General features: G+C 41.6%; 1 protein-coding gene across 1 annotated transcript; it reads right to left on the minus strand.

The window, feature by feature from the left end:
- Positions 1–62,174: 62,174 nt before the first annotated feature.
- Positions 62,175–112,263, minus strand: LOC131224959 (kinetochore-associated protein KNL-2 homolog). The gene is made up of 9 exons (XM_058220395.1): positions 112,159–112,263; positions 111,987–112,072; positions 107,265–107,409; positions 105,148–107,143; positions 104,924–105,009; positions 89,809–89,896; positions 89,595–89,653; positions 85,913–85,967; positions 62,175–62,626 (listed from the first exon to the last, which is right to left on the minus strand). Exons 1-9 carry the CDS (start codon positions 112,261–112,263, stop codon positions 62,556–62,558), a joined length of 2,691 nt encoding a protein of 896 aa, XP_058076378.1. The 3' UTR covers positions 62,175–62,555.
- Between the last annotated feature and the right edge of the window lie 31,916 nt (positions 112,264–144,179).

The following is a 144,179-nucleotide window of genomic DNA, read 5'->3' on the forward strand; positions in this document are numbered from 1 at the left end:
GTCAGCCCCTTGAATGAATTAGAAGATGATGTAGATTCATTCATTCTAAATAAATCAGATAACAAATCTCCATCATCTAATGAACCACAACCGTCATCCAACATACCCATTATTAAGGATCACCCTCAAGAGTAAATCATTGGAGATCCTAATGATGGTGTAAGAACTCGACGACAGATAGAAAATATCTATAGTCATTTCTGCTTTACCTCAAAGATTGAACCCAAGAATATTGTGGAAGCTCTTTAAGATGAACACTGGATAAATGCTATGCAAGAAGAACTTCAACAATTCCAGAGAAACAAGGTATGACAATTGATTTCCAGGCCACTCAATATAAATGTTATTGGACCAAATGGGTTTTCAAGAATAAATTCGATGAATCTGGCAATGTGATCAGGAATAAAGCAAGGCTAGTAGCTCAAGGGTATTCACAGATAGAAGGCATTGATTTTGATGAAACATTTACTCCAGTCGCTCGTCTTGAGTATATCAGGATACTCATGTCTGTTGCATGTGCATTAAAATTTAAACTATTTCAAATGGACGTAAAAAGTGCATTTCTTAACGGGGATCTTGATGAAGAAGTTTATGTAGAACAACCTAAGGGATTTTCATATCCTAAGCATCCTCATCATGTTTATCATCTGAACAAAGCACTTTATGATCTCAAACAAGCACCACGTGCTTGGTATGAACGATTGACAAAATTTCTTTTGGACCATAAATTCTACAGGGGAAGTGTAGATAAAATACTATTCACTCAAAAGACAAAGGATTCATTGCTCATTGCACAGATCTATGTGGATGATATAGTCTTTGGTTCAACATGTGAAGATACTACATACAAATTCGCCGATCTCATGAAATCAGAATTTGAAATGAGTATGGTCGGCGAATTGAACTTCTTTTTAGGCTTACAGGTGAAGCAGTTAAATGATGGAATCTTCATATGTCAGACTAAATATGCAAACGAGTTGGTGAAAAGATTTGGGCTCGAATCTGGTCATACTTATCATACTCCTATGAGTACCACACTTAAACTCTCTAAAGATGTTAATGGCAAAAGTGTGGATCAACATCTTTATCGGAGCATGATAGGAAGCCTACTGTATCTCACAGCCAGTCGTCCAGATATATCTTTTAGTGTAGGAGTGTGTGCTCGGTATCAGGCAGATCCTAAGGAATCCCACCTAACGGCTATTAAAAGGATCATCAAATACATAATAGGAACTACCTTTTTTGGTCTATGGTATTCATTTGAAACATCCACCATCGTTGTTGGATACTCTGATGCAGATTGGGCTGGAAATTTGGATGATCGAAAATCGACTAGTGGAGGATGTTTTTATATTGGAAATTGTCTGGTCTCCTAGCAGAGCAAGAGGTAAAATTTAATATCCTTGTCCACTGCCGAGGCCAAATATATTGTTGCAGGTAGTTGTTGTGCACAACTCCTCTGCATGAAACAAATGTTGTTGGATTATGGGATTGAGCAACCCACAATGAGTCTTTTTTATGACAACACAAGTGCCTTCATATCTCAAAAAAATCATGGTCAACATTCTCGGACCAAACATATTGACATCTGTCATCATTTTATTCGAGAACTTGTTAAAGAAAAGATTATTGTGTTAGATTATGTGTCTACAAAAAAGCAACTTGCTGATATCCTAACTAAGCCTCTTGATACAAACAGATTTAGTGATCTCCAGAAATCAATTAGAATATGTGCAAATTGATGATAGTCTAAGTTAAAATATTCTACATAGGAAAATCCTCAAAATTGAGAAACTCATGGTCAATTAAAAACAAAAGAGTCGAATCTTCATATCAGTTATGTCAACTGATGTGCTGAATCTTAACGTACTCGATGATATCCAGTCACCTTCGATATCATCGAGATTCAAATATCGATATCGAAGTTCACTATTGTCAATCCCCAAACCTGGAAATTGGGCCCACAATTTTTTATCGCGAAATCCGGTGCCAACAACCTCCGTAATACTCCATTCTCAGCTCCCAGCGCGCATACGCCAGATTCCGATCTTGGGATCCTATAAGGAGGATTTTTCAACGTACATTTGTCTCATAATAAGAATAACCACAAGTTTACCCAAGTCACAAAGGCAACATCATCATCACATATCCATTAATATAAACATTTGAATATAATGTTGAAAGGGAAATACATATATCGAAATCAAAGCTCCAGAAGACCGCTACACACTCCATGCTCAATGTTGCCGCAACCTAACGCCACCTACATGCATCTATCATGCATAAGCTTATAGAAAGCTTAGAGGGTGGTGAAAGTGTGTGCACAAGATAAGTGTCAAGTATTCAATGCAATACCATGTCCAAAATATTGGCAAGATCATGAATCATACGATAATAGAGTAAGCAAAAATACTGACAAGTCCATGAGTCATACAATATCAGAGTACGTAATACAGATTAGCTATGCAAATGAGGAGTCATAAAGAGCTAAATATTAGATGTCGAGGGTACAATGCAATATATAAATCTTGCTAAGTCTGTCTAAGCCATATAAGTGCAGAACATAGCAATCCAAAATATCATATATCGTAGATGAAATGTAGTATGCGATGCAAATGAAATGACCAAGCTAGAGTGAAGTCGGGATGATAGTACGTAGTATCGCAGGCTATGGGGTCCATCACAAGAGACTTCTATCCAAACCAGTCCCATACGTAAATTTGGATAGTCAGACTTAATGTGGTAAAGTCTTTATCTCAGGTTAGTCGCGTGCCCAACCGAAATCTTAGCCATGCGAAGGTACATGTAACAAATAGTTACGCACCACCAGCCCGAGTGGATAGTGAATGAATGAACGAATGAGTATGGAATTCCTACTCAATAAGTCCACATATCCATATGATTCCTCTTTGGGAAATCACTGGGGTCTAATACACTCCACAATGGCTGCCACCTCCCTAGCCGCACAACCAGCGAGTGGAAAAGAACTCACTATCCACCTAGCCAGCAGTCTGCCAATACTTACCCGACTCGTCAATAGTGGATCCATTTACGAGCTGGTCATACTCAGCCCCCTCACTCGGGTGAATAAGGTGACACCCCCTCCCAACCGACCACGATAAAGTGGGAGACACGACCTACTGGTATTCGGAACTCAGGCGCTCATGTATCCACTCGGTCTAAATGTTGGGGCATCTCCTGGCCTCGGAGGTGCTGGGACTTACACCCAAGGACATCCTAAGTGCCCACAGTGCTAGAACCAGGTATTTTCAGTGTCCCATTTGGCCATCCACGATGTGCCTGTGGAAGCCACGGCCCTAATGTTGCTAGAACGTACAATGATCATGTCACACATATGCGAGATGCATGAGTCACACCATACAGTCATGCAGCAATCCCGCGCGTACCACCCGCTCATGTGGGTTACTCTTATCAATGAGTCCCATAAATAATCTGCCCAATGGCGTATGCAATGATCAGTCACTACTCATATCAAGCATACATATGATACGTATGGGCATGAGTCATGGAGTTACACTAAGCATGTTATAAGGTGATGAACTATCCTCACAACGAAGATGGGCCTAGATGGCCTACACACATCAAGTATTGGCCTATCAATGGGCTCTAGGGAGAGTTATAATGTGGACATTTAACCAACATTATTCTTACAATGTGGACGTCAAACCATCATTGCTCCCAAGGCACGACCTGCCATAAATATCATTACACAAACCATGGTGGAATCACATATTGCAATGGGCCTTGTGTACATCCTATTGGGCCTCAACCCATGGGCCTCATATATATCAAATGGGCCACATCAATGGGCCTCATGCATATCGAGGTGGGTCTCAACAACGGGCCTCGTATATCACATCAAGGTGGGCCTCAACAACGGGACTCATATATCACATCGGGCCTAATCAAATGGGTCAAATCAACTGGGCTAAGTCGAATGGGCCAAGTTGAATGGACCTAGTCAAATGGACCGAAAACAATTCATCTATCTTAAGAGATCAATATAGAGTATTGTATAAAAATGGACCATATCAAAAGATCAACTGGACCATACCATATTTAACCGTAGTGATAATGATTTCCACGGTTAAATTCCAATGGGCCCCATCATAGGGTTTACTTCCCATCCAGTCTATTCATAAGGTCACAAAGACCTAGATTTAGAGGAAAAAAAATATCATGTTGGCCCAAACCCTGTAGCCCGAGGGTTTTAATGGTAGACGTTCAAACTCACTGTTTTCTATAATGTGGTCCACTTGATCTTAGATCTATCTTATATTTAGCCTCAAGCCTTAAGGCGAGCTTGCCAAATGGTTGGGCGGTTTGGATACAACACATGCATCATGGCGAGTCCCATAGGGATGGACGACATAGATAAATCACATACCTCATGGTGGGGTCCACATGTGTGGCCCACCAGATGGAACGACGGTTGGATACAACATATACATCATAGCAAGGCCCACCATCCAGCTATCTGGACGGTGGAATAAATGCATAATCAAGGTACGGCCCACCGTCCAGCCATCTGGATGGTGTAGACCAAACATATACTTTAAGGTGCGGTCCCACGGGGGGCCCACCATAACGTTTATCTGCCATCCAATCCATTAATAAGGTCACACAGACCCAGATGAAGAGGAAAAACAAATTTCATAATGATCCAAAACTCCTGGACTCCAAGGGAGTCCAATGGCAAACGCTCCATCCTCACCATTTCTTGTGACGTAGGCCACCTACGCTTCTATATACGGCTAATTTTTGGGGTAGCCCACAGCCAGAAGAGGGGCCACCAAATGCACGGCATGGATGTTCAACACACATCACGATGAGGCCCACGTCCCTACCCGTCCGTCCACAATGTAGCAGGACGATGCTACGCATCCTCTAGACGTCAGCAGTAACACCTGCTGCTTTGTTTTTATTATAATTTTTTTTGATAAAATGGGTTTTCTTACGGCTTTTCGTAGGTGGGGCCCGCATCAGGAGAATCTGACCCAGCCGTTAGATTCTATGGCTCAAGACAGCTTGAATGAGCCCAATATTCGATGTGTTTTAGTGTAAAGAAACATCAAAGTGGATTTTAATGATAAAAATCACTGTTTTCTATGCTATGGCTCGCAAGATAATCGAATTGGCTTCATTTTTCGGCTCAACGCCTAAAATGACTTAGGAAATAGGATGGACGGCGTGGATTAAATTCATACATCGAGGTAGGGCTTGCATCAGCGGTCCACCCAAGTCTTGGAATCAAACTGATATTTTTATTTCACTGGACGGTACACCACATCGTCAGTTCACACTTCACTGACGTCCAGCGTCCAGGGACGCTAGACAGTTTTGGATACAACACATATTAAGGTGGGCCCCACCTTCAAACGTGTTGTCCAAGTGGGCCACCATATGCACGGCTGGTGTGGATAAGACATACACCAAAGTGGGGTTCATCCGAGTGGGTCACACGGCCACATCATCACACAAAGAAAAATGGAAAAGAGAGGGAGAGAGAGAGAGAGAGAGAAAGAAGGAAGATCGAGTGATGGAGGGACCCCGACACTATGGGCCCTCCCTTTCCATGCATTCAATCGTACATCAAGTGGGTCCCAATACATGTGGGCCCATCAAATCAAATATCAACGGTGGAGATTTCTTCTCCACTAAAATGAAAGGTCTAGATGACCCTTATTTATGCAAGGAAAATAAACATCATGATGGGGTCCATGGAGAATGGCCCCATCATGGAATGATCATGAGGATCAAGGTGGGCCATCGGCCACATCTAGGGTCCAAAGTGAGATCCATACCATCAATCGGTAAGCCCCACTTGGCCCATCATCAAAAGAATGAAATCTAAGCCTATAAAAGCACCCACCGTTCAATCATCTTGGTCCGATGGAATGCCTAACTCCTTGTGTCTCACTTTGATGGAGGGTGATGAGAAATGAAGGGCTAGGATGATGGATCTTGGGGTGGGAAGTGGACCATACACTACACACTTTGTCTCTTGGAATTGCTTGGACGTCCACCATTTTTTTGTTGCTTGAAAAATGTGAAGAGAAAGAGAGAGAAATGGTGGTTGTAAGGGAGAGGTGATGGATGTGAGTTGATAGGTGTACTTGACATGTATGTGTGTGTAAGAGAGAGGGTAAGAGAGAGTTGACTTTGGGGTTGCTCTTATACTTAACATGAGGTGATTGATTGATTGAGCGAGTGATTGATTGATGGGACATGTTGTAGAGATTCTCTTGGAATTGTAAACTCGCGGTGTTTTCCTCAAACTGAATGTGGGCCCACATCTCCTTGTCAGGGTATCGGATCGGTATGCAAGATGCGGCATTGGAACTGCGGTGACGGTGCGGTCGCAATAGTATAAGTCCCAGATCGAGCCGATTCTAGAATACATGAGGCGACTCAAGGTTGCGCGTAAAAGAAGTCTACATGTCGCAAGTCACAAAAATCCGACCGGGAGGACCGCGGAAGCATACGGAACAGTACGATCTAGGATACGGGTCTTACAACTATCGATGTAATCGACGGCTCTCGAAAAGGTAAGCTTGTGTCCGTTGGAACTTTCAAACGACAGCTGGGTTTTCCCAACAGTCATCGACATGGTCTTCAATGCATTTATGAGCATGTGTTTGATGTCATCGACACCACTTCAATAACATCGACAAGCCTATTATAAAAGACGAATGAAAGCAACAAAGACACTCACACTTGCCTTCATTTCCTCCGGTTCTTTCATGATCTTGCTAGCTCCCAAACATCAAGAGGAGGAAAGAAGATGGTTAAAGGGAAAGGTAAGGATCTCTCTTCCTCAAAATCTTCCAAAGCCAAGAAAGGGAAAATTGTTAGATCACCTCCAAACCAATCGGATTGGGAACAAGTCACGATCATAGATCGTATTGTTCTCAACAGTGCCAATGAGCCTTATGGGGTAGATCTCTTGTTAGAGACTATTGGCTGGCAGAATATGCTTAATATGGGTGGTCCGTACTAATATGAAATGGTTCACCAATTCGTCAATAGTTGCCACATTGTTTGGGATTATCTGCCATGTATTCGTTTAGAATTTGTGCAACAAACCAAACTTATTACTCCAATGGTTCTTGGACGTCTTCTAGACATTGGAGTAACTTGGATCTCATTCACTGCGAGAAGTCTAAATGAATTAGGTATGTGGGGAGAAATCACGCGAGCACTGTGCCAGGGTGCTACAATTCCTAGAAATTATGAAAATATACTTCCTGTGAAACATCTAGGAACTTTGTTCAAAATCCTCCACAGTATCTTCAGTACGAATGTGTATGCCTGTGATGTCAAAGACACCGGCCTGAATCCCTTTGTAGTCAATGTCCTATATGATGTATATCAAGAGGTTCCTGCGTGTCTGCCAACTCTTATCCTACAGCAACTGATTAGGATCGTCAAGGGGGATCATATTGATACACTTCCATTTTCATCCCTCATCTGCAAACTCGCACATTGGGTTGGACTGCCGACAACATTGGATAAAGTATATCCTAAAGTATGGTTCGACTATGTTGCAATTCAATAGGTGTACGTTGCAGCCTATTCTCATGCAGATAATCCTCCACCTGTTGGAGCAAGCAGCTAGCAACCTAATGTAGAAACACCTTGGGGATCTAATCGGACACCCCTCCGTAGTCCTGAATCAGTCATGAATCGCCGACATCATGTCCTTGAACATCATCTGCTGAATGGCCAAGTAGAATTGATAAGCGGCACCACAACTGCAAACGGTGATTGTCAGGGATAGAGGACAGGATGGATGCTCTCTAGTACTCTGTGCAATAGATTCTTGAACTGATGACAACTGGCGAATCTAGTGTGCTCTAGAAGGTGGCGGCATTTTCATATAGCTATGTCCGGGCATGGACACTATGATCACTTTTTGTAATGCCACCATTTTTCTCTGACCTGGCATACTTTGGGTTATGATCCTTTATTTCGTAAGCCCATGGTTGGGCTAGATATTTGATTTTGTTCGTTTTGGTTGGTGCAAGATTACCAAGCTTGGGCAGTCCATATTTTGGATATTTTGTTTCATGGCTAGTTACAATTCATACATGCTCACTGCCATGTTTATATTTTGAGACGTTTATCCCTGATCCCATGTTTTATCTGGTTTATATCGACTGTGGTGTGTGATGCTTGATCTTTATCTCCATATTATCTGCTCATTCCATTGCTCTTCTTTGCCCTAATATGCATACATGTCTTCTATAAAGAGATGTCCTTTTACATCTGCTTATGCTATCTGTGTTTTGGTTCTCCCATATGCTTCAAATTCAGTCAATATCCATTGTTATGATATCCTTTGCCAATGACTGACAAAAAGGGGGAGAACAAATTCACACCCCGAAGGAAAATTGTGTGTGTATCTGTTTATGAATGGTGGTACAGGTGATAGGGGGAGTAGCTGCAAGAAGACAAGGGGAGATTGCTATTAGGGGGAGCAACTACTGAATGTGTGTTTGTGTGTGAACTAGATAGCTTTGTAAAATTGTGTAAAGTTCATATACACACAATTTAGGGTGTTAGTCTAGAAGTTGTTCTAAGGTGTTTTGGTGTTTTGTCACGTAATTGACAAAGGGGGAGATTGAAAGTGCCATGGTTTGTCAATTAGCGTGAGCGTTAAGTCAGCTAGACAAAGGAGCCCCATAGGAAGATTGATCAAGCGTCTGCCTCAACAAGATGTGTGCCTAAACTCGTCATAGGTAAAACTTAGCCTCACATCCCCATGTCCCATAAACACCAGGTAAATAAAACCCTTAAAATTGAATGGAACACCCTAGGGTTTTTGGCTAGAAAATTTTTTTCAAACTTCAGGAAAATCTTTTTAAGTTTTCTACCTTTGTCGATTTATCGACAAGTGGTTCAATGAAATTGAACCGTGTTGTTGATGTCCTCGAAGCTCACTCGATCTTATCGAAATGAGGACCTAAGATGTCCAACAACCACAAAGATATCCAGACTGAATTATCGATGGATCGATGGACTCATCGATATCATTGAAGTTTGAATCGCGAGTCCATCGAGCCGACTTGATAAAATCGACATCTGGTCTGTTGTGTCCAAGGTACTGCTAAGGCAAATCATATAATCCTCGATATATCGAAGAGCTCCTCGATATCCTTAAAATTCAAATCTCAATGATATCTGAAGCCCTTCGATGATATCGGATTGGGACACAAATCTATCCAGCAAGTTTTCAGGTTATTTTTCTTGGATCGAGAGTCACTCGATAAAATTGATATTCAAATATTGATCATATCGAGGCAAGGTCGATGTCATCGAAAGTGGACATAAACTGTCCAGCAAGCTTATAGGAAAATTCCTTAAAATTATCGATGAATCGACACTGCCCTCGATATCATCGATATTCAAATTCTGATGATATTGATAGATACTCGATCATATCATATAACTGAAATATTTCAAAGGCAAGTGCTCTCACATTTTCAAATGTCAAGGAATCGAACCTCGTGTCGATGAAATCAGAGTTCGAAATTCGATGACATCGATGCACGTTTGATTTCCTCGACTAGTTGGCAAGTTTCAAAAGCATTTGACAGTTGAGTTCATGTCATCGAGTGGTCAGTTGATGCTATCGAGAGTATACACTCGATAATATCGACCCTGCTCGATGATATCAAACTCTGTAAAAAATGTGACTGTTTTAAATCCGATGGAACCTTTTGCCTATTTAATGAGAGCTTGCCCTTAGTTGTTGGTAGAGAAAATAGAGAGTGCTTTTGTGTGTTTAACCCCAGATCATATACCCTAAGCCTTTTCTCTCATGGAAGTTCATCCTCCAATCCACCCTCATCATTGACATTCAATAGAGTAGATTGGGGAATGAACTTCCGCATTCAAGGATACCTCAGCTACTACCTTAATGGAAAATCATTAATCTGGGATGCCTTGAATGCATAGATGATTGGAATCGCTCTATCTCCCTTATATGAAAACATTTAATAGAGTAGGATTCCATCATAACCTTGACCCAACCCATCGCCTTATATTGGTACATCTTCTGAGTTGTGATTCAAGGGAGCTAAAGATTCTTCGTCATTAAAGGAGGATATCTTCATCAACGTCCTGAATAGGGCTCATCTACTTATTTGTAAGTCATTAGAGTCCAGAGGACCCTTGTGATCATTCCTTGTGTAGGATTAGGTTTAAGGTGTTTCTCACCCCTTGCAAGTCCTCATAGGAGGCCTCCAATGGGAGTGTACATGGGGGTGCTTCGTGTTGACCCTTGCTCTATGGAGAGCATAAAATCTTAGGTCCTTGTGTAGGTCCTTGACCTGTGTGGTCTAAAAGTTGGGTGATGTATGTTGACCCTTGCTCATAGGAGCATAAACTGTGTCGTGTAGACACGTTAGAGTCAGCCTAGTGTAGGTTGTACTGGTTTGAGGTGAACCTGATTTAAAACCTCCGGTTTGAGGTGAACCTGTTGTGAAACCTCCTTTAGTGAGATCCGGTACACTCAAGGGCTGAGTGCGTCCGTTGGAAGTGGAGTAGACAAGTAGTCGAACCACTATAAAAGCAACTATGTTTGAGATTAATATTTTCTTTGATTGCTTATGTGATTTCCCTAAATGATTTCGTATTTGTTTATCTGAGATCACACCTCACACACAGTCACATCCATTATAAACTATGATTTGCATCTTGTTCATCTTTCAAATAGTATTATGACTGGATCCTCTATTTGGCTTGGAAGCCATTAGAGTTACTTTGAAGAAATCCTGATATATGCATATTTTCTGAAGATAAGTTTGATAGGATTTTATACTACCATAAAATATTAAAAAAATCATATTCACCCCCCTCTAGGACATATTGGCATATTCTCACTTCAACTAAAGCGGTCATTACCATAATTTCATATTGGGTAACAACAAAGTGAGTGGAGGTGAGAACAACATCAGCAATGGTCTTTAGGATAAGCTAACTCAAATTTATGCTTCACCAAGAGTCCAATGACAAGCTATCCTGACAGCTCCGTTGGGGCCATTGTGCCAACTCACTAACCCATATGCATGAACAGGAATCTCTCTTCACCTGTTCATGAGCAGGCGTAAAAGGAAAAAAAGTTACAGTTGAAGAACTCAAAGGAGTATCTTCTGAATGAATGAAATGAAGCCCTTTAAGGGATATTTATAAACATTGAAGCAATTAACCTCGTGTAAGACTCATGGCGATGTGCTACCATGAGGTCGCAGTGGCACTATGATGGGGCTCCGCCATCAGGTCACGATCAATTTACAGCTAGACTATCCTTAAGCCACCATCGAGTGGATGTTAGGATGTTGCTAGGCAATCGTCAGGCTAATGCTCAGGCGTGAAGCTACCGCGAATTTGCTGTGGCACTATGTCAAGGCTCGACCACTGAGTCACTGTTAAGCCATCGTTGGGTCATGAATGAGTCATCGCCCCAATGTTGTGTTATCGCATGGTTGTAGTGGTGTTACATCGAGGCTTTGTTGTTAAGATGCTAACAAGCCACGACAAAGATGTTGCCTTAGCGTCGCACTACTTAGGGCCATGATAGCGCAGCATCGAGGCATCGTCAATGAGTCGGTATTATGCCCATGCTTGGCCACCACCTTGGTGTTGCGCTACCACTGAGCTACAATGATGATATGTTGGGTCATTGTTGAGCTGCCACCACGGTGGCCCAGTGACGAAGAAGGGTCATCATTAGGCCGGCATGTCACCGTCACGCCCCAAATCAGGGGACGAACAACTTCTGTAATGCCCCAAATCCGGCACTCGACTTCCATACACCAAGTCCCAAGTTCAGCGCACCATAAGGAAGATTTTTTATTATTTTTTTTATAATAATACCTAAGCATGATGATTCATAATCACAATACTAAGCAACAATTTCCATTATAAATCCTGATGGTTACAAGTACCATACTTTCCCAAAAGGTACACAACATCAATATTGTTAAATCACAAAATAAATACAATGCATCGAGAAAGCTATGTCCTCCAAGTTACTCCTGCCCTAAAAAAATGGAAAATAGGAAGCTTAGGCAAAAAGCCTAGTGAGTACACTCGTGTGTGCGTAGTGTACAAGCATACAGTAACAATCAAATATCAGAGTACACAAGCTAAAGCATAGTGACCAAGTAATGCTACATAAAGCCATGAGGGCATGATGCAATGCAAGAGATGATATGCAAAAGTATGCCAAGTATATGCAGGCATGCAAATGCTCCTCTAAAAGTCCACATACAATACAATTATCATCACTAGGAATCACCGGGTCCTAGTATCCAGAACAAGTCTGAAACTTGTTGAATAGAGGCCTCGCATACTGCCTTGTTGGGGGACTATAGCTATGTCAATACCCACCTGGCACACTTGTCACGGACCCATTTCGGGGGCTGGTCAAACCCAACCACATTTGCTTCAACTTTTCAGCTAGGTGTGGTCGAATCTCTTCTCACCTGACCACATCGACGGGAGTCAGGCCTACTATGGTCTTCGGCACCAGGTAACCCATGGCACCCCTCCCCCCCCCCCCCCCGGTCTTGATGATAAGGCTCAAGGGTACCACTCGAGGTTTAAGGAATGTCACCCAGGGGTCTGGGACCTAGTATAAGAAACCCAAATTTTCAGTGTCCACAAATACCAACCATGATGCCGTTGTAGTGGTCTCATCAGTATAACCATGATGTTGTTGTGGTGTTCAATCCACCTCATGTGGATACTATGCAAAATGCAATGATAATACACAAGCACGCTATGCAGTATAATTACACTCAAGCAATGCTATGCATGTAAGCCACATATGCATACGAGGCAACCCTAATACCTATCGAGTTCCTTTGCCAACCACATCCGATCTTCAATCCATGCTCATCGTGGAAATGATATACATGTAATATCAGTATCGGCATAAACATAAATTACAATGTAGCATCAAGTGACCTTTAGAGACTTCAACCCAGGGACTGTGCTTGATATATTCACTTAGGGACTTCAACCCAAGGACTGTGCCCAATATATTCGCTTAGGGACTTCAACCCAGGGACCAAGCCCACGATCTCTCGGACTAGATAACATCTGCACATACTCCATCATGTGCACCCTGCACCAACATCCTCTACCACATACTCCATCATGTGCATCCCACGCCAACATCCTCTACCACATGCATATGATCTCTGCATGATCAAACTATGCGCACCATGCACTCCTCATCCATAATGCATGTACATGTATGTGTGCGTGTAGATACAGTATGCACAAATATCATCAGACCAATCAAAATGATCACGGTACCAACATGAAAAAACAATGGTATAATGTTCACTCTCCCTTATGATCATGGGGCTATGCGAGTGCCCACACTTCCACGTCACAAGTGTACACCAACCACACAATAGCACAACTAGGATCAATCCATCATTCGGCACTAATCACATGGCCAAAACCTCATACAATGTCACCACAATAGATTGTATATCAAACATGTGCAAGGAATGAACACATACCATAACATGTATCAAATCCACATATAAAGATCCATAGCTATTCGAAAGCTAGTTCGTATCACCAACATACTCATTCACGGCTAAGAGTTAAGTGGTTCATCTCATCAGTTTCGTAGAAAGTGGGTGCATAAGTGTCACATCATTATACGGTGCTAGGTGCACTATCTACGACTTGAGGTAATACATACGGTGGTCCACTTAGTCCTTACATCCAATTGAACACCATCCAAGCACATAATTTAGCATTACTATATAATACACTCATTGAACGCATCATCATCACCACAAGTATCACATTACACAATCACTGCACATGTGCCATCACCACACACATAATTAGATTTCAATCCAACACCTCAATATGTCTAGCTATCATTTCAAGTGGACTAAGGCCCAGTTCATTGCCACACTTGAATGGGCTAGTTAGTGGGTCGCTACATCCTAACCTTCTGGCTTATTGGGTGGTCCATTTGATTACCACGGACAGTTCATTCGAGGACTCAATCATAACTCATTCGCAAGGCCCAAATGGGACTTGGCATACATACATCACAAGGAGTCTCATGCACTTACCAAGAAGCCCAAACATAGGCCCAATATGCACTTCTTATGGAGTCTTATGTTCTTAGTAAGAGGAAGTAACCTATGGGCCCGATAGGTTTACCGCTAATGGGCCCACAAGGCATCCACTCAAGGTAGGCTTTAAGGCTAATAGGCCCACCACTCTAATGCCATTGTGAACAAATTAGTGGAGTCCATGAATCAAGCCCAATACTATTAATAAGATGGGTCCAACAATCAATCTGACACATGTCCTAAGTTCACATACCCAAGAGATTACACCATCGGCATAGTCCACGAGTCTGAGTAACCACACAATTCTCATATGTCCACATGGTCTTATGGCCACTCCATTATCAGAAGTCCATATGGTTAAGAGGCTACACAAATATCACTCTACTTGTCATAATAAAGGACTTAAGGCTAGGTGGTTTCATACTTTCATTACATCATAGCTCACATAATGGGGCAACCGCTTTATTAAACTTTCACATGGTCAGGTGACTAGTACCACAAATTTATATGGTTTGGTGTATATATGATTACTGTCATGGTCTAGTGTCCATATTTCAAAATATCCAAACATAATTGAACAATCATAATCCTACACACGAATACAAGGCTACACTAATTATGTTAAGTCTTAGGCAATAACCGCCTCACACTTCACACGGCTAATAATCCGGGTTTAGCGTCACATGATGAACGGACCAAGGGCCACATTTAATCATATCACATATAGTTTAGCAATCCTTACTTCCACCGTATTAATGAGCATAATATAAGGTCCATAATTATGTCATGCTAAACCAAATTGAGGTCCATTTTATCATCAAGTTGTACGTCATAATTCACATGACATAGAAAACCCACATGTACAATTTGATTGTACATGATTTGAGTGGCTATGCCTATGTTCATAAGTGTGTGGTCATATCATTGGATGGCCACCAATTCCAGCTGATTTCATGTAGTTAGTTGGCCTTGTGTGTATTTCACAATCATACGGTTAGACGACTACATATACTCCACAATTGCATATGATTAGGTGGCCATACATACGTCACATGCCCACATGATTAAGGGGCTAAACACGTATATGACACCCTCACAACACTAGAGTCCACGCATTGTTATAATTGAACATGTTTAAGGGTTTAAACACATGTCATATTGTCACGCCCCAAACTTGAAAATTGGACTCATATGAATCCCGATCGCCGAATCCGATGCTAACAGCCTCCATAGTACTTCATTCTCGGCTCCCAGCGCGCATGCGCTAGATTCTGATCCTAGGATCCTACAAGGAGGATTTTTCAGCATACGTTTATCTCATAAGAAGCATAACCACAAGTATACCCAAAGCACAAGAACAACATCATCATCACATATCCACTAATATAAACTTTGAATACAATGCTGAAAGAAAAATACATATGTCAAAAATCAAAGCTCTAGAAGACGACTGCACGCTCCAAGCTCAACGCTGCTGCGACTTAACGCCACCTGCACGCATCTATCGTGTATAAGCTTATAGAAAGCTTAGAGGGTGGGGAAAGTGTGTGCACAAGGTAAGTGCCAAGCATACAATAAAGCCCATAAATCATACATCATCGGAATAAGCGAAAATATACTGGTAAGCCCATGAGTCATATAATATCATAGTATGCAATGTAGATCATAATGAGCCAAATATTATATACTGCGAATGCAATGCAATATGCAGATCCTGTCAGGTCCGTTTAAGCCATATAAGTGCAGAAATGTAGTAATCCAAAATGTCATATGCCACAGATTAAATGCAATATGCGATGCGAATGAAATGACCAAGATGGAGTGAAGTCGGGATGATAGTACGTAATATCGCATGCTATGGGGTCCATCACAACAGAATTCTATCCTAACCAGTCCTATACCTAAATATGGATAGTCAGACTCAATGTGGTAAACTCCTGATCTCAGGTTAGTCACGTGCCTAACCGAAATCCTGGCCATGTGAAGGTACATGTAACAAATAGTTGTGCACCACCAGCCCGAGTGGATAGTGAATGAATGAATAAATGAGTATGCAATTCCTGCTCAAGAAGTCCATATATTAGTACGGTTCCTCTCTGGAATCATCACCGGGGTCTAGTACACTCCACAATGGCTGCCGCCTCCCTAGCCGCACAACCAGCGAGTGGAAAAGACCTCACTATTCGCCTAGCAAGCAGTCTACCAATACCTACCCGGCTTGTCGATAGCGGACCCATTTATGAGCTGGTCATACTCAGCCTAACTTACAGTCCCCTCACTCGGGCGGATAAGGCCACATCCCCTCCCAACCAACCACGACACAGTGGGAGACGTGGCCTACTGGTATTCAGCACTCGAGCGCTCATATATCCACTCGGTCTAGACATTGGGGCGTCTCCGGGCCTCAAAGGTTTAAGGACTTTCACCCATGGACATCCAAAGTGCCCAGATGCTTGAACCAAATATTTTCGGTGTCCCATCTAGCCATTCACAACATGCCTGTTGCGGCCACGGCTCTAATGTCGCTAGGGCGTACAATGATCATGTCACAGATATGCGAGATGCATGAGTCACACCATCCAGTCATGCAATAATCCTGCGCGTACCGCGCGCTCATGTGAGTAACTCCTATCTGTGAGTCCCATAAATAATCTGCCCAATGGCATATGATATGATCAGTCACTCCTCATATCAAGCATACATATGATGTGTATGAGCATGAATCATGGAGTTATACTAAGCATGTTAAATGGTGATAAACTATTCTTCCAACGAGGATGGGCCTAGATGGCCTACACATAACAAGTATGGACCTATCAATGGGCCCTAGGGAGAGTTGCAATGGAGACATTTAACCAACATTATCCTTACAATGTGGATGTCAAACCATCGTTGCTCCCAAGGCATGACCCGTCATAAACATCATTACATAAACCATGGTGGAACCACACATTGCAATGGACCTTATATCTATCCCATTGGGCCTCAACCCATGGGCCTCAAATACATCAAATGAGCCACATCACATGGGCCTTATATTCATCAAGTGGGTCGTATCAATGGGCTGCACCAATGGGCCTTACGTACATTGCAATGGGCCATAACCCATGGGCCTTGAATACATCACAATGGGCCCTCATATGGCAAGTGGGCCACATCCCATGGGCCATATGTATATCAAATGGGCCACACCAATGGGCCACATGTATATCAAATGGGCCACACCCAAATATAAGTGGTGATAATGATTTCCACCATTAAAATTTCCAAGGCCCACCATAACATTTATTTCCCATCCCATCTGATCATAAGGTCACACAGACCTGAATTAAGAGAAAAAAAAAAACAAATTTCCCATTGATCCAAAACTTCTGCACTCCCAAAGGATTTCAATAGTAGACGTTCAATCCTCACTGTGCAGTATGGTCCACTTGATAAATAGATCTGTCTTATTTTATTTTATTATTTCTTTTTTTTAAAAGGTTTTTCCTAGGTGGGGCCTGCATCAGGAGAAGCCACCCCACCCATTGGATTCTATGGCTCAAGACAATCTAAATGAGCCCAATATTTGATGTGTTTTGGTGTATAAAAACATCAGAGTGGATTTTAACGGTAAAAACCACTATTTTCTATGAAATGGCCCGCCAGATAATCGGATTAACTTCATTTTTCGGCTCAATGCCTAAAATGAACTGAGGAATGGGATAGATAGCGTGGATCAGACTCATACATCAAGGTGGGACCTACATAGCGGCCCACCCAAAAGTTTGGAATCAAGCTAATATTTTTGTTTTTCACACAGCACATCTAGACGTTATGTACATCCCACTGTCTGTTCATACTTCACTGCACAACATCCAGCATCCAGGGACGCTGGACGGACGACGTGGGTACATTTCATCAAGGTGGGTCCCACATGGACGTGGCCCACTTGATTAGATCAATCTGATATTTTTGTCTTCCCATCATCATTAAGGTAGGGCCCACGTGGCTTAGACGGTGTAGATCCTACATGTCCATCAAGTGGGTCCCACGAAGGTGGACGACTTGGATCAAATGCATACATCATGGGGCCAACAAGGGAAAAGAGAGAGATTGAGTGATGGAGGGACCCCGGCACTATGGGCCCTCCCTTCCGTACATCACAACATACATCAAGTGGGTCCCATTACATGTGGACCCACCGATCAAAAATCAACAGTGCAGATCCTTTCTCCACCAAAATGCAAGGTCTAGATGACCCTATTTATGCAAGGAAAGTAAACATCATGATGGGGTCAATGGAATGATCATGAGAATCAAGGTGGGCCATCGGCCACACCTACGGTCCAAAGTAAGATCCATACCATTAATCGGTAGGCCTCACTTGGCCCATCATCAAAGCATTAAATTTAGGCCTATAAAGCACCCACCATTCGATCTTCTTGGTCCAATGGAACCCCGAACTCCTTGTGTCTCACTTTAATGGAAGTTGATGAGAAATGAAGGGCTAGGATGATGAATCTTGGGATGGGAAGTGGCCAACACATAACACACCTTTTTCCCTCCTTGGAAGTGCTTGGACGTCCACTTCTTGATTGCTTGGAGAATGTGAAGAGAAAGAAAGAGAGAGAGAGGGTGGTTGTAAGAGAGAGGTGATGGTTGTGAGTGATGGATTGATGGGGAGTGAGTGATAAGTGATGGGTATGCACTTGACATGTATGGGTGTGTAAGAGAGAGAGTCGACTTTGGGGTTGCTCTTGTACTTGACTTGAGGTGAATGATTGATTGATTGATGGGACATAATGTAGAGATTCTCTTAAGATTGCAAACGCGTGGTGTTTTCTCGAATTAAACGCGGGTCCACATCTCCTGGCCTGGGTATTGCCTCGACACATAATACGCGGCGTCGAAACCGCGGCGACAGCGTGGTCTCTAGGGTACAAGTCTCGGATTGAGCCAACTCAGATCTATGAGATACGACTCAAGGTTGCACGCAACTGCCGATAACAGATCGAGGGTTGCCGGAATTCGACCGAGAGGACCGTGAAAGCCTACAGAATAGTATGGGTTAAGATACAGGCCTCACAGCTGCCTTTCACATATGATCCTATTACTTGGGGCCGCACTCCAACCAAAGTGCCAAGTGGTCAGGGGATGTCCACTCATTACATAATTATCTAATCTAGGGCAGTAACCCAATCCTAATGATTTAGGGTAGATAGCACATCACATGATCATGTCGTGGTAGACCACTCATGCCGCACAATTTCACATGGTTTAAGACATCATATACATTACAAGTTCATATGGCTTAAAGGTTCCCCAAGCATCACTAAATTTCATGGTTAGGGACCATAAGTTCACATGTTTGTGATCACCTAAGCAACACATAATTATAGGATTTGGGCTATGCATTCATCATAGTTGTGTCAATTTCAGGTTGTCCACACACCACAGTCACATGATTATACACCGTCAATATATAGTAATTTTAACAAAGATCCGGACCATTCACATATCACATTTGCAAACAATCCAATTTGCATAATTAATGGGCCACTAATCCATTGTGCCTACACATGGACACATACATGTAGGGTGGATTCTATGCCATGAGTAGCATGGATAAGATGTATACACCGAGATGGATCTCGCCATGCACTAGAATGGTACATTCTCACGGCAAGGTGGCCCAAGAGTTTGGGTGGTAAAATATATAACAGCGGGTCTCCAGATCTTGGGATACATGTTAAATTGGAATGGAGAAATGAATAAATGGTTAGGATAGAACATATATATTATGGTGGAGCCAATGGGGACCTCCCATGAGGTCGAGTTATGTGGGGCACACCATGATGCGTGTCAACCCTCAACACCATCAGTCAGATGCACCAATCCATGGTGGGCCTGGGGCTTAAAAATCAAGTCAATCTGTGGCACATGTGGGCCACACCACACACAAAAGTTTAGAGGCTTACCATCCATTAAAATATTCATAATTATTTGTCGGGCCCACCAAGACGTGGTTCATAAATTCAACCCATCCATTATGTGTGTCCCACTTGGTTAAGGGGTCAAACCAAGTTCAAATGCATCCAAATTTCAGGTGGACCCCAGCAAATGCTTTTATATGTGTTAACCATATCCCCACATGATTTTAGATGGTGTGGGCCACCTGAGTTCCGTGTACGGCTGATTTTTGGGGTAACCCATTATCTAGAGGGGACCCATCAAATGCACGGTGTAGATGTTCGACATACATCACAGTGGGACCTGTGGTGGGACCCACCGTCCCTGTGTTCAACCAAGCAGCAGGACACTGATAGCAAGTGGCATCTAGCCTTGCTTCTTCTTCTTCTTTTTTCGATGGATTTTCATAGGTGGGGCCCACATCAGGACGATCCACTCCATCTACTGGGTTCCCTGGCTCGTGACAGGTCCAATGAGCCTAATATTTAGTATGTTTAGGCATACAGAAACATTACAGTGGGCCCTAATAGGTTTTAATAGTAAATACCATTTGCTACCACTGTTTTCCATAATGTGCCCCGTCAGAGATTCGGATTGGCTTCATTTTCGGCTCAAGGCAAAAAATTATATGGGAAATTGGCTGGACGGTGTGGATCAAATATATACGTCAAGGGGGGTCCCACAGCCCCTCCCAATTGTCAAGCAATAGGGACGCTGCTTGCTGCAGCGTCCTCTGGATGCCAGCAGCAGCGTCCACTCCCTTTACAATTATTTTTAATTTTTTTATTGTTTGTGGTGTTGTGTGCACGTGTGTGCATGGGTGTGTGTGTGTGTGTGGATAGCCCAATGGGCCACACTTGGACTGCTTGAATGGCATATAAATATTTTGGTGGGGCCCACTATCAATGGGTCCCACATGAAGTTTATAACAATTCAGTTTTTGTATGTTTTCTCCTATACATCCACACCATTAATCATATCATTATCATCATTATAATTATCTTCACCATCAATCATATTATCTTCATCATCTACACTACCTCTAACATTAGAGCATCATATTCTCCATTCATAAACACAATGAAAACAAAATAAGAATGAGTGGGGAGGGTGTACTTACCTTGATGGACTACATGGATGGTTGAGATGGGTGGAAGGGATGAGATTGATGGCCCACCAAGATCACTCCTCTCTCTCTCTCTCTCTCTCATTGTAGGAAAATGGTGAAAATGTTAAAGGGTGGAGGAGTATTTGTAGAGAAATGGATAAAAATGTGGTTAGGTTAGCTTAATGGGATTATGGTTAGCTTAGGTTAGGATTATGGAAATTTATGCATAATTAGGACTTAATGGTGTATTAAGGAGACATGGGGTGTTATGGTGTGATGAGGTCATGTATAGGATATAGTATGGAGAAGAGTTGACTTTGGACACACATGAGAGAGGGGGGGTATGGGTGTGTGACGTCACACACATGGGTAGAGATTCTCTCACCCATGTGTGGCATGGTGCATGTATGCATTGCATGTATTGTGTACATGTGTGGAATGGAATATATGGCACCATGCACACATGATACACCAATGATTCTTCACGGCGTATCTCACTAACAAAGCGTCGTACAGATGCACGGGTGGTACCTTCACGTTCGCGGTGATGGGGTGGTTGATATGAAATAGGTTTCGAGGCTTTGGGGTTCCGGTCAGTCAGGTGTGCACTATGCACGGCTAGTTCAGGTCTCCCTGAGGGCATTGATCATCATGTACATAGGTATAGAAAATAAGACGGAATGGACGAGGTCTTACATCACTAGTTTGTCAAACTGTTATGACAATGTAGCTTCAGGTCCTCAGTCCACTAGGGCCCCATGGTGCCACACCGGGCCATCATGGCCTTGAGGTCGCATTGGTGGCACAATGACACTAGGCACACTAAGTGAGAGTTGGTTTTTTTTTTTGTTAACATATTCTCCTCACTTATGTTGAGTAGAGCCCTCCATCATGTGATTATAGCTGGAGAAAAGTGTGGTGAGTTGAGCAATCTAAAATCACCCAATTCGCAATGGTTAATATAGGTGTATTGAGTTACTTGAGGAATATATACATACTACATATAATCTTATTACTTTACCTTTTTTCTTAAGTGAGAGGCCACATTAACTTTCTGGCGTGCCATGTTAGGACTAAAGCAAGCATGCCTCAAAGTAAATATCCATATTATTTCGGGGAATGAGAATTTTGATGTTAAAATCGTAAAGTATTGGGACTTATAGAATATATGGCACGAAGAATTTGAAGATCCATAACTAGAATTTGCAAAATATATATGGGGCATCCCCTGTCTGAAATCACAAGTTGTTTAAGCATTGTCATGAAAGGTGTAACTTACCATAATCGTCGAGGTACCCAAACATGGCTGACATAGGGAGCAAATGGAGCTAACACACTTGCTCCCCCTCCTAATATTATCTGAAGTTTGAAGGAGACGTAATAGTCCATTACTAATATAAGATATAAGATTTAAAAGAATTACTCCAATCGTTGAAATATACTAATACATACATTGCATCTACACTCAACTTATTTGTCAACAATATAATAGGATATAAATAGCACATAACATGTAATCTAACATAAATTGTACAAATAGTGTACATAATGCATATGATGTCTACACAATATCTAACAGAAAGTAAGATATATCATAATCTATTAGTGCTAGAACAGTTTTTGATCATGCAAGGTTTTAGAGCACCATAGTAAACTTTAACAGATAAAGTCTGTTCTAATCCGAAGGTGTGGCATGTAACCAAATATAAAGATGCAAAAAACTAGGACTTAGTCATGAGGACTTGGACACTCACTATAGTACCTGTAGATGGAACTTAATTAAAAGTACGTGAAGTTGTATGCTATGGAGTTATAAGATGGGTTTATTCATGAATGATGATAGGACTAGGCTTTATAAATTCAACATTCAGCATATGACCATGGTATTTACAAATTACTGGTGTCAAGCTCTTGAACACAACCCAAGAAACGAGGGGTTTATTCATGAATGATGATAGGACTAGGCTTTATAAATTGAACATTCGGCATATGACCATGGTATTTACAAATTAATGGTGTCAAGCTCTTGACCACAACCCAGGAAACGATAGAGCAGGGCTCATGGTTGCGACCCAAATGGGGATGGAATATTCTTATGGCCACAACTTAAAGGGGGATGGAATCAAGCTCATGGCCACAATCCAAAAGACGATTAAATTGAGCTCATGGCTACTATCCAAAGGAAGTGGGAATTGTGTTGTTGGTCATGATTTCAAAAAAGATGGATTCGTGCTCATGACCGTGACTCAAAAGAAGATAAAAATTCACACAGAGTGAGCACCCACATAGAGTAGGTGTAACGACCTTGGATTTTCTTGTGCTAATCTTTCCTTAAGTAGTTGTTTTGGGGTAATTAGCGCTTTACTTGATTGCTTGTGGAATTCGCATCAATCACTTTAAATTGTATCTGCATGGCTCTAAACGTGTAGATTAGTGAGCGCTACGTTACTCTGAAATCTGGGATCCATCGCTAAATCCAGTTGTTCTGGGAAATTTTTGGAAGATCTGGATCGGACCTGGACCGCGCGTCGAAAGTCCGATGGCGATGATCTTAGGTTGTTGCGGTCACCAAGTTGGGCTTGATCTTCACCTCGAAAATCAAGTCAATCTGATGTTCTGGGTCGATTTGCTTGAGCTCGGAGTGAAGAGTGTGAGAACGGTTGGAATTTATTAAGCTTTTATTGAAATCTGAGTCGTGTCGCTTGTGCGACGATTTTAAGCATTCTGACCGTTGGATTCTGACCCAATTTCACCCTCTGATCAGGATGGTTGACCCAAGCATATCCTAGTGCTTGTGGACCTGATCGAGATTCCGTGACCGTTGAATTGAGTGTGGTCCGCCACGGCTGATCTGAAGAGCCGGTCGGTATGAAAACTCAGCTTGACCTAGATCCATGGTCAATGAGCTTAAGTCCGACCTTTCGTGGTTATAGGCCCACCAGAAGTGCTTCGTTGGATCGAGAAAGGCGTGCTTTGGTTGTAACCTAAGTATACCTTGACCCTGGGGTTATTTCCATCATTTTAAGGCCTATATATAGTCCTTAAACCCTAGCTCTCATTTCCATACGAATTTTCTCTAACCCTAGCTTGGAAAGAGAGTGGAAAAGAGAGAGAAAGTGAGAGAGATAAGTTGGTGAATCATCTTGGTTTCTTCCTTGTTCTTCTTCATCTTCGAACCTTCACTTTGAATCGTTCTTCTGACGATTCTGAGTTCCTTTGGGGTAAGTTAACCTAACCCTAACCTGTGTTAGAGCTTAGACTAGACTTGGTGTTGTTGTATCTCATTTCTATCCTTATTTTAGGGTATTCTAGCGCCGTTGACGAAGATAACTCGTCTAAATCAGCTCGGCGGTTCTTTCTTCGCTTAAGGTGCGGACTTTAAGTGTATAGGTTATGGTTTTCAAGGCTTTCAATCCCAGTTAGTGATTTATTCTTGGTATGGATGAGATTTCACATGCCAAATGTTGTGTTTACATTGCTTTCCTGATATGCATGTGCTATATTGAGATTTGCGTATTCTATGTGTATTTATAAAGTACCATATACGTATAAAATATGCACTTATGTTTGCCATGATTAATTGTCATGTATGTATGCTAGATGCATGTATGACAACTCCTTGGTAAAAGGGATTGTCTAAATGCATGTATTTCAACATACATCATGTATGTTGTTCCATGTATGCTAAGTGTTTGTAGAAATGCATGAGTGATCTAAGTGTAACTGATCACACTAATTGTGGGCGTTGAGAAGTGATTCTCAATACTCCTATTGATGCGCATGATTTTCCTTATGCAGTTACATTTCAAGTTCTTTAAATTCAAGCATCTCCTATGCTTACATTTATGTTAAGTTGATATCCTTCAGATGAGTATGTACCATGATTTGAGTGGTTGTTCCATTACTGTTTTACATTCCATATGAATACCTGTAGTAGTGTAATGTGTTTGGGACTATGCCTTAGTCCAGGAAATCGGTAATTGACCCTATGAATCGTGGTTAAGATTGCTTTCGCCACGTAGGACGTATTAGACGAACCCGAGTCGTATTAGAGTTATCGGCAGTGGTTTGGCCACGCGGAGTGTTTGCACACTCTATGTCGTTCAATTCAACGTGCGCTCGTGCTAGTCGAGTTCGTCAAATAACCCGATTGTCTGATGTATGTTAACCATGTATGGACGCTACTGCTTGAATTTAGGATACCGAACTTACCAGTGAAATCCTAATAACCATGGTACCTGATCCGCTAAGACTCATGAGCCGGACATGGTGGTATGGGACACCGTGGTCGAGCTGTCGGCCTACGCTGGGGTGACGAGCCTCCCCGTAGTGACCAGTGAGCAACTAAACTCGTGAGCCGATTATGGTGGTATGGGACACTATATTCGTGCTGTCGGCCTACATTGATTGGTGACGAGCCCTTTGTAGTGACCTCGAGCATACCTGGATACCGCAAGGAGGTGACGAGCCGATCTGTGGTAGTAAGGGCATGAAAGGCGTGCATTGATTGGTGACGAGCCCTTTGCTACGACCTCAACTATATGATCGTATGAGATATCTAGGATTGACGACCCTAGTATGGATTACTGTTTGGATGGTGACACGAGGAAGGTATCTTAGCTTCCCAATCCTGCTGTGTGAAATGGACTAATAACAACTTGGTAATCATATCCATGCACCGCATTTGCATGTGCTTTGTAGATGTGGCGCACTTTGAGGCGATGTCATGCGTAACGTAAGATGAAGACGCTGAGGGTGTACGCGTGAGGGCACGCATCATGTTGCATTCATACTTGCATTAACAAGAGTACTTAGGATTTATTTACTTATCCTGCTTTATCATTACTGTTTGATTGAACTGATAACATGTTAACCAGTGCCTTATTGTTCCACTGAGTTGATCACTCACTCCCACGTTTCTGGGGCGGTGTTACACACCCACCAGACTCTGTCTTAGGCCCTGATGTTGCAGATGTGGATGCGACGTCTGAGGCAGAGCGGGAGCTGGATGACGACGAGGCTGCCTTCTCCTATATGCAGTTTTCAGACGGGTTCTAGCGAGCCTCGGTCTGTTGCGCGGGATCTCTGGGATTATTTTTGGGAACTTAAATGATGTACTTAATACTTAAATTTTGTTAAATAACACTTTTACACGATCTGGTTGTATATGTAATTCAGGGATTTACACTTGTACATATTTTACTATAAGTCTTCCGCTTGCTTTGTTCACTTGTCCCTGAATCATATCTGTGTTTTGGCTTAATCTATTCCATGTTTTATGCACTAATACAGTCAACATACATTCATCATTAAATATGTTGCATAAGTGATGTTTTGAAACTCGGGAGCTGAGTTATGCTCGACCCCCGAATTTCAGGGCATTACAGTAGGTGAGTTTAAAGTCATCATGGGCCTTCGCAAGAGCAGGCATCCATATAAATGGGCATTCACAAGAGTGGGCTTGTTGTAGTAGTTTAAGTTTGTATAGGGCTTTAGAACGAAGAACTTCTAGGCTCATATTTCATTAGAGTAAACATAGTTTAGACTTGTAAGTGATTGGAGCATGGATGACTTTTTAAGCTCCTACGTAAGTGGAGAGAACACAATTTAGGCTCACAAGTAGTTGGAGCATTAACAAGCTTTTAAGTTTGCAAATCATTGGAGCAAATATAGTTTAGGTTCATACGTAATTGAAACATAAGTAAGGAATGTGATCGTTTCTTTATGGGAAGTAATGCGGTACACCACAGTGCCCATCAGGGACAATCATTCATGATAAGGTCATGTCATGTTAGGAAGCCTACCGATATTTGTAAGATTTAGTTGTAATATGATTGTGGCATGATAAAATGTCTGATAATGATGAATATATTAAAGATTACTTGTAGTGTCATTGAAATAAACACAGTTTATGCTCGTAAGTAGTTGACATATAAGTAAGGAATGTAGATTTTCTCTGTGGCAGGAAGAATATAGATTTTTCTCTATGGCAGGCAATGTCATACACCACAAGGCCCATTAGGGGGAATCATCCATGGTGGGGTCATGCCATGCTAGGGAGCATACCAATATTTGTCAGACTTAGTTGTGATAAGGCCATGCCATGCTACAGTGCCTAATAATGATTAATAATCAGGGTTACCTACAGTAAGGCAAACAGTACACCAAAATACCTATTATGGTGAAAAGGGATTACCTGTGGCAGGGCATACTGTGCACCACAATACTTGTTTATATGCATATGGCTTATCCATGGTAAGGTCGTGTCATACTATATATATATATATATATATATATATATATATATATAGACGTACCATAATGCTTGTCAATAGATGGATATTTAATCATGTGTTAGGGGCTTGCAAATCATCACCTTGAATGACAGTTAAATAATCATTGTGTGTGTGTATTAAGAGAGAGGGTGTTAGATTTCTAAGCCTAACACCTCAACTCACATTTTCCTCTCCATAGCAAAGCTCTCTCTCTCTCTCTCTCTCTCTCTCTCTCTCTCTCTCTCTCTCTCTCTCTCTCTCTCTCTCCGTCTCTCTTTTTCTCATTCTCTTTTCTCACTACTGCACTTTATTAGCCCTTAAGATCAGCAAGATGTAACCATCAACACAAACAAATGAGCATACAGGATTTATCTACACGTGTATGCATGGTGATACAATGAAAGTAGAGAAATTTGGGACTATGGACCCCACCTTTTATCCAACTATTTTTATGAAACAATACAAACTTAGTTTTTAAACTTAGACCTGCTCGTATGGACAGCGAATTTTAGGATGAATATACCCCTCCTTTCACAGAAACGGATTGGTTACTCCCCCTGCCACCAGCCAATGGCGGATGGTCGGTGGTCTGTGGGCCCTACCATGATGTATGCTTTTCATCCATGCCATCCATATATTTTTCCACATCATTTTATGATATGAGACGAAAAATGAGGTATATCCAAATCTCAAGTGTACCACATTACAGGAAACAGTGTTGAATGAGTGTCAACCATTAGAAACCTTTAGTGGACCCACTGTGATGTTTGTGACAAATCCTCCCCGTCTAAGTTCATTCATAGGGTCACAAAGACCTGGATGAAGAGGAAAACAAATTTCATAATGATCCAAAACTTCTGTAACCCCAAAAATGTTTTCAATGGAAGACGATTTAATTCCCCACTGCCTTTTACAGTGTGGGCCACTTGATAGTTAGATCTATCTTATTTTTCGTCCCAAGCCTTAATATGAGCTCGCCAAATAGATGAACGGTTTGGATATGACACAGACCTCATGATGGGACCCACAAAAGCAATGAAAATTCTACAGCTAAAAAAAAACCCAGATCCCCAAACAGCGAGTCGGGGTCGACTGGGTCAGATCTGGGCCTATGGCTACGAATTAAAACCGTAGCCATAACCGTAGTGCTATGCACTTTTTTCTCTTTTTTATTTTTTAAAATTTTTTTCCTTTTTACATGGAAAAATTTATTCTACCTACATTTTTCTCTAATACATATTTATATAAATATGTATATATAAGCATATAAAAAAATTTCTCTATTTTTTTCATTCCTTTCTTTATACATTTAACAAGAATATCTTCTAAACCAAAATTAGTTACTTGACGTACCACATATGATTTTGGGGTAGGAGAAGCTACTTTAGCCAACTAACCTAGTTATTTTCCAAGATTCCATCAGGTCGATGGTCGAAAATCCATTTCATTCACTTCGCGGTCAACTTAATTCATTTCACAGTCAATTCTCTTCACTTCACGGTGAATTCCATGCATTTCGCGTTCAATTCCCTTCACTTCACGGTCAATTCCATTCATTTCATGGTCAATTTCATTCACTTCACGGTTATTTCCATGCATTTCATAGTCAATTACGGCGATTCCCCTTCACTGCACGGTCAATTCCATGTATTTCACGGTCAATTCCCTTCACTTCACGGTCAATTCGATGCATTTCATGGTTAATTCCAGCAATTCTGTTTCATTTCACGGTCATTTCCATGCATTTCACGGTCAATTCCCTTCATTTCACGGTCATTTTCATGCATTTTATGGTCAATTACCTTCACTTTACGGTCAATTCCGACGATTCCATTTTATTTCACGGTCATTTCTATGCATTTCACAGTCAATTCCCTTCACTTCACGGTCATTTCCATGCATTTCGCGGTCAATTCGTTTCACTTCCCAGTCATTTCCATGCATTTCACGGTCAATTCCGGCGATTCGTTTAGATTCACGCTCATTTCCATGCACTTCATGATCAATTCCCTTCACCTCAGGTCATTTCTACGCATTTCATGGTCAATTTGTCACGGTCATTTTCATGCATTTCATGGTCGATTCCAGCGATTCTGTTTAGATTCACGGTCATTTCCATGCACTTCACGGTCAATTCCCTTCACTTCACAGCCATTTCCATGCATTTCACGGTCATTTCGCTTCACTTCACAGTCATTTTCATGCATTTCATGGCCATTTCCAACGATTTCGTTTAGATTCACGGTCATTTCGATGCACTTCACGGTCAAACCCCTTCACTTCACTGTCATTTCCATGCATTTCACGGTCAGTTCGCTTCACTTCATGGTCATTTCCATGCATTTCACAGTCATTTCCATCGATTCCGTTTAGATTCACAGTCATTTCGATGCACTTCACGGTCATTTCCACACATTTCACGTTCAATTCGCTTCACTTCACGGTCATTTTCATGCATTTTACGGTCAATTCCGGTGATTCCATTTAGATTCACGGTCATTTCCCATGCACTTCACGGTCAATTCCCTTCACTTCACGGTCAATTCCCTTCACTTCACGGCCATTTCCATGCACTTCACGGTCAATTCCCATCACTTCACGGTCAATTCCCTTCACTTCACGGCCATTTCCATGCATATCACCATCATTTCGCTTCACTTCACGGTCATTTCCATGCATTTTACGGTCAATTCCGATGATTCCGTTTAGAGTCACGGTCATTTCGATGCACTTCACGGTCAATTCCCTTCACTTCATGGTCATTTCCATGCATTTCACGGTCAATTCGCTTAATTTCACGGTCAATTCCAGTGATTCCATTTAGATTCACGGTCATTTCCATGCACTTCACGGTCAATTCCCTTCACTTCATGGTCATTTCCATGCATTTCATGGTCAATCCCGGTGATTCAGTTTCATTTCACTGTCATTTTCATGCATTTCACGGTCAATTCCCTTCATTTCACGGTCATTTCCATGCATTTCACGGTCAATTCCCTTCACTTCATGGTCATTTTCATGCATTTCACGGTCAATCCCCTTCACTTCACGGTCATTTCCATGCATTTCGCAGTCAATCTCAGTGATTCCGTTTCATTTCACGGTCATTTCCATGCATTTCACGGTCAATTCCCTCATTTCCATGCATTTCACGATCAATCCCCTTCACTTCATGGTCATTTCCATGCATTTCATGGTCAATCCCGACGATTCAGTTTCATTTTAGGGTCATATCAAGTTGTGTTTTCTTGAACAAAGAATAAAGATGAGGTGACTTTTTCTTATCCTATAGATGTTCAGTACAATAATGCTACTGAAGTGGGGTACAAATCTATGACTTAGTGGCTATGAGAACAGGCATCATGATGGTTTATGAACTCGGACAATCCAGTGATTTTCTGGTTTCCTATGTATTCTCAATTCTAATCAGCAGTATTTTGGATTCACCATGTTATCTCATTTGACTTGCATTTGAACATGATCCATACTCTTGGTTTTCATCATTTCATTACAATTCCTCATTTACAACTTCTAAATTAGCAAAATAAAGAAATTAGCAATTTAAAAAAGTATAACCTATTTCTAGCAATATCTTCTGGTGTCTTTCTTTTTAAAACCTGCAATCTTCTTTGCAATGAAGTTGGGTTGAACATGGCTTGAGATTGGATGGAAGAATGACACTTAGATTAGCTGAGGCTCTCTTTCCAGTCTTCATTCATGAATTCTTGCTTTATTGCTCTCTTTAAAGTGTTTCCAATGTGTTGGGTCAGGCAACCCGAGACCTCAACCCGAGCCCAACCCAAGTTTTATCAGGTTGGTGTTTGTATGGCCCAACCCCAAGACCAAACCCGATACATCCTGCCCAAGCCCAAACCAATGTCAGGTGGGTCATAGGTTGGTCAGGTTGAACCCGCCCAACTTTCAACCCTAAAATCATATATGGTACGTCAAGTAACTAATTTTGGTTTAGAAAATATTCTTGTTATATGAATAAAGAAAGAAATGAAAAAAGGAGAGAATTTTTTTTATATGCTTATATATACATATTTATATAAATATGTGTTAGAGAAAAATGTAGGTACAATAAAATTCTCCATGTAAAAAAAAAGTACAAAAAAAGTAAAAAAAGTGCACATGATACGACTATAGCTACGGTTATAATCCGTAACCATAGATAACCGTGGCCTTTTATTTGAATCGACGATGAATCGTGGATTCCGTGATTCATCCCCAAATCCTACAGCGAGTTGTGGTGGAATCGCCGATTCAAACAAAAGGCCACGGTTATCTATGGTTACGGATTATAACCGTAGCTATAGCCGTATCCTGTGCACTTTTTTTACTTCTTTTTTTTTTTTAACATGGAGAATTTTATTCTTTCTACATTTTTCTCTAACACATATTTATATAAATATGTATATATAAGCATATTAAAAAAAATTCTCTCCTTTTTTCATTTCTTTCTTTATTCATATAACAAGAATATCTTCTAAACCAAAATTAGTTACTTGATGTACCATATATGATTTTAGCGCTGAAAGTTGATTGGGTTCAACCCGACCAACCTGTGACCCACCCGATACCAGGTTGGGCTTGGGCAGGATGTATCGGGTTTGGTTTTGGAGTTGGGCCATACAAACACCAACCCGATAAAACTTGGGTTGGGCTCGGGTTGAGGTCTCAGGTTGCCTAACCTAACACAAACCTGATTAATATATAAGTTCCTTATAAATTAATTATAATTGAGTGCAGATCATTTGTGTTGAAGGCAAAGAAAATTCCAAATGCCGATTGCTTTTATTGGTCCACATCATTTTCGATGACTCCTCTCATATATAGACTCCTGCATGTCAACATCACATCAGGGGACAACATATACATTTGTAAGTGTCATAATTTATAGTCCTTTGTGTTGTCAAATTTGTGGTGTCAAAGACACTGTTATGAAGCTTGCATCTGTGAAGAACAATGCTCTACTCAAGATCAAATTAGGTTGACAAGCACTGTTCACAAGTCAAGAATCTCAAGAAGCTTTCAAGTTCAACCTCAAGATCTCAGAAGCTTTCAAGTTCAATCTCAAGATCTCAAAAAGCTCTCAAGTTTAAACAACATCAAGACTTCAAGCTTCACTACTTTCAAAGGTCACTTGTTTCCTATGTTCAATGTCCTTACTTCACTATTGAGGTATGACTGACCTTAGGTTGACCTTTAGAGTAGGTCATTTTGGATACATAATTCATATGTTTTCTATAAGTGAGTTTGGTCTGTTCTAAGACTAGTCCTGGACTTTGTTCGACTAGTCTTAGCACTGCTTCAACCTGTCTAAGAAATTCCTGGATCAGTTGTAAGTTTGTTACAAAAATCGAAAATTTTCTGTTAGGCTTCGACTAGTCCTGGGACTGTTCGACCAGTCATAGGTACAGTGTCGACTGCATCTTCGACCTGTCGTAGAGCTACGACTCAATGTACAGCGCTCAAATTTGACTTTCTTCGACTAGTCGTGTGAGCCTACAACTAATCGTAGGAGACCCATGACCAGTCGTAGACCACCTACGATCAGTCGTAAAACTGTCAAATCTTATCGCGCCCGAATTTTTCAAATATCTGTTGGTTTTACGACCAGTCGTAGAGGTCCTTAGACCAGTCGAAGACATGATTTGCTCACCTATAAATAGAGCACGAATCTCAAAATTAATTCATTGAAAAAAGAAATTCACGTTAATTTAATTTGGTCTTCTGAGAGATAAGTCAGTGCTCCATTTAAGCTAAGTGTACATATTTAATATTCTCTTTCTTTAGCTTTGTTAATTGATTTTGTTTCTTGCATTCCAATCTAATCTAAAAAGATGAATTGTTGTTTTCCTTTTTCTGAAATCAAAATCAATTAGAGCTAGCCCTTTTGTTTTAATTTAAAATCTATTAGAACCTAGAACCATTATAAAGTGAGTATTGGACATTGAACTTTGACATTCAAATCTCTACTCCGACTTGGTTCTTATTGGACGTTGAACTTTGACATTCAAATCTCTACTCCGACTTGGTTCTTCTGGGGTTAAGCCAGAAAAATCTCAAAGTCGTTGGTTATCTGAGGAGAGCCAGAAACCTCAGAAGTGAGGGTTTTTGAATTGTGTAAGCCCTTTGAAAAAGACACAATTGTGAAGGTTTTGGGTGAACCTGTGAAAACCTATTTGATAGTGAACGCTAATATCCCCTGTGTGAGGATATTAGGAGTGGAGTAGCATTCTGTGTGGCTGTTGTTTAACAGTTGGTGAACACACAGGCGAACCACTATAATTCTTTGTGTTGTGGATGTGTGATTTATATTTCCTAACTTTTATCATTCAGAATTGTGGAATGTATGTGTGAATGTGAATGTTGTAATCATTTCATTTCAAGTACAGTGGGGAATGTTGTAATAATTTAGATTTACATTTCAACATTATATTTTTACTATCTCTTTATTATTATGTTGAGCTTCAGTTTCTCTATTTGTTCTAGAAATAAGGTTGTCCTACCATAAACTTTGATTTTTGATGTAAGGTTGTCCTTAGAACAATTTTTGTTTATATTTCTCTATATTAGGTTGCTTTCCATTCCAATACTATGATTGGTGTATAGTGCTATCTATTCCTTGTTTCATATTCCACTGTATTTATTTTTAAATTTGGCATAGTCCTTTTCCCCCCCCCCCCCCCCCCTCCCTCTAGGACATATAGCTTAGCCATTTCAACATTGACTTCCCAGATGGAAATGATGGTTGTAGAAGATGTGGATAGAGGGTTTGGAAGTTGAGAGATTAGAAAAAGAGATGGTTTTTGCCAGCCTCCGTAGTACCCCATTCTCGGCTCCTGAAGCAGGTTCCGATCCTGGGATCCTACAAGGAGGATTTCCATAACAATATAACCATTTCCAATACGAGCATACCCAAGATCACAACAAGTAAATCGAGAATAAAAAAGGCACTTATCACAAAATCCACTAAGAATTTGAACTTTTACAAGTTTACATGAGGTCCAAAAGGACATACATAAGATAATAGAAGAAATAAAGGAAGGATGCAATACTGGGTCCTCAAGCTCAGCTCTAATCCAACGCTCTGCTACTTTGGCGCCTACCTAGAGTCTCCCGCACGCATCAATCGTGCATAAGCTTATAGAAGCTTAGAGGGTGGTGTAAGTGTGTGATAATAGTGCACGGAAGAATAATAGGAGATACGGGAAGGAGACATGCTCAATGAGAATATCACTAGCCTTACCAAGGCTTATCATGAATATGATGCAATGAGTCCTGGATGCCATACCAAGGCGATGCATGAAGGGCTTACATAGCCAATACTAATGCGATGCAAGTAATGCCGTGCTCATAACCAAACCATATGTCAAGTATATTTCCAATCATAAGAAAATCACCGGGTCCATTACACTCCAAAATGACCGCCGCTCTACAGACCCCGCACAGCCAAACGAGCGTAAGAGACCTCACTACCCGCTTTGTGGACAACCAATCACCAGCAAGGCTGACGGTAGCGGACCCATTCACGAGCCGGTCGACTCGGCCTAGCAATGCCCTCTTACATCAGTAGTAAGGCCACACCCTATCCAACCGACTACACGACGGTGGGAGTCGCGGCCTAATGGTATAAGGCCCTCGTGCGCTCATATATTCCACCCGGTCACGGCGTTGGAGCAGATCCTTGGTACCATGGAAGTTTTGGGAATTTCACCCATGGGCATCCTATGCACCCGGTATGCTCAAGTAACATTTCCGGTGTCCAAACATGGCCATCCATGATGTATCTATGGAGGCTACAACCCTGATGAAGCAAGGGTGATAATGCTCATATTATGCAATGCCAGATGCATGAATCACACAATCAACTATGCATCAATTCCAAGCATCCAACATGCTCAAGAGGGAATATTACGTCCCTCGGGAAGACAGCATGCAATGCCCAATGGCACAATCATAACCACACACACAGTGTCATCCAAGCATACAATGATGCACATGGGCCATGAAGATGGGTCTAGGCGCATTATGCGGCGATATACAAAGTAAATTACATTCCTACTATCCAAGAAGGAACCAAGACTAGGTACTTAGACAATATCCATAAGGAATCCCACCTCTAGTGGGGCCCATTTACCTGGGGTAGCCCATAAGACTAAGCATACAACTACGGGTCTAAGTAATATAGAAATGAGCCTAGCAACTGTCTAAGATAAGTATCCAATCACTTTTAAATACAATCAGACCTAGAGGAGTCCATAATGGGGACATTTAACCACCATTCCCCAAAAGGCATATCTACCATGAACTATATGGATAAAAGGCCCAAGGCCTACATTTAAGATAAAAATAAAAGTAACCACATACATATATTCCTCATAATAGGCCATAAAAAGATATAATACCACTTTTAACAACATGGGCTCTAAGAGGAGAATTAAGGCCCAAGGCCCAATTCCCAATGGCCATAGAATCCATGCATTAAGTTGGACTTGGTGGGCAGCCCGCGTACACAATATACGGCCCAAAAATAGGTTTAAGTTTGGATGAAATGGGCCCCACTACATCAGCCCAATAATTAGTAATTTAAGTAGGCAACCGAGGGCCCAATACTATCCTTACCTCAGCCCACAAGTCCATCAAAATGGTGGAAGTCGGCCCAATGTATGGTTGGGCCAAGCTGGGATGTCCCTGCCCAATCTGGGCTCACTAGATGTCCCAAAATTCTGATCTTAAGATGGGGTCCTCATAAGATCACTAAAAGTGACCCAAAAGAATGCACCGATTAAGCCCAAAGATTATAAGAAAGCATACGCATGTAACACGTACCCCCGCTCTCCCTCTGGGGAGCCCCACCGCCCAATAAAGGTGTAACCATAATATGGTACATTGCAGGCTCTTTGATAAACTTTTGGCCCGTTTGACTTCTGGGCCTGCTAAGGTCCAGAAATTAGTTGAGTATGTGGAAATAATCTCATGAAGGCCAACTATACTCACTAGGGGAACCCCACCAGATGGAGAGTGTGTATATATCATGAAAAGATCAAGTGGGCCTGCTACTGGATTGTGAGTCTAGCAGCAACCCAAGGCAGAGAGTGCTTCCACAATCGGGCGATCCAAGGCTTGGACGGCCTGGACCAAACATGTATTAAGGTAAGTTCCACATACATGCACATTGAGCCTTAAATAAATAGTCTAAGGTCTATGGTGGGCCTTTAACCACCCATAGAGAAACCTATGAGCTTACCTTAGGATCACCCAAGAGGACATCAAACCTCAACTGGTTTCCAAGAGGTAGCTCGCCACTACCCATATAATGAAAGATCTAAGGCCTAAGCAATGTGTGGACTAGTAGGCCATACACCAAGCCCAACTCATAAGCCATATAGTGGGCCCTCAAGTAAAGTTTGGGCCCAACCACAAAGGTCATAATTCCACATATTGTGGTGGGCTTCATGGTCAGCCCAATAATTCATTTACATGGGCAAGTTTCACATTTAACACAAGTGAGTTGGGCCTCACTTTTGGCCTAAGTACAAGGTCAGTTTAGTGGGCAGCCAAGGGCCCGACTTCTTGTGTATCATTGCCCCTAAGCCCATCACAATAGATAGGAGAGTATAGGCCCAAGATCAATGGGCCTATCCAAAAGAACTGAGTCCACAAGGCCTACTTGCTAACACAAACATGCATATACTATATCACATAATGGGCCCTAAAGAAATAACCCAAAACAAAAGTCATCCAATTCATACATTATGGTGGGCTTGAGGGCAGCCCATAAACCCAAGAATACACATATGCAAGGCATATACTGATAGTGTGGGCCTTACCACATCAGCCCAAAGACTTAGCAAGGCCCTCCACACTATACATTTATGTGGGCCCCGCAAGTCAGCCCATAATTAAGCATTTCATGAGGGCATCACGGCTAATAAATACACATGGTCAGCCTGTAGACGACTCGTTGGGCCCGTGAAACAATAAGGTCAGGCCCTACACGATCTTGGGCTCAAGAAATAGGTTTCCAGCCCATTGGGTCTATAAACTTTCAAAAATCTGGTTAAGGCTAACCCCCAACATCACCACAAAGGTGAGCCTTAAGAGCCACTAATTACGGCCAAACATATCTAAGGAAATAAGGCAAGGAGTGTGTGCAATACTCCCTTAAATCTGGTGGGCCACAACAACTCCAAAACAATCCACTATGGAGCAAATTTGGGCCCCTTGTTGGAATTCCAGCCCACCCACTTCCCTGGGCCTGCTGGAATCCAGAAATTTATTTAATTCAGATGGGTTACTGGCCCATGGTGACCCACACATATCACAGTGGGTCCCACCAGATGAGAGGGAATACACAACACACATTAGAAGTGGGCCATGCCGCTGGAATACAGGCCCAGCAACAGCCCAAGGTAGGGGCGTCCCGTGGTGGGTAGTCCTACGGGCCTGAGTATCTGGCCCAAAACTGACCCAAGTTTGCAGCCACACCACGATCAGTACAGGGGCCCGATGGCCATGAAAATTTACAAGATGGTCCTCCCATAGGTGGACCACGAATCCTCAAAATTTTGTGATTTTTGGACAATCAGAAGTATTTTAATTAATTTAAATAAATCAGACCATTAAGAAAATCTGGTGAATCGGGACACCTGGACGTGGTGAGCCATTCCAGCACTTGTCACGGTGTGCACAGGGCTCCATTGGCCCCAAAAATTTGTAGGTGAGTCCCAACATGGGTGGACCACCTCTATGTAAATTTTCATGATTTTAGGATACTCAAAAGTATTTAAATTAATTTAAAGAATACAATCTATCCAGGGTGAAATATTGCTGGAATATAACTGTCCTGAATTTGGGCCATCAAACGGATGGGTTCTGGGCCTCCAAAATTCCTGAAATTTGGACCCAAGGTCCCTCATCAAGTCTAAAACAAGTTGGCATCCAGAAATATGGCCCACCTTCTTAGAAATTATTTTTTTTTAATATTATTTTTATGGGACTATGCTGCTGGACTGCACAGCAGAAATTTCTGGCAGTTCAGTATGTTGGCCCACCCTTTTGGATGCCCAAATAGGATTCCTTGGCCCTGAAATTTTGTGGATAGGTCCTACTATGGGTGGGACACCTCCCTACAAAAATTTAAGATTTTTGGGATAGTAAAAATATTTTATTTAACTCATGCAATTTATGGACAGCAAGGTCCAGATTTTTATTTTCCTGCTGCAGCAATGTTGTTGTCCCTGACTTTAGCACCCCATTTGAGTGGGCCCAGGTCTATGTAAGTTTGGAAAAATACAAGGCCAACCTTCCTATACAAGTATACATTAAGGTGGGGTCCACAAAGGTGGCTCAGCATTTCAAAATCAGGTTGATATTTATGAGTTTCCAGCAAACAGTGTAGCTGGACAGTCCAGAAAAATCTGGACCGTCCACCCTCCTTGGCCCACCCTTTTGGGTGATCAAATAGGGACATTTGAAGCTGAGGTTTAGCATACTTTTAGGTGGGGTCCATACCTCAAATAGAAGTCTAAGAAATCAGGAAAAATGAGACCACAAACAAGGCCTACAACACATACATTACAGCATAAAAAAAAATTCCAGCAATCTGGACAGCAACATGTTGCTGTCTAGATCAGCCCAAAAATTTAATAAATGGGAAATAAATCATAGATTCCATAAGGTGGGGTCCACCCTGATGTGTCACACAACTCCCAAGCCCAGCACCTCCCCAAGAAAATCCATAAAATCAGGCCCAAAGGCTTTCCAAATCAAGCAGCAAAACTAGGCAGCACAGTTGGGCCTGGGTGTCCAACAACTTGGGCCTGGATGTCCCAAAATTTAAAAATTCTGGTTGCATGGCACATCAGGTGGGCCACATAATCATTACATCCAAACCATAGAAAGTGGAGAAGAGAGGAATAAAGGAAATCTCATCAAGATGGGGTCCATGGAGAATGGCCCCATCAAGATCACATGCATGCAAGTGATGGCTAAAAAAACCTTATCCAAGGAGTGGTGGACCTTCACCATTGATGTGGTGAGTCCTACACTCTCCATATGAAGCAACAAAAGATCTATGACAATAAGAATCATGCAATCTATCCTACATGCTCACCCACTTGTTGGATCTTCAAGATTCTTCAACCACCATGCTCCTTAAGCTTCAAGCAAGGAGGTTCAATGGTGATGATGGATCTTTGATGGTTAGATCTAGGGGAGAAGAAGAGGATAGAGGGCTGGAAAAAATTCAGCAATGGAGGACATTTGCAAAGAGGAGAAGAGAGAAATGAAGAAAGAGAGAGGGAGATGAGAGAGTTTCTAAGGTTGAAATGATTGCTTTCTTAGAAAAAGATGAATTTTTGAAAAGAGAAATAATCATTGCTCATGGGATAAGGTGGCTCATCATTGCCTAGAGAAGCCAATCTCATCATGGTTTTCTTGAGAAAAGAAGCCATCATTGCTAGCCTAAAGGTGGCTTACATTGGGAATAGTGCACATGGGGAAATGTGCAATCAGGTGGGTCCCACCAAAAATGCAATCAACGGTCCAAATAATGCGCGGCCCATAACTTTTGATGGACATGCCAGATTTACGCATGAGAAGCGGCGCTGGAACCGCAGCGACGATGCGGTCACAATGGCATAGGTCTTGGGTTAATCCGAGTCGGGTCTACGTGACTAAACTCAAGGGTGACCGCAATCACTATCCGAAGGTCGCGGGTCGTTGAAATTTGACCGGTAGGACCGCGGGACCAAAATACACGAGATGCATACTCACACACACACATGCGAACTCGGGTCAGGTCTCACAATCCTCCCCACCAACAAAGAAATTTCGTCCTCGAAATTGATAAAACTGAGACAATAAAATGCATAAGCATCCTCATATATATCAATCGTCAATCAAAGGAAGGAAATGCAAGAAATACAAGCAATCAATCATCAAACGAATAGGTATAACGCTCTTTAAACTTGGCCCAACAACTAGGAGATTTGCACGGTCTACCATAACGTGCCTCAAAAGGAGCCATGCAGTCTCACTATCTCCTCAATAAACACCTTGCAAGCTGATCCATAGACCAAGAAGCACACACTGGAATGAAATGAGCCAACTTCGTTAAACGATCAACGATAACCTAGATGGTATCGTGCCCGTGCTGAGTCCTCGGCAAACCTGTGATGAAATCCATCGATATGTGCTCCCATTTCCATTCTGAAACACTCAACAGCTGCAAGGGACTAGGGGTCTCAGATGATCGGCCTTAACACGCTGGCAAGCATCACACTCGGCCATAAAACTAGCGACTAAGAAAAAAAATACTGGCTTGACAACAAAACAAGCCAACAAGCTCAACATCAGCAATACAAAACTATTCAGCGGGCAAGAACATCTCACTAACCAAAATGGAACATGATAATATCATCGGCCTAACACAGCGATCTTTCCAAAAATGATACTGAGAATCCTCTATGGCAGACTCTAATAGCAATCTGATCAAACAAAAGCCCTTGGATACAAAAGGGGTACGACGCACCAAAACACAAGACATACATACGGAGACAAGAAAAATACCCATAATGACTCCCCTAATAACTAAGGGTCCTGCGAAGCCGCGCAAAATCAAGTTTGAGGTGGCTGGGGAGGTGTCTGTACCCTTTGCATCTGCGGTCTCTGCTGCTGTCGAGGTCTCGGTGGCGGGAGCCACTGTCGCTGCCGCAAGGGAAGAGGGCACTCGCGCCTCTGATGCCCTGTCTGCCCACATCCATAGCAAATGCCAGTAAATGCCCTAGAAGAAGAAGCTGCTGCATGCGATGCTGATGCTCTGGCGGCTCGATAGGCTATGCACCTCTGCTGCTGTCGACGCTGCCGGGAGCTACTGGAGGGGGCCTGCCTCTTCCGGCCTCTCCTCTGATCACGATCCCTCTGCGAATTGGTCCACTTGGCCTCGCCCTGAAGTAGAAATATCGCTAACGGAGCTCGCTGCAGAGTCGAATCTCGCAAAAGGGGACTCGCACGCTCCTGTTCTGCCTGACCGGGCATCTCAGGAACGGTTGACGAGTCTGAAGAACATCAGTGACGACCTGCATCAACTGCTGGAGATGCTCAGCTCCTACAGGAATCGTCAGATAAGCGAGGTAGCACTAGCCTCTGGCGGAGGCACAGGTATGGCGGGAGCCTCAGGAATAAGTACAATGGGCTCTAGAGGGGAAACAGGAATCTCAGGTGGTGGAGTAAAAGTCACTCGGACTGCCGGAGCAGAAAGAGAACCATGTCCGTGGGCACCACGGCCACGGGCATCACAATCATGGGCACCTCGACTAGACGGCATGGTCTACAGAAAGAACAAAGGTAATGGAAACTTAGGAATTAGAATCCTTGAAGGCTCAAACGGAATGAGGGAAATGCACTCAGGACACTACTTATCCTAAGATTGCAGCAGATATGTGATGTTATCCTTAGTTATTCCAAAATTACTTGCTATGCTCTGATACCAACTCCTGTCACGCCCCAGACTCGGTAACCGGATTCACAAGGAACCAGATGGCCGGTTCTGGCCGCAACAGCCTCTGTAGTACCCCATTCTCGGCTCCTGAAGCAGGTTCCGATCCTGGGATCCTACAAGGAGGATTTCCATAACAATATAACCATTTCCAATACGAGCATACCCAAGATCACAACAAGTAAATCTGAGAATAAAAAAGGCACTTATCACAAAATCCACTAAGAATTTGAACTTTTACAAGTTTACATGAGGTCCAAAAGGACATACATAAGATAATAGAAGAAATAAAGGAAGGATGCAATACTGGGTCCTCAAGCTCAGCTCTAATCCAAACTCTGCCACTGCGACACCTGCCTAGGATCTCCTGCACGCATCAATCGTGCATAAGCTTATAGAAGCTTAGAGGGTGGTGTAAGTGTGTGATAATAGTGCACAGAAGAATAATAGGAGATACAAGAAGGAGACATGCTCAATGAGAATATCACTAGCCTTACCAAGGCTTATCATGAATATGATGCAATGAGTAATCTGGATGCCATACCAAGGCGATGCATGAAGGGCTTACATAGCCAATACTAATGCGATGCAAGTAATGCCGTGCTCATAACCAAACCATATGTCAAGTATATTTCCAATCATAAGAAAATCACCGGGTCCATTACACTCTTGGATGACCGCGCTCTACTGCACTGCACACCAAACGAGCGTAAAAGACCTCACTACCCGCTGTGGACAACCAATCACCAAAGGCCTGACGGTAGCGGACCCATTCACGAGCCGGTCGACTCGGCCTAGCAATGCCCTCTTACATCAAGGCTAGTAAGGCCACACCCCTATCCAACCGACTACACGACATGGGAGCGCCGCCTAATGGTATAAGGCCCTCGTGCGCTCATATATTCCACCGGTCACGGCGTTGGAGCAGATCCTTGGTACCATGGAAGTTTTGGGAATTTCACCCATGGGCATCCTATGCACCCGATGCTCAAGTAACATTTCCGGTGTCCAAACATGGCCATCCATGATGTATCTATGGAGGCTACAACCCTGATGAAGCAAGGGTGATAATGCTCATATTATGCAATGCCAGATGCATGAATCACACAATCAACTATGCATCAATTCCAAGCATCCAACATGCTCAAGAGGGAATATTACGTCCCTCGGGAAGACAGCATGCAATGCCCAATGGCACAATCATAACCACACACACAGTGTCATCCAAGCATACAATGATGCACATGGGCCATGAAGATGGGTCTAGGCGCATTATGCGGCGATATACAAAGTAAATTACATTCCTACTATCCAAGAAGGAACCAAGACTAGGTACTTAGACAATATCCATAAGGAATCCCACCTCTAGTGGGGGCCCATTTACCTAGGGTAGCCCATAAGACTAAGCATACAACTACGGGTCTAAGTAATATAGAAATGAGCCTAGCAACTGTCTAAGATAAGTATCCAATCACTTTTAAATACAATCAGACCTAGAGGAGTCCATAATGGGGACATTTAACCACCATTCCCCAAAAGGCATATCTACCATGAACTATATGGATAAAAGGCCCAAGGCCTACATTTAAGATAAAAATAAAAGTAACCACATACATATATTCCTCATAATAGGCCATAAAAAGATATAATACCACTTTTAACAACATGGGCTCTAAGAGGAGAATTAAGGCCCAAGGCCCAATTCCCAATGGCCATAGAATCCATGCATTAAGTTGGACTTGGTGGGCAGCCCGCGTACACAATATACGGCCCAAAAATAGGTTTAAGTTTGGATGAAATGGGCCCCACTACATCAGCCCAATAATTAGTAATTTAAGTAGGCAACCGAGGGCCCAATACTATCCTTACCTCAGCCCACAAGTCCATCAAAATGGTGGAAGTCGGCCCAATGTATGGTTGGGCCAAGCTGGGATGTCCTTGCCCAATCTGGGCTCACTAGATGTCCCAAAATTCTGATCTTAAGATGGGGTCCTCATAAGATCACTAAAAGTGACCCAAAAGAATGCACTGATTAAGCCCAAAGATTATAAGAAAGCATAAGCATGTAACACGTACACAAGTTCTCAATATGGTGAGCCCCACAGCCAAATAAAGTTGTAACCATAAAATTGTACATTGAAGGCCCTTTGATAAACTTTTGGCCCGTTTGACCTACTGGGCCTGCTAAGGTCCAGAAATTAGTTGAGTATGTGGAAATAATCTCATGAAGGCCAACTATACTCACTGGGGGACCACACCAGATGGAGAGTGTGTATATATCATGAAAAGATCAAGTGGGCTTGCTACTGGATTGTGAGTCCAGCAGCAACCCAAGGCAGAGAGTGCTTCCACAATCGGGCGATCCAAGGCTTGGACGGCCTGGACCAAACATGCATTAAGGTAGGTTCCACATACATGCACATTGAGCCTTAAATAAATGACCTAAGGTCTATGGTGGGCCTTTAACCACCCATAGAGAAACCTATGAGCTTACCTTAGGATCACCCAGGAGGACATCCAACCTCAACTGGTTTCCAAGAGGTAGCTCACCACTACCCATATAATGAAAGATCTAAGGCCTAAGCAATGTGTGGACTAGTAGGCCATACACCAAGCCCAACTCATAAGCCATATAGTGGGCCCTCAAGTAAGGTTTGGGCCCAACCACAAAGGTCATAATTCCACATATTGTGGTGGGCTTCATGGGCAGCCCAATAATTCATTTACATAGGCAAGTTTCACATTTAACACAAGTGAGTTGGGCCTCACTTTTGGCCTAAGTACAGGGTCAGTTTAATGGGCAGCCAAGGGCCCGACTTCTTGTGTATCATTGCCCCTAAGCCCATCACAATAGATAGAAGAGTATAGGCTCAAGATCAGTGGGCCTATCCAAAAGAACTGAGTCCACAAGGCCTAGTTGCTAACACAAACATGCATATACTATATCACATAATGGGCCCTAAAGAAATAACCCAAAACAAAAGTCATCCAATTCATACATTATGGTGGGCTTGAGGGCAGCCCATAAACCCAAGAATACACATATGCAAGGCATATACTGATAGTGTGGGCCTTACCACATCAGCCCAAAGACTTAGCAAGGCCCTCCACACTATACATTTATGTGGGCCCCGCAAGTCAGCCCATAATTAAGCATTTCATGAGGGCATCACGGCTAATAAATACACATGGTCAGCCTGTAGACGACTCGTTGGGCCCGTGAAACAATAAGGTCAGGCCCTACACGATCTTGGGCTCAAGAAATAGGTTTCCAGCCCATTGGGTCTATAAACTTTCAAAAATCTGGTTAAGGCTAACCCCCAACATCACCACAAAGGTGAGCCTTAAGAGCCACTAATTACGGCCAAACATATCTAAGGAAATAAGGCAAGGAGTGTGTGCAATACTCCCTTAAATCTGGTGGGCCACAACAACTCCAAAACAATCCACTATGGAGCAAATTTGGGCCCCTTGTTGGAATTCCAGCCCACCCACTTCCTGGGCCTGCTGGAATCCAGAAATTTATTTAATTCAGATGGGTTACTGGCCCGTGGTGACCCACACATATCACAGTGGGTCCCACCAGATGAGAGGGGAATACACAACACACATTAGAAGTGGGCCATGCCGCTGGAATACAGGCCCAGCAACAGCCCAAGGTAGGGGCGTCCCGTGGTGGGTAGTCCTACGGGCCTGAGTATCTGGCCCAAAACTGACCCAAGTTTGCAGCCACACCACGATCAGTACAGGGGCCCGATGGCCATGAAAATTTACAAGATGGTCCTCCCATAGGTGGACCACGAATCCTCAAAATTTTGTGATTTTTGGACAATCAGAAGTATTTTAATTAATTTAAATAAATCAGACCATTAAGAAAATCTGGTGAATCGGGACACCTGGACGTGGTGAGCCATTCCAGCACTTGTCACGGTGTGCACAGGGCTCCATTGGCCCCAAAAATTTGTAGGTGAGTCCCAACATGGGTGGACCACCTCTATGTAAATTTTCATGATTTTAGGATACTCAAAAGTATTTAAATTAATTTAAAGAATACAATCTATCCAGGGTGAAATATTGCTGGAATATAACTGTCCTGAATTTGGGCCATCAAACGGATGGGTTCTGGGCCTCCAAAATTCCTGAAATTTGGACCCAAGGTCCCTCATCAAGTCTAAAACAAGTTGGCATCCAGAAATATGGCCCACCTTCTTAGAAATTATTTTTTTTTAATATTATTTTTATGGGACTATGCTGCTGGACTGCACAGCAGAAATTTCTGGCAGTCCAGTATGTTGGCCCACCCTTTTGGATGCCCAAATAGGATTCCTTGGCCCTGAAATTTTGTGGATAGGTCCTACTATGGGTGGGACACCTCCCTACAAAAATTTAAGATTTTTGGGATAGTAAAAATATTTTATTTAACTCATGCAATTTATGGACAGCAAGGTCCAGATTTTTATTTTCCTGCTGCAGCAATGTTGTTGTCCCTGACTTTAGCACCCCATTTGAGTGGGCCCAGGTCTATGTAAGTTTGGAAAAATACAAGGCCAACCTTCCTATACAAGTATACATTAAGGTGGGGTCCACAAAGGTGGCCCAGCATTTCAAAATCAGGCTGATATTTATGAGTTTCCAGCAAACAGTGTAGCTGGACAGTCCAGAAAAATCTGGACCGTCCACCCTCCTTGGCCCACCCTTTTGGGTGATCAAATAGGGACATTTGAAGCTGAGGTTTAGCATACTTTTAGGTGGGGTCCATACCTCAAAGAGAAGTCTAAGAAATCAGGAAAAATGAGACCACAAACAAGGCCTACAACACATACATTACAGCATAAAAAAATTCCAGCAATCTGGACAGCAACATGTTGCTGTCTAGATCAGCCCAAAAATTTAATAAATGGGAAATAAATCATAGATTCCATAAGGTGGGGTCCACCCTGATGTGTCACACAACTCCCAAGCCCAGCACCTCCCCAAGAAAATCCATAAAATCAGGCCCAAAGGCTTTCCAAATCAAGCAGCAAAACTAGGCAGCACAGTTGGGCCTGGGTGTCCAACAACTTGGGCCTGGATGTCCCAAAATTTAAAAATTCTGGTTGCATGGCACATCAGGTGGGCCACATAATCATTACATCCAAACCATAGAAAGTGGAGAAGAGAGGAATAAAGGAAATCTCATCAAGATGGGGTCCATGGAGAATGGCCCCATCAAGATCACATGCATGCACGTGATGGCTACACAAAAACCGTATCCAAGGAGTGGTGGACCTTCACCATTGATGTGGTGAGTCCTACACTCTCCATATGAAGCAACAAAAGATCTATGACAATAAGAATCATGCAATCTATCCTACATGCTCACCCACTTGTTGGATCTTCAAGATTCTTCAACCACCATGCTCCTTAAGCCCTAAGGAAGGGGGTTCAATGGTGATGATGGATCTTTGATGGTTAGATCTAGGGGAGAAGAAGAGGATAGAGGGCTGGAAAATTTCAACAATGGAGGACATTTGCAAAGAGGAGAAGAGAGAAATGAAGAAAGAGAGAGGGAGATGAGAGAGTTTCTCAAGTTGAAATGATTGCTTTCTTAGAAAAAGATGAATTTTTGAAAAGAGAAATAATCATTGCTCATGGGATAAGGTGGCTCATCATTGCCTAGAGAAGCCAATCTCATCATGGTTTTCTTGAGAAAAGAAGCCATCATTGCTAGCCTAAAGGTGGCTTACATGGGGAATAGTGCACATGGGGAAACGTGCAATCAGGTGGGTCCCACCAAAAATGCAATCAACGGTCCAAATAATGCGCGACCCATAACTTTTGATGGACATGCCGGATTTACGCATGAGAAGCGGCGCTGGAACCGCGGCGACGATGCGGTCACAATGGCATAGGTCTTGGGTTAATCCGAGTCGGGTCTACGTGACTAAACTCAAGGGTGACCGCAATCACTATCCGAAGGTCGCGGGTCGTTGAAATTTGACCGGTAGGACCGCGGGACCAAAATACACGAGATGCATACTCACACACACAGATGGAAATGATGGTTGTAGAAGATGTGGATAGAGGGTTTGGAAGTTGAGAGATTAGAAAAAGAGATGGTTTTTGTGAAGGCAGATGAAGAAAGGTGAAGTCTACCATTTGTGTGTCATTGCATGAACATCATGCTTGTTAGATGATCCTATACATCCAAATGTTGACCAAATGGTACAACTAGGGTATGCTCAGTTGGAACTTCAAGAGAGAAGACCTCTTCAGAAATCCTCTACTGCTATCAACTTCATGATAGTACATAGCCTTTGTTAAATGTTGTTTGGCTGTAATGGAAATGCTTCTCAGGCACTCCATTAAATCTGCAGTAGGCCTAAATCAAGACCGCACATTTCCACCGTTTACAAATCCATGTCGACACCTAAGTAGAAATGAAAAAAGAAAAGAAAATCTTCAAAGGAGTAGATGAAGAAAACACCTGACCAAATTCTGCGACCGACAACAATACTTGGCCTTGATAGTGATTTATGTAGACAAACTGGAAATTGTGTGGGACAAACTGGAAATTGAGCTTGAGCGGGACAAACTGGAAATTGAGTGGGCCAAACAGATTTACTTAGTTGATTTAACCAATTTCTCTAAAAACTCAAGCCGTTGGAGGATGGTATATCAATGTATATCAACGGACTATAACACTCCCCCACACCTGCGGTGTGGAACTGTACACGGGATCATACTCGGGAATATATTAGGGAGGCATGTTAAATAACCACTTTCTCTAAAAGCTCGAGCCGTTAGAGGATGGTGTATCGATGCATATCAATGGACTTTAAAACTAGTGTTGATTTGCTTGACATAGCCCAACCTGGCTTCCCAACAACCCTAGATTTCACAATATATGTTTCTCTAGCACACCAATGTGGTTTGTATTTTTTCAATTAAAATGTTGAGTGTGAAAGTCACATTCAAACATTCAAAGAAGTTATGTAATGACTTTTCCACCTTCAAGGTTGTAGGCCCCATTGTTGTATCTTTTGTTGGCTTCTTGGTGACAGTAAGTTGTACACCTAACTGTTAATGTTATTTTTAAAGACCTTGGAGTCCAAGAGTTACTGGCCAAACTTTACCAAAAAGGTATTTTTTAGCACCTCATGTCTTCCATTCATATATAATACAATTCAGAAAAACTTGTCTTGATTAGGATTTTTTCTTACCCTTCGGAAAAAAAAAATGGTCCCCATTTTTCCATCTGTAGATTTTTCATCTGTATGTATAGTATAAGTTATCTAAATAGAAAGAAAGAAAAAAGTTGCAGTATCACTCACTACTGCTGCTGCTGCTAATATCAAAATCTTACATTGGACCACATGCATTAGATGGAAAAACTGAGCTTCCATGTTGTACTTGGATCTTCTTGTGAGAGAATTGCTACAGAACATTAACAATTCTATCCATCTGTATAGTATTAACATGTTGTTTCATATGTATTTTATTAATGATTTTGTAACTTCAGTTAGAATTATTTGAAGCTTATGATTTTCTCACCAATTTGCTTCTGATTCCTGGCTTTTCTGACATTTCAGAATGGCCTGAAGGTATGGTTACTGAGTACCTAGTCGCAACCTATGGGGGGGAAACAAGGATGGTCCACTCATCAGGCTTGCTACACCGTCAAAATAACTGGACAGTTGATGGTTTGACACTTGACTCATTGCATGGTTCTAGTTTACCTAATGAGTGCATTGGTCCAATTTTCAACTTGGGTGATCTCTGATGTGGCCCACCAGTCACACGCCTCGGATGTTCTTCACAAGTGACATGTTGACAGAAAAAAAAGTCTCGTCCGTAAAAATTCACATAGAACGTTGTATCTGAATATGTTTCACCTTGAAGGTAAAAACAGCAACGTCAAATAAAAGTCATTGTGTTGCGCTACCTTTAGGGAAAGAAAAAATACTAGTTAAGCCATTAGAATGTTGTCTATCTAATGAAGGACTTGGTCCCATGGCTGGCTAGTGGTAGACTTAGGACATGATTTAAGGTTCAATTTGAGGCCCACATATCCAATCAAATTCCATTGATTGGACTTAGTCCCACATATCCAATCCCAGCTGTCTTAGGTCTGATGTAAATTTTGTGGGAGCTGTAAATTGTTGTAAATGATGTCTTTACTTCACGGTCATTACCATGCATTTCACGGTCAATTCCAGTGATTTCATTTCATTTCATGGTCATTTCCATGCATTTCATATAAATATGTGTTAGAGAAAAATGTAGGTAGAATAAAATTCTTTATATGCTTATATATACATATTTATATAAATATGTGTTATAGAAAAATGTAGGTAGAATAAAAATTTCCAAGTAAAAATAAATAAATAAATAAAAATGCATAGGGATACAGCTATAGCTACGGTCTGTAGCCATAGATCGGGGGGTGGAATCGCGGAATCTGCGATTGATCGCTGATCAGGACAGCGACTTGCGGTGGAATCGCGGGAGCCACGATTGATCGCCGAATTACAGTTATCTATGGCTACGGATTATAACCATAGCTATAGCCATATCCCTGTGCAATTTTTTTTCTTTTTTTACATGGAAAATTTTATTCTACCAACATTTTTCTCTAACACATATTTATATAAATATGCATACATAAGCATATAAAAAAATTATCTCTTTTTTCTTTCATTTCTTTCTTTATTCATATAACAAGAATATCTTCTAAACCAAAATTAGTTACTTGACGTATCATATATGATTTTAGGGCTAAAAGTTGATTGGGCTCAACTCGACCAACCTGTGACCGATCCGACATTGGGTTGGGCTTGGGCAGGATGTATCGGGTTTGGTCTTGGGGTTGGGCCATATAAACACCAACCCGATAAAACTTAGGTTGGGCTCGAGTTGAGGTCTCGGGAATCGCCAGGAAATGCATGGAAATGACCGTGAAATGCATGAAAATGACCGTGAAGTGAAGGGAATTGATCGTGAGATGCTTGGAAATGATTGTGAATCAACACGGAATGGTCGGGAATGACCGTGAAATGCATGGAAATGACCGTGAAGTGAAGCAAATTGACCGTGAAATGCATGGAAATGACCGTGAAATGCTTGGAAATGATCGTGAATCAACACGGAAGCACCGAAAATGACCATGAAATGCATGGAAATGACTGTGAAGTGAAGCGAATTGACCGTGAAATGCATAGAAATGACCATGAAGTGAAGGGAATTGATCGTGAAATGCTTGAAAATGACCGTGAATCAACACGGAATGGTCGGGAATGACCGTGAAATGCATGGAAATGACCGTGAAGTGAAGGGATTTGACCGTGAAATGCTTGGAAATGACCGTGAATCAACACGGAATCGCCGGGAATGACTGTGAAATGCATGGAAATGACGGTGAAATGAAGCGAATTGACCGTGAAATGCGTGGAAATGACTATGAAGTAAAGGGAATTGACCGTGAATGAACACGGAATGCCCGGGAATGACCGTGAAATGCATGGAAATGGCTGTGAAGTGAAGCGAATTTACCGTGAAATGCGTGGAAATGACCGTGAAGTGAAGGGAATTGACCCTGAAATGCTTAGAAATGACCGTGAATCAACACGGAATCACTGGGAATAACTGTGAAATGCATGGAAATGACTGTGAAGTGAAGCGAATTAACCGTCAAATGCATGGAAATGACCGTGAAATGAAAGGAATTGACCGTGAAATGCATGGAAATGACGGTGAATCAACACGGAATCGCCAGGAATGACCATGAATGCATGGAAATGACCGCGAAGTGAAGCGAATTGACCATCAAATGCGTGGAAATGACCGTGAAATGAAGGTAATTGACCGTGAAATGCATGGAAATGACCGTTTTCCAACACATAATCACCGAGAATGACTGTGAAATGCTTGGAAATGACCGTGAAGTGAAGCAAATTGACAGTGAAATGTGTGAAAATGACCGTGAAGTGAAGGGAATTGACCGTGAAATGCATGGAAAGAAGAAAGCGGTACAAGGAGGGTTTTACTGCTAGGGTGGACAGTCACAGAGGGGGAGAAGTAATCAGAAAATGATAATCTACAGGGTAGGATGAAGGATCAGGGAGAGGAAAGAAGAAAAACTGAGGTTTTTTGGTGGAGACGCAGCTGGCAGCATCAAGAGGGTGCGTCGACTATACCAGGGGCATTTTTGACCTTTGGGAAGGTGTCCGTCTTTGGGAAGGTGTCCATACAGCTAGGGCTTATTCTTGTAAGGTAAAATGAGATAGGCTTCGTCTCGTAAATGGGCCATAAATGGGTCGTACAGTCATAAATTTCTCTAAATAAGACTTTAATTTCACTACTAAACTATGGAGGTGTCCTAAAAGAATACTTTAATGATATTCTAAGGAATGCTTTAAATGATGCTCGAAATGTTCGTTCCAATAAGCACATTGCATTGAGAGGTATATTTTCAACTTAAGACTTATTAGATGTGTTCTACACTTTGGAGATATCAATGTTGTCACTGTAACTTACATCGGGGATTTGGAGAATGTTGTTGGAAATTCTAAATATTTTATTTTCTTTCCAACCAAAGGGCCCCGATCATTTGGAGAATGTTGATTATTTCCAAGCAAGCTAACCATGGGAACAGGTTTCTTCCAAGAGAAAAGTGCAGCAATGCAAGCCATCGGGGCAAACTGGAAATTGGGCAGGGCAAACTGGAAATTGAACGGGGCAAACATGAAATTGAGCAGGCCAAACTGGAAATTGAGCGGGGCAAACATGAAATTCAGTGGGGCAATCTGGAAATTCAGCGGGGCAAGCATGAAATTGTTAAAAGACCCAATTTAGCAAATCCATTTCTTCTCTTCTTAACAATATAGCAATCGACATTTTCATTTGTTTCAGCATCCCATATAGTGGACCCATTTCTAGCAATCAAGATTATTGAACCATGGGCCCCACTGTAGAGGACAAAGTAGATTCAACATCATTCACCCGATGCACATCCACCCATGCACATACAAGATCAGAAATATCATCCAAAGTTCAAGATTTCAGAATGCATCATATAATATAGAGTTTTCCTAAGCACACACCTATCAACAAGTTTCTCTTCCCTTGTTTGGAAGGCCTTTGAATGCCTGTGTCTCAGCTACAGCTACATTGGTATAGCCATTCTATACAATATGCCATAACTCCATGGATTTAAAGAGAACATTTGTACCGATGCTCTAGTGGTCATAGTTATTCCTACAAAACCTCAAGAGTTGTGGTAGAATCATCCCATTCATGGCCATGATTCACATTGACACAACACCCAAAAATCAGAGATTTTAAGCTTTAGAATCAGTGTTGCATTGTTGAAAACATCTTAACCATCAGGTAATGCATTTTTATTGCTTAAAATGAGCGGGGCAAGCATGAACTTGAGCGGGGAAGGCATGAAATTGATCGGGGCAAACTAGGAATTGAGCGGGGCAAGCATGAAATTGAGTGGGGCAAACATGAAATTGAGTGGGGCAAACTAGGAATTGAGTGGGGCAAACTAGAAAATGAGCGGGGCATGTCCTTAATTGAGCGGGGCAAACATGAAAATGAGCGGGGCACGCACAAAATTGAGCGATCCTATCATGAAATTTATCGAGGCAAACATTAAATTGACCTTATCTACCATGAAATTAAGCTGGGCAAACATTAAATTGAGCGATCCTGGCATGAAATTTATCAAGGCAAACATTAAATTGACCTTATCTACCATGAAATTAAGTTGGCTAAACATTAAATTGAGCGATCCTAGCATGAAATTTATCGAGGCAAACATTAAATTGACCTTATCTACCATAAAATTAAGCTTGGTAAACATTAAACTGAGCGATCCTAGCATGAAATTTATCGAGGCAAACATTAAATTGACCTTATCTAACATGAAATTAAGTTGGTCAAACATTAAATTAAGCGATCCTAGCATGAAATTGAGCAGGGTGAACATGGAATTCAGCGAGCCTAGCACGAGATCAAGTGAGCCCTAACATGGAATTGAGTGAGCTTCAAATTGAATTGAGTGAGTTTGACATGGATTCGATCGATCAACGCATAAAATTAACTAAGCCTAACGCATGAAATTGACTAAGCCTAACACATGGAATTGACCGATATTCGCATGCAATGCCATTGTATGAGTGCAGCATTTTTTTTTCAAGATCTGTACCTCCGACTATCGTAGTACTGGTCAAATGCAGGTTGAAGAGAGGTGTTTTGGAGTGAGGGAATATTTTGAACCTTTTCAAGGAGATGCAACTAGTTCGTGGGATTTCACATAACCCTAGCCAAGATGAAAAATGACAAATGTAAAATGATGATATCTAGATGGATATCTAGATGCTTCATAGAGATTTCAGTCTGGAAAATGAGAAGAAAACCCTTCGTACTTCAGTTCTTCATTCCAAGAGAGTGTAGGGCTACAAGCACCTATTTTTTTCGTTAAGGGGAGTGAAAGCAACACTGAAAGCAATGCAGTGAAAAGAGTATGGAAAAAGAAGGGGTATTTTTGTCCTGCAATTCGGTCTCCGCACGTGCAGGTCTAAGTTCCAAAACTAAGTTTGTAGTGTTTCATAAAAACAGTTGGATAAAAGGTGGGGTCCACAATCCCAAATTTCTCATGAAAGTATTAGATCACTACCTTTAAATATCCAAGGATAGGTAATACAAATCTAACCACATAACAACTTTTGGCCATCATCTTATTTTGGTCATCAATCATCTAGTTGGATCAATGGTTCTAATCTGATTTAAAGGTGCCTAATAATGAACATGTATCATCATGTGCATTACTGCGTATAACACAAAGATATACGATGCTTACTATAACTACAATTACAATGTATAGACTTGTGTATGCCAAACTAGGAAATTACAACATCGATTTATTTCTTTATTCTTATAAATAAATAAAAATTAAAAAAAAAAAAAGAAGCTCATGGATGTATTGGTAAGTAATTGTAATTTTGAATGATTTATTCTTTTATTCGATGACATTAGAATTCTTACAAAGCATATTCTTTTAGTTATACATGGCTTTAATCATAACTCAATCAAAATATCAATAGTTCTTAATGATATGAATTCAATAACAGTCGAACGAGCTTATATATGTACCACATCATTGCACTCTCTCTTCATTATAACATCCATGATTCTCAAACACATTACTAGTGCCAGTCATTGTTCATCTTTTCTCATTATACAGGTTGTTTGCCTTTAATTATGCAATTATGTGTTTTCCTTTCTAGACGCAACTCAATGTTCCGTCTTAAAGATACATTTGCTGACCATATATCCTTTTATATTCATCTCCTAGTGATGACATTGGACTTTATACTAGAAAGATAATTATTAAGACGGTGTGCCTGGACCTGTCATCTTATTGTGTGAGGGGCAGAGGGCCCAAAATCACTTGACAACAAGTACCCTGTAGACCATCCGAGTTACGCTCTGAATGCTAAATACAAGAAATAATGCTTAAGTGTGTGTGTAACTCGTTTGAATTTCGCTGTAGAATAAAGTGTTATTTTTCTTGAATATTGTTATGGGTAAAACGGGGATAAAGAAATATATGAGACAGATGAGCCAAGTAGCCAGATTCGATGACTATGGATTGCTTAAGGGCTAGAAAATCACCCTGACCTTTAGTGCCGAATAATGACTTTGGAGGTCGGCCTTGTTCGCCGACCTCAAGAGATAACCTCGACCCAGAGGTCGGCCTTAGATACCGACCTTAGCCTCGGGTACCAACCTTGGCCTCAGTTGTCACTTCAACCCTTGGGTACCGACCTCAGGTATTGACTTCAGCCTCAAGGGACGACCTCAACCTCGGAGGTTGGCCTCGACCATAGACCTCAAACTTGACATCGAAGCTAAGCCTCGGATACCGCCCTCAGCCTTAGGTACCGACCTCGAGAAAGAAATATCCTCACAATATATAAAGATAGGATTACCTTTCGAGACCTCCACCGAAGATCACATCAATCGAGGTAAAGTCAGATATATTCTTAGCGTTAGAGTCTGACTCCAATACGGCACCTCTAGCATATCCAGCAAATCAACTCGGATACGATACTGCCTAGAAAGCCTATAAATGTACCCCCCCCCCCCCCCCCTCCATGTAACAAGCTACAATAAATATTCTGATTCTACTACGTTTACTATGAGTCAATAAGCCTGACTTAGGCATCAGAGGGTCCTCGGCTTTAACCGACGTGCCCAGTGCATTCTCTTATTCTCCATTAATTGCAGGTATTAAGCGGCTCGTAGGAGGTGAGGCATGATCGACCAAATTTTTACATCAACAGTTTGGCGCCATCTGTGGGAACGACACCAAAGTCGTTTTCATCTCACAAAAGACCTACAATGGCGAAAGGAATGAAGAAAGCTTTGTCTGTCATTGATACAACTGTCCCTGCACTAGCTGAACAATCAGCGACCAATGTGGCCCCTCCTCCTAGCACCATGCTGATTCTGCCCCAGCAGCACCTGCAAAGAGATCCCGTAACTGGGGAGGACGACTTGTCTCCCTGGAAAACCAAGTCAGGGTTCTAGCTGGCAATATCAACTGCATTATGCAAATGCTAGAGAGGCAAAACCCACCACCCGACCACGAAGCATAAGCAACAACAGCCACCGAACAATATCGACCTCCACAAATTCCTCATGATCCATACGGAGCTAGGCAGCAACCTGGACAACATAATCAAGCACCTAACCACATCGCAGGAACCACCATGCTCGCGGACTCCGACCTACACCACATGTTGGAGAACAAAAGGCATGGGAAGGCTCCCGAGGCAATAGACGAGAACGAGGTCCCTTGGGAGGCCGAGCGTAGGGAGATACGAGGCTGGATTGGCGACATTCAACAGGCATGCTGAGCTCGGGATCCGATATCTGTGGAGGCCATGCTTGAGGAAGCCGAACCACTATTCACCAACAACATCATGGGGGCTCAGCTCCTGTCCAAGTTCCGGATGCCCCAGATCGCTCCCTACTCTGAATTTGAAGACTCGATCAAGCACCTCGAGTCCTTCATAGCCTGGATAGAGCTTTATGGCGCCTCGTCCCTGTGATGTGCCAAGCATTCTCCCTAACCTTGTCGAGGACAGCGTGGAAATGGTACAGACACCTGAAGTCAAAATCCATCAATTCTTTCACTCAACTCAGCAAGGCTTTTATCACTTAATTCATCAGTGGGAAAGACAGGAGAAAGCCATCAACCCACCTTATAATCACTCAAAGGGAGGACGAGCTTCTAAAAGACTACGTCATCCGTTTCAACGCTAAAGTTGCCCAAGTCGATAGTTATTTCGACCAAATAGCTCTAATCACCATGGTAGCCAACCTTAAACAAAGAAATTCCTCTTCTTTATTGGTAAGAAGCCTCGACTACCCTCGTCAACCTACTTAACTGAGCTAAAAAATATTCTAATGTTGAAGAGCTCTTTAGTTCACGAAGAGTTACTCGAAAAGGAAACAACTCGGCTAAAGATATGAAGCGAAGGGAAGAAGGGGAGCCTTCTACTACTAACGCTAAAAGAAAGAAAGAGGATGACCAAGATCGAGGCCAGCATACCAACCAACATCCAGAAAGTCACTTCCATTCGTATACTCCTTTGGACACCAAGCCGAAGAAGTTACTTAAGGAAGTTGGGCTGAACAATGAAACTTGACGACCAAATTGAACCAATCAACCAAGCTTGGTAATAAGGCTCATCAGCCAACCTCGACCTTGATATTAGGTACGAGGGATGTATCGATTAGAAGACATGGAGGGTCAGCTCTTACCTCACCCATGGAATGTTAAACACTTGAAGATCTACTAATCCTGAGGAATTAAGAAGTCATCCGACCAGGGGCGCATTGATTGACCTACTTACTCAACAAGGGCGACCTCCTTTCTTAAAGGAAAAAAGGTACTCGGGACATTAATGTTATTTTACTATTTACTATGCTCGTGCATTCTATGATAAAAGAACTTCCCCATGTCAGGGGAAGAGAATTTCTTTTAAATGATTTCTCGATTCTCCAAACTACACGACCGACTACGAGGACTTCCCTCAATGAAAGGGAATAAAGTCCTCCACTGAGTTCTACAATGAAAGAACATCCTCGGGTCAGGGGAGAAAAATTTCTTTCAAAATTCAACTATCTAGCATACGCGATCGACTACAAGGGTTTCCCTTAGTTCAAGGGAACAAAGTCCTCCACTATGAAAGAATCTCCCCAAGTTAAGGGAGGAGAATTTCTTTCAAAATCATACTATCTGAGTTGTACGATCGACCAAAAGGACTTCCCTTAATTTAAGGAAAGAAAGTGCTTGTACCAAGTGCTCGACCTACTACTATATGGTCGACCTATTGATTCTACAGTGCACGGCCTATCACTACATGCTCGACTTCGCGACTAGAAAACTATATGTTCAACTATCATATCTACTAAGTCAGCAGACACAACCACCCCCACAAAAGCAACAAAATCGAGGAACATACATGGAACGAGTTGACCTTCTAATACATTAGTACAAAAGTTACTTCTTGAGCTCATAAAGTATAGAGCTCGGAAGTAGGGGGCTACTATTATGGGTAAAATGAGGTTAAACAAATGTATGAGACAGATAAGCCGAGCAGCTAGATTTAGGGTTGTTCACGAGTCAAGCTAGCTCGAAAAGCTTGCTCGGCTCTGCTCGAGTCAGCTCGGATTGACTCGGCTTGAATGGTCGATTCACGCCGAGCCAAGCTAATTATTTGAAGCTCGAGTTGAGTTCAAGCCAAGTTTGACCAGGGGGCATTTCAACTCGACTCGACTCGAAGCTCGAACTTGAGCTCGACTCGGCTCGATTAATAAATATATTAAATATTATATATATATATATATATATTATATTAATATAAGTTTTAAGTTTAAACTTAAAAATAAAAAAAAATTAAAAAACAAACTCTAGAGTTTCTACCTGACCGCATGCACCCCCTTACCTTTCCCTTTCTTCTCTTTCTCTGCCCACTGCCAGCCGCACGTGCACCCCAACCACCACCACCAGTTTTCATTTCAGCTCCACAATAGTATGATTTCAATCTCTTGAGATCTACTTCTTAGGCGAGAAACCCAAGAAATTTGAGATGGGTTCTTCTCAGATTTGTTAGAGCTTCAAGGAAATCCAATGATCTGATTGCCTAGAGCTCTTTACTTGGATTTCTGATCTATGTTCTGCTCTGTTTCTTTTTTAGTACTTGGATTTCTGCTGGTGGAAGAAGATCAAGAGCAGAACGGTTCTTACAGGTTTCCTCATCCGATTCGAAGCTTTATTTGGTTTTTTTATCGAGTTTTGCTTTGATTCTCTTAAGATTTTTGAATTTTTCATCAATGAAGGAGGATCAAGAACAGAATCCATTACTCTCTCACCCGACAAACTTGAGCTCGACTTAAGGTAAACTCAACTCGACTCGAACCACTAGATCGACTCGACAGCTTTGGCAAACAAGCCAAGCTTCAATATTGAGCTCGAGGCCAAGCTCGAGCTTGAGCTCGAACTCAAGTATATCATGGACAAGCCAAGCCAAGCTTGGCCCACCTCGACTCGACTCGGCTCGATGCCCACCTTTAGCTAGATTCGATGACTATGGATTGCTTGAGGGCCAGAAAATCACTTTGAACTTTGGTGTTGACCAATGACTTTGGAGGTCGGCCTTGTTCACCGACCTCAAGAGATGACCTCGACCCGGAGGTCAGCCTTGGATACCGACCTCGGCCTCAGGTACCAACCTCGGCCCCTCAGTTGTCACTTTGGCCCTCAGGTACTGAGCTCAGGTACCGACTTCGATCTCAAGGGATGACCTCAACCTCGGAGGTCGGCCTCGACCATAGACTAAGACCTCAACCTCGGAGGTTGGCCTCGAATACCGACCCGGCCTCGGATACCACCCTCGGCCTCAGGTATCGACATCGGGATAGAAATATCCTTACAATATATAAAGATAGGATTACCCTCCAAGATCTTCGCAGAAGATCACGCCGATCAAGGTAAGTTGGATATATTCTTGGCATTGGAGTCTGACTCCAATGCGACACCTCCAGCAAATCAACCCGGATACGAGACCACATAGAAAGCCTATAAATACACATCCTGCCATGTAACAAGGTACAACAAATATCCCAATTCTACTATGCTTACTGTGAGTTAATAAGCATGACTTAGGCATCGGAGGATCCCCAGCCTTAACCGACACCCCTATTGCATTCTCTTGTTCTCCATTAATTGCAGGTACTCAGCAACTCGCAAGAGGTGAGGCAGGACTGACCAGATTTCTGCATCAGCAAATATAATTAAGGGCCTGTGCAAGACCATAGCCTAAAATGTAATAAGAACTCATATTAATAATAATAATTAAAAAAAAAAAAAAAAAAAACTTTCAACTGTATATATACTCTCTTTATTATATTTCCACTAGTGAAACACAACTACTCCATAAAGCAATTTGATCAATAAATAAATTCTTATCTATATTATACAATTTTAAATGATTTATTAATTTATAATAAATATTTTTATATTTTATTTTCAACAAAAAAATTCTAATAATATCACAAAATAAATAAATATATGAAATAAAACTCTGAAAATCTCCTGAAAAGATACCACGCTTGAGAGATAGAAATCAAGTACTTGGCTATCATACGGTTGTTATAACCATTTAATCGGTTGCATACAAATGAGCACTAAAAAAATCACATCCGTCGATAAAAGGCTCATTTGATCCAGATAATCCATTCAATCATACCCCTTAGGGAGAAGCCATAATGCAAAAATGTCCACGGCTGGATTATCCTGACCCTCTGAATGTTGGGCCATTTTGCTACAACCGATCTTTTAGGAGCCAAAGTGTTTCTTTGGAATCATAAGCAATCCATGGCAGGACCAATTACAGTTAAATAGATGTTTCAAAATGATGATAGCACCCATTTTGTTTCTCCAATCGATCTTGACGGTCCATTTTTGATTCTATTGATCAAATTGGCACTAGTTCTGCACCCTAACTGGCCATGCCCCTACCCCGACTTGTATAGGTACATATGTTATATCCTACAAATATACATTACCTAATTAAATAATAATAATTTTGTTTTTAATTTAATGCATGCACATATTCATGTGGAGGCATTAACATTTCTAATAAAATACTTTTGTCATTTCTCTATTTTAACGCTCACAGGCACACACAACTCCACCGAAATGTGTTGGACATCCACATCCATCATATAGGCCGCCTCATTTTTGTTATTATTATTATTTTCAGTGGCCATTTAACAATTTCAATGGTTCGGATAATGATCTAAATGTTGTATTCACCCATGTGATTATGTCATATCGGGGCTTACACAGGCAAGGTATACCCGATGCTCTGCCCTTTTTTATTTTTATTTTGTTCGGTATAAAATTCAGATCCATTCAGACAATAGAACACCTAGCCCAGCCATGCCCAGCCAATAGCAGTCATAAAATATTAAAAACACTTATTATAATTTAAGAAATTATTTAAAATATAGAAAATATAGGTTTAATATTATTCATTTTAATTATTAAATAAATTGTGCTAAAATCATGATAATTTCACAATAAAATTGCGAAAAATTGAAAATATTGTGAATATTCCTGCAACAGTATCCTTTGATCAAAATTTCGCAATAATATGGTGAGAGATTTTGTAAAAATTAGCAACATTTGTCACATTGCTAACAAGGCCCCAACATGAAAGATATCAAAACTAAAGGTCGATGTGGTCCATCTATCAGGCTAAACCAAATTTTATGGGTTAAGCATGTAGCCCAAGCCCAATAAGAGTATTCTAAGACCATAGTGAAAAAGAAAAAAAAAAAACGCGCACACACACACACACACACCTCTTTTCACTAAAGAGAGATTTCCACTAGTGAAACACAACTACTCCATAAAGCAAATCAAGAATTTCTTCTCGTAGAGGACACATCTCGTGTGGGAACCTTTCCATGCACATAGTAGCATTTGGACTCATCCGCTTCAAAATCACTCATCTGGACTGTTCATTATGTCCATCCCAATCTTATAGTCTACCTTGAGAAAAGATGGTACTGATCTGATGCTTAAAATATTCCAGAAAGTGCATGCAAAAATGAATAAAACATGGTAGATCATAGAAGATTGATCCAATCGCAGATGTCTAGGACCATCCTTTGCTATAATCTTTACGACTGGACCTAATGGTCAGTTCAGAGAGCATATGTGCATGCCAACAAGCACAGGAAGGTTTCCATACACTCAGCCCATTAAATCATTTCTCTTTTACCTATAACTTCAGATGGCCAAACTAGACATTTCTGAAGTGAAACACAACTTCCACTCAATATAATACATACCTCCAAAGAGCCAAACTAAGACCTTTCAAGTCCAAAAAGAAACTGCTCTCCTGTTTTACTGAAAGCTGGACCCTGTCAAACTACTAGCTGAAAATACTAATAGTTTAGCAATATAGAAATCTACAACCACCAAATCTTCACGTTGCGACCATTTACACATCTCTTGTGACATACGGAACTCGTTTGTGCTTCTTTCTCTTTTTTGCTGGCTCTGATTTACTACCTGCAAACAGAGTAGGAAATTTCAGTTACTCTATCAATTGACAGAACATCACTAGTTATGCAGCTAATATGGTTAAAGACTAAAAAGTCAACACAACTTACATATACAGCTTTTGAGGAATCCAAACTAATGTTTTAAAAAGGAACTATCAGATCTGACGGTCAAGAAATCAAGCAGCTTGGACCAAGGTGGTGAGATGGGATATGAAGGCTTGTTCACTTATTGACGACAGTTCAACATCCCAAAATCTTGACTCGACTCAATGTTCAGCCAGGTTGGGTTGACTCAAAGACTCAACCTGACTCGACATGATATTCAATTAGTAATCTGAAAATATTAGGAATATAAATATACGTTTAAAATAGTAAAATTTCAAACATAACCGAAAACCAACAAGTACACAGATACCTAAGTGGTTAAGTGCATTGCATTCCTCATTTGAGGTTGGGAGTTCGAATCCCACTCCCTCCACCTTTATTTTTTAATTACATCTCCCTGCATGAGGTGACTCAGTTCAAGTCATGCCGAATCGTGTCAACTGAGCCATTGAGTCAACTTAATAAGTCACATAAGTCCAGGCCAAGTCAGGCCCAATACCGAGTTTCCCAGTGACTCGGATCAAAATCTCGCCAAGTTGAGTTGACTCAGCCGAGTTTCGCGTTGACTCAGCGCGTTTTGGAACTACAACTAAAGATACGACCCTAGGATTGATTGGCGTAGCCAGGACAAGGCTCCACTGATGAGGAGATTATTTCGCTTATTTTATAACTTTCCAATATACAATCCTTGGGCCTTGTTTGGTAAATGCCTAAATATGACTTCATCTCATTTTAGTTAGCAGTAATTGATCTCTAATGCTTAATGATTTCATTTTAACAGTAATTATGCATTAAGACCAAGATCTCTAAGACATACAATTAACCATAATTTTAGGTGTCTACGAAACAGGGCCTAAAAGCATAACATGCTACAAGTTATATTATCAACAAACCTATCAAAAAGCTCAACCAGCAGCATGATGTTTTTGCTCTTGCAAAAGTTTTCTAGCAAAGCTGCACTCGGTCCAGTCTGTTTTTCAGACATTGATCTAAACATGATAAAACGACAACAAACCATATGACCCTAGACCAGGGATGTGCATAGTATCCTTGGGTCCTCTAATTCCTGGATGGACCATGCCCCAAAAATATTGCAAGTGGGACAGTGCCAACTCTTTCATAGATGGCCAAAGCATAGATGTTTAAGAAATACACACACACACACACACACACACACACACACACACACACACACACATGCAGCAGCAGTCACATATCCAAAAAGAAAATGCCATAGATTTACAGAGCCCCCCCAAAAAAAGGTGAAAGATTTGACAACTAAGATCTTGCAATCTGGAAAATACTTAGGGGCACGGTCCTTCCATGGTGGAGCCCATAGCAACAATCTAGATCACCAAAAAAAAAAAAAAGACAGTCCCCAAGTAATGCAAACCCTGAAAAGGGAAGCAAATAGATCAAAGAAAAGAAGAAAGAGATTGTGGGAAAGGACCCAACAATCCTCTAGCCGAATGCGAATGCTAGAGATCGGATATGCAATACTATGAGCAAGCTCAATAGTCCTCTGATCTTGAACCAGAGATCACTTCCCATTCAACAACTACCGCAGACAAATATGAGGATTACTCAGAAAATATCAATCAACTTGTCTTATTCCATAGGCCATAGGCCTTATTTATATTCAATCTTTAGTTCCTTACAATCTATAATAAAAGCTATGGAATCTAAAAATATAATTCCTAGTTAGCCAACATCTGGGAAAATAGGAAACAACTTAAATAAGAAAGCATTATAATTATGAAAGCACCTAAATAAGAAAGTACTTAAATTTTTATTTTTTTTAAAAAAATGTAAAATTACTTTTACCTAATATAAAGATATGAAAGAAAAAGAAATTTCCTAATATAGAGATTTAAAAGAAAAGTAGTGATGGGCTAAAAAGGGAAAGTGGTCCTTATTCTTGTACACACATGCGGAGCATGCACGTGTGGGATGTGGGCCGATTGCATCAATTCCTCCCAGCCTGGAAAAACTCGGCTCCGTCGAGTTATGGCAATGTACTCATAGAATTTTGGATTAATGCGCTTGAAATCATCGGCTAAAATCCACGTGTTGTTGGATCTTGGTCATCCCTTCCATTTGACAAGAAACTCCTAATACCCTCCTAGGCATATGGAAACTATCTGATCATCCAACACGTCTTTAATGATTTATTCGAGCTGGCGTGGTACCTCAAGTATCTAGATAGCCAATTCTTTCGTGCTCTTGTTTGCATGATGTTCAAGATAAACTATAAGGTCTTCTGATGTAGGACATGAAATTCAAATATGATGTGCGAGATTTCAGGCTTAAGATCACGTTAGTTCAGAAACAATTACACAAATTTCATACCCCACATGAAAGTCCAAAAATTCAATTAAGGGGAATCTATGCAGGTCCAGAACTACACATGTTAGGGCTGGATCAATAAAAATTATGAACCAAATGATACTCAAAGATAATAAATAATCATCCACACATGCACAATGATCAATCCCTAATCCAAGGGATTCACTAATTTCAACTCAAGGGACCCTAGGGTGAGAAAATGGGCATAAAATTGGAGATTTGAGTAATTTTGGGTTAGGTTTAGAGATTTTGGGTAAAAGCGGAGTGAAAGAGAAGAGAGAGATGAACCAGAGAAGTACCGCACGCGTAGACAACAATAATAGCCCAGACGCCCGTGCGTGTGATCCCGGCCGCACGTGTGTGCGGCCCACTATTTAGAAAAATGCCACCTTGGCCCTGGTTGGCCTAGGATGGACTCCAAAACTCCCAAATCTCAGCTCGATCCGATGTACGGTTTGTACTTGGTGCTCTGCCGAAGTTTCAGCCCTCCTGTAGGGCTAGATTCTGAAATTCTGATGTGGAGAGGAGAATTGCTACAATAGATGATTGATTCGAAGTGTCGATAATGGGGTGAGATAAGAAAAAGGGATGGTAGAAGATGGGTAGTAGAGATAGCGATGGATGGGGGCGAATTGGGATAGATGTAGCTTCGCACCACGGTAGTTAACCCTTCGATGAAGGGAGGGCTTCACACCCAATTAGGCTTCACAACTCAGAGAGTAGGAAAACGCAGAATTTTTATTAATCTTCAATTAATCAAAAGAACTATAAGGGGTGCCTAATTATAGGAAAACCCTATACCCCAAGACTTGCGCCATGTGCACAACCTATTACTTGGCGATGAAGTAAACCAAAATAAAAACCAAATAAAGAAATCTAAAGCGTTCATAATGTTCTAAATAATAATAATAAGCAAAACTTAAAATATGAAATCAATCCGACTAGTGGGTCACAATCATGAGATCCCATGGTGAGCTTTTCTTGACTGTCGGGCCCATTCTTTTAAATCAAAACTTCGTCTCCTAACTAGGAGGCCCTCCCTGGACGTCGTCATCGATTTAGATCGATGGTGGGGTCCTCCTTCTGGCGTACGTGCATAAGGGGCGGCGTGCGTGCGCGTGATGTCCCCATCAATTCTCCCTGGCTGCGAAGATTTTGCCACTGGCGAAATAAAACTCCTGAACCGCTCCAGAATGTCAGGATCAAGTATCTGAAGCTCCTCCTAAGTGAGCCACGTGCTGTCTGAAGTTGGACGTGACTTCCATTTAATCAGGTACTTCTGAAACCCGTCGTCCGACATTGAAACTATCTGATGGTCCACGATATCTTTTATTTCTTCTCTGGGTGTGTGAAGGTTAGGTATGGGAGGCAGAAGCTGGGAAGAAAGGTCAGGAAGAGTAGGTATGGGAGGTAGAGGCTGAGAAAATGGGTCGGGACTGGTAGGTATGAGAGGTAGAGGCTAGGAAAATGGGTCGGAACGGGTAGGTATGGGACGTAGATGCTGGAAAAATGGGTCGGGAAGGGTAGGTATGGGAGGTAGAGGCTGAGAAAATGGGTCGAGAGGGGAGTCATGGATCAAGGGGTAAATTTGGTGAATCAGGATGGGTGGGCGAAGGGCCGGACAAAGTATCAGTGGTCCCCTGAAAAGTAAGTAGATCCTCCACATCGAATGTGGAACTAATTCCTATGGAAGATGGAAGATCTACCTCATACACATTGAGACCGTTTCGTTTTATAATTTTGAATGGTCCAGCGCTATGCGCGTGTAACTTACGAACGGCCGCCGGAAGATACCGCTCGGGCCTGATGCCAACCATCACAGAGTCTCCAATATTGAATTCTTTGAAACATTTATGCTGGTTTGCAGAAAATTTGTAATGTTCATTACTAGTAGTGATCTTCTACCTGATTTCTTGATTCCATGAATGAATGTGAAGCGCAAAAGACTCTGCAGGCTCTGACGCCCTATGGGACAGTGACATAAGGACAAGATCAATAGATTTCCCAGGTTTATAAACAGTAACGACTTCATAAGGACTGAGACCTGTGGACCTATCGACAGAACTATTAAACGCAAACTCGGCTATAGGTATTAAGGTGTCCCATGTTCTAGTGTGCTCTATATTCCTCCTAGGGGGAGACTCATCCGATAGATCATCAGGAACAACATCACGAAACTCATCCACTACCGGAATGGCCTCGGTAGGTAACTTTACACTAGCTTCTGGTGCACTCTCTAGTCCTCAAAATAATGGTCTTGATGTCCCTCGAGGGGTAGGGGTGTGAGTGCATGCCCATGACTGATTTCTTGGCCACATCCATTCATTGGTCTATCCTCCTGGCCACCTGCCTGAGATTGACCATCTTCCCTAATGGTGGGGTTTGTCCCGAGGGAGGCCTCTATTTGATCAAGGCGTTGATCTATACTTCGTTCCAAGCACTTACCCCAAGACTCGATCTACTGGGACAGCTTGTTTAGTGACTCTAGCAGTTGTTCCATATTTAGTATAGGGTGCTAGCCAAAACCATGATCCGTACGTGTGGGCGTACAACTTGCTAACTCCACCTAAGGACTTTCTACGACGACTATATAGGACTAAATGATCCTATGAGACTATATGAGGGGACTATGCAATGTTACTCCAACAATATAGTTAATAAAATAAGGGACTATGGACTAAAAGCTAATGTGATGGACTAGATGCATGACGGACTCAAACAAACTAACCCTAAACAAATAATGTATTCCCCTATAAGAACCCTAAGCTCTGATACCAAATTTGATGTAAGCATGAATTTCAAATATGATATGCGAGATTTCAAACTTAAGATCACGTTAGTTCAGAAACAATTATACAAATTCCATATCCCACATGAAAGTCCAAACATTCAATTAAGGGGAATCTATGAGGGTCCAAGCCTACACATGTTAGGGCTAGATCAATAAAAATTATGAACCAAACGATACTCAAAGATAAAAAATAATCATCCACACATGCACGGTGATCAATCCCTAATCCAAGGGATTCACTAATTTCAACTCAAGGGACCATAGGGTGAGAAAAGGGGCATAAATTTGGAGATTTGAGTAATTTAGGGTTAAGCTTAGAGATTTTGGGTGAAAGCGAAGTGAAAGAGAAGAGAGACGAACCAGAGAAGTACCGCACGCGTGGACAACAACAATGGCCCAAATGCACGTGCATGTGATCCTGGCCGCATGTGTGTGGGGCCCACTATTCAGAAAAAGGTCACATTGGCCCTAGTCGGCCAAGGATGGATTCCAAAACCCCCAAATCTCAGCTCGATCCGATGTACGGTTTATGCGTGGTGCTCCGCCGAAGTTTCAGCCTTCCTTTACGGCTAGATTCTGAAATTCTGATGTGGGGAGGAGAATTGCTGCAATAGATGATTGATTCGAACTGTAGATCATGGGGTGAGATGAGAAGGGATGGTAGATGATGGGTAGTAGAGATAGCGATGGATGGGGGCGAATCGGGATAGATGTGGCTTAGCACCACGGTAGTTAACCCTTCGATGAAAGGAGGGCTTCACAACTCAGAGAGTATGAAAACACAGAATTTTTATTAATCTTCAATTAATCAAAAGAACTACAAGGGGTGCCTAATTATAGGAAAACCCTATACCCTAAAACTCGCGCCATGTGCGCAACCCATTACTTGGCGATGAAGTAAACCAAAATAAAAACCAAACAAAGAAATCTAAAGCATTCATGATGTTCTAAATAATAACAATAAGCAAAACCTAAAATATGAAATCAATCCGACTAGTGGGTCACAATCATGAGATCCCATGGCGGGCTTTTTTTCACTGTCGGGCTCATTCTTTTGAATCAAAACTTCGTCTCCTAACTAGGAGGCCCTCCCTGGACGTCGTCATCAATCCAGATCGATGGTGGGGTCCTCCTTCTGGCGTACATGCATAAGGGGCGGCGTGCGTGCGCATGATGTCCCCATCATCTTCCACATTCAAAATGGGTTGATCTTCATTTCGGGTGGAAGCTCAATTAGGTATGCATTATCACCTAGCTTCTTCAAAATACAACAAGGACCTACCTTCTAGTGGAGCTTTGTATAAGAGCCTGCACGAAACAACCTAAGCTTAAGTCGCACCATGACTCTATCTCCTTCTTGGAATTGTGCATAATGTCGTCGAACATCTACATGTCCCTTGTAATTTCCATTACTAAAGGTGATCTTTCACCTAACTTCTTCATGTTTCTCCTTAACATGATGTGCAAAAGCTTCAACATCCTAGCTTGATCGAGTCGCACTAAGAAGTGGGACTAAATCAATAAGTTGTCGTGGTTGCATACCCGTCGCAATTTCGAAAGGAAAGTCTCGTAGTGCGGTTCATAGAACTGTTATAAGCAAACTCAGTTTATGGTAACATGATATCTCATAAGCTGATATGATCACCAACCAAACATCAAAGTAGATTCCTAATACTATGATTGACGACTTCAATCTGCCCATCTGTTTGTGGATGATAAGCACTTGAGAACTTCAACTCAGTTCCCATCTTAGACTACGAGGTGCGCCAGAAATAACTCATAGACTTAACATCACGATTAGATACAATCGTTTTGGAAACACCATGTACACGAACCACCTCTTTGAAGACAACATTGGCAATGTGCATGGCATCTAACACCTTACAAGGGATAAAATGAGCAAACTTCAAGAACTTGTTTACCACAATATAAATAGAGTCATAGCCACGTGAGTCTTAGGCAATTCACAAAACGTAATTCATACTAATGTCTTCCCATAGAGCGTATGGCATAGGTAATGGGGTATAAAGATCAGTTTTATGCTTGTTACCTTTACCCAACTGGCACGCTAGACATTGACGAACAACAATCCCAACATCTTTCTTCAAACCTGGTTAGTAGAAACGGTCCTCAACTAGGGCCATTGTTTTATCAATACCAAAGTGACCACCCATGCCACCCGAATGAAGCTCACGTATAACAAGCTCTCGTAAGGAACTCTTACAAAGACACAGCCTCACATCATAGAATACATACCCATCGTGCAAGCTAAATCTTGGATACTCAGCACCTACGCATGAAATGAGTATTGAAAATACATTAACAAAATCATCATCTGTGGCATAGTCCCGTTTAATTTCTTCAAACCCAACAACGAGAATTGATTAAGTAGACAATAGATTTGATTTTCAACTAAGGGCGTCTACTACTTTATTTTTGATGCCGGCATGATGTTTTAGGTTGAATGTGAACTCTTGAAGATAAGCACTTCACTTAGCATGCCAACGCTCAACTTTTTCTAAGAATTCAAATACCGTAATGCCTTGTGATTAGAATAGAGGAAAAACTCCTTATGAATGAGGTAATGACGCCAATGCTTCAAAGCTTGTTCAATAGCATAAAACTCCACGTCATATGTAGAATATTTCTTCCGTGTCTCATTGAGCTTTTCACTATAAAAAAAAAAAAAATTTTAAAAAAAGGCCACGGATGTCCTTCCTGGCTAAGGACACCTCCTATGCCCATGTGGGATGCATCACAGGCAATTTCGAACACCTTTTTGAAATTAGGAAGTCTAAGGGATCATTTGGCATCTCTACTTTAATATAATAATAGCTACTTTAATAAGCTCTTTTTCTTCTATCTCTTGTTTTAGATAAGCTCATTTGGCAAAATCACTTTTTTCTATAAAAAAAATTTTAAAAATTTTAAAAAAAAAATTTTTAAAAAAACTCTTATTTGAAATAAGCACGTCTGGGTAAAACCTTCAAATAAGAGCTTTTTCAGGGGTAGTTGATGTCATTTTTAAAGATTACAATAACTCCATTATAAGAGCAATCTAGATGGTTGTTTTGGTGGATCTTACCATAGATGGACCATGCCCCAAATGACAAAAGAATGGATGGTTGCAATCTTCATGTTTTAAAACATTTCGGCTATCTATTATGCCATACATTGGATATGGATCGTCCATCATATGGAGCCCACCATTGATGTGGACCATTCCTCATTAGGGGTTGACCTTTCATGTGGACCATCCATATGTGGTGCCCACTTTGATGTAGGTCATCCATCAAGTGAGGCCCACCATCAATGCTAATTGTCCTTTATGTGGGGCCGCTCAATGTCTGCAACCCCATCACCCATCACGTGGAGTCCAAATTTGATGTGTCCATAGTGTGGGCCCTACCTTCAAAGTGGATTGTCCATCATGTGGGGCTCACTTTTGATATCCACTATCCATTATGTGGGGCATAGCTTTTTATGTGGATCATCCATCATGTTGGGCCACTTTGGAAATGGGTCATCCTTCATGCAAGACCTTGGATGTAGACAATTCATGTAGCCGACCCAAATTAGTTAGGATAAGGGTCATAAGGCTTAGATGATGATGAGACCATCCTGCACCCAGAATCTCCTAATCCTTCCTTAGCCATCTCCACTAAGCTACTTGCCATGGAGTCATGCTCCCACCCCTCCTCGACATGGTCACACATGCTTCCTTTGAGTTGACTCACCTCCGCTACCTCATCTATCCTAAATGATGCCAACTCCATCTTCAACTAAGCACGTGGGCTACCTGATTGTCCTCCCAAGATGCGCTCCAACACCATGTTGAACTCCAACAAGAAGGCCTACCAACATGCTTGCTTGGAGCTCAACTTCAAGTCTAGAAGTAACTCGTGGCTACATTGTCCATCAACACGAACCTTGACTCAGAAGATGATGTCTCCAAGTCCTCAAGCAACATACCACAACTGTCGTCTCATTCTCTTGCACAGCGTAGTGTTGCTTAGTGTCATTGAGCTTCATGCTCTTATAAGTAATGGGATGTCCCCCCACATGAATACTCCACCAATACCAAAGTCGGACGTTTTGGTCTACACTTTGAATGGCTTGGTGCGATCGAGCACACCAAGGTCGCTTCCTTCATGATGGCTTGCTTCAAGTCATCGAATAGCGCTTGGCATTCATTCGTCCATCTCCACGCCCAATCCTTCTTTAGTAGGTCCATGAGAGAAGCAGCTCTCCCGAAAAAATTTCGAACAACCCCCAATAGTAGTTGACAAATCCAAGGAAGTTAAAGCATAGTCATAGTTAATTCATGATGGCTTGCTTCAAGCCAAGGTACTTGTTCTTGATGGTTACTTCATTCGACACTGGATAGTTAATGCATAGTCATAGGCTCCCATTGCATTTCTTCGGTAACAACACCTAGGCTCCATATGGTGCCTTAGATTGTTAGATGTAGCCCGCATCCAACAATCAACTGCTCAAGTTCAGGGAGTGTCATCCTATAGGAGGAAAATGCAAGTGCCTTTGCACCTAACTCCAACTTGATGTGATGATCCACCTCCCTCCATGGGGATAGCTCCTTTCGCAACTTGTTAGGCATCACGTTGATGCAGGACATGAAAGTTAAATATGATATGCAAGATTTCAGGCTTTAGATCATAGTAATTTAGAAACAATCACAAAAATTCCACATCACACATAAGATCAAGCATTCAACAAGGGGAATCTACGAGGGTCCAAGCCTACACATGTTAGGGTTGAATCAATTAAAAATTATAGACCAAACAATGCTCAAAGGAGAGCAGATTCATCCACTCATGCAAAGAATTATTCCCCAATCCAAGGGATTCACCATGTTTCAATTCGGGAAAGCCTAGGGTTTGCAAAAGTGGAATAGAACTTGGAATTTAGGATTATCTAGGGTTAAGGTTAGGGATTTAAGGTGAGAGAGGAGAGAATTAGAGGAGAGAGAAGAACCTGAAAATAGTCCACACATGTGGACAACAATCCGGCCCAGGCACACGTGCGTGGGTTCCTGCCCCCACGTGAGATTGGCCACCTAGGGTGTGGTCGGCCAAGGATGGACCACCCACACCAAATTTCAGGCCGATCGGGTGTCCGGTCTGTGCACGGTGCTCCGCCGAAGTTTCAACCCTCCTAGAGGGCCTGATTCTGCAAATCTGCTGTAGATGTAAGATTGGCTGCAAAAGGGGTGGATTTGAAGTTTGGATGGCTGTGGGAGATGATGAATATTGAGGGTAGGAGGTGGGGGTGATTTAGGATGGGTATGGCTTCGCACCACGGTAGCCAGCCCTTCGACAAAGGGAGGGTTTCGTACCCAATTAGATTTCCTCAACTCAGAAAATTAGAGAAGCAGGAAAACAGAGAATTTTATTCATAATCTTCAATGTGAAAAAACCTACATGGGGTTGCCTATTTATAAGAGAACCCTAAACCCCAAAAGCCGCACCATGTGCGCACACTATTACTTAAAGACGAAGTAACAAAAATAATAACTAATCAATGCAATCAAAACCGTTCATGATGTTCCTAATAATGATAATAACCAAAATTCAAAGTCTTAGATTATCTAGGGTAGTGGGCCACGATCATGAAATCCAATGGTGGGATCCACATGATGATCGAGTCCACTCCAAGGAACCATAGCACATCCCTCTAACTAAGAGGCCCTTCATGAATGTCGTCATCGATCCAGATTGATGGTGGGGCCTTCCTCCTTGCGTACATGCGTAGGAGGGGCGTGCGTGTGCACGTGATGTCCCCATCACACGTTCTTGAACTCGACCTAACCTATCTCCTTGGGAAAATGCTTTGTGCACCACAATACACACTCCCTTCTTCCTCCATTAGAGCCCCCCTTCTTGGACCCTTTGTGAGCTGTAAAGTTAAGATGGTCTACACCTTCAACTTTATGGCAAGCACAGCTAATGTAGGGGCATTTTCACACCGGGCTCGAGTGGGGTCGCCTGGGGGATGTAGGGGCACACTCGGGGTGGGCAGGGCCCACGGGGGAGGTCTCATGTTCAAGACTCCTCATCGGGGGTGATTAAAATGCATTTCACACCGGGCTCGAGTGGGGTATCCAGTGAGATGCAGGAACGCACTCGGAGTGGGCGGTCCTCCCGGTCGAATTCCGACAAACCGCGACTTGTAATCGGCGTTTGCGCGCGACCTTAAGTCGCATCCCAAAGATCTGAGTCAGCTCAACCAGAGACTTGTACCCTAGCAATCGCGTCGTCGCCGCGGTTCCAACGCCGCATCTCGCGCGTCGATGCGATACTCAGGTCAGGAGTTGTGGGCCCGCGCATATTTCAGAAAAACATCGCGCGTTGCGAATTCCTAGAGAATCTCTACAACCCATCACATCAATCCAACAATCAATCAAGTCAAGTACAACCCATCCCTCTCTCACCCAGAGTCAACAACATCCTTACTCATCCCATTCCTTTCTTACCAACAAGTCAACAAGCACCATACCCTCCATTTACTACATCACTCCTCTCTCTCTCTCATTTCTCAATCCATCCCAAGTAATCCAAGAGAGAGGAACGTCCAAGCATTTTCAAGAGAGAAGGAGAAGCTAGGTGTGGCCCACTTCCTACCCCTCTCATCTCTCATCCTAACCATTCAATCTCCATCATCTTCCATCGAAGTTGAAGCCAAGGAGCTAAGGAAGCCAAGGGACGAAGGAGTGCAAACGATGGGTGATCTAGGATTCCTACCATTGATCTTGATGATTTGAGGGCCCACATGTGGTGGGACCCATTTGATGCATGCATTGTAAGAAGGGAGGGCCCATAGTAGCGAGGTCCCTCCCCTCCATCACGCTCTCCCTCTCTCCATCTCTCTTGTGATGGGTGTGGCCCACTTGATCCATACAGTACAAAGCCGTATGGGCCCACCTGGATGTATGTAGTTGGTGAGCGATGTGTATGTGGACCCCACCTTGATGGACAAATTGTATCCACCGTCCAGTCGTGGATCGTCCAACAGCTGAGGCTGTTGGACTGCGTGAAAGGAAAACAATATCAGCTTTATTCTCAGCTGAGGTGGGCCACACGTGTGCACCCACCACTGATGTGCGTGTTTCATCTATGCCATCCGTCTATCCAGACGATGGGTCCCACGCAGCCTAGAGCTGCTGTTGACGTCAGCATGTTTTGGGGCCCACCATATGTCTTTTATCCACACCGTCCATTGCTTGGACGGTGGGAACCCATCACACACGTGGGGCCTGCTTTGAATGGAAGCGGATTGGCTGGCCACTGCACACCAGCTATGTTGCTACTGTAGACGAGTCTATGTCCACCGTCCATTGATGGTGGGACCTACCGCATGATGTATGTGATATATCCTAACCGTCCAGTCATTTGCAGAGAATGAGATGGATGTGAATTTCAGGTGGGGCCACCCTCCACATGCTGCACATGTGGTGGGACCCCACTGAAATGTTTTTCATCCAGCCGTCCATCCAGACCTCCATGGCCTGGAATGAGACAGATGCAATATCAGGTGGGGCCTACCGTGCTGTACCCAGCACATGGGATCAACCGTGACGTATATGTTTCATTTATGCCATCCATGCCATCCACGTAGGGACGATGGGGCCCTGTTGTGGTGGCCGTACCAATGTTGTATGCGTTATATACCCACATCGTCCATCTGCTGGATGTGTGGTGTCCAGCTTGAGGTATGTATATCCACCGTCCATCAGAGGACGTGCTGGATTAGCAGCTGTGGGGACCATCGTACCCAGCTGTTGCATTACATCAGCAAGTTCTGGGGGGGCTGATCTTAAGGGTATGTATTATATCTACACCGTCCACCTGTCTGGACGGTGGGCCCTGATTGATGCATGTCTTGCATCCACACCATCCGTCCATTTTGAGCTAGACGTGGGACCCCCTGTAGTGTATGTGTTCTCCACACCGTCCATCTATTTGGCAGTGGGTGGGGCCCACCTTGATATTTGTGTTTTATCTATGCTGTCCATCTCCAGCTGGTGGAACCCACATGATGTTTGTGTTTCGTCCATCCAGGGACGTGGACCCCATATAATGCATGCATCCACACGGTCCAGGCATTGGGACGGTGTTGCTGCACCGTGATGCATGTGTTGTATCGGTGCCATCCGGCAGACGGGACCCCCATGTGATGTATATGAGGCCTTTGATGAGGCCCAATGTGATATATTTGCGGCTCATTTGGTGAGGCCCATTGTACTGTATTCGTGGCCCGTGAGTTGTGGCCCATTATTATGTATATATAGCCCATGAGTGAGACCCGATGTGTTGTATATGAAGCTCATGTGATGCGGCCCATGATGATGAATATGAGGTCCATTGTGTTGTATGAGAGACCCATGAGTAGAGGCCCAATGTAATGTATTCGTGGCTAGTGGGTTGTGGCCCATTGTTACGTATGTGGCCCATGAGTGAGGCCCGATGTGTTGTATATGAAGCTCATGTGATGCGGCCCATGATGATGAATATGAGGTCCATTGTGCTGTATGAGAGACCCATGAGTAGAGGCCCATTGTGATGTGTATCAGGCCCATGTGATGTGGCCTATTGTGATGTGTATTAAGCCCATGAGATGCGGCCCATTGCAATGTGTAAGGCCCATTGTTGCGGACCATTTGATGTATATGAGGCCCATATATTGCGGCCCATTCGATGTATATGAGGCCCATGTATTACGGCCCATTGTGATGTATATGAGGTCCGTGAGCGAGGCCCAATGTGATGCATATGTAGCCCATGAGTGAGGCCCATCGTGATGTGTATTAGGCCCTTGAGAGAGGCCTATGGTGATGTATATTGGGCCACTGTGTGAGGCCATGGGCCCACTATGTTTGGCCCTATGAAGACCACTCCTTGGGAACAATGTTGGTTAAATGTCCACATTAATAGGCAATGATGGTTAAATGTTCACATTGTGACCTTCTCTTAGGCCCTTTGTTAGGCCGATTGTCGATACCGATTGTGAGTACATGTATAGTATTACATCATGATACATGCCCATATGCATCATCTGCATGCTTGTTATGAGTGATTGAGCATAGCATGTGCAATTGGGCTAATTGTTTATGGGACTCCCTGAGAGATGGAGTTGCTGCACATGAGCGCACGGTACGCGCAGGTTTGATACATGACTGGATGGTATGACTCATACATCTCGCATTTTGTGATATGACCACCGTATGCCCTAGTGACATCAAAGTCGTAGCCTCCACAGGCATATCGTGGATGGCCAGATGGGACACCGAAAATCTTTTTCTACATGGGGTGCCATAGATATCCTTAAGTGAAAGTCCCTAAACCCTCTAGGTACCAGAGGACGCCCCAACATCTAGACCTAGTGGATACATGAGCACCCGAGTGCCGAATACTAGTGGGCCACATCTCCCACTGTGTCGTGGTCAGTTGGGAAGGGGTGTAGCCTTACCCGCCTGAGGGAGTAGGCGATACTAAGCTGAGTCTGACCAGCTCATAAATGGGTCCGCTATCGACGAACTAGGTAGACATTGGTATACTGCTGACAGGCGGATAATGAGGTCTCTTCCACTTACCCAGTTGTGCGCTTGATGGGACGGCAGGTGGTGTCGAGTGTACTAGACCCCAGTGATGATCATAGAGATGTATGGTACTGATATGTGGACTTATTGAGTAGGAGTCACATACCTAGCATTTTACTCATTCATTCATTCATTCACTATCCACTCGGGCTGGTGGTGCGCAACTAATTGTTGTGTACCTTCGTAATGGCTAGGATTTTGGTTGGGGCGCGCGACTAACCTGAGATCAGGAGTTTATCACATTGAGTTTGGCTATCCAAATTTAGGTATGGGACTGGTTTGGATAGAAGTCCCTTGTGATGGATCCCATAGCCTACGATACTACGTACTATCATCCCGACTTCACACTCCAGCTTGGTCATTACATTCGCACCACATATTGCATTGCATCTTTAGCATAACATTTGGTTTACTATATTTCTGTATTACATAGCTTAAATAAGGTTGATGGTATTATGGGCTTGCTAGGATTTGCATATTGCATTACATCCGCGGCATATAACATTTTGGCTTATTATGTTTTTGCATCGCATAGCCTGGATAAGGCTAATGATATTTATAGACTTACCAGCATGTTTCCGCATTACTCTTATATTGTACGATTTATGGATTGCCAGTATTTCTACTTACTCTGATATTTATATGCTTGGCACGTGCATCGCACACACTTACACCACCCTCTAAGCTTTCTATAAGCTTATGCACGATAGATGCGTGCAGGTGGCGTTAGGTCATAGCAACGTTGAGCTTAGAGCGTGCAACTGTCTTCTGGAGCTTTGATTTTTTATATATGTATTTCCCTTTCAGCACTATATTCAAATGTTTATATTAGTAGATATGTGATGATGATGTTGCGTTTGTGATTTGGGTAAACTTGTGGTTATACTTCTTACGAGATAAATGTATGTTGGAAAATCCTCCATGTAGGATCCCAGGATCGGAATCTGGCATATGGGCGCTGGGGGCCGAGAATGGGGTACTACGGAGGCTGTCGGCACCGGATTCGGCGATCGGGAATTTTGTGAGCCCGATTTCCGAGTTTGGGGCATGACACCGTGTGAGGCCGTACCCATGTGATTTGGGGCCCACGAGGGGGGTCCGGCCGAGGTTCTAACCCATAAGATGTGGGGCCTGGGCTATGAGATAAAGAGATTAATTCGTCATGCTCTAACAGTTCGAGCTTTTAGAGCAAGTGGTTAATTGTCCTGCATCAAATTAATATCAAAGCAGGAGATCTTGTGTTTGAGACTCCTCACCGAGGGTGATTAATGCAGGAGCATTTTCACACCGGGCTCGAGTGAGGTCTCCTTTGGGATGCAGGAGCACACTCGGGGTGGGCGAGGCCCACAGGGGAGGTCTCATGTTCAAGACTCCTCACCGAGGGTGATTAATGCACATTTCACACCGGGCTCGAGTGGGGTAACCTGTGGGATGCGGGGACACACTCAGGGTGGGCGGCCCGTGTGAGGCGGTACCCATGTGATTTGGGGCCCACGAAGGGGGTTTGGTCGAGGTTCTAACCCATGAGATGTGGGGCCTAGACTATGAGATAAACGGATTAATTCGCCATGCTCTAACAGTTCGAGCTTTTAAAGCAAGTGGTTAATTGTCCTGCATCAACAGCCAGTGTTCGAAATATCTTCGATATTATCGAAATATCTCCAATATTATCTTTATCTCCAGCTCAACAATACCGATAACATTGGTAGCAATACCGATAACGCTGGTAGTATTAGAAATTCCAGGTATTAGCAATGTATCGCTAAATATCGCCAACGTATCAATATTGCTAATGTAATCGTCAATATTTTCAACTACGTAAATTCTAGGTGTTGCTTGTATTGCCAATGTATCAATATTGCCAATGTATCACCAATACTTTCGACTATGTAAATTCTAAGTAATGCTTGTATCATAAGTGTATCGACGATATTTCCATAATGTCGCAAACTTATTGATATCATCAATTTATTTTTTATTAGAAAAAATTTTATTTCAATTTTTTTCCTGGGCACATGGTTGTATGTATTGTTCAATTTGTCATTGACAATATTAATAGTATCTCGATATTATCGATATCGCAACACGAGCAATATTGAGAGCACAATCTTTCGTTTCCTTTCCAATTGTTGTTTCTTGGTGAAATATCATGTGTTGTTGATATTTTGCAATATCAATGGATGTTTGGATGGAAAGTTGGATGGTTAAATAGGTTGGATGGGATAGTTGGGCTGATTTCTTACAACAAAACATGCTTTTAAGGCCCAATTAAATGGAAACTTGTTATGTATGTATTCTTTTTATAATTTTTTTAATTTCTAAATATACAAATATGTACATTTTAACATCTCCTGAAGTTTCACTGAAAATTCCACTGTTTTTCCCATGTTTCCTGGCATTTCCGGTTATTAGCGATATTATCGGCGATATCGATATTGTTTCCATATCCCTGGCCAGCAAAACTTGTAGTGATACAGATACTTTGAACACTGGGCACAGCAAGGACCACACAAGGAAGTCCCTCGTCCATGATGACTAATACAGTAAGGAAGGGCATGGGGGTAGCCTTCGTCGTGAATAAAAACTCACTAAATAAGATCACCTTGAAGTCATCCATAAGAACTAAAAAGAATTTTGACTTTCCAGTCCATCCACCAACACGTAGCTCAACATCCTTTGCCACATCATGGATGGGTCACGCCTCCCAGTTCACCGCCTTCATCCTATTAAACCATCAATTATAACCATAAACACTTTGCCTCCTTGCCTTCTTTCCTAAGACAGTTTTAAGTTGTGACTATATCAACTATGGCTCGAGTTCTTCCCTTTGATTAAGATATCAACGTACATCATTGCCTGAGTGGTTTAGCTCTTCAAGGCATTCAACAATTGGATTGTCCGCATCCTTAACTCTTCGCCATCTTTGTTGACTTGGAATGCATCCAATGCCTTGCATTGTGTGCATGGTACTAAAAAACAATTAACTAATGGCTGTTACATAACAGTAACAGTGGTATCCATTATGCAATACCAGGCCGTAAAGCCCAATTTGAAAAAAAATTAAAAATTTAAAATTTAAAAAAAAAAAAAATTTAATTAAATGGCTGGTAAAGAGTTTATAACGGCAACAATGGCGATTATGAGCCCTTAACGGGCTGATACGGGGCTGATACATTTTTTCTTCAAAAAAAATCGATTGTTACAGTAACTTTTTGGGCAAAATAAAAATAAAAATCAACCATTATGGAGATTGTAACGGTCGTTACACCCCCGTATCAGTCGTTACGGCCGATACCTGTATCAGTAATGGTGGTGACCGTTATAGCCACCGTTACCGATACAGAATACCTTGCTCCATCATCGCCCATGCAAGGTCTTACACCACACGTCATTGTAACTCTTGCTTTGCCCATGGTTGAAGGCCATCCATGATGAATAAGAGTTTGCCTTTCTTCATCATGAACTACTTCACAGTCTTGAATTGACCCGGTATGTTGAAGTCTCTTAAGAGTCTTTCTAGTCAAGTGCTCCATATTCTCAAGGAATTGCAATTTTAATTTCCTGAGATTTTCCCATGTTGTGATGGTGCAAATGTCATCATGCCTCCTACAACACAACAACATTGAATCATTAGTTAGGGACACAATCACACTGTTCACCTTGGCCTCCAACTTGGAAGCCCTAAAGTATTACTCCATTTGCCACAAGTTCTCCAATTCCTTGGAATCCCTAGCCCTACTCAAAGGCAATGGTAAACAATGAGCCTACTCAGGATGTCACCTCCCTTGGAATAGGCCCATTCTTGGCCATTGCCTTCTCCAAGATGGAAACCTCGGTACACAACACTAACAATCTCTTTTCCCATCTCTTTGTAGATGTTGGCAATTTGTTCTTCCATTAGTACGTTGAGTGCCTCCACTATACTTGCCATGCCATCATCAACTTGCTTGAACACTGCAGCATGAGCTTGTTGGGTCACGTCCAAGTTTCCAAACCATTCCTCTCCTTCAGCAATGGCAAGCTCTAAATTGTCAAGGCAACCCTCTAAGGTAACCATGTCCAAGGTCACCCTTGAGTCATTGGACTTATCCCTCTTGGTGCGCTTGAACGGATCGTGTATGAGCTTGTTCAGTCATGTTCCAAGTTTCCAAACCGTTCCTCTTCTTAGACAATGGCAAGCTCTAACTTGTCAAGGCGATCCTCCAAGATGCCCATGTCCAAGGTTACCCTTGAGTCATTGGACCTACCCCTCTTGTCGTGCTTTGCCCATGGTTGAAGGCCATCCATGATGAATAAGAGTTTGCCTTTCTTCATCGTGTCCATGATGTCAAGCAACAACATCATGAACTGCTTCACATAGTCCCGAATTGACCCGGTATGTTGAAGTCTCTTAAGACTCATTCTAGTCAAGTGCTCCAAATTCTCAAGGAATTGCAATTTTAACTTTCTGAGATTTTCCCATGTTGCGATGGTGCAAATGTCATCATGCCTCCTACAGCACAACAACATTGAATCATTAGTTAGGGACACGATCACAGTGTTCGCCTTGGCCTCCAACTTGGAAGCCCTAAAGTATTACTCCATTAGCCACAAGTTCTCCAATTCCTTGGCACCGTAGCCCTACTCAAAGGCAGTGGTATGAGCCTACTCAGGATGTCACCTCCCTTAGAATAGGCCAATTCTTGGCCATTGCCTTCTCCAAGATGGAAACCTCGGTACACAACGCTAACAATCTCTTTTCCCATCTCTTTGTAGATGTTGGCAATTTGTTCTTCCATTAGTACGTTGAGTGCCTCCACTATACTTGCCATGCCATCATCAACTTGCTTGAACATTGCAGCATGAGCTTGTTGGGTCACGTCGAAGTTTCCAAACCATTCCTCTCCTTCAGCAATGGCAAGCTCTAAATTGTCTAGGCAATCCTCTTAAGGTAACCATGTCCAAGGTCACCCTTGAGTCATTGGACCTATCCCTCTTGTTGTGCTTGAACAGATCGTGTATGAGCTTGTTCAATCATGTTCCAAGTTTCCAAACCGTTGCTCTCCTTAGGCAATGGCAAGCTCTAACTTGTCAAGGCGATCCTCCAAGGTGACCATGTCCAAGGTTACCCTTGAGTCATTGGACCTACCCCTCTTATTGTGCTTAGACTGATCGTTAACTCTTCTTAACATGCTCCATCACATTCACTAATACCATGATGCCCGATGACCAACTTGGCTCTAATACCAATTGTCATGGACTTGCTTATTCCTTAGCCCCAACACCCGTGAGACATTCGTACGATGCCCCAACACTACTCAAGTTAGCTTCGCCCTCACTTGCTCCACCAAGTACCATGTTTAACACTTAGGCCGAATGCATAAGAAGATTAAAGGAAACACGAGAGAGTCAAGAGAAAAGCTTTATATTGCACTATAGAATGAAGCTTATAGCTTAAGGAGCGATTTATAAATGAAGAGATCTCTTGCTTATACAGACCTAAGAGAACTCTAGAAGTTCCAAGCAATGGCTAAGAATGGGCCATGTGTTAGAGATCCATCGATTAGGAATTAAAAAAATTAGAAGATTCTACACAACTCTAGCACAAGACTCTCTTAGAATCTTGTAGAAAGTTCTAGGATTCTCTAAACATCTCTACATGACTCTAGACTACTTGATGGGGACATCCCGCACACGCTGTCCACACATGCACGCACACCACCCCCCTTACGCTCGTACGCCAGAAGGAGGAGGGCCCCACCGTCGATCTGGATCGATGACGACGTCCAGGAAGGGCCTCCTAGCTAGAGGACAAAGTTTTGATTCAAAAGAGTGAGTCCGTTAGTCAAGAAAGCCCATCATGGGATCTCATGATCGCCCACTAGTCGGATTGATTTCATATTTTAGGTTTTGCTTATTGTTATTATTTAGAACATCATGAACGCTTTGGATTTCTTTGTTTGGTTTTTATTTTAGTTTACTTTATCGCCAAGTAATAGGTTGCGCACATGGCGCAAGTTTAGGGGTATAGGATTTTCCCTATAAATAGGCACCCCTTGTAGTTCTTTTGATTCATTGAAGCTTAATAAAAATTCCTGCTTTATTTTTCTGCTCTCTTGGTGAGTTGTGGAAGAATTCAAAAGTGGGTGTGAAGCCCTCCCTTTTCGAATGGCTAACTACGTGGTGTGAAGCCACATCTATCCCTACCCTCTCTCATCCATATATCTCATCTTCTATCAACATTATTGTTTTGAATTTCTCAGCTTTTGCAGCTGTTTATCCCCCTACAGCCAGTTTCCAGAATCTGGACCTGTAGGAGTTGAAACTTCGGCAAAGCACTACGCCTCGACCTTATGTCAAATCGTCGTCAAACTTGGAGGGATTAGAGGTCTCCCCTGGCCGACCAAGACTTAGGTGTTACTTTGGGGAGGCGGGCTTCCATCACAAGTGCGGCCAGCCCACCCGCGCACGTGCGTCTGCCCGAGTCACCATCTGCACGCAGGAGCTTTCTCTGGGTCAAGTTTTCCCCTTATTTTCTTCTTTTCATTCCTATTTCATAAACCCTAACCCTAGCTTGCATTAGCCCTAATTTATTTGCCCCCTTTTCTCACCCTAGGGTTCCTTGAATTGAACTTGAGGAATCCCTTAGATTAGGGGCTAACTACTATGCATGTGTGGATGATTATTTCTTATCTTTAAATATCGTTTAGTTCATAATTTTTATTGATTCAGCCCTAACATGTGTAGGCCTGGACCCACATGGATTCCCCTTAATTGAATGATTTGGACTTTCATGTGGGATATGCAATTTGTGTAATTGTTTCTGAACTAACATGATTTTAAGCCTGAAATCTCGCACATCATGTTTAATTTCATGTCCTGCATCACTACTCTACACACTATACAAGTTTCATATGTACAAAGTGGGCCAAAATTTGCTAGGTACGGAATAAACCTCCACGCCTGTGACATTTAGGACATTCAACAGGTCAATTAATTGATCTAGACTGTCCATTAGGTCCAAGTAGTTGCACATTTCTTCTAACTAGGTGTGCTCTTGCTTTGAATCACACTTCGGACTCACGCTCACGTTTCCTACCTGTTTATATTTGTAAACATTGAAACAGACGCTTCCCCTCTTCCGCACCCAAATCTATTGCCACCTCATTTCATGCTTCATATAGCTATAGGTCCAACATAGATTTAATGATCTACCATGCAAATATCGCACCACTCTGACAATCATTAGCCTTTAATATGGACAGTCAAAATTACTTGCACAAAAAACAGGTCCAAGCAACAATTTGATCCATCTATTTGTTGGGGCCATCATAAATTGCTACTCATTCCAGGAGTCACTTTTGTTAGGCAATCCCATCCATGGGTAGAACATGTGTGCATGTGACATCCAACCCACCATGAGGATCTCCAACCAGTTGGATGATAAGTTACTACACACCCAGCAAATAACTTCCAACATATCATGTGCATGTGAGATCCAACCCATCCAATAGATTGGCCCACCATGAGGATCGCCATATGTAAGAATCAGCCCCATCCACTCATGCAGTGGACCACACTTGCATTTTTTTATTCATCAACGAATATGAATTATTTTATATGGTATGGCCCACCCAAAGAGAGGATGGGGATGATTTTTGGACAAGGTGATCCTCGTGGTGGGAACAACCAATTGGACAGCATGGTCCATGATTGGATGGTGGTGACATAAGGAGATACCACCTGAAATTATTAAGATGCAGCCCAACAGCCTTGCATGTAGTGCTCCCCATGCGGGAGAGTCGTTACATCAAAGATCAGACACGTTCACTTATCCAAAGGAGGGTGTAAGTGTAACTAAGTACACTTATCATTTCTCATTTATTTATTGTAGTCATGCAGGTGTGTGCATCATACAAACCAGATGGATTGGTGGGATTGTTAAGAGATAAGGTGTACTACAAGGGAAAGAAGCTTCCTTGTAGTAAATATTTTAGATAGGCTTGAGAAGATATATGCATAGATAGGCTTGAGAAGATATATGCATCTCTCTGGATAAGTTTTAGAAGATTTCTGAAAAGAGATGGTTACCAACAAATAAAAACCTTAAAAAGGAAGCAAGGACACAATGACACCTCTAGTTGTTCCTGATTTTTGGGGCAAATGAGTGTGCACAGGCAAAGTGCGAGGGACATTCAAAACTAGTTGTATATTCATTAAAAAGAGGGTTGAGAGCATCTTTTGTCTCATTCATGATTAAGTGTCCTTTTTCACTATTTTCCAACAAGGAAACAGCTCACACCATACCAAAATTCATTTTCGAGAAGAATCCGCCTCACTTTATATTGGGAGCATTCCAACAGGCCATTTAAGTTCAGCCTGTCACTTTGCTATTCCTGGAGATAACTTCGACTAGTTTATCAGAAAGATTTTGAAATTTTCATTGGCTTGAGACAAACCTGTAGGGGGCATTGCACGGTCAATGTCCAAGGTGATTCCAGTAATAGCACCATCCTGAAATCATAAGGCAATGTATTCTTAAAATGGAAAAATACATATGATACATACAAGAACAAGAATGTGTTTTGTTTTTGTTGAATCCAAAATGTTGATACAGAAGCAAACATGTGAATCCGTAAGAAATGTAAGAGTGTACTCGATAAGGAAAAATGCCATCTAGTTTGCAGTGCAATTTTCCATGGATTCATGTGGAAATGTATAATGCCAATGGTCAAATGATATCCCACCTCCTTTTGGCCCCTTGGAATTCGATTTGTCAACAATCTTTGTCAACGAATTGCTCATACAAAAAACATTTTTTTGCCAACATTATTATCCACTCTTTTTTTAGATAGGCTTGGAAAATGAAAAATATATTCCACAGTTTTTTCTCTCAAACAGAGGAAAATAGGATTCCACGAAATCGATTTGATTTCAGAAGCACTGAACAAAAGCAAACACTCCCCAAAGTTATGGTTTCCACGTGAAATAATTTAGAATCAATATAAATAATTTGAGTATTTGCATGCCGTGATAATACACTACCAAAGTCAATGTTGTCAAAAGCACAAGACAAGATCTGGGGTGGAGCTGAACAAAATGCGTGGACATAGTAGTAGTAAGAATGTCTGCCCGCCATGTATGTTTTGCATGTATGCATGTGAGATTCAGCTATAGTACCATCATAGCCTATGATGCACATTTTTCCACATGGTGGTCCAATCGCTAATTTAAACTGTATATTTGGTCCAGTTATTCTTTATCGGCAACCATGTGGAAAAAACAGACCAAATGATCATGAAGTATGAATATTTACATTTTACAATGTACCGTTTCAAAAAAAAATAATTTGACATTTTATGCTGTCCGTTTCTGAAGCCAAAAGTAGGATGCCTACCATTTATCTGCCTAAGATCCTCACCAAACATTTGTCAAACTATAAACTGGAGAACGATGTAATCAACATGTTAAGTGTGACCAGATTGGGTGGAAGCATAGATTTTTCAATCTTCCCTTCTTGTCCTTTTGGGGGCGTTTCGATGGGTGTTGTTGTATTTTTGTATATTTGTATGCTTTGACCTTGGCCTTTTTTATAATATACCATCATTGTTCAAAAAATATAACATGTTTAGTTTGACCAGGTTGGTATCTTCCCTCATGTGCATTTTCTCCAGCCACGAGTAGAACACAGGAGTCGTAGGGAAAAAAAAAAAAACAGAAAGAAAGAAAGAAGAAAATTATTTCCCCAAGCGTGCAGCATATATAAGAAAGTACACCTTACAACTTCTTAAGCTAATCATCTTACTACTACTTACGTAATGATACTCGGATCCCTTAAAAAAATAAAAAAATTAAAAAAATTAAAAAAAAAGAAGAAGAAGAAGAAGAAGGAAAGAAAGAGTACCTGAGTTACTCAAAAAAGGGAAGGATAAGGATCCCACTTCCTTAAGCTTGAAATCCAAATTTACTGGGGGCTTTACTCTTGACTTGTTAGTAGCACATAATCATACTGATTCATACACATTGGGCTACAAACCTAAACTTAAGAAAATTTTCTTTTCTATGGAGGACTATACAAGAGAAGAAACTAAGTCAGCCATTGGGGACGAGAACGAGTAGCCTATCTCAAGTGACCCCCCTGTCACTCTCACAAGAGAATCAGCAACATCAATATTAGAAAAGACAACATTCAAAGAAGATAATAGAGTTCTGATTTCCAAAATTACAAAATCTAATTTCCATGGCCCCAAATCTCCTAATGAAGCCCATTTCATAGCATTTTTTGACTCCCTCAACAATGAATAGTCTAGAGGACCAACTTTTGATGTTGTTAGGAAAACACTTTGATATGATCAGACTTACAAGTTGTAACTATTCTTTAGATAACCATATAGTAAGAAATTGGACTTAGTAATGTGGACATCAATGGTGCACCCTTTAGAGTATACCAGAGGAGGAGGCGTCGCCGATAGGGCACCGGAGCAGAGGAGTTGATGTGGATGGAAGCCAAGTCCATCGGCCCCATTTTCTGACGCACTACGAGTGCAAGATTGGCATGACCGCACCTTGACCGCATGCCCATGGGGTGGATTTCCAACCCTGTCGCATGGGTGTTTTAGTTTTAAGCGTCTTTTTTTTTTTTCATTTCCTTATTTTCAGAGGCTTTAGTGCACTTTTTGTTTTTTTTTCCTTGACTTATATATACACTGTGAGAAACCCTATTTTATTATTGAATGAATGATAATTCGTATGCTTTCTTCCTCTTTAACCAAAGATATTAGGGTTTCAAGATTGGCCATTGGGTGTTGAGTATTCCACCCTGGTTTCAAATTTTCCTTCTTTCTAGGTTTTCGAGGTGTAGGAAAAAGTAAGAATCAGCCATCTTCCTTTCTTTGATGCCCTAGGAATCCGTACTTTCTTTCATCTCGAACCCATCTCTTTTTCATCTCTTTTGTTCCTCTCTGGATATTCCCTTTTGGTTTGAACGGAAAAGAGGGATGACCAATCAGGAGAATCGGATCCAAACTTGACTATGGACTGGCTTATACTAAATCTGGGATATCCTCATATCCTTATGTCCTCTTTACGTGATTTTATGCGAAAGGGCATGATCCTGACGGAATGATTTCATCTCTTTGTTGAGATTTGGTTAATCCTCTCGATTGAAAACAGTTAGTTGATTAATTTTATTATTTGAATCACTTCAACCTGATTATACATGCATCTAGGGTTAGGCTATCACATGTCCCTGCATCACTTAGATGATCCATTAAGCTCAATACATACTTGACTATCCTACCTATACTAGTGTAACATACCCATATAACTACCAAGTGTTAATGAAAATTGACAACTAAGAACCTCTAGCACTTTTTAAAGAGAAACATATTGTGATTGATCTGGAACCTCTAGCACTTTTTAAAGATCTAGAAACATATCATGATTGATCTGGATTCATCATCATCATCATCTCAGCCTTATCCCAAGTAATTGGGGTGGGCTACGTGAATCCTTTTTCTGACATTCCACTCTATCAAGGGCCAGACCTTCAGTTAGACCACTGGTCATCAAGTATTTTCTTACTACCTCCATCGATGTCCTTTTGGGCCTTTGCCCTTTTAGAGCCTTCAACTTGTACCAAATCATTCCTTCTAGCCAACATGGTTCTTGATCTCTGTTGAACATGATCAAATCATCTATCTACTTTCCCTCACCTTGTTACCTATTGGTGTTACTCCTAAGTTCCCTCAAACGCATTCATTTCTAATTCTATCCTTCCTCATCGTGTCACTCATCCTTCTCAACATCCTCATTTCAGTTAAACTCATCCTATGAGCATATTGTTCTTTAACTGCTCAACATTTGTCCCATAAAGAATGGCTAGTCTTATAGCTATCCTAAAATTTCTCTTTCGGTCTGAGTGGTATATGTGATTGATCTAGATTATGAAACAAATATGAATATTACTAACAACAAACACGAGTCATGACCAGTCCATCCAAAATTACAAAAGCTTAACATGTACTGAATGGAGGCTTGTGAATAACTGCATGTGCATTTGTGCAGGTGATGGCTATGAAAAGCATAGAAGTAAAAGATGGGAACAGAAAATGGGTTGATGTAAGCATTATTGCCACAAACCAGATCATAAATTGGTTGCTCATTCCGCCAGTTAGCTAGTACAGGAAGAAGTAGTCGCCCTGCAAAAGATACAATTGGGTAACATAGACTTTCAAATAGGAAATGGATCTGTCATAATATACAGTTGATCAACTGCTGTAATCAATTAATCAAGATGAGCAAGAAGAAAAGATTAAAAAGAACATCTGCTTAAGAGTGCAGTGACAAAATTGACCTGATCTTGATCTTTTGATATTCAGTGATTCTGGTGAGACAATCGATAATTTCTTTGCCCTGTCCCGGGTGATTATGGGTTGATTTACCTAAAGGAAATGCAGAGCTGTTAAACAAATCTGAGATTGTAAACGGAAATATGAAGGCATAAAATACAACGATGGCCACAGTTGTCTGATACTGCAATTTCGCTAGTATTACAAGTGATGGCTCACCTAATTGACAGTCCAAACCACTGATAAAGGATGAGAGACTTCATTTTAAATTTGTGAAGGTGGAATAGGAAAAAAAAAAAACTTCGAATTAGTTTTCTTCTGAGACATCTCAGATAGGGAGAGCTTTTGATCATTTTCTCAGTCACTTAAAATAAACACCCTCTTGTGGAATGAAAAGACGTATCAAAATCATCATGCAAGATTTCCCAATGATGTGAGAGTGGATAATACTTTAGAAGGTGCACTGTTGAACTTTTTCAGTTTAGCATAAGACAAACTCTAATAGGTTAATGATAGATATTTACTTATGATATGCAAGACCAAATATGGATGTTTGCTGCTCTAGTTGCCTCTAATGCTCCATATTCACAACTGATGTTTCCATTCTGCAAAAATCAGCTCTTTATTTAGGTCTCATTATTGCTTCTAGCAAGTGAAAAAATGATTCCTGATAAACAATTCTTTGAGAATTGCTTATACGAAAATAAAAATGGTTGGCAAACGTATATAAGAAAAAAGAAATAGTCCATTTCAACAATGTAGTCAATCATGAAGAAAAGAAAAGAAGAGAAGAAAGATGAAAGAAAAGAAGAAAGGGAGGGGAGAGTGCTTCAATCACTCTACACGCCCCTATCTCTCTCTTCTATTATTAGGGCAATCACTAATCATATGAAAATTACAATTATACCCCCTTGCTTAGAGATAATATAAAACAATGACATATGGGCCTAAAGACTCTAACCCAAACATATGGCCAAGCCCAACATAAACCCAAATCTATGTGGACTACATATATATCATGAACACACAACTCAACAAAACTCCACCTCAAGATGGAGCTATATATCATGAATGCACAATTCGACAAAGAATCTATCCAGATGAGCTCGACTTAAGCCTTTGTAAACATATTTGCCACTTGATCTTGGGACCTGACAAACGGCATGCATAGTTCCTTGTTAGCAACCTTCTCCCTAATGAAGTAACAATCAACTTTAATGTGCTTGGTTCTTTCATGATAAACTAGACTGTTGGCAATGTGAAATGCTACTTGATTGTCACAGTACAACCTCAGAGGAATATCCACCACGAACCCAAGCTCACACATTAACGTCTTTGACCACATAAGTTCGCATGTTACATGGGCCATAGCCCTGTACTCAACTTTTTGCACTTGATCGAGCGACAACAATTTGCTTCTTGCTTTTCCATGCAACCAAATTCCCCCAACAAGTGTACAATAACCTGGAGTAGACCGCATGTCAGAAGGAGGGCCAACTTAGTCTACATTTAAATAAAATAAAATTATTTTTAAAAAAAAATTTAAAATAAAAAAAAAAAAAAAAAACCTCCAACTCTAAGATGTCTATTTCAATTGTAGAAAATTCCACAGCCAGGAGCTCCCTTTAAATATCCAAGTGTGTGAAGCACGGCCTCTATATGAGAAATACGAGGAACCTACATAAAATGACTAACTACATTAACTGGATAAGTGATGTCCGGTGATGTAATCATTAAATAAATCAATTTGCCAACTAGCTGGCAATAGCTTAGATGAAAGAAGCTGAAAGAACATGGAGGGATTGGAATACGATGAATAGGAAGAAAGAAGGTTTAGGTAGGACGGGTTCCACGCCCCTATCGAAATATCCTACTCTATTTGTAGAAATATTCCTGGAAGGACGAATGCAGATCAACTTTGAACGGGTGTTTAGAGGTGAGGATGTGGTTATGGAGGTAGTAATCCCGAGGGAAAGGGGTTCAAATTACATTAGAGGTTTCGTTTTGTGCAAATGAGCACTGAAGAGGAGATCGAAAGGGCGATCCAACTTTTGAATGGGGAGAGTTTTGGGGGGAAGAATCTAAGAGTCTAGAAAGCTAGGTATGGCCCTGAAAGGAAGAACAAAGAAGAGAAGGTCTGGACCAAACTGGGAGATGTCAATGCTAAACAAAAAGGGAAGGTGGGACAGAGAGAGGAAGGGACAAAGATAGGGGGCCCCGAAGGGATATCGAAAGGGCTGAGGACTAACGGCAAATCCTTCAAGGATACTATTACAAATAACATCAGCAAAGAGACTATTGTTCTAGAGGATGCACGAGATAGAAAAGAAAAATGGTTCTCGAGGATGGCTATGAAAGACGGGCTTGAAGTGAGAATTTATAAAAAGGTTCTTGAAGATTCAATGAAGACTCTTGAGTTCTGCTTCGCTGTTGTAGTTACTATCGGAGTGGGGCGAGGGGGGGAGTTGGGCCTAGTGGAGTGGCTAATCCCGAGATACAGAGGTATAGAGGAAGAAGACATTAATAAAGAGAATTGAGGAGAATATTATATTTATTTCGTTGCGATGTAAGGAAAATGCGGAAGCCATATTCCCAGCATGTAAGAAAGATCGACAAGGGGTAGTAAAAAACATCCAAAGATGGGAAGAATGGTCGGTGTTTGGCTAGGAGATGCACTGGTATCAATTCTGGAATATTCTGTTGGAATTGTGGATGGACGAACCCTTTAAGGAATCAGAGCTTGCATTGGGTCTGTAATTTCGGTTGATAGTCAGACAGATAACAATGAGGAACAGCATTTCACCCAGCTAAAAATCTGAAAGAGGAAGTGGACTACATATCCCCAAACAATCACGCTGAGGGTGGTGGATGTCAAGATCAAGATTTCAGTACTAAAGGAGTTAAGAGGAGCAACATAAGAAAGACGGGGATGAAGGAATATGTCAGTCAATGGCGGAGGCGAGCGATGAGGAAGGTGCATACCAGTCGTGCTTTCGCAAAACCCAGATGGCAGAGAAGTTGCATTGTCACTTGTCCAGTGGTAGAGAAAAAGTTACATCAGACTTTCGGATGAAGCTTACTGAAGAAGTTTCAGAGGAGAGAAGTGTCGACTGTGGGTTTGAATCCGATTCCCAATGCGCAACAGAAAAGGCAGAGATTTCGACAGGTGGTGAATCGGCATGCATCTTCAATCCGAGTACTCGATTGGGTATTGCTAAGCGTGAAAAAGTCTCGGTATGTGAAATGCCACACCACTTCAACGCTCGTGAGCCTTCGGTTTTAAGTGATGGCACGTGCGGTAGCCCTGCCCCAATAGTCTACAATGCAATCTTGGGGATTTAAGTTCACACATTTCAATCAACAAGACGCAGAAGTCTTCTCATGGCACGGCTGCAATAGCATACCCTCAAGGGAAAATGATGATGACGACTTCCTCAAGATTCAGGGGAGCGCAAGTGCCTTCCTACACAAAGGAAAATCAGATCAAAGTAGAGAAGAAGAGATAACAGAGGTGGCAGGGACCATCTTTCAGCAATTGCAGATAGGGCGTAAGACAATGGGTGGAGCAAGTAGAAAAATCCCAGATGGTGCCCTTTGGAGAGAGATAAGCATTGTGACATTCACGATGACCAAATTGCAGCAGATGCGGGAACCTTGAAATCAATGGTGGTCGTTTCGAATTCCTGAAGGGAAAATAGTGAATAGATTAGTGAAAGATTGGAGGAGCCTGTTATTATATTGATGCTAGCTATTAATCGACAAAGGTATGCTATAGAGGCTGTGACATCTGCCAAGAATCTGATGTCAGGGTTGCAGGCATCCCGGATCTACGACATCTACAAAACGGGAAGATGTCTATGGTGCAAGGAATGAATAGAATTAAATTGGTAACTTTGGAGATATCTCGACTTGAGGGGGTAACCTTTAGGGATAGGCTAGAGGATCATGTGGCCTCATACAAATTCATTGAGGAAAGCCGAAGAAAGGGACTGCAAAATCAGTTTCAAAACAATATCATTCAGATAACATCTGGAGAAAACAGCAGATAGGGTGTTATTATTGAAGATGGTAACCTATCTAAGGGGGGCAGGTAGGGTCTAGTTGATTGTCAATGAAGATTATGAGTTGGAATGTCTGCGGAATGGGGTGTCCACAAAAACATGGGCAAATTAAGGATTTTTGTAAACAATATAAAGTTCAAATCACAACTCTTCAGGAGACGAAACTATCAGGTATAGATCTAGGTATGATTAATTCAATCCGATGGGGTCAGCAAAAAGAATGGGTTGCAACAGGGTCAGCGGGTGGTATTATGGTGGTGTGGTCAAAAGAGGAAAGCTAGTTAGGCGATTTTTCGGTGTCAGTAGTGCTAAAGGACATCTCTTCAAGCGGCGTATGTGTAACACCCCGTACTTTTTAGTACTCAGGTGTTACCATGAGAACCAAATTCAGTATAAACACAAAGCCGATTCATCTAAACATTCACTTTCATTCTAACTGAAATCTGACCATTAGAAGGATCTTCATCCGTAGATCGAGCCATCCCACCATTGAATTTCAAGTTGGACCAACACAACATCCAGAGATTCGCATTGAACCTTAGGAGACTTATTTCTAGGAACCCAATTGGCATAAAATGTTAGACAGCACTTTGTTAAATTGACTAAGCCATACCAAAATCAGTTTCGAGACCTAGAGTCACTTGATCCACATTTCATCAAATTTGAGACCCTCGGTAGTATAAATTGTCGCTTAAATAAATATATCAGCTATCCAAATGTGGTAGCCGCCATCAAATTCCCTCAGAATAGGCAAGGGAACTGTAGAAACCTTGAGGATCGAATTTCAAAATAATCCAACCATCGGATAGACAGAAATCACGATCTGAACCCAAAAACAAACGTTGTGCGGCCCATCTGTGCAAGATAACATCGATTTAAAATAAATAGTGGCTCACTAGTTAGATGAACGGTGCTGATCGCGGGATTGGACCATATATCGCCATCAGATCAATGAAGATCCACGATTAAAGTCTAAGATTTTAAGGTGTGGCAAACCTAAGCCTTGGATCTGCCTCATCTTTAGTCGGATGTCCTAATAGGACCCACAGAGTTCGATGGGCAAAGCACATCTACCAAGATCACCACGGTGGACCCCACCCTATGTGGTGCGTATGCACAGTTGGTGCTCACCCGCGCCACACCGAACAAAGGAATCTAGTCAACAAGGTCTGACCCGACCTTCTTTCAAAAATTCCTCCCACTTGACAAAGATTCAAACGGACCCCGTCCGTTCTTGGTGGAATGTGGCCCACCATGGTTGTCCATCCGGATGATTTGACCCATCCATCTTGGAGAGCAGGGAAATTCGACCAGGACCAGCTTTCTCGCCCAATGGATCGCACGAGTGTGCACACTAGCTCAAGCACAAACCAAGTGTGCGCGGCAGGTTTTTTCTGAAAACGAAAAGATTCTGTTTTTCTTCCCCTACCATGCTGGCAATCCGCGTGCATTGCCTCCTAGAATCCCAACCCTTCGTTGTAAGTCGATCTCAACCTTCAAAATTAAGGCTTCCAGCTATTACTCGGAACTTTTCGCCGCCGCATGTTGCATATGAACCCATTAAGTGAGAATACTAATAACCATCCATCGGGAGGGTCCCATAGTGTTCAAAGATCCAATCCAAGCCCTCCAGACGCCTCAGAATAAAAGATGACCCACCTGATCAAAAACTACCATGATAGTGGCCATCATTTGCTCTGTCGGTTAGAAAGACCCACAATCCTCTAGTGGGCCCCATTATCTGATCTAAGACGACCATTCGATGGGCCAGGGTGTCAGAACTCCATTTGTGGCACTAGATTGCAGCCATGCAATTAGAATTGGATGCGCCATCCGAGATTTCCCTTGGTTTGAAGTTGTTAAACAACAACTAATCTGAGGGATTAGTTGCATTCAAATCCCCTAGGAGACGATTAACGAAACCTATAAAGAGCCCTTTTAGGGTAGCCCTTTCCAGAAAAAGAAAGTTAGAAAGAGAGAAAGTTTGAGGCCGCCGCATCGGGTCGACTCGCTCGAGCTGCAAGTTGGTTTCAGTTGAGCAAACTTGTTGGACTGTTTGGGGGATAGGGAGAGAGGAAAAGGGAGGAAAAAGGAGAGAGAAGAAAGAAAAGAGAGTAAGGCAGAGGAGAGAGAAAGGCACGAGAGAGGGGAAGTGTGGTTGTGCCGCATTGTTGCTGCCCGAGTCAGACCCACTGACTCGCTGGGTCACGAGTTGTTGGACGGTATAGTGGAAGAGAGAGAGAGAGAGAGAGAGAGAGAGAGAGAGAGAGATGGAGTGTTTGTTGCTGGTGCCGCACCAAGCTAGGTTGAAGGGTTGTTGCCAGGTCATGTGGACTCGCCGCACCTAGTTTGAGTCGAGTCTGGGTTGCCAGCTGGGTAGCTGGACAAGTAAAGAAGAAGAGGAAGAGAAGGTGAGGGAGAAAGGAAGAAGTAGGAAGGGAGAGAGTAGAGAGACTGGGTTCGAGTGGTGAGCTGACTCGCTACCGAGTCAGCTGGATCGAGTTGGGCTTGGGCCTGGTCTAGGTCTAGCTAGAGTTCCAGCAAGGAGAGAGAGATAGAGAGAGTCCACTCGACCTGGGCTTGGGCCTGGTCTAGGTCTGGCTGGAGTTCCATGATTTGTTAATTAATTATATGTTGCCACTTGCGATTACTTGATGGATTGAATGGAACTTGTTGTCGACTTACCATCTTGCGAACCATATTTTCCCTACGTGGCTTGGATCACATATTTGCCCCACATGATTAGGATCGCATATTTACCCTATGTACCTTTGATCACATATTTGCTCCTTTTGCGGCTTTAATGGAATATTTGCCCTTTTGCGGCTTTGATGGAATATTTGCCCCTTGTGGCTTTGATGGTTATATTTGTAGAAACTTGTTGATTTTCGGATCATTATGCAGAGTTCGATATGATTTCCAAGTGGAGCTGAAGTTCATTTATTGATTTTCTAGCCATCTTGCGGAGTACATACGATTTCTGAATGACGTCGGAGTTCATACATTGATTCTCTTCATCTTGCAGAGTTCAGTCTTATTGTGATTTCCGAGTGAAGCTGAAGTTCATTTATCGATTTTCTAGTTACCTTCCAGAGTTCACGTACGATATGATTTTCGGGTGAAGCAGAGGTTTGAATGTTGATTTTCTATTCATCTTAGAGAGTTCACTTATATTGTGATTTCCGGGTGAAACTAAAGTTCACACGTTGATTTTCTAGTTACCGTGCGGAGTTTATATGATTTCCAAGTGAAGCTGAAGTTCATTTATTGATTTTCTAATCATCGTGCGAAGTTTTATATGATTTCCGAGTGAAGCAAAGTTCACATGTTGATTTTCTAGTCATCTTGCAGAGTTCATGTACAATGTGATTTCCGAGTGCAATAAAAGGTTGTATGTTGATTATTTGACTATCTGGACACATTCACTTGCATTGTGATTGCTACTACATTCTCCTAATGGTGAAATTATATTGATTGGCTATATTTTTTAGTATATGAGCATGACTTTGAATTGTGTTGTTTACTATATGTCTCCTCATGTCTTGTGATCTATATTGGATTATGAATGATGAGTGCGTATTCCTCACTGCGATAGCCATTAACGCTATCATAACATAGCAATTGATGCTGGTGTAGAGCGAGCCGATGCAGTTCACTTGGTTGCTGGCGCAGATCGGGCAGTTGAGGAGCCAGACGAGTTCCCAGCGACGCATATTGAGCTTCATCACTAGTTAATAGATTTCCATTTTTGTTTCATGAACTTTTGGTATTTGGGTTGTATAAGTCCTATATAGGCACTACAATTTGGATTCTTGTGGTGATTGGAAATTTTTTATTCAATGCATGGTCTACTTCGTTAATATTTGTTGCTAATTCTGATTAATGATAAGACCGTTTAAATTTAGACTGGAATTTTAAAGGTTAACGCTCGGGTTTTCGAGAAACTAGTATACTCGGGTTTCGACAACCGAGGTGTTATAGTATGGGCCATGCAAGCCAAAACTCCGAGATAACTTCTGGGTGGAGCTGGATACAAGTAGGAGCAGATGAGGTCTACCTTGGTGTGTGGGTGGGGATTTTAATGTGGTCAAATTTCTACACGAGAAATCAAATGGGGGGCGGATGACAAAAGGCATGCAAATTTTTTCTGAATGGATCCTACAAAATGAGTTGGTGGACTTACCTATGGGAGAAGTTGTGTTTACACGGTCAAATGGGCAAGCTTCTCTAATTAAATCCAAGTTAGATGGATTCCTAGTTTCCTCTTCGTTGATTCACCAAAGAGGTTTATGTAAACCTATTCAACCATTGTCCACTGTTATTGGAATTGGATGAGGAAAATTGGGGTCCACGAACCATTAGATTCGAGCTTGCTTGGCTAAAGACTAAAATTTTGACAGCAAAGGTAGCAGATTGGTGGTCATCCTTTTCGGTGGAAGGAGCAGGTTTCTCACTATTTTAGAAAGTAAAGACGTTGAAAAAGGAAATAGGTGGCTGGAAAAAAGAACATTTGCAAGGCCAGGAAGAGGAGACTTCTCAGTTTCTTAATCAGGTTCAGATGTTGGATTCCAAAGTAGAGGCGGAGGAGTTGTCAAAAGAGGAGAAAGTGTGGCGCGTGATATATTGGGCGAAATATAATGCTAGATTGAGGGAGGAAGAAATTAAGTGGTGCTAAACATCGAGAGCAGCTTGGCTGAAAGAGGGAGACAAAAAACACCAAATTATTCCATGTCATTGCTAGTGCTAAAGCAATAGTTAACAAAATCAAATCACTAATGGTGGATGGGGAAAGAATAGAGGTCAAGGCAAAGATTTGTGCATCTATAGTCAAATTTTATAAAAGCTTATTGTCCAAGGACTATTAGCATAGACCAGTGCTTGATAACCCGCATTTTGATTCCCTCTCCTCAAAAGTGGCGGATGTGCTAGAACAGGAATACTCGAAGGAAGAAATCAAGAAAGCAGTGGCAGAATTAGGCAGTTATAAAGCACCAGGGCCAGACGGTTTCCCAATAGTATTTTATCAGAAATTTTGGAAGGTGGTCAAGTCGGATGTTATAGGTTTCATGAAGGAATTTTTCAAAAAGGCACAATACCGATAGAGTCAGGGGCTACTTTTATAGCTATCATCCCCAAAAAAAGGATGGTGCAGAATGTCTCAGTGATTTCTGCCCAATTGGTTTACTAGGCGGTCCTTACAAGATTCTTGCAAAAGTTTTGGCATCCAAATTCATAATGGTTTTGAGTCAATAATATTGATTTCTCAAGGGGCTTTTGTGGATGGTAGGCAAATAGTCGACAATTCCCTACTGGCTAACAAATGCATCAATTCATGCAACAGAAGAGGAGACAAGGGTTTAGTTGTTAAGCTAGATATCGAAAAGGCATACGATCATGTGGATTGGACCTTCTAGGACTACATGTTGGGAAGATTGGGATGTGGACCGAAATGACGTTCTTGGATGCAGAAGTGTGCGAGGTCAACTAAATTTTCTATCTTGGTAAATGGATTGTCGAATGATTTCTTCTCATCTTCAAGGGTTTTATGATAAGATGACCCCCTTTTTCCACACTTATTCGTGTCCATCAGTGAAGCTTTTAGCAAATTGATCGATAGAGGACAGATATTGGGTTGGTGAAAGGCTTCCGGGTGGATAATTCGGAGTTCTAGTTGTCACATCTTCAATATGCGGATGACACATTGATCATTTGCAAGGCAGATGAATGGCATCCACAAACTCTGTGTTCAATTGTAGCATGTTTCGAGGTAGTGTCAAGTCTAAAGGTGAACATTAGTAAAAGTGAGATTCTGGGGGTTGGCTTATCAAAAGAAGATACGTAGAATTGTGCATCGATCTTCGGGTGCAGGGAGGGTTCCTTTCCGTCCACTTATTTTGGGCTTCCGTTATGCATTGGAAGACCAGCAAAGGCAATGTGGGATAAGCTGATTGAATGAAGAGAGAGGAAGATGTCTAAATGGCAATCAAAATATCTATCTCTAGGTGGGAGAATTACCCTAATTAAAGTGTCAATGTAAAATCGCCCAGTCTACTTTATGTCCCTCTTCACGTGTCCCAAATTAGTTCTCGGTAGTTTGGAGAAAGTAAGGCGGGACTTTTTGTGGGGAGACATGAACGAGAAGCATAAATTTCATCTTTTGAAATGGGAGGAGGTGTGTAAACCAATCGATCAAGTAGGAGTGGGACTAAGGAATTTAGAGAAGATGAATCTTGTGTTGTTAGGGAAATGGGTGTGGAACTTCAAGGTAGGATCAGGAGCTAAGTGGAGGGAGCTGCTGGGTAGAAAGTATGGGGTGGGTGAAATAGGGTGGTGGACTAAATCTTCCTCGCTATATCGTGCTTCTTATTTGTGGAAGGCGGTGGCGGCATTAAAATATCAGCTATGGGAAAGGATTGGTTTAAATTTGGGGGATGGGAAAAATATCAAATTTTGGGAGGATAAATGGGTAGGAGACATTAAAGTGTACGATGAGTTCCTGAGTTTAGCAGGAATAGCAAGGGAGGAAAGTTTGTTAATGGCTTCATGCTTCTCCATGAGGGGAGAGGAGGTTGTGTGGGCTCCCCCGTGTAGAAGGAATCTCGATGATGAAGAGGTGGAAGAATTTGTTCATCTTCTTCAGATGGTTGAAAAACAGTGTTTTAAATATCGACGATATCGGCCGATATATCCCACGATATATCTTGTATCCCACCTACGCAATACAAAACACATAGGTAGTGCCGATATATCCCACCTATTCGATCCAATGAGCATTTTCGATTTTCGATCCATGTTTTTGTTGTAAATCACATGAAACTAGTGTCAAATGGTTACAAATCTATGATTCTTCATATTTTCCATGAAAAATCATGGATTTGGGACTTTGATTTCGATATTTAGGGGAGATGGGTCAAGTTGTGGAAAATTGAGAAAAATCAAAATTTCTCAATTTCTCGCAAATCAGTTGCAATCTTTGTATCTAAATACAAAATTAAACATGTATGTAACCTGATCTAGTAATTCTTCTTTTGCTTTTGAATGTATTTCTTGTGTTTCCATACATGTCTTCTTACTTTTAGAAATTAAATGAATAGACTTTGAATATACTTACATCAGTTTAGTTGGAAAGCGCATATATTAGGACCACATACAAAGGAAACCCCTATTATGTGCATTTTTTTTTTTGTAATGTTTTGATTACTAAGTGTGTATTGATGTCTTTTTCAACAATCCCTGAAGTTCCACTGAAAAATTAGAACAATTTCCCAATGTTCCCATGTTTCCCAAATCATAAATACTTGTGCTATCATTGTTTACAATGATATCATCCACATACACAAATAACACGATAGTACCAGTCTTACTCTTTCGACCAAATACAGAATGATCTACCTGACTACATTTCATCCCAAACTAAAGCACCACCTTAGTAAATTTGTCAAACCAAACATGGAGTGTTTTGATCGAGGTGTTCCATATCCGTCCAATATGCCCGTAAAGGCCAATACATATAAGTAACAACCATGACTGTTACGTGATATGAGGATGAAACGAGGTAGTTGATTTTTTAGGGTTGTATAGGCCGTTATGATGGCCACAAATGCCATTATGGGGCATAACGACCATTACCCCCGTAACAATCGAAAAATGGCCACTTTTTTCTATTTAAATCCATTTTTTCACTTTTCTCATTCCAAAAATTCTCCTAGATCATTTTACAAAGGATTTCGATCACTCTTAATACAGTTTTTAAGATTACAACTGTAGATTGAAGTGATTTGAGCAAATAGAAGCTCCGAGGGGCCATTTTTTCAAAAAAATTAAAAGGTAGTATTTATGCCTTTTTCTGATTTCTAGTTCTGGTGCTTAATTGTGATGTGTAAACATTAGAGACATAATCATGTTCACAAATTCACTAGACAGCCCAATACAACACTCACCAAAGAGTGGACTGTTACACTACCAGAAACATGTTCAAAACAAAAAATGAATACATATTTCAGAATTTTTTGGGGAAAAGAAAATTTTCGACCGTTACGGGGGTCGTAACGGTCATTATGCCCCCATATCGGCTGTTACGGCTGATACCCATATCAGTAATGGTGGTGATTGTTACGGCCACTGTTACCGATACGGAATACCTTGATTTTAATTCATAAATTGATTACTTTAGATGACAAACTTTATTGGACTCCCCCTAAGCAATAAAGTCAGGCGGTTGCTCCATACACACCAATTCAAGCATATCTCCATAAAGAAAGGCGTTCTTCACACTAATTGGTACAACGGCCAGTCTTTTTTTCTTTCTTTCTTTCTTTTTTCTTTTTTCTTTCTTTTTTCTCTCTTCTTTTTTTTTCTTTTTTCTTCTCTCTAAATAGAGAATATCAGTCTAAATTTACAGCAATAAAGAACATCAATCTAAATTGGTACAGAATGAAACTTGGCAACAAGAGGGGAGGTCTCAAACTAGTCAAACCCTAGAGTCTAAGTGTATCCCTTCACAACCAAAAGGGCCTTTAAATGATCCATCGAGCCATTTGGATTGTACTTAAATGGTATATATCCATTCGCACCCTACTAAACGTTTTCTTGTAGTAATTCATACTTAGGTTTTGACCCGGATAAATATTTAGCTACCCAAAACTCTTCACGTTGTTGACGTTGTTTGTCCAAATCCATAACGAGAGGTTGATAGACATTTAGAAATATTGAGTAACATTGATCTAGGGTCTTATCTCCTTGTTGAATTTCAAATATCTCTTCATATAGTTGGAACATACGGGAGATTTTTTTGTCAAGCAAATAAATTTCTTGTAATGTGTCTCATACTTCTTTTGCAGTATCCAAAAACATTATGTTTGCGCTTATCAATGGTTCCATGCTATTCCATAAACAAGTCATAATTTGAGCATTATCCTCGTCCATTGATTATATGTACTAGCACTCATGCACTTTCTCCATGATCAAATAATTCATTTTGCATTTGGTTTTTAAAAACACTTGAATTGAACCAATGGAGATAATTTGCTCCATTCAATTTAATAGAGGTCATTTGGTCCCTTAAAAAAAATGGATGGATTTAGCAATATACTTCTCAAATCACTTCTTCCTTCCATTAAGAACAAGAGCAAAAGGAGTACCACACGGCTTGCACAAACACAGGAAGACCTAGCGCGAGCCACAAACACTTGCACGCTTCCTGTGCAGTGAACAGCACGCCTTGGAGAAATCAGCCCACAAACACCCCTCATGCACAAGCCATTACCCACAAAGAATCCCTAGGTTTCTTAAGGTAATATCAGCACAAGATTTATGAGAAATAAAATGGAGGAGAGGGAAGAAGAGGAATCAAGAGAAGATGGATCAGGATCAAAACTGCTCTATACCATGTAAAATAATATGCTTGTTACTGTAAATTAATAAAGTGTTGCATAAAGAGTTGAATAAAGTGTTGAAAAGACAAATGCCCTCAATAACAAAAGCAAAAAAAAATCACTTATATGCTAAACAGGAATTATAATCAACCACAAATAATGAATCAATCTAAAACTCAAATTTAACTTTAGTAAAGAGATAAAAGAAGGGCTAGGCCCATATCAACCATCCGGGTTAGTCGTATAGCTATACAGGCCACATCCACACATCCCTAGATGGGTCATAAAGATGTATAGGCCACACCCACACATCCCTAGATTGGTCGTACAGCTGTATAGCCCATATTTCGTATATTAACAACCGGAATTGCCACAAATTATCTAGAACTAAATATTAATGATTAGATTGCAATCACAAAAATCATGAATGTAACGTAATGAACAACATGCTATAAGTATATATGAAATCCCAACTTAATTTAAGACCACAAGGTAGGGGCTTGCTCCCCTCCCCTTGCTTAGTTTGCCGTCTACCCGTGGTGTATAATATATTTTATTGTGTAAAAATAGCAATTTGTCTATTTAATATGCACAATGTAATTGGTCAAGAACCGATAGACAATGATTGAAATGTAAATTTGGGAAAATCAACCACATCGGCCCTGATTAGACCCAAATCAAGCATGATTTCATGCACTAGGGCCAATTATAATAATATACAAAGAAGAAGAAGAAGAAGACAAAAAAAAAAAATGATGGTTTACCCCTTTAGTCAAATCACACTCAAATCTTGCATTTTAATATCCAAAATAGACACAGATCTAGTAAAAAAATGAGTTTTTAAGCTTCCTATATGGTTGAAATTGAACAGAGGAGGGGGGCGTGACATGAGAATATGGGGTAAGAAAAAAAAAAAGTGGGCCTTTATAGACGAGTCGGCTTGCAAGTGCAACAAATCCGGGGTGGCTGAATCGATGTTCATGCAACCCGCACTAGCCAATACGGGGCAATATGGACACCAATTTTTGGGGCGAGGCCATTTCTGACCCATATCATGTATTGGAACCATCCGATAAGGACATTCAGCTGATCCAGTACAGGTATTCAAAAACCATAGCTTTAATACATAACAAAGAGATCCCTAAAGATGAAAGCCTGATAATGAATAGTGGAATCTGTAGAGGTAATTTCATCTGTCCAGAACAAAACAACTATTGTTCTATTGTTGTATGAGACATTATTCATGTGAAGGAAGAAGATTAGTCAGTACTGGTTCCATTTCTAATGGTGGAAGCACACTAGGAGATGGCTTCCATCAAGAGCTTGCCTCTAGTATAGTAGTTTTATTGTCAACTTTTTGGTCTATGGTAATCATGCTAATCTAGCAGTTCAGTTTCAAACGTTCAAATACCATTTTCCGCACGACTAAGATCACAGCACTAATTCATGGAAAAAGGCATCTCTCTCTCTCTCTCTCTCTCTCTCTCTCTCTCTCTCTCTCTCTCTCTCTCGCACACACACACACACTAGCAAGAAACAGATCTGAGGTTGACAATAAACAAAATAATGAGAACAATCAGAGGTTGGAACAGTCAACATTTAATACATACCAAATTGCTCAAAGTTAGGAAGAAGCATGTTCATAAAGTTTTAGAACCAATAATCATTTTGATATGGAGACATACCACTATTGTCTTTTTGTACTTCCTAGGCCTTCGTTTTGCTTTATCATTGCTTTCTTGCACCTTCGCTGAAATGTTGGAGTTACTTGCTGGTTCAACAGAAGAACACAAAGACTCATTCTGATCACTTGGCTGTATACCACAATGAGAAGACCGGCCGTCCAACTGGAGTCCGGATTTACTATATCCACTATTATCATGGTTTTTTGAAGATGCTACGTGCATACCTTCTTCAAGACCATCTTTAGCTACGTCCAATGAACTTCCATGTGACCTGTGTTCAGCAGTTTTTATCACATTGCTTGCCAAGTCCTCCAGATTGCTCATTGATTTATTTAACATAGTACTTGATCTTCTAGGATCAGCATTGGTCGGAATGACGTTAGAAGTGTCCATTTCCTCCTCAAATGGAATAGCATTTTTCTTTGATTTCATTAACCCTTTCACATTTTTTGCAACACTACTGCACCGCCCAGATGGCCCTGAAAAGAAGCTTCTTTCAGGCTCCTTGGCACATTCTAGATGCCGATCATCTCCCCCTTCTATTGTGAAAAAATCTTCCCTCAATTCAGGGCCAACATTGCTTACTGCAGGCAATGATATTGTGTGAGCTACATTCTTTTCAATACCAGCACTACCTTTTGTTGTTTGTCCCCCTTTCAGATTGTTCTTTAAATACTTCAATCTATGACTTGATCTTCTGAGTTCAACATTGCTTGGACTTTCCTTATAAATGTGCAGTTTCTCATATGGAATAGTGTTTCTTGCATCAACACCTGTTTGCACTTGATTCACCTCCTCCGGGGCATCATTACCAGGACTTTCTGAAATCTCCATCACTGCACTCCTGCTTAGGACATCATTTTTCGGTTCAGCACAACTTCCATGATTTATGTTGCCTAGTTCCTCTGATGACAATGCCTTTCTACTTTCTTCTGGTTCGCCATTCTTCGTATCAACATTGCTTACTGCAGACATTGATATTGTGTGAGCTACATTCTTTTCAATACCAGCACTACCTTCTGTTGTTTGTCCCTCTTTCAGATTGTTCTTTAAATATTTCAATCTATGACTTGATCTTCTGAGTTCAACCTTGCTTGGACTTTCCTTACAAATGTGCAGTTTCTCATATGGAATAGTGTTTCTCACATCAACACCTGTTTGCACTTGATTCACCTGCTCTGGGGCATCATTACCGGGACTTTCCGAATTCTCCATCAGTGCACTTCTGCTTAGGACATCATTTTTCAGTTCAGCACAACTTCCATGATTTATGTTGCCTAGTTCCTCTGATGACAATGCCTTTCTACTTTCTTCTGGTCCGCCATTCTTCATATCAACATTGCTTACTGCAGGCAATGATATTGTGTGAGCTACAGTCTTTTCAATACCAGCACTACCTTCTGTTGTTTGTCCCCCTTTCAGATTGTTCTTTAAATATTTCAATCTATGACTTGATCTTCTGAGTTCAACCTTGCTTGGACTTTCCTTACGAATGTGCAGTTTCTCATATGGAATAGTGTTTCTCACATCAACACCTGTTTGCACTTGATTCACCTGCTCCGGGGCATCAGTACTGGTACTTTCTGAATTCTCCATCAGTGCACTTCTGCTTAGGACATCATTTTTCAGTTCAGCACGACTTCCATGATTTATGTTGCCTAGTTCCTCCAATGACAATACCTTTCTACTTGTTTCTGGTCCGCCATTCTTCGTATCTTTATCATTTTTGCCTTCTCTTTCTTCAGCAAAATTACTCACATAATCACCATAGTCATCATCCACTGGAGCAACAAAACCTGTGGCAGTACTGTTATCATGTTTCGGGTGACTCTTGGTTGTCTCAGTCATACTTGAGGTTTCTTTTAGTGAGCTAGCCCCCATCCGAGATGTACTGATTTCTATATGTGAGTCATTTTGCATCATGGGATTTTTTGAAGCATCACCAGTGCAGTTTTCAAGTATCTCAGCAAACAGACTACTAATCTTACCTTTGTCAGAATTACCATGGGTAGAAATTAGATATTCAAGTATTCCGCTCATTGGGATTTCATCAAAGTACCTTCGTGCAACAGAGCATGCATCGTTAACCGAAGACCTTTGTTGCTCAGCAAAACAAGAGGCACTTGCTGGAATGTTTTGAGTTGTGGGTTCTTCCCCAAAATATTGATTGACATAAACTTCCCAGTTATAAGGAAAACCTGTGAGGAATTTGTTGCAAGCCTGTTCAAATTGAGAGTTAGAAATTAAGAACAACTCAATAGTCAAGTAAATAATTGGTCAAAGGCATGCATTAGATACCCGTAAATGAAACAAGCAGATAGTCGTAAAAGAACTTACAAACCTCAGGAGGAAACCCATTTTGATGGGTACGTGACCTGTTTATGAGACCCTGAATCATAACCGTGACCCCATCTGCAGTCTCGAGAGTGAAGGCATCATGTCTCTTTACAATTGGTGAAGAGAGAAAGACTCTCGCTGCCTGCTGCCTGTGGCATGAGAATAACGAAAAGTTCAGTAATGAGAAAAACTAGGGGTAAGTTCCATGACAAGGAGAATTTATTGCAGCAAACTGCATACCGGGGTGGGTGGGTGGGCAGGTGTGGCATCCAACCCGTCTGCTCCACCGTAAAAATAGGATTGCCTAAAATCAGGCCGGCCCAATGATCTAGGAGGCCACCACGTGAATCTAGAGGTTTCTGCATGGTGTTTCATTTTTTATGGTGTGGCCCACCAAGATATTTGGTAACAATATTGGCCAGCATATCTAGGAGTTGTATCAGCCGATACAGCTCTGTAATGCCTTTTTTTCATTTTTTGCATCCAAAAAAAAAAAAAAAAGAAGAAGAAGAAGCAAGGAACCCAAAGTATGTATTCTACTTTGGTTTGGACATGTATTTGATGGTGCAATGGACCATTCTTTGGTAAGAATGCTATCTGGTTGGGCAGTGTCAGCTTGATCTGTTGAAAGTCAACCAAATAGGCCCTTATCGAACATAAATCAAGATTGATTTGGTAAATTAGGGCCTGTTGCATATAAATACGACAAAAAAATGAAAAAACAAGTGATGGTTTACCCCTTCTTAATGACCTATGGCCCTTAAAAGAGTGGATTGGCGGAAAAGGATTCTTGTAGCCAACCCCAATAGTTGGGACAAGGCTTAGATGATGATGTTGTTTACCCCTTCAGATATTCTCAAAATGGTCCACTCCTCCATTAATCAAATCCCATTGAAATTGTGTTTTGATCCTCATAATAGGCCTAGATCAAGTTTAAAATTAGTTACTAAGCTTCATGGTTGAAATAAATAAGAAGTGTGAAACAAGAGAAAAATTGAAATAAAAACTTCCATAAAAGGCCCCTTATAGCGTATGGGCCTGTAACAATTGTATCGGCCCCATAATTGTGCCAATACAGGGCATATCAGTCCATATTGGCCAACATGGCCATTTTTTAAATAACGAACCAATTCACCCTCGTACCGCGTAACCAGGGTAACCGTTTCCTTTAGGGGTCGTTTGGATGCCTGTAAATGGTTTAAGTTGTAAATGATTTACACCTGTAAATCATTTACAGCCAATCTTGTTTGGCTTTAAGCTCTAAATAATTTACCGGTAAATGATTGTTTGTGTTTGGATAGTATGTTAATTGTTTAAGTCCTGTAAATGGAGAGCCAATCTTTCCATTTATAGCTGTTAGGCTGTAAATGGAGAGCTTGTAAATGAAATCCGATCTTTTTTGCCTATAAATGAGATGGGGATAAATGCTATAAATCGTTTACAGCCTGCAAATGATTTACAGGCAAAAAAGGCCATCCAAACACAGAGTGTAAATGAATTACCTGTAAATCATTTACAACTTGGCCCATTTATAGGCCTCCAAACAACCCATAATGATCAATTCAGCCATAACATAACCATTTTTTAATACCATGGGCCCACCTGATGATTGGATCAGTCTAATTTCGAAGATGTCCCAATTCTATGGTGGGTTGGCCCTGCTAAACAGGTTGGATGACATACACGCACCATATTGGGCCCCACACAAAGCTTGTTGCATAAAATTCTCATCTAATTTCTACACTTAAGATCCTACATGTCACCCTCGACATGTGGAGAGTTCTGATGGGGTAGATTCAAGCCCGGGGAAAGATTGAAAATGCATTCAAATCTATCTATCGAAAATAAAAACACCCCAAGGGGCTGTTTGGATGCATGTATCTTCTGTAAAATGTAAGAAATCTTACAGTTTGTGTTTGGGGGAGAAATGCTATAGGTAACAAAGTCTTAACCCATAACTTTGTATCAGGTAAGATTGCAAGAAATGCAACAAGGGAATTAGGTGTTTTTCAGTCACAGATTACTTCGTTACAGGCAACTGCTATCTATTTCAAATTTAGGAGAGGGACGTGGAAACATAGCTGCATCGAAGGTGCACCTACCTGCTCTCTCTCTCTCTCTCTCTCTCTCTCTCTCTCTCTCTCTCTCTCTCTCTCTCTCTCTCTCTCTCTCTTGGAAGTTCAAATATAAAGATTCAAGCACTTTCAAGTTTCAAGGAAGATAGCTTATTGATTTTCTACGATAATAAATAAATAGCTTGTTGATTTTGTTGTTACTTCTTACTTGTTAACTACATTGTTAATTGTTAATAAATTGATGTTTAATTGATTTTATTTCTCTCAAATGTATTTTAAATATGTAACTTATAAATAAATAAATAAAATTATATTTTTTATATTTTTTGAAAAATAAAATTTTATATGTGTGTGTGTGTTTGTGTGTGTGTGTGTGTGTGTGTGTGTGTGTGGTCGCATATGCGATTGTGCAACTGAATATGCGCATAGGCATATGTGATCGCATATGCAATTCGACAACATTGCAATAGCCAGATGGCTACTAGTTGGTGCTTTATGGGCACCATGTTGTATGAGTTTTATACATGTCGTCCATCCATTTTTCTAGATCGTTTTAGGGATTGATCCAAAAAATGAGGCAAATCTCAATCTCAGGTGGACCACACCGCAATTAAACAGTAATGATTGAATGTCCATGATTAAAAACCTCCTAGGGCCCACTATAATGTTTATTTGACATCCAACCTGTTGATTAGGTCCTAAAGACCTGGTTGAAGGGGAAAAACAAATATCAGTTTGATCTAAAACTTTTGTGGTCCCCGAGGAGTTTTTAATGGTGGTAAGTTTTGAATATGGATTGTTGAACTGATGGTCTCAATGTCGATTGGGGAATGCTCCAAAATTGTTCTCGATTAGATGGTCCTAACCCTTTGATCAAGGGTCTAGATCACTGAACAATAGGCCCCACATGCATTGAATCAAAACCATCATCAAATTATTTGTCTACTTAAGCACTTAGATCCCAAAATCTGATTCAACTCTATATGTTGGGGTGTTTAGGTTCCTTTCGAATCGAGCAGATCCTATCCATACGTTCCTTCATAGTGTCCCCTAACCAACGGCATGTATGGTTGGAGAACATGGTTCCTAAATAGATGGTTATTTTGTTGATGTAGTTTTATCTTTAAAAGAAAATGGGATTTTTAGTTCCCTTTTGCATACCTTAAGTTTTTTCCATGTTACATGTATTTCAAATACATGAGCCCATTTGTAGGGCCCACCTGATGATTAGTTTAGTTTAAGAATTAGTCCAACCATTTATCTAGATGGGCTCAATAAAATGACATACTTTTATCTAAGCTTTCTTATGTGTCAATCTGAATTTTAAACGATTTCGTACTTCAAGCTCTGGTTGGTGTGAATCTACAGCTACTTACTTGTAACTAACTTACAGGTTATCCAAATACAAAAACTAAATTACCTGTAAGTAAGTTACAGCTTACATCCAAGCAGGATTACCTGAAACTTTCTTTCACCTATAAGTAAGTTATTTGTAACTTACAACTTAAAAAACTTAAGGGTCATTTGGATGCCCGTAAAGTGCTTTAGTAGGAATTTGTTTACCGGTAATCAAATTACAGGGACTGTTTGGATGGCTATAACTGCCTGTAATCAAATTGCATGCTATAATAAGATTACAGCCTTTAGTTGTAATCTAAAACATGAGAAAAAGTCATGTTTCAAATTATAGGAAAAAGGATTTCGGGTAATCAGATTACAGGAAAAGGGATTTCAGGCAATAATATTATATGAAAAGGGATTTCAGGCAACAGCTATAATTTTTTAAAATTTTCAAACCAGGGAGAGTTGCGGATCATCTTCCAATAGTTACAAGGACCCAAAACTATAAAAGTAGATGAAGAGGAAGAAGAAAAAGAAGACAAATAGCTCTCTCTCTCTATCTCTGTTACCATTGCTAGGATTGAAACTTCTCATACGTTGGGATGTTGTCAAACCTTAGTACTGTGTTTGAATTGGTGGGCCCACTTCTGTGACCCACCAAAGGATTTGTTTACCATAAAAATCGGCCACATGCTTTATTGATTTGGGCTTATCCCAATGATCTATCTTACATAAAAATCTTATATCTCCTTTAATTATTTTTAAAGTATTTAACACTCCAAGCTCCGTTGCGAGTGAATACCTAAATACAGGTTGTAAACAGATTTCAAGTTATCCAAGCACAGAAAAATGTTTCTAATCAGATTACAGCTTAAAGCCAAACAGAACTGCATATAAACACTTTACACCTGTAATCAGATTACTTATAATTGGATTACAACTTAATGACTTTAGCGGCATCCAAATGACCCGTTACAGGCATCCAAACACGGCCTAAGTTAAATATATAACAAGATGCGTGTATACATATATATACATAAAACACCCATTAAGAAAACCACTTAACAGTCTATATTCGACTGAAACATGCGGCCCACCCAATGAGTGAACAGCTTGATTTTTTCCAGGGCATCTTCACAGTGGTGCTGACCTAATCAATGGCACAGATATCACAGATGTGTGCCAGGGATTCTTGGCCACAACACGCATGCAGTGGTGCCCGCCTGCTAAGCAGGCCCAGGCATCACACGTGCTCCACACTAGCACACGTGCCACGAATCACCCTTTGCAAGAGGAGAAGCATAAAGTACCATTTCATCGTCAACCCTCCAACAGCTAATCTCTTCCCCCCGCAATTGCTTTCAGTTTTCACCAGCCACCAATCACCCAAACAAACCTAACCAAAAAACAAGAAGAATGTGAAGAAGGAGAAACCCTAGACCAGAACAAGGAGATCATGTGAGAATGAGAAGAAGGGCTTACTACTTTTTGGAAAGAGGAAGAGGCTGGGGTTTTTAAAACCGGATTTGAACTCGGGTGGGCGGTTCTGTCCGCGGGAGTTGCAGAGGAGAGATCATTCTTTTCCATCTCGGGAGTTGCAGAGGAGATGGCTTATGCCGCTGCAAGCTTATTCCCCATCTGATTTCAGACTGATATCTGAAGGGGGGGGTTTTGGGGGAAATGGCATTGGCGGGAAGATCTAGTGCTAATGTCCCGAGCTGGCGCGTGTCGGAGTTGGCCCGTTTTGGGAGGACTGGGGCTCAAATACTGGGCCCCAAGGCCAGCCCGGTGCCTTATATTTATGCCCATTTATTAATCGAGCGAGGCTCCAGCTGCATATAAGAGCCCGCACGCACCCCAAAACCGACCTACCCCATCCCATTTATGGCTTCAAAGGCAATTTTGTCAATATCATCATGCATGATTGGGCATGCCAGACCAACACCTCTTGCAGCAAAGAGGGTTGGCGGGCGCTTGTTCCTCACCTAGGCCATGCATAATCATCATAGGCTGAACTCAGGTCTGTTTGCTTTGGCCTGTCACAGCTCTAGGCTGAAATTTTACAGGCTGAGGTTATACAAAACTTGGCACAGGCCGAGCTTGTCCAGAGAACTTGGTCAGGCCTAATCCCAGCCTATATCACCCTTGTTATGTGTGAAAATGGACTGGCCAGGGACGACCAATATGACAATATATAAGGATTGACGACAGCAGCCCGGCTCTAATGTTTTGGCCCAGCCCCTGCTTGAAGATTAGTGTTGATGCAGAAATCCAATTAACTCTCGTTGGACCTTCAAGTACTTGCATATGAAACAACAAAGGAGACCCTGGCTAGAATAGGCGGAACCTCCAATGTGTAAGTTAGAATCAAGCAAACTAAATCTAATAGAGTCAAGGGTTTACTTGTGTGTACCTTTCACTGTAGATGGGACCTCTATTTATAAGCCAAGAGTCGATTACGTGGAGAGAAATGCTCCCTAAATAGTAGGCGTTGATGGCGACCATTTCTCAACCATTTAGTGAGATCGTCGGCGATGATAAGATCAAGTGGTCGAGCTCTGAAGACAAATATGGTCAGAGGTTGAGGTCGAGCATCCGAACCAACCTCAGGAATCAATCCTATTGCCATTTTGACGATGATTTTCCTGGACTGGGCACTCTGTAGGCTATGTTGGTTCTTCTTCCAATATAACTCGACCTTCTATCGAGTGCTTGGGTCGTGGTCATATATCCGTGCAATAGATCCAAACTGCCTTCATCTGGGACCTTAACGGTGTCTTAAAGGCACCAAGGATAACCATCATCTTATCATACAGTGTAAAGACTTCTTTATAAGTTTCGAGCTGTGCAGCTCCGCGTACGGGATTACGACTCGGATGACCTTCAAAAGACCTCAGCAGGAGCTCAACGGGAGCTCGAAAATGGATGGGACCATGAAAGAGCTTACAGCTCGGCCCCTTTCACACGAAGCGGGGTTACTTCATCTTCTGGTGGACGAGGCCATCGGGCGGGCATATCTCATAGTGTTGGATCAATACTACTCCGACCTTTGAGGAGCTCATTCGTTATGGTCGACACTAGCCGACCACGCAACGCACACAGATATCCGAGTTATACTCGTCTTTCTGATCAATTCATTTTTACCCATAACAGTAGCCCCCCTACTTTCGAGCTTATGGTGTGAGCTCGGAAAGTAAGTCAGTGCGATGAGATCGGATTCGCGATATTTTGCGCATGGGAGGTCGAGCTAACTTGTTATTATTGCGGAGAGGGGCGGTATGCATGGAAATCGAGGATCTATAATAATGGTACGACGTGCTCGAGGTGGCGTGTGCTAGCAAGGCACCTTTTTAGTTCCCGACCTATGAGGCGTGGACGCATAGCATTGCCTGGGAAGTTGGGTCATCTAGCGAGTAGGAGGCCTCCACGTGGTTGTGTGCATGTGTCGAGGAGCCTCTTTGATTGCTTCATCAAATGCAAACAATCAATGTATGCGACTGAGCTTCCTATAAAAAGGGAAATGCCCTAGCAACCCCGGCCATATACCTCTGTTACTTCTCCCAGACTTTCCAGACTTGGCGATTTCTAGTAAGTTAGAAATCTTCTCCTTCGGCGAGCTTTACTTCATCCGATCTTCTTCATTTCTCCCTCTCTTTTCATTTTTTTCCAGCTTCTACTTTCTGACCACATTCCGGCCAGAAATGTCGAATATATCGGATGACTGGGATGAACTTGTCAGTTTTCCAAGATTTCGGGCCGGAGAGTTAGGATTCTCGACCAGGGGCCGCTAGTGATCCACCATCTCCAATCCCATTACTAGGCAATAAGAAGATTGCGCCTGACTTAACAGTGAGGGTGGTGACCCGATCCTTGGCTGAACGACCCGTAGAAGCTGAGGCGTGGTCTGCTCCCGCGGAGAGAGGGGCAGCTTGATCCCCCATAGATGGGTCCGAAGAGATCGGCCCGTTTGGGTTGAGAATGAAGGAATCTAACTTGGTGCAGATCAAGTCGGAGTACCGCATCCCTGACTCAGTGGTACTCCGATCTCCTGTACTTGGTGAAATTCTAGGTGATCCTGGTGAGGGTGAGGTGGTCGTGTATCTGGTTGCCTTGAAGTGCGGCCTCATACTTCCCTTTCACCGCATTGTTAGGGAGGTCATATCTCGTCTGAGGTTGGCCCTGGCCAAATAATCCCAAATGCTTTGAGGGCTCTACTAGGGGCCTTTATACTGTGGTTTTAGCTTAGGAATTCCGAGCTGACCGCTGACGAATTCCTCCATCTCTACCAGGCGAAATCCAACCTTAAGCACACGGGTTAGTATTACTTCTCGGCCTGACCGGGCAAGGTTAAAGCCCTCATTACAGACAACCCGCCATCCAACAAAAATTAGAAGGACAAGTGATTTTAGACGTCTGGAGAATGGGAAGCTTCAACAGTTGCTGGGCTACGACCTTGAGTTCTGACCCGCTTTGCCAACCTAGGTCAGCTACATCCAAACTGTTGACCTCGTAGTTTGTATTCATTTTTTTTTCTTCTAACTGTAGTGGTTTTTGACAGTTCTTCCCAGGAAGCCTGTTGTGGTAACTGAGTCGGAGCGCAATCGGATTGCTCGCACAAGGTTAGTAGACGCTTCTAAGAGATCTTGAAAGTTGTTGATCACCCTTGATCTCTTGCATCAGTCCAGTCTCGTTTCATCCATCTTGAGAGGTAAACACACTAGCTTTGAACTTTGGCTTTTTCCTTTTCAATTCTGATTGGTATTTGTCGTCGCGCGAGAATGGCTGATCTCCCCCATCCTGCCAAAAGAGCTCATGTCCCTTTTGATACCGAGCTGGCCCAAAAGAAACCGCCCTCAAAGAGGAGGGCGGTTATACCCCCTGCTAAGTAATGGGTGAGCTCTTCCATAGTCGTGAAAGGGAGATCGACGTTAGGCATTGGTCATCCCGTGGTGGAGCAGTCGAGCTCAGCTGCCATCGAAGGGGGTACTCAGGACACCCCCACTAGCACAAATCCTCCGGTGGCACCGAAGATAGTGGACTTGGAACCCTCCCTGACACAGGAGGTCATTCCAACCATCGAGGTTCAGCCCCCCTTGGCCCAAGCTCAAGAGGGCAGTTCATTTAATTAGAAGGCAGAAGAAGCTCAGGAGAGCCCCTTTATGGATATTTGTGTATTGATATAGGACTGTTGGATATTTTATATTTTTAATCTTCTAACAAATGTTTATTAATGAGATTATCAAATAAGATATCTTTTCTTTTCTTTTTCCTTTTGGTTCATGATACATCTTGACTGGATTCAATAGCTTTGGATATGTAAACTGAAACTACTTATATGACACATCGCAGTTTTTAAGCGTTCGTACATTATTTATCACACCGCCAAAGTATCAAAGAATTGTGATTTTTTTTCCCTAGGTGAAGTCATTTGATAATCCGGCTGAGTATGGCCCTTAATACAAAAACATGTCAAATTTGTACACATGGTCACATACATCAACTCAAGTTAAATTTTTTCATACAATTCAATCAAACACAAGGCTACCACACTTGTGATCGAGGACCTATATTTGGTTTAAGTGTGCGATTAAATAGTGGGGGTGTACCAGAGTCGTACTAGACTCGATGTTTGATTGAACGTCGGTGACGCTTGTGCTGAAATGACTGAGTAAGACTGGATTTGGAAATCCAGCTATCAAGCTAACCACCAGTTATAATCAGTGATTAGGCAATTTGTGAAAGGGTAGGAGTGAGTTCTTCCTAATGGTTTACCTTTTGTGTAAAGACTTATTCTTTCACCAGAAATTGCAGCCAGTATATATTTTTCCAAGTAATAAATATGAATAATTTTTTTTTAAAAAAAAAGAGGCTAAAATAATGCTCATTTTATTAATATTTGAATAAAGTTCATTACAATCGACAAAGTATCAAATAAACTAAAGAAATAAATAAATGAGATATAAATACTTAATCCATCTGTAAAAATAGATGATCAAGACGAATGGTTAGTGGGATGTGACCAGAAATATGATCGCCCAAGTAAGAACTTGGTTGATCAAGATGCAGTTTCTTCTACTAAGTAATGGGTGAGATTGTTGGTTTATACCCCTGCTAAGTAATGGGTGAGCAACTTAGGGTTGTGGATGTTTAATATAATCCTACGGTATTGTAGTGGTAGCATTGGACAACAACAATCTATACTAAGACTAGGCTATGCTAAGATGAAAGTAAAGGTAAATGTAGAATATAGATTGTGCTTGGCATGAGCCTTGAGCTCTTCATCATGCGCTCCTTTTATAGGTTGTCGGGCAGCAAAATTCTCATTGGATTTCCTTGCTAATCCTGGATCATTCGGGATTATGTAATGCAATCTGAACATGGATCTCCATAAATCTGGAACCGTTGGTTTTTAAATCTCCACTTTTACGTAGATCCTCTTATTGGAGACCTTCAAGACCCTACTGCATTTAGATTTGGGATCAATCAAATCCATCTTGTTTGCTCATCTTGGACCTGAAATCAATCATGGTCGATTTGAATGACCCAATCAACATCGTTCACCTTTCCATGATCCTGGTCCCTTCTAATTGTAAAATTGGTGGGATCAACTCTACTAGATTGAGCTTTCTTATCTCTTAATTTCGATTGATGTATGGCCGGAGAGCCAATCGTTGGTGTCCACCCTCTCCTAATTTGGGTCCATATTGTGACCAATTTGCTCGAATATCAGACTGATCTTTGGATATTCAAAACTTTCATAATCATCGCAAACCTTCCGAATGTCTCAGGGAAGATTTCCTATTTCAGAAGGATTGTAAGAGGTGGCCTTACCAAGTGTATCATAGCCAGATCCGTGATAGGATTCTTTCTCTTGGTGGGTCTTTATAGATGTGTCAGGCACGCTACCTTATTATTTGGCTCACTAATCACGACCAAGTGGCACATGATGTTTCGCTCTCGTAAAGGCATGCGTATGGCTCTGTGCCATCACAATAATAACTAAATTCGTATCATTGAAGAAAGATCAAATGAAGTTATCTTCATGAGTGAGTATGATTTTATTAGCATCAAAATCCATGGTGACGACATGTGGCAATTTCCCATTGGTCCACGTTGGTGCGCTAAAAATAGATGTAAATAAAACCTACTGGGGTGGGTGTTATACATGAGCACATGCGTAAAGGAAATGCTGGGGCCCACCATAATGCATGCATGACATCCACTCTGTCCACCACTAGAGATCCTTTGTATTTTCTTTGAATCCCAAAATTCAAGCCTCTCAAAGACTTAAGTGGCCACACCATATAAAATTGTGAAATCAAGTGGCCCACCTTAGTTTTTGTATTACCTCATTTTGGATATTCATCCATCCTCATAGGGCACATGAAGGCCAAAAGGGGCCACATGTGCGGAAGCATCCAATGACAAAGATGGATATACAAGGCTTTTACAATGAGTGGACCTTGATCAACATGAGCTGAAATGGTGGAATCGAAAGGGTAGGTTGCAATCACAACACCAGGGAAGGAAATACTTAGCTCACCCCTCTGACGTAGGGGTTAAGATGATCACCAAAGTCAATGATGGATATGGTAGTCGAATGCACAAGAATTCCAAGACATAAAACAATTATAAAAATGGACTGGGAAGTTGATTTATGTAGGCCTACCCATTAATGGTTGAGCTTATTCTCCCTTGGCCATTAATGGTGGAGCTCATTCTTTCATGGCACACCAATGATAGCTCATTCTCCCATGGGGCCTTTACATTTCTCAATGGGCTTCACTATGTACTAGGTGACCCATTCATTTCTCAATGCATTCACATATGTGGCATTTGATTGTGATTTTAGAAATTAGCCAAGTGGAGTCCGCAATCCACTAATGGTTGACAAAGTTGTTCCCACATGGCCCACTTCCACCATCTCCCACCAACCACATAGTGGTATGTTAACACAGAAAATTCACTTTTCAATTACATTTAGCGCGTGGCTAGTATGAAAGTTTGCATCAATCAACCAAGAATTGAAGTGGGGCTACTTTTGTGGAGGAGAGACTCTATAGCTAAATAAAGTGATTTATAGCTCTTTGGAAAGCTTGTTAAATTATCTTCCAACGAGCTTGAGATCACCTAGATCCAAGGTGCAAAAGAGAGATCCGATCAATTTAATGAAGTTGTGTGTAATTGACTGTGCAGGCAACATGGGTGATGAAGGACTTTGGCCCCACTTTTGACTAGAAAAATCATATCTAAACAGATTTATTTATATCTCATTGGAAAGCTTAGTAAAATTCCTTTCCAACGAGCCAATATAAATTGAATCAAATCTCTAACGATGGAGATATGGGTGTTTTTCTAAGACTATATAGAGTTGTGAGGCTATGAACGTAGGATGACAAAAATCTTTTGAACTGACCAATTAGAACATGACACATGTTCATGTTTAGGTGTGAAAATCATAAGTGTGAGAAGAAAAAGAGCTCATCGTGCCCTTTTTGAAAAGTGCTCAGGTGCAGGCTTATGGCCTAGATAGTTGGCTAACCCCTTTGCAAGGAACCTTAGATCATTGTGCCCTTGTGAACAAGAGAAGGGCGCCAACCTTCAAAGACTTTACCCACCATGCCCCTATTAACGAAAGGAGGATGCAGACTAATGAAAACAACTCGGGTTTTTATAAGGGCGTGAGTATCAATACATGATAGTTATCACTTCATGTAGGTCTCATTCAGATCCATACCTGCCAATGTGTCAATAAATACCCTAATAGGGGTCCATTTTGATAGATAGATATTTAGATTCTTGATGTCCTCCTTGAGAGCACTTTTAATACGCCCTTCAGAGCACCAAACCCTCACAGGTAGAATTGGCCTCCATGCCCTTGAATATTGCCTACCTGCACCTAGGAAAATTCATCCCTCAGCACACCAATGCATTTCCATTTTAACATGTACTTAGGTAATGGATGGCCTTAATGCAGCCAATGTATTTCTCCTAAAACTTGTGCTCAATGAGAATTTACCTCAACGTCGTATACTAGACTTAGAGATATCAACACCTAAGGAAATGTTCCACTAGGAGCGGAGAACAGAGGCTAGGCGTTGGTCATGCCCAGTAGACAGTCTCTTGGGCATTGGCACTTCATGAGTTTTTTTCATCATCTGCTCACCTTCCGGCACCCTCCTTGAGTATAAGATCTATCCTAGCAACTCTATGACAATAAGCTTAAGTTATGGTCACACCCAATGGGAAGACTCGTGGCAATAGTCGCACCCCTCTCACCTGTGGAGTAACCTTATATAGCAGTGGCTACATCTTGCATTCAACGCTTAAAACTATGCATCTCTACAATTTAAGTTGCTTGATAGTCATGAGGCTAAGTCCTTGATGCACCCATAACTGAAATACTTAGATCCACACCTTTTTAGTGTTCGATCATGGAAGCATGCAGTTTATATAAAATAAAGTTCTATTACTTAATGTGGTCCGCCGCTTTAGGAGATGGGAGGATCCTTCTCTATCAAACTATCTAGAGTTTAGCGAGGATGCTTTATGAAGGATGACCTACTTCCTGATAGCTACAGAGCCTATAACAGGACCATAGTTGTTCACAATCCCAAGTGTAGGGTCACAATGTAGTAATAACTCGATAAGACCGAGGTCGAATCCACAGGAACTAAACTTGTACATATTCTGAAAATAACTAGAACTAGAACTAGAACTAGAAAAAGATCTAAATTGCAATCTGAATAATTAAGAGTAATAGTGAATAATGTTGATTAAAACTTATGAATTTAAAGGTGGGAACTAGGGTGTTAAGGTGTAATGCCCTGAAATTCGGGGGTCGAGCATAACTCAGCTCCCGAGTTCCAAAACATCACTTATGCAACATATTTAATGATGGATGTATGTTGTCTGTATTAGTGCATAAAACATGGAATAGATTAAGCCAAATAGCAAATATAATTCAGGGATAAGTGAAGAAAGCAAGCGGAAGACTTATAGAAATATATGTATAAGTGCAGATCCCTGAAGTACATATACATACCAGGTCATTCTGACAAGTGTTACTATCAAAATTACAAGTATTAGATTACATCATTTAATTTCCCAAAAGAAATCCCAGCATCCCGCGCATCAGAATAAGGCTCACTAGAACCTGTCTGAAAACTGCATAAAAGAGAAAGCAGCCTCATCATCATCCATCTCCCTCTCTGCCTCAGAAGTCGCATCAACATCTGCAACATCAACAGCTAAGACAGAGTCTGGTGGGTGTTTAACACCGCCCCAGAACGTGGGAGTGAGTGATCAACTCAGTGCAACAATAAAGCATAGGTTAACATGTTATCAGTTCAATCAAGCAGTAATGATAAAGCAGAACAATTAAACATGTCCTAAGTACTCTTGTTAATGCAAGGATGCATGTAGAATGATGTGTGCCCTCACGCGTACACCCTCAGCGTCTTCATCTTACGTTACGCATGACACTACCTCAAAGTGCGCCACATCTACAAAGCACATGCAAATGCGGTGCATGAACATGATTACCAAGTTGTTATTAGTCCTTTTCATACAGTAGGATTGGGAAGCTAAGGTACCTTCCTCATATCACCATCCAAACAGTGATCCATTCTAGGGTCGTCAGTCCTAGGCATCTCATACGATCATATAGTTTGAGGTCGTTGCAAAGGGCTCGTCACCAATCAATGCACGCCTATCATACCATCGTTACTACACTAAGGCTCGTCACCTCAATGCGGTATCCAGGCATGCTCGAGGTCACTACAAAGGGCTCGTCACCAATCAATGTAGGCCGACAACACGAATATAGTGTCCCATACCACCATAATCGGCTCACGAGTTTGGTTGCTCACTGGTCACTACGGGGAGGCTCGTCACCCCAGCATAGGCCGACAGCTCGACCACGGTGTCCCATACCACCATGTCCGGCTCATGAGTCTTAGCGGATCAAGGTACCATGGTTAATAGGATTTCATTGGTAAGTTTGGTACCCTAGATTCAAGCAGTAGCGTCCGTACATGGTGAACATACATCGGACAATCAGGTTACTTGACGAAGTCGACTAGCACGAGCGCACGTTGGGTTGAACGACATAGAGTGCGCAAACACTCCGCGTGGCCAAACCACTGCCGACAACTCTAATACGACTCGGGTTCGTCTAATCACGTCCTACGTGGCGAAAGCAACCTCAGCCACGATCTTAAGGCCGATTACCGATTTCCTGGACTAATGCATAGTCCCACACACATTACACGACAACAGATATTTGTATTGAATGTAGAACAGTAATGGAGCAATAACTCAAATCATGTGGTACACAAGCATTTGAAGAATATCAACTTAACATGAATGTAAGCATAAGTAATGCTTGAACTTAAACAACAAGGAATGTAACTTGCATGAAGGAAATCATACACACTAGTGAGAGAGTTGAGAATCACTTCCCAACGCCCATACTAGGTTAAAATATCACACTTTAGATCATTCAGACATTTCTACAAACACTTAGAATACATAGTTCAACATACATGACGTATGTTGAAATACACGCATTTGGACAATTCCTTTTACCAAGGAGTTGCCGCACATACAATTAGCATACATACATGACAAATAATCATGGCAAACACAAGTACATATTTTATACATATACGGTAATTTATACATACACATAGAATACACAAATCTCAATATAACACATGTATATCAGGAACACAAAGTAAACATAACATTTAGCATGTGAAATCTCATCCATAGCAAGAATAAATCATTAACTGGCATTGAAAGCCTTAAAAACCATAACCTATACACTTAAAGTCCGCACCTTAAGCCAGAAAAGAACACCGATCTGATTTCAGACGATATGTCTTCGTCAACGGTGACAGGAATAACCTAAAGCAAGAATAGAAATGAGATACAGCAACACCAAGACTATTTTAAGCTCTAACATAGATTAGGGTTAAGTTAACTTACCCAAAGATGAACTCAGAATCGCCGGAATAACGATTCTAAAGCGAAGATTAAAGGATGAAGAAGAACAGGAAAGAATCTAAGATGATTCACCAACTTCTCTCTCACTTTCTCTCTCTTTTCCTTTCTCTTTCTTAGGTAGGGTTAGGAAATTCATATGGAAGAGAGAGCTAGGGTTTTAAGGTCTATAAATAGGCCTAAGATTGATGAAAATAACCCTAGGGCCAAGGTATACTTAGGGTATAACCAAAGTCGGCCTCTCACGATCCAACGAAGCACTTCTGGTGGGCCTATTACCACGAAAGGTCGGACTTAAGCTCACTGACCATGGATCTAGGTCAAGCTGAGTTTTCGTACCGACCGGATCTTCAGATCAGCCGTGGCGGACCATACACAATTCAACGATCACTGAATCTCGATCAAGTCCACAAGCACAAGGACATGACTGGGCCACCTTCCCTGATCAGAGGGTGAAATTGGGTCAGAATCTAACGGTCAGATTGCTTAAAATCATCGCGCAAGCGACACGACTCAAATTTCATAAAATCTTATTAAATATCCAACCGTTCTCACACTCTTCACTCCGAACTCAAACAAATCGACCCAGAATATCATCTGGACTTGATTTTTGAGGTGATGGTCAAGTCCAACATGGTGACCGCAACAGCCTAAGATCATCGCTATCGGACTTTCGACGCGCGGTCTAGGTCCGATCCGGAACTTCCAAAAATTCCCCAGAACAACTGGATTTAACGATGGATCCCAGATTTCAGAGTAACATAGCGCTAACTAATCTACAGGTTTTGAGTCATGCAGATACAATTTAAAGTGATTGATGCAAATTTCACAAGCAATCGAGTATAGCGCTAATTACCCCAAAAAAACTACTAAGGAAAGATTAGCACAAAATTTTCCGGGGTCATTACAATCTACCCCCCTTAAAGAAAATTTCGTCCTCGAAATTCATACTTTCTCATATTCCTCAAGGATCTGAGGGTAACTCTTTCTAACCTCAGCTTCAGATTCCCAAGTAGCCTCTTCCACACTATGATGCGTCCATAGCACCTTCACAAGAGGGATAACCTTGCTACGCAATACCTGCTCCTTCCTGTCGAGAATACACGTCGGTCGCAGTACATAAGTGGCATCCTCACTCAACTGCACTTGCTCCCAACTGATAATATGCGAAGGATCAGGAACGTACTTCTTTAGCATAGAAACATGAAATACGTTATGCACGCCCGCAAGAGGTGTGGGTAAAGCAAGGCGGTATGCTACCGCTCCCACTCGATCAAGAACTTGAAATGGACCAATAAATCTCGGCGTCAACTTCCCCTTCTTACCGAACCGCAGAACTCCCTTCATAGGAGAGACCTTCAGAAATACATGGTCTCCAACCTCAAACTCAAGCGGTCGACGCCTCGTATCAGCATAAATCTTCTGCCTACTCTGGGCTGTCAGGAGTCGACGTCGAATGATGTCAACTTTCTCTGAAGTCACCTGCACCAATTCCGGGCCAAGCCAACTACGCTCGCCAACTTCTGCCCAACAATGCGGTGCTCTGCACGGGCGACCATACAATGCCTCGTAGGGAGCCATGCCGATACTCGCCTGAAAACTGTTATTATACGCGAACTCTGCATACTGAAGACAATCATCCTAATTGTCCTTGAAATCTAAAACACAAGCTCGCAACATGTCTTCCAGGACCTGATTCATGCGTTCCGTCTGCCCATCTGTTTACGGATGAAACGCGGTGCTGAACTTCAGTTTCACACCCATTGCTTCCTGAATATGAGTCCAGAAGATAGATGTGAAACGCGTGTCTCTATCAGACACAATCTCCAGGGGAACTCCATGCAGACGTACCATCTCCTTGATATACAGCCTAGCCAACTCGTCTGCAGAGTTTGTGACTCTGATCGGTAAGAAATGCGCCGACTTCGTCAAGCGGTCGATGATCACCCAAATAGAGTCATATCCCTTCCTCGTTCTCGGTAACCCAGAAATAAAATCCATAGAGATGAAGTCCCACTTCCATTCTGCTATGGGCATGGGCTGCAGCAACCTAGGAGGTCGGCGATGCTCTGCCTTGACCTGCTGGCACGTGAGACAACGAGAAACAAACTCAGCAATATGGACCTTCATATTGTCCCACCAATAAGATCTTCTCATATCCTGATACATCTTCGTGCTACCTGGATGCATCGCAAGCTTAGAACTATGGGCTAACTCGAGAACTTCCCGTCTCAAGTCAGGGATGTCAGGAACACATAACCGGCCACGAAATCGTAGGCCCCCATCAGAACTAACACTCCAGTCGGAGTTCTCATCTGTACCAACCCGCTTCCTCATCTTCACCAAAAGCTCATCATCTGCCTGAGCTGTAACGATCTTCTAGTCGATAAGGGGGTGTACACGAATGTGTGCGATAACCTCATACGGCTCAACCACCGTAAGCTTCTGCTCAAAATCTCGCACGAACTCCAACATATCCCACCTCATACGGCTCAATACCTTCTTGCGACTCAACGCATCTGCCACAAGGTTCGCCTTACCCGGACGGTAAGAAACATCGAACTTAAAGTCCTTCAATGTTTCCATCCATCGGCACTGCCTCATATTCAAATCACGCTGCGTGAAAATATACTTAAGGCTCTTGTGGTCGCAAAAGAGCTCGAACTCCTCACCATAGAGGTAATGTCTCCAGAGCTTTAATGCGAAAATGACAGCTGCTAACTCCAGGTCGTGCGTAGGGTAATTCTCTTCGTGTTTCCTCAACTGACGCGAAGCATAAGTAATCACCCTGTCCTTCCGCATAAGGACACAACCCAGGCCAACGCGAGAGGCGTCAGTATATATAATATACTTAACCCCTTGCTCTGGCAATACTAGCACAGGGGCGGACGTCAACTTGTCCTTCAACTCTTGAAAAGCTAACTCTGCCTTCTCATTCCAAGCAAACTTCAAATCCTTCCATGTCAGCTGCGACAACGGTCTGGCAATCTTCGAGAAGTCTTGAATGAAGCGTCGATAATAGCCTGCAAGACCCAGAAAGCTCCTTACCTCAGTAACTGAACCAGGCTGCTTCCAGTCCTGCACTGCAGCTACCTTGGCAAGATCGACAGCTATCCCTTCCTTGGACACCACATGTCCCAGGAACTTGACTTCCTCTTTCCAGAAATCACACTTCTTGAACTGCGCAAAAAGCTGATTCTTCCTAAGAGTATCCAAAACCGCTCTTAAGTGCTCCTCGTGTTCTTCTCGACTCGCAGAATAAATCAAGATGTCATCGATAAAAATAATGACAAATCGGAACAGGAATGGCCAAAACACCCTGTTCATCAGATCCATGAACACGGCCGGTGCGTTCGTAAGACCGAACAACATCACAAGGAACTCATAATGACCGAAGCTAGTCCTGAAAGCGGTCTTCTGCACGTCCCCATTCTTGACGCGCAACTGATGATACCTTGACTGCAGATCAACCTTTAAAAAGTACCGTGCCCCCCTCAATTGATCAAACAGATCATCAATCCTGGGCAAAGGGTACTTATTCTTCACAGTTACCAAATTCAACCTGCGATAATCAATACACAATCGCAAGGAACCATCTTTCTTCTTCACAAACAAAACAGGTGCTCCCCAAGGAGACACACTAGGCCGAATAAAACATAAATTCAGCAAACCATCTATCTGCTTCCTCAACTCCTCCATTTCACTCGGAGGCATACGATAGGTGGGCAATGAAATGGGCGCTGCACCAGGCATGAGGTCGATAGCAAAATCAATCTCACGCTGAGGAGGTAATCCAGGAATCGACTCAAATACATCTTTAAACTCCCGAACTACCGGTGTGCTATCAAACGCCGATTCAGCCATACTCTCCAACATGCATTCCATTAAACAAAATTTGTCGCAATACAGGTAGTGCGGCATTACATGAATCACGACAGGGAAAGCATGCGAACTACAACATCTAAAACTTCAAACAACAACAAACAACTTCCAACTACAAAAGCCAACAATGGCTACACACAGAGAAAAACAACCAAACAAAGCAAAGGACGGCCACAACGACAACTACTTGTCGGAATCAGGAGATGGAGGCGGGGCACCCTTATCCTTCAAGCAACACAGGATAGACTTCAGAGTTCGAGTCACCTTCTTAAACTTATGCTTCACAAGGCCTCGAAGATCCATGATATCCTGGCGTAGAACAGCCTGCCCTTCTTCAAGCCGAGCAATACGGGCATCTCTGGCAGTCTTATCTGGGCTCTACTCTGGTGTCATAGGAGGAGAGCTCTCACTCGCATCCTGTACCTCTACCTCTTCCTCGTCCTGCTCTGTTTCTTCCTCAATCTCAGCACCACCTTCAGCATAACTCTCTTCATCATCGCTCTCAGACTCATCATCACTCTCTGAGGCATGTCGACCATAACCGATCTCCATCTGCTTAAGGGTCGTCAGGCTAATATGACGAACAGGAACCGGCTTCTCTGCTCCAAGCCTATAGCCGAACTCATGTGCAAGCTTACAAATGAGACGACCAAAAGGAAGCGATTCGGTCCTCCTAGTCGAACGAGCGATGAGAATAATCTGACACAAGATGTATGTCGGCACACACAACTTCGCTTCTTGCCCCACCTGATACAGGAAATCTACCATCAGGCGTGTACACTCGCTGCGGTTGCTCCACCTTGGGTATACATTGAATTCTATTTACTTTCCATAATATACTACTATTTCAAAATGTTAGTCATGCTCATCACCTCATGTTTTATTGAATAATCAAGTGCTGATTCCGAACTTATCACCTTTTCCTTCCTTTTCCATTTTTGATTTTATATCGACAGTTCCTCTTATTTATTAATTTTTTTCAGACTTTTCATTCATTTCTAGTCTTTTCATCATACATGACCTTTTTTGTCGATCTCTTTGTTTTTTAACTGGTTCTTTCCATCCTTTTAAGGTGGATAAAATTCTCCAGACTTAATTCTCAATATCTTTCAATGATACACATACTAATAATGAGAAATTTTAGTACGATTCATAGAAAGTTTAAATATGGCTTGTGACTTAAATTAACTTGATATTTAAACTTCCTCTTAATCAATTAAATGCAAGCATTTAGACGATATTCTACTCGGTTGATCAAACTCCATCAATTCAAAGTTCAATCTCTATTTTATCATCATACTTAAAGCATTCTTAATTCCACAACTTATCATTTCCCAAACATGTTTTTAACTTGAAAATTTTCACAATGTTTGCTCAAAACTAAGAAAACACTGATTAGTTTACCTAATCCACACCCCCAACCTAAAACTTACATTGTCCTTAATATAAAAGATATGAGCATGCAATGCACATGAGACAACAAAAAGAAAAGAGAAGTGATGGGAAGATAATATCTGAAGAAGAGGAATTGAAGCTTTTTCAAAATTCTTAACATATAAATGGGTCAGCACAAAGACTAAAAAAACTGAAATCAAACTATCCTAACCCTAAATCCTATGAAAGCAATAAACCTAACTACACCTCCATCAGACTGGAGGTCAATCCTGGTACACATGATCAATCAAAGGCATAGACTTGTCCTCTGAAACAAACTTCTTAACAAATGGCTTGAGACGATGTCCATTCACTTTGAAAACATTGCCATTTGTCAGATTCTTTATCTCGACGGCCCCATGAGGATAAACATTAGTAACTGTGAAAGGGCTTGTCCAATGAGATCGAAGTTTTTCCAAAAAAAGATGTAATCGAGAATAGTACGGAAGGACTTTTTGACTGGTTATGAATGATTCCAAAGGATGTTCCTGTCATGGAACACCTTCATCTTGTCCTTGTAAATTCTCGAGTTCTCATAAGCGTCGTTTCGGATTTCTTCGAGTTCATTCAATTGAAGTTTGCACAGTGAGCCAGCATTATCCAAATTAAAGTTCAAAATTTTGATAACCTAGTAAGCTCTATGCTCTAGCTCCACAAGTAGGTGGTAAGCTTTTCCATAGACGAGTCTAAAGGGAGACATTCCAATTAGGGTCTTAAAAGCTGCACGGTAAGCCTATAAGGCATCGGTCAAGCGAATTGACCAATCCTTATGGTTAGGGTTAACCATTTTTTCTATAATTTGTTTAATTTTCATGTTAGAAATCTCGGCTTACCCGCTTGTTTACAGGTGGTATGGAGTGCTCACTTTATGAGAGATGTTATATTTCTTCATTAAGTTATCAAATGACCTATTACAAAAGTGTGAACCTCTATCACTAATGATGGCCCGAGGCGTTCCAAACTGAGAAATGATATTTTCTTTTAAGAATCTAATCATCGTTTTATGATCATTGTTTCGGCTTGAGATCGCTTAGACCCATTTAGTGACATAGTTTACTGCCAATAATATGTAAATATTTCTAAAGGACTGGGGGAATGGCCCCATGAAATCAATGCCCTAGTAATCGAATGCCTCAATGATAAGAGTTGGGTTTAGTGGCATCATATTTCGACAGGACAAACCTTCTAATTTCTGATAACGCTCACAAGCTTTGCCAAACTCATGAGTATCTTTGAACATCGTGAGCTAGTAAAAGTTGCACTGCAGAATTTTGGTCGTGATCTTTTTAGCAGAAAGTGATCATCATAGGCCCAAGAATGATAAAAGGATATGACACTCTGATGTTCATTGTCTGGCACACATCTCCTTAGAATTTGGTCTGGGCAATCTTTAAACAAATAAGGATCGTCCTAGAAGAACTTATGTACCTCGGCAAAGAATATTTTCTTATCTTGCGTAGTCCAATGTGTCGGCGTGAAACCTGTGGCAAGATAATTTGTAATGTTAGCAAACTAAGGTAGTTGGGAGAGTTTAAACAGTTGTTCATCAGGGAACATGTTGTTTATAGGTGTTGTCTCAAGGGGATTGGGAAGATCAAGTCTCGAGAGATGGTCGGCCACTATGTTCTCTACTCCCTTTTTGTCTCATATTTCTAAGTTGAATTCCTGGAGTGGGAGGATCCATCTTATCAAGCAGGGCTTAACATCATTCTTGGAAAGAAGGTACTTCAGCGCTGCATGATCAGTGTAGATGATGATCTTGGATCCGATCAAATAAGACCTGAATTTGTCCAGAGCGAACACTACGGTTAAGAGTTCCTTCTCCATAGTAAAGTAGTTTACTTGGGTAGAATTTAGAGTTCTACTCGCATAGTGAATAACGTAGGGCTTCTTCTCTTTTCTTTGGCCTAACATTTCCCCAACAGCATAGTCAGACGTATCACACATAATCTTAAGGTATGTTCCGGTCAAGTGGTTGCGTGATAGGAACGATAGTCAACATGCCCTTGAGCTTAGAAAAAACTCTCTGACATTCTTCACTCCACTCGAATAGGGTATCCTTTTGGAGAAGATTACATAAAGGATGAGAGAGATGACTAAAGTCCTTTATGAATCTTCTATAAAATTCGGTGTGTCCTGAGAAGGATCGCAGGTCACGTATGCTCTTGGGTGGAGGCAAGTTAGAGATAAGGTCAATTTTAGCCTTGTCTACCTCAATTCCCTTAGACAAAATTATGTGTCTAAGAACAATTCCCTTAGGAACCATGAAATGACACTTCTCTCAATTCAGAATCAAATTCTTTTCCTCACATCGCTTCAACACATATTTCAGATTTTCCAGACACTCGCTGAAGGATGGACCAAAGACAGAGAAGTCGTCCATGAAGACCTCTAAATATTGCCCCACCATGTCAGAAAAAATACTCAACATGCATCGCTGAAAAGTGGCGGGGGCATTACATAGAACGAATGACATCCTTCGGTAAGCAAAGGTGTCAAAGGGACATGTGAATGTTATTTTTTCTTGATCTTCAAGGGCTATCTCTATCTGGTTGTAGCCCGAATATCTGTCAAGGAAGCAGTAATAAGAATGACTAGCTAGCCTTTCCAAAATTTGATCAATGAAGGGCAAAGGAAAGTGGTCCTTCCTTGTGATGGTATTTAATTTTCTATAGTCAATGCACTTTCTCCAACCAGTAGTGACTCTAGTTGGCATGAGTTCATTATCGCCATTGGCTACGATGGTGATTCCAGGCTTCTTAGGAACCACCTGAGTTGGACTCACCCATTGACTGTCGGATATAGGGTATATGACACCCACATCCAACAACTTTAGTACCTCAGCTTTAACCACTTCTTTCATGTTTGGATTAAGTTGACGCTGTGGTTGTCGAGAGGTTTTCGCATTATCCTTAAGATGAATGCGGTGAGTACAAATCAAAGAGTCAATTCCCTTGAGGTCCGCAATAGGCCATCTAAGGGCTCCTTTATGCTCAATGAGAGTGGAGATAAGCTGTAAGGCCCGTATCTTATTCCGTACCGTTCCTTAGGTTCCCGCGATCCTCCCTATCGAATTTCGGTGACCCGCGAGCTGTAGACAACATTTACGCGCGACCCATAGATCTGAGTTGGCATGACTTGCACACCGTTGCGATACTCAGGCTAGGAGTTGTGGGCCTGTGTATATTTTAAGGAAACACTATACGTTGCGAATCCCGAGAGAGGAATCTCTCTCTCATCCAAAAGTCAACTCTTACCCATCTCTCTCTTACACACAACCATCCCTCTCATACACACACCCATCCCTCCCTCCTTACATCTCTTCTCTCTCTCATTTTCTCCACCATTTCCAAGCAAGCAAAGAGAGGAACGTCCAAGCTCTAACCGAAGTGTGTGGCCCACTTCCTACCCCAAAACTCTCAATCCAACCCTTTGATTTTCATCATCCTCCATCAAAGAGAAAGCTTAGGAGCTAGGGATTCCAAGGAGCTAAGAAGAAGTGTAATAGGTGGGTGAATCTTCATTGTTAGTAGGAAAGGGATTTCCACCATTGATTTTGATGATTTGAGGGCCCACATGTGGCGGGACCCATTTGATGTATGCATTGTATTGAGTAAAGGGAGGGCTCATAGTGGTGGAGTCCCTCCCCTCCACACGTCTCTCTCTCTCTCTCTCTCTCTCTCTCTCTCTCTTCCTCCCTGTTTGATGGCTTACCTTAACATATGTATTTGATCCACGCCGTCCACATGTTGGGCCCCACCTTGCTGCTTGTTCGTTGGGATAGGCCTGGATGAAGGAAATCACAAATATCAGTTGATCCAAAACTTTGGTGGGCCATCATGTGGACCCACCTTGATGTATATGATGTATATCAACCCACCATGACAGCATCCAGATCCTGAACGGTGGGGCCCCACGTGACGTATGTGTAGCACCCACACCGTCCAACGGCTGTGGGGCCCACGTGATATATGTGTTTTATCCCTGTCGTCCAAGACGGTGGGGCCTGCTATGATGTATGTGTCTGTCCACGTTGTCCACACATGGACAGTGGGACCCACATGATGTAGGTGTTGTATTCACACTATCCGTCCTTTTTTACTGGACGTGGACCCCATCCACATGGCCCACCTTGATGTATGTGGTGTACCCACACTGTCCAACAAGGACGTGGGGCCTACCTTGATGGTATGTGCTGTATTTGCACCGTCTAGTCCCTGAACGGTGGGACCCATATGATGAAAGTACTTTATCTACCCTGTCTATCCATGGACCCACATGATGTATCTGTTTTATCCATGTCATCCGTCCATGGACTGGACCCCACCTTGAAGCATGTGTTTCATTCCATGCCATCCGTCTGTTTCATCCACGCCCTCCATCTGCAAGGCCCACCCTGCACGTGTGTTGTATCCAGCACGAGGCCCCACCATTGATGTATGTATAACATCCCCACCGTCTAACACGTAGGACGGTGGGATGTACCTGCTGTGTGATGGTCACACCGTCCACACGTGGGACGTGGGACCCATGTGATGCATGTATTTTATATCCTCACCATCCAGCTGTCTGGACGGTGGAAACCACCGTGGCATGTGTTTTATCCTTGCTATCCATCTGGGCCACACATGCTACACGTGTGGCATCCACACCATCTAGCTGGGACGGTGGGATCCACCATAATATATGTGTTATATCTAGGCCGTCCATCCATGGAAACCACCGTGGCATATGCATTGTATTCACTCTGTCCATCAGCAGGGCCCACCTGCTTTATGCAGGGTCCACCTATTGTATGCAAGGCCCATGTGATGAGGCCCAATATGATGTACATGAGGCCCTTGTGCGAAGCCCATTGAGATATATATGAGGCCAATTGTGTTGTGTTAGGCCCATTGCGATTGCATGAGGCCCATTGAGATGTATGTGAGGTCACTGTGATGAGGCCCATTGAGATATATGTGTCCCATTGTGATGAGGCCCATTGTGATTGTGTGTAAGGTCCACGATATTGTATGTACCATGTCCATGCTGGCCACCTTTTGGTAGGGCCCATTTATGATGTGCAAGGGCCCTACTTGTAGTATGTTTTGCTGCCGATTGTGCAGTTGTGAGGCCCACTTTGACGTGCGTATCATAAGCACATTGTCCACCCATTTTCTAGGCCATAGGGCTAGCCCGTGAGGCCCCACCATGATGCACACGTGGCCCACTCATTGTTTCAGGGCCATGGGCCCCTTTGTCATGAGAAGCCCACCTTGATTTATATGATTATATGTATCCTATCCATACATTCCCTAGGCCATGGGCCGCTTTGAGAGGCCCATAGTGATGTATATGTTTTATGCTTGTATTAGGGGCTGCCTTGTGAGGCCCACCATGTGTGAGTAATGTGTATATGTTGTCCATTCACTTTCTAGATAGTATTAGGGCCATGGGCCCCCATTATAAGCTAGATTCTATATTTCAAATGGGCCACATCTTAGGAGCAATGGTGGTTAAATGTCCACGTTGTAAACCTCCCCAGGGCCCATCGTTACGTCCATTTCCACCCTATCCTTATTGGGCTATCCCAAATCGTTAGGCCCCCATTAATGCTAGTGATACCCATCTTTCCCTTATTAAGCTATCTCAAACATTGGGCCCACATTGATGTAGAGATTTCCACTTTACCTTATTGGGCCAACCCAAGCAGTTGGGCCCCATTTGATAATGATGCTCTCCACCACACCTTGTAGAACTACCCAAACCTTGGCCTCCTTGTGTCCTTACCAGGCCTTCCATAATAAATATGGTCCACCTAGATACATGTGTTTGTCCAAGCTTAGTGACCCAAACCCGAGGCCCATTTAGATGATGAGCAGGACTGTTTATAGGGTTATATAGTCCTGGATGTGTGGATCCTACCAAGACCCGCCTCATATTTGTATTGGGCCCTCATAGGGAAGTCAAGTTGTTCAGGATAAAGAGAAAGCCTACTTGCTGTTTACCCGCTTGACTCACCCCGTGAGATGTATCCTACCTTGTAATCGATTGCTAGGACCTCATGTTATGTATGTATCATCCATACTGTCCATTTACCTTCTTAGGACGAGTGTGAGGCCTATCTTTGACATTAGTACATCATCATCACCTCCCTTGCTGTAGATGGAAGAATATATAGTATCAGGTTTGGTATATCTACTATGTAGAACCTATCTTGTTGTATGGACTAGACCCGTCGTCCCCGTCTTGAATCATGCAGAGCCTTGCAAGGCTAATGTAAGACATACCGCATGGGCTTCTATAGTTGTAGAAGGAGCACGTCATTCAATTTACAATCTTAGTATGTGACATGCTGGTGATAGTCGATTGTAGATTATTGTTATTTGCCTTATCAGATAATCATGCCTATGTGCTTTATTACATCATGATACATGCCCATACGCATCATACGTATACTTATTATAAGGAGTGATTAATCATAGCATATGTCATTAGGCTAATTTATTATGGGGCTCCTTGTAAGACGGAGTTGCCCCACATGAACGCGGTACACGTATGATTGATGCATGATTGGATGGTATGACTCATGCATCTCGTATTTATGTGACATGATCTCTGTACGCCCTAGCAACATCAGGGACGTAGCCTCTATAGGCGTATCATGGATGACAAGATTGGAGACCAAAAATATTGGTTCTAGCACGGGGGCGCCATAAATGCCCCAGGGTGAAAGTCCTCAAACCCTTATGGTACCATGAATGATGATCCAACGTCGAGACCGAGTGGATACATGAGCGCATGAGTGCCGAATACTAGGAGGTCGCGTCTCTCACTATGTCGTGGTCGGTTGGAAGGGGGTGTGGCCTTACTCACTCGAGGGAGGAGGTAATGACTAGGCTGAGTCTGACCCAGCTTGACGAATGGGTCCGCTATCGATGAGTCGGGCCGATATCGGCAGGTGGATAGTGAGGTCTCTTCCACTTATCCAGTTGTGCGCTTAGATGGGGCAGTAACCTGACGTAGAGTGTATTAGACCCCCGTGATGATCCCAGAGATGTACAATAATGATATTATGATGCCCCATCTCTATTACAGACATGAGCGAGCACATGTGGATGGACGCTGATATGGGTGGGGCCTAAGGGCCTGGGTGAGCTACCAGTGGTTGATAGGCTATGCATATAATGGGGCGGAACCTTGTCCCACATCGGAAGCTTTGTGGTGGTTGTATGTGGACTTACTGAGCAGGAGTTGTGTACTCAGCATTTGACTCATTCATCCATTTATTCACTATCCACTCAAGCTAGTGGTGCACAATCAAATCATTATGCGTACCTTTATAATGGCTAGGATTTTGGTTGGGTGCGCGACCAACCTGAGATTAGGAGTTTACACATTGAGTTTAACTATTCAAATTTAAGTATGAGACTGGTTTGGATAGAAGTCCCTTGTGATGGACGCCAAAGCTTGCGATACTACGTATTATCATCTTGACTTCACACTCGGCTTGGTCATTTCTTTCGCACTGCATATTACATTGCATCCTCAACACATAACATTTGTTGTGCTATGCTTCTATATTGCATAGCCTGAATAAGGTTGATGGTATTATGGACTCGCCAGGATTTGTATATCGCATTACATCCATGACATATGGCATTTAGGTTGCTATGTTTCTGTACTTATATAGCCTAGATGAGCCTGATGGTATTCGTTGATCATCAGGAATTACATATTGTATTGCATCCTCGACATCTGATATTTGGCTCACTATGACTCCTCATTGCATAGCCGATATGTATTACATACTCTAATATCGTATGACTTATAAACTTGCCAATATTTCACTTACGATGATATTATATGCTTAGCACATACTTTACGCACACACGTACACCACCCTCTAAGATTCATGGTAAGCTTATACAAGACCGTTGTGTGCAGGTGACGTTAGATCGTAGCAGCATTGAGACAGGAGTAGGTGCCAGAATTTTGGAGTTTTGTTTCATGTATATGTATTTTCCCCTTTCAGCAATGATTTTATTAGTGGATATGTGGTGATGATGTTGTTGTGACTTGGTTATGCTCCTTTACAAAAAAAATCATACTAAAAATTCTCCTTGTAGGATCTCATGATCGGAATCTGATATATGGGCATTGGGAGCCGAGAATGGGGTACTATGGAGGCTGTCAGCACTAGATTCGGTGATTGGAAATTTTGTGAGCCCGATTCCCAAGGTTAGGGAGTGACATAAGCACACTCTCTTGTTCTTTCTCAAGGTGGGAAAAATCACCATCGGATATGTCTCATCTTGACCTAAAAATACATATTTAAGATCAGAGGGCAAAAGTTTTAGGTCAAGTTTCGATGCTTCGAGGCAAGACGGTGGAGGCACTACATCGGTTTGAGGTAATTTTTCAAATTGTGGCCTCCACTGGTTAACTTCAAGTACCAGTGTAGCATTAAGCATGACATCCATCTCCTTAATCATGTCATCATCTAAATCAGGGAAGTGGGCCAAGCATGTCTCTAGAGGGTCAGAGTATAGAGTCAAAAGTGTTCTATCATCCACAAAAGAATCTATCAAATTAATGTCGTGGATATCATCAACATCTTGTAACTGTTTAGTCATGTTGAAAAAGATATTGAGCTCCAATGTCATATTTTTGAAAGATAAATTCATAATTTATTCCTACAATTAATGATAGCATTTGATGTAGTAAGGAATGGGTGACCAAGAATGATGGAAATTTGGGTGCTCATATCTACAATGGGTTGAGTATTTAAGACAATAAAGTCTACTGGATAGTAGAATTTATCAACTTGGACCAACACATCCTCAATCATTCCTTTCGGTACACGGACGAGCGATCTGCAAGTTGTAATGTGGTCCTGGTGGGTGGTTTTAATTCACCTAGACCCAATTGTTTGTATACCAAAAAAGGAATTAAAATAATGCTCGCTCCTAAGTCAAGAAGTGTGTGCTCAATCTAGTGATTCCCTATTATACAAGTGATAGTTGGGCTACCAGGATCTTTATATTTTTTTGGCACATCTTGCTTGACGATGACACTCACTTTTTCTATCAGAAAAATTTTCTTTTAAATGTTTTGCTGTCTTTTGGTAGTGTACAGATCTTTCAGAAGTTTGGCATATGAAGGCATTTATTTCACGGCATCCAATAGAAGAATATTGACCTTCACTTGCTTAAGCACCTCTAGAATATCCTGAGAGTTAGAAAGAGGTTTTGGTGCAATCAACCGTTGAGGGAATGACGTAATTGGCTTAATTTGAGGTTTCGGTTCTGACCCATGTGGAGCATTGCTAGGTCTATCATTCTTATCTATTTCTGGGTCCTTAGGCTTTTTAGCCCTTACCGGAATCGCTTTGTCAATTGTCTTCCTACTCCTACGAGTGGTGATAGACTTTGCCTGTTCCATTTGATTTAAAGAGCTTAGGTCACTTATTTCACATTGTGGTTTTGGATTGGGGAGAGGTTGGGCGGGAAGCATCCCTTTCTCCCCACTCGCTAAGTGTGACTCAATCCTTTGAATGGACGATGCGAACATTCCCATTGTTGTTTTGATATCCTGGAATGCTTGTACCCTATTCGGGTAGAATAGCTCTTGGTTTTGCATGAATTTTTGAATCATATCCTCTTGAGGTCTCTTTTGATTTAAAAATTGAGTAAGGGCCTCTTGTGGGTTAGCCGTTTATCCATTCTTCCAATTGAAATTTAGATGATTTCTCCAACTGGAATTGTATGTATTTGAGGTGGGTCCTCTGAAAAGTCTTTGGTAGTTGTTTACGGCATTTGATTGCTCGCTCAATATCTCTTGAAACGCACGAATTGTTAGATAATTCTCAGTTGTATGTATGTTACAAGCACAAATACCACAAACAACTTCCGCAACCTTTTCGGGTTCTGCCTTCTTAAGTTCCATGGCCTCGACTTTTCTAGTGAGATTGGCCACCTTGCACTCATATCGTTTTCCTCTTTTAAGACATAAATTCCTCCCATTTCCTTTGATTGAGTAGGTTTAGAAGTGGTAAGTCTTGGAGAGGTGTCCCATGATTGCGCATTTTCTGTCAATTGATCAAGGTAATCCCACGCATCATCGGCCTCTTTATTCATGAATTCACCATTACACATTATCTTTACGAACTAGCGCATTGATGAAGTTAATCCGTTATAGAAAAACTTATTTTTCACCATATTTTGTAGCCATGATATGGACAAAAATTCATGAGATCTTTGAACCTTTCCCAACATTGGAACAAGGTCTCTTCCTCTTTTCGGGCAAAGTTCATGATTGCCTTCCTTAAAGTGTTAGTTTTATGAAACGAGAAATTTTTTTAAAGAAATTCTCGGGTCATCTCGGTTCATGTATCGATGGATCTTGGCTTTAAGGATTGCATCCACATCTTAGCCTTCTCTTTCAATGAAAAAGGAAATAATTAAGTCGCATCGTGTCCTCAGACATGTTTGGGAAAGACACGTTTGGGAATTTTAATATAGAGACTATTTCATTAAACTCTTTGATGTGCAGGTATGGACTTTTAGAATCTAGTCCATGAAACTTGGGAAGGAGTTGTATCACTCCAGGTTTGATGTCCACGTTTCTTGCATTGAGTGGAAAGACCATACAGGAAGGCATACTCACCTCCGCCAGTTGTAAATAATCTCATAGAGTATGAGGCAAAGGTGCATTATGCACCTCATTTTCATCTTAGATTTCCGCAATTGAAGGTTGAGGTTGATTTACAACCATTACTTCAATTGACTCAGAGGATCTCAAGTGGTGTCTAATCCAATGATAGATAGGCAACCCTTCGACTAATCCTCCTTCACTTAAGAGATGTCGAGTGTTGTCACGAACCCACTTGGGCATGAAACACTCACAACCCTTAAACAACTAAACAAAACTAAACGTAAGAAAAAGAAAACTAAATAAAGCAAATAAGAAATCTAGAAAAGATAAGAGAGAGTTGGAGAGAAGTTACCCGATTAAGATTGTTATGCTAGGGTTCTACAAAACAGAAAACAAAGTTAGTTCTAGAAATAAATTCAAAAAATACTAACCTAAAAACACAAAAGAATAACTAATCCTAATCTTAAACTAATTCCAAAACTAATTAATCTTAGAAAAAATACAGCTGTAGTCCTCGGCAATGGTGCCAAAAATTTGTTCACAACCCCAAGTGTAGGGTCCCGATGTAGTAATAACTTGGTAAGACCGAGGTCGAATCCGCAGGGACTGAACTTGTACGTAATATGAAAATAACTAGAACTAGAACTAGAAAATATCTAAATTGAAATCTAAATAATTGAGAGTAATGGTGAATAATGTTGATTAAAACTTATAAATTTAAAGGTGGGAACTAGGGTGCTAAGGATCCACTTGTAGCTATCAAGATGCTACCTTACTTGAATTAAGGAACACAATTGGAATTGAAGTCGTATCCTATCTGATTGGAAGATAAAATAATTTAAATCAAATCTGAACTTTTCATTGACCTAATTCTTAATGGAGGAGAATTGTGATGATTGGAAGAGATTCCATCACCCTACCATGCCCAAGAGACGATGATGAACAACAAGATTTACCAATCTCACAACCTCAAAACAAGAAAAGAAGATATCTAAAGCTATTACAGCATATGTTGTAATTTGAGTCACAATAAATCGTAGAAAACTGAAAATATACCTTTAATATCAAACTAGAAATCAATGAAGTTCAATAAGAACAAGAAGCAAAGCAAAATAAACATCCAAACACGATACAAGCTTCACCTCTTAACCCTAGCTAAGAGGTTCTGCCAACCATAGATATGATTGAAACTAAATCTCTTAAACAAAGTATGAAAAATAAACTAGGGAAGAAGAAAAACTCTTTGGCAACTGCTCCACCCTTGTGTTATGCTCATTGAGATCTTTCCAAACCCTAGAAGATACTTTGGAGCATCTTACAGAGTCCTATTTATAGTTGTGGAACTCCAACTTTCGTACATAGTTGAAAAAAATTTAGAAACCACCTTAAATTTACGCACTCTGCGTAGTTTTCCAAAATAGGCTCACAGTTTAAATCGCCTCAAATTTACGCACTCTGCACGATTTTCCAAAATATGCTCGGAGTTTCAGAATATGCTTTTTCAGGACAATTTCAGGAATATGTTTATTTTTAGGACAATTTCAGGATTCCTTTTCTTCACTTCAAATCTTTGATTGTCTTCATTCCTCGATTTTTTGGATCTTTGACATGTGAATTCTTCATAATGACTTCCGAATCTACAAATATTCATTTTGTTATCTTTTGAGCATAAATCTTCCTTTTGACATCAATTTCACCTTAAGCTCTTGAAATCACCTCGCACATGTAAACATGCATAATTAAATCAATTAAGCACCGTCATGTTTATAAAACCAAGGTATAAATAGGGAAAAATAAGTAATATTTCACACTTAACAATAGTCCCATAGTGGAATGACTCAAGATTTTGGCGCGTGTACACACGCACGCGAGTATGTACTCTTATATTCACTTAAGCATACATGTGTATATCCATCAACTCCTTATTCGCTTGCATAGTCGATTATTCACTAATCCAACCGTAGAGATGATTCTATATGGACATAATAACCTATTTGAGTAAAATTAGTCATCAGAACTCATCTTTCAACCAATCTTAAACTATACATTCAGTGGATCACTGAGACCATGACATGAGATTAACACCAGCTCACTTTTAGCTATTCACACATGTGAATTAGGGCATGTACTCGTGTGAATAGTTTTGTAAGTACAAATATGTGAAAAACAAAACAATCCACCACATGAAAGCTGGAATTCAAAAAAAAATCTCTTTTAACCTCTCCATTCCAAATTTCGACAACTTCAGATCCATAGAGGCCATATCAAATGATCTAAGCTATTGAAATGATCTTAACCCTCTGGAACTACTACGCTCATGGCATCCAAAAGAACCAAAATTGAAAATCAAGAATCTGATGCATGAACGGATTTTTAAAAATGAAAAGTTCTATTTCTCTCCCATAGTTGGAGAAGTTTTCTCTCATTTGAATCCAAGAGAAGGATTCTACATGAAGCTCAGTCGTTGGAATCTGGTCACATGGATTGAATCCTAACAGAAAACACATGTTGTGAACACTATTTTTTTTATACTTTTCTTTACACACACACACCCTCACACCACAATGGGGTACTCAAACTGTTACGCCCCAAATCTGGACCCCAAGCCCTACTACTTCCCAAGTCCTGAACTCGGGTTGTGACAGCTTCCTTGCCACTCATCGGACTTGTTGAACGGTTAGCGAACTTTCCGAATGCCAAACCCAACTTATGGCGGGGGAGTTTTTTTTTTCGAACGGTTAATCTGATTATGTGGTTACACATTTTATACATGGTATCAATGCATGTCCAAGAAACAGACCTATTCGACATGTCACACATGATGGTGCACCAACTCAATAATGAGGGAGGAGATAACAAATCCCCAATAGCTCATGCATGCACCATGCAACTAAACATATCTTGAAAAAGTTAAATCATTTGTATGAGCAAACCACAGCTCGTGAGTCTACTACATGCCGGTAGGGACATCGAGCTGAGTTGAGTCGAGGTGGGCCAAGCTCGGCTTGACTCGTCCATGCTATACTTGAGTTTAAGTTCGAGCTCAACAATGAAGCTTGGCTTGTTTGCCAAAGCTTTCAAGTCTAGCAAGTGGTTCGAGTCGAGTCGAGTTTACCTCGGTAGGGTAAGGGAAAATAAAAGAGGGAATGGGGATGGGTAGGGTCGGGTAGGGTTATTTAGTAAAAACTTTTAAGTTTTAACTTTTTTTTAAAACTTAAATATTATATATATATATATCTAATATTAATATAATATATAATATATATAATTAAAATATATTACTCGAGCTGAGTCGAGCTCAAGCTCGAGCTTCGAGTCGAGTTGATTTGAAATACACCATGGTCGAACTTGGCTTGAACTCAACTCGAGCTTTAGTAAACAAGCTTGATTCGCCTTGAATCGGCCTTTCAAGCCGAGTTAATCCGAGTTGAGTCGAGCCAAGTCGAGCGAGCTTTTTGAGCTAGCTTGACTCATGTATAGCCCTACGTGCCGGGAGTAAAACACAGCTTATTAGGGCACTCCTATAAAGACATCCAAAACAACCACAGACATATTATCAACCAAGCATGTTATCATAGGTGAGCATGTTATCAACCAAGCATATTATTAAAGTTTGTTAGGTTATCATAAATCATGTGATCAATTTTAAGTTATTCGGACGAATGATCACGAATCATGAGAATAGCCAATCATCATGTACAAGATAATCAAATTCCATATTCCACTATACATGTACGATGGAAAATGAATAACAAAGCTGGTGTGTGTAGTCAGGATGATAGTACGCAGTATCACAAGCCGTGGGGTTCATCACAAGGGACTTCTATCAAAACCAGTCTTATACTTAATTTGGATAACTAGACTAAATGTGGTAAACTCCTAATCTCAGGTTAGTCACGTACCTAACCGAAATCATGGACATTATGAAGGTGCATATAATGATTTAGTTACGTGCCACCAGCCCGAGTGGATAATGGATGAATGAATGCATGAGTCAAATGCTGAACATGCAAGTCCTACTTAATAAGTTCACATTTCAGTACAGTTCATATATGAAAACATCATCGGGGTATACTACACTTTCAGCACTGGTTGTTGCCCATTGCATACAAGACTAAGCGAGTGCAAAAGGCCTCACTATCCGTCCCGTCAGTGGTACACAAAAACCACTTGGTCTGTCAATAGCGAACCCATTTCACGAGCTGGTCAAACTCAACCTATCATATAACCCTCTACACCCGGGCAGGTAAGGTTAAACCCCCTTCTAACCGACCCTGATACAGTGGGAGATGCGGCCTACCGGTATCTATCCATTGTGCGCTCATGAATCTACTCTGTCTAGATGTTGGGGCATCCTACTGGTACCACAGGGTTTAGGGACTTTCACCCAGGGACGCCTGTGATGCCCTGTAACCCTAGTAGTTTCTAGTGTCCATCATCTGCCAGCCACAACAAGGCTACAAGACCACCTCCTTGGTGACTCTAGGGAGTATATGTATGTGTCATACATAGTGCAAAATGCATGAGTCACACTATCCAAGGCATGTATCAAACCTGCGTGTATCGCGCAAATCATGCGGGGCAACCTTGTCTCATATAAAGTCCCCTAAGTGTCTCAAGCCAAACGACATATACTATGAACAATGGTCATCCATAATAGGCATACAAATGATGTGTATGAGATATGATAACGTACAATCATAAGCACTATGCATGAGATGTGTAATACTGCATTAATCATAAAGTATGGTTAAATTAATATAAAGCAATGCTAACTTAAATGTAAGAGCAATGCTACTTCTAATATAAAATAAGTGTTGCATCAATATAAAGAAAGTATCATGTCAATATAAAGAATGTGCCATGTCAACATAAAAAAAATGCTATTAATAAATATTCAGTGTAACCCTCGCACCAATCACTAATGTAACGCCACAAAAACCATCAGGTGTTATACCAACATTTTACATCGAATTATCCAAGTCATGCAAGCTTGTGGATGGAGTACATAGAATACAAGGATTCACATGCATCATCAATATCATGGCTATCATCCAACACTAACATCATACATGCCCTAAGCATTACGCTTCTATCATGCATGGGGTTATCCTTACGTTCACCAACATCATTTATTTTTCATCATTTAGGCATAAAGTAAAACATGTTTATCTTATGCATGAGGTCATCGTGACCATCAACGTGTATATTATTGTCACTTTGATATCAATATCATCTTTAATGTAACCAATATCAAGCAAAACATAGTGATTATACACATATCATCGTCATGAGTATCAACACGTGCATGATTATCAATAAGGATATCAACCTCAACTAGCATATTTTGTTATCATATACATGTACATACTATCATCATCATTAGTATGGAGATCACTTCCACTTCATGATTAACGTAAGCAATGTCACAACTACCATAAACAAGTAATTCATCATCAATGCATATGTCATCAATTTACCATCTATTAAATCATCACCATAATCGATATTAAACCTACCATAATCATCATCAATTAGATCAT

Source organism: Magnolia sinica, chromosome 14, assembly GCF_029962835.1.
Source record: "Magnolia sinica isolate HGM2019 chromosome 14, MsV1, whole genome shotgun sequence".
Taxonomy (NCBI): domain Eukaryota; kingdom Viridiplantae; phylum Streptophyta; class Magnoliopsida; order Magnoliales; family Magnoliaceae; genus Magnolia; species Magnolia sinica.

What these genes read in the sequence shown, in the direction of transcription:
- LOC131224959 (XM_058220395.1), bottom strand. Translation starts at nt 112,263, where the DNA reads ATGGAAAAGAATGATCTCTCCTCTGCAACTCCCGCGGACAGAACCGCC. An exon ending in CTTCCTCTTTCCAAAAAGTA is followed by an intron (nt 112,073 to 112,158) that starts GTAAGCCCTTCT and finishes TTTTTTGGTTAG; the next exon opens with GTTTGTTTGGGTGATTGGTG. An exon ending in TATCAAAAGATCAAGATCAG is followed by an intron (nt 89,654 to 89,808) that starts GTCAATTTTGTC and finishes TATCTTTTGCAG; the next exon opens with GGCGACTACTTCTTCCTGTA.